We start from the raw sequence: 144,179 nt of genomic DNA on the forward strand, positions 1-144,179 counted from the left end.
TAATAATCGCGCCTTATTCAGGAAGGAATGGATAGATAAAGGTATTTTTACTCCTCAGCAATTGATGAAAAATGGCAATTTCATGTCTTTCTCTGCTCTTCAGTCCCAATATAACATCTCCTCACATCACGCCTCTCAATATATTACACTCAAAGATGCTCTCACCTGTTACTATTCCCCTGCGAATTCTGATTCTACTGCCTCTTCTGACCATTTACCTCCTTCCTCTAACCTTATTGACTTCTCCACTCAATTTAAGGCTGCCAACATTTACAAATTGTTATCCCATCCCCATGCCATTGGAGTTAAATCCCCTTTAGAATTACTATGGGAAAAAGACATAGAGCCAGATGTAGGTAAATCCTTTTTTCCGACTCCTAAATACAGATTCATACAGAATCGGTATTTCAGAATCGGAAAACGGGATGTAGTTAAAAAATCGGTAAAATGTACAGATTCGGTATCGATCAGAATTCAAAATTGGTATTTACTGATTCGGTATTTTCCGATTCAGCAAATACCGATTCGGAAATACCCATTCATTCCTATGGTCCTTCTGGCCCATAGGAATGAATGGGATGTACCGAACCGGTATTTGCTGAATCGGTAAATACCGAATCGGTAAATACCGAATTGGGAATTAAAAAAAAAAAGACATGTGAGCCTGTAACCCAATCAGGAACACCCACCACACCCCACAACAAAGGTACAAAGGAATCAACCAATCAGATTCAAGCACCCCTCCCCAGTACCTGGGAGTGGCCACACCCATGCAGGAGCAGAGCAACTGAACAGTTTGGAGAGCAGGAGGAAAGACAGAGGAGCTGGCTTACCTGAGCATACCTGAGCAGCTGAATGGAGACCCAGGGTGGCCAGAAGGATGCAGCAGAGTGCAGGAGGAAGATCAAATTCAGCCCTGCAGAACTGCAGGTGCTAGTTGAGGAGATGGTTAAACACCACACCCAAATTTTTGGAAAACAGTCTCTGCATGTTGCAGAGTCTGTGAAACATACTACCTGGCTTGACATCCAAGCCAAGGTCAATGCCATTGGGGTCACCCACAGGGACATAGATGACCTCAAAAGAAGATGGTACGATCTGCGTATCATCACTAAGAAAAAAATTGCTGCACATAGAAAAGAAGCTGCAACCAAAGGTGGAGGAATAAACAGAGCACCACGACTGACAGACCTTGAGGAGCTGGTTGAATCCACCCTGGAGCCGGAGAGTATCCATGGCATTGGGGACGCTGAGAGCTCTGCCAGAGCTGCAAGGAGACAAGGTAAGAAACATGGACATTAATCCCATCCCATTTCCCTGTCCCCCTTCCCCACTGTGTGTGCCTGCATCACACTCCAGAACAGGTTTTATTTATATCCAGCAATGCATCATGGGAGACTTTGTCATGGGTACATACATCACCATAGAATTCAGCAAGGCATGCCACACACTACTTCCAGAAGCTGTTGAAGACCATGCAAATGTGTGATAGAAATGTGATTTAATCATGACACACAGGTGAACTGCACCACTGACCCAATGTCCATATCTGTCCACAGGAGAGTCATCGCGTAAGACAGCACAGGGGAGGGAGGAGAGGGCACCGACAACAGAGAGGAGGGAGAAGACAAGAGAAAGAGCAGGTCACAGCGCCTGTTCAGCAAGGGAAAACCACAGCGCAGGCAGCCACTACACCTGAGCAAGCCACCACACCACAGTCCCAGTCACCTCTGTTGTTTGTGACTCAAGACTCAGAACCAGCAGCACTTTCCCCCACACCAGGGAAGGGCAAGAAAGCTTGATGTGCCCCCTCTCCGGATTCTTGAAACATCAGAGGAGGAAGATGAGGAGGGTGACATGCCAACCAATCCACCTGTGTCAGACAACGCTGGGCAGCAGACTACTCCAAGAGCTGTGCGGTCCAGTGTCCGAGGCCGAAGGGCACGGGAGAGTGGTGAAGGCCAGGATGATGAGGGGGTCTTCTGCGTTCTTGAGGTCAACATGGTGAAGGTACAGCGCCTGCAGGCAATGGGAATGTTGGCAGTTCACAGGCAGCTGCGCAGTATGAATTGCAAGATGGCAAACATCGACCAGGGCATAGGCAACATGACAGTGAGCATGCAGGCGATGGCAAAGGGGATGACAGGCATGACCCAGTGCATGAGTGCTCTATGCGAAAAATTAGATAGGGACCGCTCAGAGTGGCGCAGAGATCGTCTGTGTAAATAGCAACAGACAAAAGCATTGAACCGCTTTGCCACTGCAACCTCCCTGCTGCGCCGCCATTCTGTTGCTATGCAGGATGCAATTGTGCACTGTTGCACTGATTTGTCAAGGGGGATGTACGGCATTACAACGCGGGCTTTGACACCCCGTGCCGTTACAACGCTGTTTTTACAACGCAAGTCGTTACAACGACTTGCGCTGTAAGGGCTGGATAGTGGAATAGTTTAATTTTCTATTCCAACTCCAGCCCACGTTACAGTAGGGAAGGTGTTGGAATAGAAAATTAACTATTCCCTATCCAATAGCGCCCTCCAGCGCAAGTCGTCATAACGACTTGCGTTGTAAAGGCAGCATCGTAATAGCAGCGCGGGGTAAAGCCCGCATTGTTAAGGATGTTTCCCGTCAAGGGGGATGGGTAGAGTCACCTCTGCCATGGAGCTGATGCTCACGCAACAGGCAGCCACTGCTGGAGACACAGGTGTGGGGTAAACGGATGAACCCACCAGCATGAGTGGCTCGAGAACTCCTGTCCCTGAAATGCGTAGGAGTAGCAGGCACCAATCTGCTGAGCCAGGCACCACCGAAAGCCTTGAGAACCAGCCTTGTGCATCCCGCACTGTACTGCATGGACGCAAACATTGAAAATGCCCTCAACCCACAGGACTGGTTATGGTGAGGTTAACTGTGACCACCCAGTCATGATAATAGAAATTGTAATACCATGGTGTGGTATTATTTGAATGCCGTAGTGACATTTAAACTACGTACTCCATATACTAAGCCTGTCGTGTTTCATTACTTACTTAGAAATATCGGCGTGTGATCTCTGCCCGTCTCAGTCTCCCATCTGTTGTTTGTGCTGCTCCTGTTGCATAGTGCATAGGGCTCTGCCTGTTCTGTGTCGTCATCAATGTCCTCATGATGTGTAATCTCCACCTCTGTGCCTTCCTTGGTGGCAAGATTGTGCAACATGGCACAGGTCGCTATTATTTTGCAGCACAGGATTGGAGTATACTGACGTGCACCTCCGCTCCTGTGGAGGCAGAGGAACCTGCTCTTGAGGAGTCCAAATGTGCATTCCACAATGTTGCAAGTAGATCTGTGAGCCACATTGTAACGCCTCTCACTCCTGGTAGATGGATTGAGGTAGGGGGTGAGCACAAAGGACCGCAGGGCATATGCGCTATCGCCTAGGTGGAAAAGAGAATGCCATTAGTTACATACTCATGATACATTCATCTGCTATGACTGTCAGGGTGTGTCAAAGTCATTTACCTAGCAGGTATCCATCCTCAAATTCTCCAGCAACTAGGCATGTGTATATCCCACTTTTCTGGAAAATGTACAAGTCATGGGTACTCCCAGGGAATTTAGCCACAATGTCTGTAATGATGTTGCCAGCGTTGCATATCACCTGGACATTGATGGAGTGCGTTGACTTCCTGTTTCTGTATATGTGTTCTGTAGCTGCAGGTGGGCAGAGTGGGATGTGGGTGCCATCTATGCAGCCTATCAAGTGTGGGAAATGTGCCAGTTGATCTTGGTCTTTGCAAGTTCCGCAGGTGTGTCAGGGAAACAAATATAATGATGCATACTCTGCATCATGGCCTCAAGGTACTCCCTGAAGAAACGGGACAGGCAGCTCTGGGACACACCACCTACTGCAGCAATCACACTTTGGTAACTCCCAGAGGCAAGCAGGTGTAGGCTACACAGCACCTGCACATGGGGTGTGACGGCGTGCACCTTTGGTGTTGGGTGCTCCAGGAGTGGGTGCAGGTCCCTGATCAGGTCCAGGATGGTTTGGGGGTGTAGCCTGTACCGTTGCAGTATCTCTGGCTCAGTCGGTTGGAAAAGTGTTATCCTCTGCCTGCACACTTGCTCCTCCCTTATCCATTCCGTCTCTCCTGCTGCCTGTAGCCATAGCCGTCTTGCTATGATGTAGAAAGCCGCCCTTCTGGTTACACTGTTGCATTTTGAGGCCTTATTTTATAGCCTGCACCTGGTTACCACCTGCTTTCAATCCATGGTAAATACCGACTCTTAAATACCGAATTTCATTGAATTCTGTATTTTTTTGGCATTTTTTACCATTTCTTATTTACCGATTCGGTAAATAAGAATTCGGTAACAGAGGATTCGGTATATTCTGATTCGGGAAAATACTGACTCATATTTTCCGAATCAGTACAATTTTGGCTCCTTCATCTCATTTTCTACATACCAGTCGGTAACGGCCGAAATTACCAATTTTCGGCAGTTACCGACCGGTATTGGGCTACCTACATCTGGCCCTAAAACCTTGATCTTCTTGTGCATACTTGGGATCTTCTTTGGTCCAAGATTCATACTGCCTCCCGTTCAGCCAGCACAATGCAAACTTTATATTATTTCTTTAATGGACTTTTTTTCTACCCCCTAGCGATCTCCACCGTTTTCATTTGCAAGATTCCCCAAAATGTTGGTCATGTCCTCATGTTACGGCAGACTTTGTACACTAACTCTAACTAACTAACTTTCATTGCCCTCTGATCAACACATTTTGGACCACTATTTTGAGTAAACTTAATGATATCCTCCTAATAGTTGTTCCATTCCACATTCACTATGTCTTTCTGGGCAGTCTCTCCCCAGTTTATGTTAATAATAAGGAAGCAGGCCATTTTATAAATCTGTTCTTAGCTATTTCCCTTCAGGTTATTACTGTTAATTGGAAGGATACTTCTAAAATCTCTTACCAAGCATGATGGAACTTATTATGTCATCATCATGGAATGGACAGAGCATACGCAACCTCTACCTCCTTGTTGATTAAAAGAGATTTATTATGGTTACCTTTAACTGATTTTTATCTAGAAAGCTGTCATAATCCTTATTGTGATTACTTTTGAATTCTTATCTTAAAAAAAAAAAAACTGTAAATGGTTTGCAATATTTTTCTTACCCTAGTTTTCCTCCTCTTTTGGACCTTTCTTTCTCCTTCCCCCTCCCTTCTCTCCTCCTCTCCTCCTTTTCCCCCCTTTTCTCATCTTTTCTTCTTCTTTCCCTTTTCCTTCACATAAAAATTTTCTAAAATGCTTCTTGCTTAAGTATAGCTTAAGTATAGTTATATATCATAGGATATTATGTCACTCCGCTTTTGTTTCACATTCTATGTTATCAAATTTCCTATTATTGCTAACATTTTGTACTGATGTTTTACATTGTTTTTTATTATCTCAATAAAGCATTTTAAACTTAAAAAAAGATAGAGAGAAAGGAATTGAGCAAGACCAAGGACCCATAGACACATTGTATGAAGAACCTAGTGTGTTAAATACCAATTTTAAATATTATGCCTCATTTTCATGTTGAAAACGTTAATTAGGAAGTATTTATGACACGTGGTAAATACCTCACCTGGGGTCATAATATTTACAGGTGTGTAAAATATCACTCCTTAGTCCTCTCAACCTCTAATGAGAGACTAACCCTTCCATTGCTACAAAATTAAACACTATATAACCCAGTTGTGTGAATCTATATCAGTACCTATATCATTTGAAAAACATTTTTGCACAATGGAATGTTAAAAGAAATTTGTAATGCCCTATACATCAGACACTACACTTTGAAATCACGGCAGGTATGTCAACTTTAATTGAAGGATCATTTATTGGAATTCCGGTGGTGGGAAGGGCATAATCATGATTTTGGAAACTACCTCATTTCTTTCTTCCTGAAGATATGCAGATAAGTGGAAAAGTCAGTTATGGTTCACTCTTGGATCTGATGAATCAAACCTGAGCACGATGCCTCTGGTGTGACCAATCACTCCCTTTTTCATCCATTAGACATCCGTGGAGAGAACTAATACAGCTTCATTATTCTGCATGGACCAGCTACAATGGGGACTTACAGAATGGAGGTGTTGCTCAAATTTCATAAATTCAGTAGCTCATGGGACATATCTGGACATTACAGCTGATAGGGATCCCTGTAAATATGGGTTTCTGATTGATGCTTTGTCCCAACTCATTCTGTGTGATGACACACTTCTTTTTTTTTGCATTTTTGATTGGATCTGGGAATCATAACAATTCATGCCATAATGCATCGATGTATCAAAGAAGAAAGGAAAAAAAGAAAAAAAATCATGAATTATACCAAGATAAAGAGAATCAATGCAACCTCCAGTTGTGCTCTCCGTTTAACTTTAATAATTAATTTGCATATCCCAAAAAAATAATCAAAATCCTTCATTAGTTAAAAATTAAGTTATACCAGTCTTAGCTTGCACCTAATGCAGCAAAAAGAGAAAGGCAGAAAAAGATAAACTATGCAGCATTTCTCCTGAGTGCCTGACTTGTTTGCTCCACCTTTAATCTCCACCCATATTGCCAGCAGCGCCTATGTCAAGGCAATACATTTCCTTTGCTTTCCGGCCTTTGCAGTTATTTAGATTAGTTTCAAATAAGTCTGGGTGGTGAACTCCGCTCCGCTCGCGGAGTTTGCAGAGTTTCGAGCACTCTGCGTTACGGGGAGCTCCCGGAGTTCTGAAAAACTCAGCTCCACATAGTGGAGCGCAGGTGTTTCCCTCGCTCGCCTTCATCAACGTCAGGTTTGCGTGTGCGAGTGAGGAAAATCCACCTCCCGGCGAGATTTTTCCTTGTTTGCGATCATCAACATCAATTTGGTGAGTGCGAGAATGGAAAATCAACCTCCCAGCAAGAATTCTCAACATAGGCGGTCAGATTTCTCATTGCGAGTGGTCTGTATGTTGCAAGGGCTCGCAATGAGAAACCTTCTGTTTGTGTTGAGAAAGCTCCTGCTTGAGTAAAAATGTACTTGAGCAGCAGAACGGAAGCAGGAAGGTGGCGTTTGTAATGATTGCACAGTGCGGACAAGCACCTGGCACTGAAAATCATTGCGACTTTTATTTATCTAAAGAAACACCGCTGCTTGCAGAGCTCCGCGTAGCGCATTTTATTTTTCACCTTGCAGATTTCCGCGTACCAGAACTCTGCGATCTCTGCCCAGGCTTAGTTTCAAGATCATACATCAAAAGAAGCCTCAACAGTCATTGGTGCATGTTTGGATTTCAAGACTCAATCAAGCTGCCACTATACCCATACGAGCCACTGCCATAACTACAAATATAAAATATAACTGACCATTTGTGCACCTAAAGCAGTTATCCATTTCAAGTAACACCAACTGAGGTGAGCTCCAGCTTCTACTTTCAGAGCAGGACTTATGAAAGCACTGATCCCTTAGAAGAAAGCTTTTAGACCTGGGCATTTATAAAGTATATGGACAATTTATGCTTAGCCCTTCGCTGATGGCAAGAGTCAGGTCTCTTTTCAAAACTAAGCAGTATGCAGGGGCGCAGATTACATTTGGTCTTGAAATGTTGACTCCTAAACCCTGCTGTTAACAAGCCAACTGCACCCACATCAAGGGCCAGATGTATGATCCTATTTTGCATGCACAAACAGGTTTGCAACCTGTTTGCGCATGCAAAATCTAATGAGCCAAGTACAATCCCTATTTAGTCAGTGGCAATTTTTTTGTGATTTGCTAAAGAGGAATTGAGAGTCGCTATTAGGAAGGGGCGTTCCAAGGGCGTGCCTTCCTATTTGTGAGTCTGATGCCTATGTAAGAATGTTTCGCAACCGCAATTGCGGTCGCAAAACACTCGCAATCAGGTGGTAAAGAACTCACAAATGGGAAAGGGTCCCTAGGGGACCCTTTCCGCTTTGCGAATGCAGGGTAAAATATTTTTTAGGGGCAGGCAGTGATCCCAGGGACCACTAGCAGCCCTAAACAATGAAACAAAAACGTTTCATTTTTCTCTTATTAAATGCATCCCATTTTCCTTTAAGGAAAACGTGCTGCATTTAAAAAAAACCTCCTTTATTTACAAGCAGTCCAAGACATGGAGGTCTGCTGAGCCCAGCAGGCCACCTTACCTGGGAGGGCCCAGCTATTCCTAATGGGGTTGCAAATTGATGGTGCCTCACTATTATGCATGAGGCGTGCAATTTTAGACCCCTTTAGGAATCGCTAACAGTGTTTCAGACACTGTTGTACATGGCATTTAGCGACTCGCAAATTGCGACTCGCAATTGAGCGCAATTTGCGAGTCGCTAAAGGACATGGTTGTATATCTGGCTCCTAGTGACTTCTGAAGGTTCAAACTTCCGAACCCGAGCCTTGTCTGTCCATTTTTCTGCTTGTGCCTCAAAACCATCAGGCATTTTATCAACCAATAATTTGTAGATTTTACCTATTCACGCTCTCCCGTTCATGGCCCCAATGATTGGGATTTTACAATCAGAGAGTTGATTGGTGCCTATCTTACATATCAAGTCCCTTATCTGTAGATATTTTAAAACATTTCAATGACCAGACAGTGTTTTTGCTTTAATTCATTAAAGAAATGCATCTGGCCCTGATGTAATAGGTCTCAAAATCTAAACACCCCTGCCCGCTCTCAAACTTCGCAGATTTTGTCATAAATTATAGGAAGTAAGATTGGTGATCTCCATAGTGGGGTATATTTATCATATATCATTAGCCCTATTGCTGCCTTCAACAGCCTCCAAGCCTTAAATACCCCCCTCACTGTCTTAAATGTGACCGTCTTGTAGCAGCTATTTTAAATATTCCTTAGGAAACAACCCTTGGCCTCTAATCCCAATGTTAACTCGTATGTCGATGGCGGCCCGGATGGAGTTGAGGCTCATATTGACTTCCTGTAATTAGGATCTCAATGTGCTGCAGCATAGATGACCAATAGTAATATCTAAAGTTAGGCATAGCCTAGCCACCCCTACTCTTGGGTGAACCATGTATGTTGGAGCTCCCCTTGCCCTTTTCTATTGCCACAAAGAGCTAGCCTAAATGGCCTCAAGCTTCGTAAACCATTGTTTCTCGATTTCCTGTGGGATAGCTGCTGGTGAGTGCGAGGTATAGCCCACGCTTAGCCTGCACTTTTAAATTGCTAATTTCTAGGATGCTATTCTGTTTTAAACACTGACTGAATTTTTAACCCGCTGCTCATGCTTTTATGTTTGTAAACTATCAAATTTTAACCTGCTGCTTAAACTAGTAGACTGGCTCTGGGACCGTAGCCTTAGGGGAGGGTCAATTCAACTTCACTTTCCTTACCGAGGGGGAGTGCAGGGGGAGTGTTGACTCCCGTCGCCGCTGCTGCATTCCCGCTCTCCCTCTGTGTATTCTGTCCACCACGGCATTGCCGATTGTGCGGAGAGAACCCCTCTCTTCCCACACCAAGTTCCACTTCTGGCCAGCAATATAACTTGGATGCTGAGCCAGACAAATGCAGCGAGCGCTCCCAAGGCGTGCCAAAGGCAAGCTTGTCTGCGCCCTCCACACCTGACTGGGACCATGGCCCAGAAACCCTGATCCTCCATTTGCAAGTTGGCATAAATATACTAGGGAGCAACTTCTAGCACTTAGGCCCTCAATGCTCCCTCCGTGTGAACCGAGGTTGGATCTTACCAACCTTCTTGGGCACATTGCAGATTGTCAGCAATGTGGATTCAAGACACTCGCCCTTAAGGATAAGCAACTAAGGTCTCATCATTTTCAAGAATCTGTTTTGGCAACTTGGATTGAAAAATGCCTGGTCAATCCCTAGACATGCCATAGACATCAGGAATATGTTAGAAGAGGATTCCCTTGATGTACTAATTATCACTGAAACTTTGCTCAAGGGCAGCTCTGGGCCAGACATCAATCTGGCACTCCCCCCAGGATACCACATTCACAGATTAGATCAAGAATAAAACCTGGGGGTGGAATTGCCATTATTTTTAGAACTGTCTTAAACTGCACCTCCACCCCACTTTCTCTTCCAGACTGTGAAAGTGTGCAGTTCCACATCTACCTCTCGCCCTCCTGAACTTAAATTGGCATCCTTATATATAGACCACCAGGCCCCTGCTCTACATTCCTAGAGGCATTGCCTGATACTTTAGCTAGCCTGTCCCTAGCTAAAAAGTCTGTTACTCTGTTAGGTGATGTTAATCTTCACTGTGAAGTACTGGACGCCCCCTCCACCAAAAGATTACAAGATGATCTGGAAGCCCTTCAATTTACCCAATTGGTCTCTGTACCTATTCATGAAAAAGGACATACTTTCGGCCTTATTTTCTCTAATGACCCCAAAGTCAAGGTATGAGATGTCATCCCAGTCACCTAGTCCGACCACTATATCATTCAGTTTGGGCTATCCAAACCAGCTGGACAGACTAAAGGCAAGGTTGAGTCTATTTTAACCAGTAGTTGGTCACAGATTGACGCAGATCTCTGGTCAAATACCCTGAAGCACAAATTGCCCAATCTGGACGGCAGCTCAAAAGAGGACTTTAAAGATGGGAAAACTGGATTAACCAGTCTCTGGAGATCTGCCCCCACTGAAAAAAATGCCCAAATATAAATACCTGACCAAAAAAACCCCATGTTTCAACGAACATTTGGTTTCTCTGAGGAAGCACAGTAAGAGATTAGAAAGGGACTGGAGGAAGGAGTTCAACCCTAACAAAGAAATTAATTATAGATCCTCGATCAGATGCTATCACAAAGAACTAAAATTGGCACAAGCTAAATTTTACGAGAAGAAAATCAACCAGGCACTCAATTCCCCAAAGGAACTATTCAGAGTAGTCAAAACTTTGACTACTCCCCAAGAAATTAACGGCTCCCCGAAGGCCACGATGGAAAGATGCAACCAAATAGTGTCTTTCTTTCACAAGAAAGTGACAGACATCTATGGTCTCTTTCAGAATGCAACTCAGTCTGCCCAAGAAGAGCCCCTCATCACCTGTGGTCCTGCCTCTGCCCCCAGTCTAACATAAGTCTCTAGGCTGGTGGAGGAAGTTACCCTCAAGCTGCTCAAATCCATCAAATAAGGCTCCCCATTCGACACTGCACCACCACACGCTATTCTCAAGGTGACAAAGGTTATTCTCTCCCCCCTAGTGAAGATCCTTAATAAGTCACTTGAGTAAGGGTCGGTCCCCCGAGCCTGGAAAACCAATTTAAAAAAAATCCCACCTGGACCCTGACATACTGGGAAACCTTCGACCCATATCTCTTCTCCCTCTCCTTGGCAAAATCCTCAAAAAGCATGTCAACCAGATCTTAGTCAACTATCAAGAGGAAAACAAGCTTCTCCACCCCACGCAGATAGGTTTCCGTGCCCTTCATAGCACTGAAGCAGCGCTCCTGGTAGTCACTGAGGAACTTAAAGCCATACTAGAACACAGAGGGTCAGCCGCTATCATATTGCTTAATCTTAGCGTGGCTTCTGATACCGTGAATCATGCCCTACTAAAAAACAGATTGAATGAAATTGGAGTGGCTATGCTCTTTTCTGGTTGACCGGTCAATCCAAAAAATGGACCAGGATTGTCTCTCGGATAGCCTGCCTACAAAATTTGGAGTGCCACAGGGCTCTTCCCTCAGCCCAACCCTATTTAATATATACGCTAGACAGCTTCCCACCATCATACAAGAGTTCGGCATCCTAGGAGTATCGTATGCTGATGACACCCAACTGATCGTCTCTCTGCCCCAAGATCACAACCAAGGTAACTCTCTACTGGGTCCTTGCCTTAATAAACTGGCCCACTGAATGTCAAACAACGTCCTCGAATTGAACGGGGAAAATACCAAACTCAAAATTCTAGGAAACAGGGCCACTCCCAGGCCACTGAAGAACTGGCCACCCTGTATGGCAGATCCCCCGGTCACTAAACCGGTGGTAAAAATCTTAGGCATCTGGCTCAATAGCTCACTCTCAATGAACCAACAGGCTTGTCTGGTATTTTTTTTGGACTTCTGAGAATGCTCAGAAACATTCTCTAACTTATCCCGGAGCAGCTTAGGAAAACCGTCCTGCAGTCTTTGAGAGTCTCCCGTCTGGACTATGGGAACTCTCTATACTTGGGCTCACCTAAGTATGTGATCCAGAGGCTCCAGATGGTGCAGAAAGCAGTGGCTAGGCTCCTGCTCAAACTCCATAGACACACGTCCGCAAGAGAATCCCTGAAACTGCTACACTGGCTACCAATCGCAGCAATGGTAACATTCAAATCACTTTGCAGCGCTCACAAGGCAATAAATAATAAAGGCCCAGAAACACCTCCTCAGTACCATTGGGATTAAAAATTCCAGATGGGGAGGTAGATCCTTCTTGCACCTGATCCCAAAACTGTGGAATGAGTTACCTCTGGACCCAAGAGGGCTGCAAAGTTAACTGGCTTTTAGGTAAAGGTTGAAGACCTGGCTGTTTCTGTTAAACCACTAATGGGTTCTGTCCCACACCACAGCTCTAATCATCAGCGCAGGTAAGCCTCTGGGTAGCCATGTGCTATATAAACCTCTTATCATATCATAGCTCTGAATAGATATAAAACTTTGGAGAGTATTATCATTTCAATTAAATTACATCTTCATTTCCTCTTTGGCCACTTCGCAGCATTAGGCGGTATTTCACATACTCCTCACTTTCTGTTCTATGGCTTTGAAATTTCTCAGCTATCCCCTTCCTGTAATAGCTATTTACTCTGTCCTTGGCCTCTGCAATCTTTTGTTGCATCTCGTGGTCATCCTTCCCTTTCACTATCAGCTTTACATGTTGCACTTCTAGTTCGGAGAGATCTTCAGGAAGCCCCTGAATCTTCCTGACCTTCTGTCTCTGATTACATAGACTATAACTGAAAGTCTCATTACTGATTCCCACTTTTAGAGAGTCCCAATCTATGTAATCTGTGGCAGTACCTCTGTTTATTGTCAAAAAGTATCCTAGCCATGTTCTCAGGTGCTCAATATATTAAGAGTTAAAGAGCAGTTTACTGTCAAATGTACAATTATTTCTGGCTTGGTTATGCCCTCCAACAGAATTTCCAAAATCAATAGATTGTGATAAAAAAATACCCTAGGATGTCTCTCAATTCTTACTTTCCCTAACAGGCCAGCTGAGATGAAAAAGTAGTCCAATCATACACATTTCCTTATGGGGGAAATATATTTATATATATACATATATATATATATAGATATAGATATATCTATCTATCTATCTATCTATCTATCTATCTGCATATATATATATATATATATATCCACAGTCAGGAGATTTCAGCTTATCCTATACATCAACAATTCATGATCTCTCATCAACTGATGAACCACTCTATAAGCTAATGGATTCCTGCCACTATACTGTCCTATAATGTAGCACATTCACTCTGACCTTCATATAGAGATTAAAATCACTGCACCCCTCAAGAGGTGTTGGCCATGAAGATAGTTCAATATCTAGACTGTCAATAACTGTAGCTTCATCCAGGTTAGATATGTATACAGACCATAAATTAAAGTTTATCCCCCAACCTGTCATGCCATATTAAGATGACTTCCTAATTTATCTGTGAAGCTTTGTTTCATCGCACACCTATTGTTTATACCTAGTAGTGCCAGATCCCTGTAGGTTGACACTTGAGATATACAGGCCAGGAGTGTATAGCCCAGGTTTTCCGGAGAGGGTTCTCCTTTCTCATGTAATATGCGTTTCTTGTACACAAATGATATCTGCCCTCATAACTCAGCCCTAACATAACCTGCTTTATTATTCAACCCACAGACAATAATCAAGCAGTTCTGCAAACACCTATTTTGCATCATAGTCTCTAACTGTTTTGATGCCATATTTATCGTCAAAATAATTCTGACCTACCCTCCCACCACTCTGGATTTCTACTACATGGTTACACCAGGTATTTTACCATTGACAAAGGAGACTCCTGATCTATCAACATAAATGTTCCTTTCCTGTAACTAACCTTGGGACATATTATCAAGCAGGGCGTTAAAAATTATCGCTGTTTTAGCAGCAGAAAACTGCCGCTAAAGCGGCGATAATGGGCTTAAGATTATGGCCTTGTGTATTCCAATGGAAACCCATGTTCTGGTGTGAACATGGGCTTCTATTGGAATTCTCCAGGGCATATTGACTGTCAGTGCTTTTCATTTTATTTTTGCCATTCGATATGCTCTAATGGCTTACTTGGCCGTTTACTTCCTGGAAGACATATGCAATGGTGTACCACTAATGGCACACTGTGGAGGCGTTTATTACTACAGTTTTCTTATAGGTGTCCCCAAGATAGTCTAAACCATTTTTAGATTTGGTGTTAAAGTGTGCTCTTTTTTCAGTTTACCACACTTCAATACATGATGCCTTTTGCTGTTGACTGAATATAGTAAGAGTATATTTTTCATTTGCTATTTCAGATTGTCACTTTAAAAGATTTTGCACAGTACACTGCCACGTACAAACACAATTATTAGCAATGTACTAAGCCATTTGACACTGTGACATGTAAACAAACACTTGCATGTAAGTGTTTAATATTAAATATAATAAAGGATCATTAGCGCAATACTTTATAGCTTGGAGGCTTTGTATCTAGAGGAAGCATTAAATTGAATGGACCCTTTTAATTATTCATTGCTTTTAACAATGTATAAATAATATATACAGATCTGTCGTGGTCAAAATCTACATTAACAATAGACAAACTGACTGTATCCAAAGACAGTTTCATTTCTCTTCTATATTGACTATTCTGAATCATATTTAGTTTGCGAAATCAACTTGTGATACCCAGAATTAATTAAATCGAATATGGTTTCGAAACTAATTTAATTATGTTGTACTCAACAAAGTCACCTTTGGAGCAGGAAGTCTTCAAGGATGTTCCAGAATAAATACATAATATTATAGTGAGTATGTCACTATGTAAATAAAACATTTTATAATGCAGTGTTTCCAGTTTAAATAATTTTGCATGTCAATTTATAGGAGCACGGAACATAATCATGGTGACGATTTGTGGCGCAGATTATACATGCATAGAATGCATTTAGAGTTTCTCAAACTATTCTGTTGTTGCAGTGGTCACAGATATCTTTGAACTAGGGAGAAATAAATTGCAGAGGTTATATTAATACATTAATTAAGGATGTGTGAAATTTAGGGACTAATTATGATGGTGGTTGGACGATGTCTGACCGCCATTGTTTCAGGATTAGACTGCCCGACCAGTAGGCAGCGGTCCTGACCTCCAAATAACGATTCTTTTTTTACATTGAGGCTTGTGCTATGGGCTGGAAAAAGGCCGCAGCACAAGCCTCAATATAAAAAGGCATGTTCAGAAATATCTCTGCAGCGTGAGCCAGGCTCCATGTTGGGCAAATGCTTACATTCCATCATAAGAGAGAAAAAAAAAGAAGAATGAAAAAGAAAACTACACTTCATGATACTAGTACTAATAATTCTTAACAAGGACCTACAGCTTGGAAATCCACCAAAACCCAGAGTATGTATTTTTATTATAAAAACCATGATATCAAAAGTGGACAGTACATGGTAGTAAATCAGAAATCTTCGGCAATGCCTCAAATTTCATAGGATACCAGCAGATATAAGAAACATTGCTTTATTAGTCCGATTTTATAAGACTGAGACAACCCACACAATGGGAATTCGTGAAATTATAACTATGATATAAAAAGTGTACAGGTTGTGCCAGTAAACCATGAATTTATGACAATTTTTCAAATTCCATGCGATTGAGATCGCAGTAAATTGTTTTTTGTTGTAATAATCCATGAATTCAAAATGAATGTTTGGATTTTACAGGATTGGCACAAATACAAAATATAAAGACAACACTTTTAAGAATACATTTATCAATGAAATATCACCCAGCTTTCAACCTTTGATCCTACCATCATTGTTCATACATTAGAAGACCTACCCTTTCATGTGCCAAATTCTATTTGTGATCACCCTAATTATTGGAGACCCTTGCCAGCTGTGAAAATGAAAATGAAGCAGGTTCCCGCTGCACCATGATGGGTGCAAGTGGACCAGCCGTCAGGCAGGAGCTCCCTCCATTGCCCCATGGACAGATATTGCTTTGGGTGTCCATGCTGGGCAACGGGCACCCAGGGAATTTCTAAATGTGTTACAGCCTAGGAGGATGGAGTCCCGGGGTTTCATAAAAGCCTGGTGAGGGGACTGCTGCTCCCCCTCCCCTAAAATTTTTTAATGAGGTTCTGGGGGATGTGGCCCCAGGGGCCTGATAATGGGTAGCCCTCTGCCCCAAGCCAGTATGAGGCCCAGGGTAGCCCATATGTTGGGGCCATATTCATTTCTACAGGGAGGGGCATGAGATTGCATGACTTCTCATCAAATCTAAAACATAAAGAAAAAAGAAAAGAACTGCCAACCCTGGCCTGACCGAGAGGGTAAAGATCAAAAAGGACAGCAGTGCAATATATATATATATATATATATATTTTTTTAAAGGGAACTCTGATTTGCAGATCCTCTGTGGGTCCATAGTCTTGTGAAAAACAAAATAATAATGTTTTTTGCCCCAGGGTTCCACCACAAGGCCTGATGGGCAGGTTATCTCTACCCTGAACCCCCCTACATGTTTTATTTTTACTATTTTTCAGGGGAGTGAGTCTCTGAGTCTTAGAATGTCTGTTGCCACATCTTTGTTGAAGTAGTAGCAACCATGAGATCTTATCTTTAGATCTGTCAGACCAACAGATTCTCTGCAGCAGTATATATACAGAAATGTGTAACCTTAATTTCTAAAAAACACAACTGAAAAAGGTTACATCAAATCGCTAAAAGCATGATTTATGTACCAAGATCTAACTTTCTGCTTAATTTGATGTTATAGCATTCAGCTGTTTTTGAAGTGTAACTGTTCAGTTTTCCTATGGAACATTGCATGGGAAAACACGTTCTGGCTTCTCGGCCCTTGCTTGATGAATGACCCCAAAACTTTCATAGAAGGATTTGAGGTCAATGAAGCTTTTGTCTGTTATAAGTTATAAGCTAAGCAAAAATTGATTTTCCTTTAGAAACATGGTCCTTAGGCCCTTGAGGCCATTATGAGCTAAAAATGTATAGAGCCCGAGCTGCTGAACAGAATTCCACCAAATTAAGCATACTTCTAAGGTGGATGGGCAGTAAGGTGACCAACCTTACATAAATTTCACGGACAGTCCATAAATTGGACCTCACGTCTATTGTGAGGATCCTTTTTACGGACGCCTTTTGTCCCTAATTTTAGGCATTTCAGGGGAACAGAGATGTTCCCCTGCAAAAGGCCTCAGCGCTCTGATGGGGCCGCCTAGTACTCCTCTGAGCACAAGAGCAGCCCCACCTACCCATTTTCATTCTGTATGAGGCTGATGATTGCCACATACAGAATAACAATGGGTCAGTCTGGGCTGGCACAGCATGTGGTGGCCTCCTGTGGCCTCGGTCCAGGGCAGGGCATTCTGTCACATGGAGTTGCGAAAATGCCCATGCTGCTGTATGGTGAGAATCCAGTTAACCAAAGGAAGGCAGTGAAAGAAGTTCAAAGGAAACAATTATAGTTATAGTATAGCAGCCATGGTTGCTGCTTTTTTTATTTTATTCAACTAACAACCACAGACAAAGCCAATTGTTTGGGCTTGTTGTAGGTGTAATGCTACTTGTTCCAAGTGTAATGTTACTTGTTGTATTATATATCTGGATGCAATGACAGAAGCAACACAAATACCAGTCTGGCGGCACATTATAATAAGCACAGATTTTTAGCTTATGTGTTTTAAGCCACAAATTTTATTACATTAAACATCTTTTTGGAGAAACCCCCCTCTAGTTTTCACATACCACTTTAAGCTCTGTAAACAACACCATGTCATAGTTGCCCCACGTACAGGCACTGTGCATCATGCATGACTCATGCCTTCCACTTTTTCAGATTGCCTATGTGCAGGGGTATAGTGAACCCTGCCCCACCCCACCCCTTGCTTTAGGGTCTCATAATTAATGTGAAAAGGTGAGTGAATAAGTAAATGAAGGGATGGGTGGATGGATGAATAAAATGATGGATGAATGAGTGAAAGGATGGATGAATGATAGGTTCAATGGATGGATTCATGAGTGGATGTGTAGATGGATGAGTGGGTGGATTGATGGAAGGATGGAGGACTAAGTGAAAGGGGAATTGAAAGAGGAAGGGGATGGGTAAATGTATGACTTAACGGGTGAATGGGTGGAAGGATGAGTGACTGGATAGATGAATGAGTAAGTGAAAGGATGGCTGGATAGGTAAATGGCTGGATGGATGAGTGAATGGATGGATGGGTGGAAGAGTAGGTGGATGAGTGTACGGATGGATAGAGTGAAAGGGTGGATGGATGGTGAATGAGTAAAAGGGTGGATTGAAATGATGGGATGAGTGAAATGATGGATGGAAGGATAGATGATAGATAGGTTTGTAAATGGATGAATATGGACATGGATGGGCACACAGATGGAAGGACAGAATGGATGGTGAAAGACTGAATGATGGATGAAAGTATGATTACACGTTGTAAGCCCCATTAACTTGAGCAACATTTCCTGTACATTGACTTTCACATTTATAGGAGTTATTGTCTCTATATAATATGTGTGTGCTGTAATACACTCCAACACTCTGCCCCACATACTTTGGAGGAGTAGCACTAGAGAAGAAATACACATGAGAGAGGGTCTATGTGAAGATGAGGGGCGACATTGGAGGGCGGTAGCAAGGCCGCACTGGCCGGACCAGGCATCAGGCCTTTTCTCTGTGAGCTGGAAACGTAGCGGCGGATTTCTGACCACAAAAAGACCTGCACATTTGCTTAAAGCTGTGCGCATACTGACAAACCATGAAGTGCACAATTGTCTCAACCTAATATAAACATATTTTCACTTGTACTTTAGTAGTCGTCTATTTACTTACTCATATACTATTGCGCAACCTTCTCTGATGTGTCTGTAAAACGTATCTTTTGTCCTGAATTTTGACCTTCTGCTCTGAACTTTTTTCCTGAATTTTGACCCTTTGTCCTGAATTTTTACACTCACTGTTCTTAATTTGTACCCATGCCAGTTGGTCACCCTAATGGGCAGGGCCAAATGGGTGGAGCTTCCAGCTGATTTTGGACAAATTTCCTTCTTTTAGTAGTTTAAAGGGGGGACCTCCCTGGGTCAATTTTGGCCCCTCGGACCCCATACCTGAAACCCAGCTAATAATTATAAAGGGAGGTTGGCCATGTAAACCCCTCACCTGGGCTTATTTGGGCCCTGGAAAGCCATCACTTCTGGTCCGTTAAACTTATTCGGGGTGCCCCGGCATCTACCCAGTGTGCTATGTTGGAGACCGCAATGCCACTGTGGTACGTGTAGGCTCCCCGCCTCTAGCGGGACCCTATCATTACTTCTGCATATGGGTAGAAGCCAAATATAAGGCTCCCTGCATGCAGGAGCAATTTTGTCATGTTTCCTTGCCTGCAGACAAGCATCAAACAGATGAAAAGTCCACTCCCAGCAAGCGGGAGTAGTTTTCCTTCACCCTCTGACTGGGAGTGGACTTACAGTTTGCTCTCATTTGGTGGAGGCTGTCAAAGTTCCTGCCAAACAAAATCAAACTGCTATCTCCTGAGGGTGGGTACCTTGAAAGATAGGGAGCCAGCACTGAGTGTGGCGGTCCCAAGGCTACTAATGGCTCCTGGAGGGGTGCCGCGTGGCACCCCTCCTTTCAATTGCACAGGGCCATCCCCTGGGAGTTGGAGCTCCCTGGGGTCCAAAACAGCCTTGGGGTCCCTTTCCCTCTATAAGCATGCGCTGGGGAGGTGGTAGTCCCTAGGGTAAAATATGGCCCATAAGAGTTTCCACAATATCCTCCCTCCCCTCATGTCTTGTGCCCCTGGGAAATGATGGTCCCCGGGTCAATTTTTAACATCATAGAGAGGTCTCCAAAGCCCTCCTCCTTTTATATTTACATGCCCTGGGGTGGTGGTGGTGGTCCCTGAGTCTTAGAACGGGAAAGGAGGGGGGGCGCTTGGCCCCACTCCTATAATGTTAAACAATGTTAAATAATTTCAAACAGAAACCCCAGTGAGGTGGTGGTCTCTAGGGCTCAAACTGCCATTCGGGAGGGGTGTCACATGCTCTCCCAACCACTTTTCTTTTGTTTATCCTTACCCCATGGACCTGGCCCGCCAAGGTGCTAATTATTAAGCAAGTTGGGTAGCCTGCCCTTGCTTTTTCTCATAATTTTTGCAGCAAATTTGTGAATGTTTACGATTTAACAGCAATGGGGTCCCCGTTACCAGGGCTAGGTGGTCAGGGTGTTCCTATCTATTCATACAGTTTATTTGAGACTCATCCAAAATGGCTGCCAACACATACTGATTGAAATGTTGGCAGCCAATCATATCTCACTACAAGATCGGCAAGATTTGATGAAGGTCCGTGTCCCTATATATAGAAACTGGGTTCTCAGTGAATATCTCAAAAACTACTCAATGGATTTACACCAAATCGCAAATGCAAGCTTTCTGGACCAAGCGATAACTTTATGCCAAGTTGGGTGTAATTCCATGCAGCAGTTCAGGCTGTAGTCATATTCAAAATCCCTTTGGGAAATTGAATGGGGAAACCGTGTTTTTGGACCCTCCCTTTTCCTCAGCCCCTGTTTGAGGAAAGCCTCCAAAACATTCAAGACAACTACTGAACACATTAGCGTACAAGTTTTGAAAATTTCATGAAAATTCGTGAAAGGGTGGCAAAATTAACGGCAAAACAAAAAAAACTAGTCCTATGGAAACTAGGTTCTAACTATTTTGTAGTACACCAAAGAAGTCTACGGACTTCAGAGACCCTACCTGCACAAGGGGACTCCATTCCCCACTGAGAAACTTGTCAGGAGACGCAGCTGCAGAAGAGTGCTGTCTGAAGGGGGCTGGTCCACTGACATTCTGATAAGACTCCTGCATTTCCGCAGCTTAGGACATTTTAAAGCTCAGCAACTCCAGACTCCAGGAAACCTACCTGCACTAGGGAACTTCATCCGCTCACCGAGAAGCATGCCGGGAGGTGCATTTTCAGAGTGCTGCCTGAAGGGGCTGGGGCCACTGATGTTCTGATAAGCCTCCCTGCCTTCCCATAGTGAGGTGTGCACATGGGCTGTTCTAAGATGAAGCCCGGGCAAAGGGTGGACCCATCATGCCAGTTAACACATGGAAGAGGCTGAGCTGAGTTGAGCCTCTCCTCTGAGAAGTGTACCTTGCGAATATTATGTAGTAGGTTTGATTGAGTATCTCTCTTCTCTACATCGGATACTGTGTTGACCCTTGACAAGTTTCCCTGTGGTCTTTCACTGTGGGTCATTTTCCCCAGTTGTTCCTCTTTTTCTAACTTGTAAAATTGTTGGGACAAGCCCCACAACTTAGGCCCACATAGAGAGTCCCTGGCACCGGATCACATTCTTTACCTGTTCCCATTCACGACACCTTTACTTCTCCATCTTGGAGAGGTGTACCATTTAGCCCACTCCTTCATTGACTGTGGACTGCAGAAGCCTCTTTGCAGCCTTACCCTATTGTGCTATTTGCAAAGGTCTGGGCTTTTGTGACTCAATCCTCCTGTGTGGACAGGTGGCCCATTTCCACTAGAAAAATTGGGCCATCTGAAATTACTAGGCTTATAAACATCATTTACAACTACTGATGGACCTACTAATTGAGTCCAAGTTGTTTCATGCCCTTTGTTGTCCTGTACCATTTGTTACAAGACCCACTCCATATTCCTGGTGCTTTTATTCCATATTTGTGTAAAAACAGACTGCTGCTTATAACCTGCTGCAAAGTTTGATTAGGTGCTTTAAATTTGATTACCTAAGAGCTCACAGTTATTGTTGCAATTTAAATCATTGTTCCGCTATTAACACATCTCGAGGTTATATTGCTGTAATCATATCAAATATCATTACAACCATTAGCTCAGTACTTTCACTGTCTACTAAGTAATTAGGCTAGCTGGTCCATATATTACTTATTCATCTTGAGGAGGCTGGCTTTAGAAACATTGAGGGGCACATGATCAAGCCTCTATCGCTGCGGGGACGTCACTTTCTTTGATGTTCCTGTGGCGATAGAGCAAGCGCCCTATTTTCAAGGCAGCGTTAACCCACTTAATGTGGCTTAAAACCACGTTACGTGGCTTAACGCTACCTTTATAATAGGGCCCCTTTCACACTTAAATTAGCTTGAAAGGGGACATGAAGTGAGTGTTGCGGTAGGCGTACCACTGCAACACCCATCGAATTTGACCCTGCCACCTATCATCAAGGGCGGTGGTGATAGGTGGCAGCTCCGTACTCAAGACCAGATAAATCCTGGTCTTAAGGTGGCGAAACGAAGAGAAATGCCTAATTTCTCCTCGTACTTGCTATTTCCATGTGTGCTGCTTTGTGCACTACACATGGAAATAGAAAAATGCCATGCTTTGTTTATGTACAGCAAGGTGTCCCTTCCTGTACATAAACAAACCTTTTATTTAAAAATGCTGTTTTGTAACGTACATGTGTGCTGCATGAAGCAGCGCACATGTAAATTACTAAACAGCATTTTACGTTTTTATGTGCTGGAAGGAACACCTTACTGTACATAAACAAACCTCCCTGCTTGCAGACACCCTTGCACTCTGGTGCAAGGGTGCCTGCGTTGGCATTAAGCCGTGAGACTTAGCGCCGTTGCAGGGGGTAGCACCAGGCTGCACCACATTCTTAAGAATAGGGTGCATCCTGGCGTTTCCGAAGTGGAGGTGAGAGGTGTTAAGCCAAGGAGGCTAATGTCTCTCACCCCCACTTCCTCGTGAATATGCTCCTGAGTGTTGTTTCATTTCTCTGCTGGTTGTTGTAGCCACACAAGGGGTGTTTTAAAGAGCCCCATATTATTTGCTAATATGGTGAAACGCAAAGCCAATGATAAGTCACCTGACAAAGGGAAAGCTCAAAACTAGCAAGGCATGCAACAGAGAATTGCACTTTGTACAAAATAGATGTACTGCTGGAAGAAGTTGAACGCCTCCTAGCCACTAGGTCTATTATACCTGAGGGGAAACAATCAGGGATGGGCAGACAGGGTAATATCAAACCATTTTTTAAGAAACCAGAAGGTAGTGACATATTGGTCCACAACGCTCTAGACCCCTAACACAAGCACCTCATTCCCTCCTTTGACTGAATATCAACGTCTGATAAACACTCAGCCAGTGGATCCACCTAACCAAGAGCCAGTCATAACAATAGAATGTAGTAATTGGTTCTAAGCAGTAGAGCCTATGGGTGAATTAAGCACGGTTAACACACAGCTACAAGTGTTTCCTAGCAGTGCTGCACCTGAGGCAAGGGACATCACCATCTTGCAACTAACCACACTAAAGGAAGATATAGTTACCATAAGAGATTACATGAGAGGGCTGGCCAAGGCCCTCAGCGATAAATTTGATAATCTGTGGAGCTTTGTTGTAAATCTTAACTTTCACAAGCCCTAAAGTGTAAGGAAGGCTGACCTTGCGAGTCCCAGCCAATCAGGCAAACTAGAAAATACGCCCACAGATGATCCAAAAAACACCCTCAATTTCAGGCCCGGTTAGTAAGCACAACTGGGGACGCCCTTTCCAGACCAAGAGCGGAATTCTAACAGCAGTAAGCGTGATGTATAGGCCTTTGGCAATAGAAGCCATTACTGAGAAATATATTTATAATCAATGTCCCTTCACCTTGGTGCCAGGGAAATACACGATTCATTGAACAATAAAGCTGTTCATTGTCTCCAAAAGGTTAGGGGTTGTAGGTCTCTCATAAGATAGAATATATTAAATGTATCCCGGCTTAGCAGCAGACATCCAAAATTAGAATATGTTTGACTGAAGTTAGCAAACTATGAGCTTTTTGAAGGAATGATAGCCTTAGAGCATAGATTTTGGCCACTTATAAGACTTAAGGTTAATGCCCAACAGCCACAAAATATTTCAGCTGACGCTCACACTTTGAACTTACTGAGCCCTAACCAGCTGTCCTCCCCTTCAGCTGCTCAAGTCGGGTAACCTGTCTGATACACTGACTAACTGAAAAACAGTCTGAAGCGCCCAAACGTTTACAGTAGAAAAATACATCATTAGACAGGATCCTAGTGACAAAGATCCTACGTAAACCTTACATGGGAAAACATATAAAAGCTCCCAAACTAGGAAAGATAACCGCCCAGAAGCAGTTATTCTCATGCACCAGAAAATCATACTACTAGACAGGCCTCCTGTGACAGACATCCTATTTAAATAACCACAAATGCTCCCACATTAGGAACAATAGAGGAAAGAGTAGCGTCATCGATGCTCATGACGTAGGGGGAAACTCTTTTAAGATTGGCTCTGTAAATTCTTGTCTTGGAATGTTACAGGTGTTAGGTCCAAGTTAGGGGACCCTGAATGGGGTACCTTTATTGACAAACACCATATTATACTGTTGCAGGATACATGGGCAGTAGAGCCAGTGTTCATAGCATAGCATATCACATTTGCTACTAATGCAGTTCTATCCCCAGGGAGGAAAACCTCAAGGATAGGATAGGATACAATTTGTAAAGCGCACTTATCTCGAGGATGTCAAGGCGCTGGGCAGACAGAGGAGAAGAGAGAAGATTGGAGAAACCAACAAGGACAAAAATAGCCATGTTTTCAACAGTTTTCAATAAACAGGAAGACATTCTGCATGGGGAACATCCTTTTCAACGCAACTTTTACGACGCATGCCTTTACATCGCAAGTTTTATAACACATGCTGTTACAATGCATTGCGCTGGGGGGCGCTCAAGGATAGGGAATAGATTTAATTTACTATCCGACACATTCCCTACTATCCACGGGGACTGGAGTTGGAATAGTAAATTAAACTATTCACTATCCAGCACCCCTCAACACTATGGGGGTCATTAGGATGGAGGATTTTCCGCATCCTCCGGGCCGGCGGAAGCCACCGCCGGCCCGGAGGATGCGGAAAATCCTCTGCGGACCCACCAGGACCCACCGCCACATTAGGATGGCTGGTGGGTCATGGTTTAGGTCCGCAGCTTTTCCGCCGCGGCTGGCTTACAACCGCGGCGGAAAAGCACTAAAATGGTGAAGGTGTCTCTTAGACACCTTCAGCCAGATTAGGATGTGCATGGAAACATGCTTTTCCGCAGCGGCTTTTCCGCCGTGGAAAAGCATGTGTAACTGCACTGCAGGGGCCCATTGCGGGCCCCCTAGGTGTAGTGGGGGGTGGGGGATGCACATGGGGGGTACCTATGGTACCCCCCTGCATTTGCGTGCACAATGCAGCAGGCACCGCGCGGTGCCTGCCGCTTTGTGCACGCAAATGCTGTGCATGCATTTTTAACATTGCTGCGGGTGCAGCTTGAAGCTCCACCCGCAGCAATGTTAAAAATAGAGGATGTGACCGCCACCCTGGCGGTCACATCCTAATCTGCACAGAGGGAACGCCGCAGCCCATGCGGACGTTCCCTCATGCTCTGGGGTCGCGGACGGACTCAAGTCCGTCCGCGATCCTAATGACCCCCTAAGTGTTGTAACAGCATGCGTTGTAAAACTTGCGATGTAAAGGCATGCGTAGTAAAAGCATTCGTTGTAATGTCATACAACCATTCTGCATTGCACATGGACGAAGGAAGGAAATTCCATAGTTTGCTGTCTGCTACCAAAAAAGAACGGGTCCTGCGCCATCTTGGAGAGACCAGTTTTTTCTGAGTGGAGTACCTCAAGGTCCTCCCAGGGGTGTACTATTGTATCATGGCTTTCAACTGTGATTATCCTTTACTGAGCAAGGCCTTATAAACCATACTTAGGACCTTGAAGGAACTGTGCTTCATAATGGGGAGCAAGTGCAAGGCACAAATCCCCTCCCTGGCTGATTGGTGCTTCTGGATGTTAAGGATCAACCTAGCTGCTGCGTTCTATACAACCTGAAGCTTGTCCAGGGATGCCGCATTCATGTTGAGGTACAGAGCGTTGATGTAGTCTAGCCGGGAGGTGACTAGTGCAATGATGGTGGACCGATGCAATTCAGGTGGAAGATACAGCAGCACCTTTCTAAGGGTTCTTAAGATATAGAAGCAAGTGCTGATAGTTCGGCTTACCTGAGCATCAAAGGTCAGACCATCGTCAAAAGTGACCCCCAGATTTTTTGTGTCCTAACCGGGACAGGTAGGGAACCACAGTCTGCATGCCATCAGGCCTTTGACCAGGTGGAATTCTGTGAGCCAAAAACCAATACCTTGGTCTTGTCAGCATTAATCTTAAGTGAGTTGTCCCTCATCCAACAGATAATGCTGGCCATGCACTGGTTGAATTTCTCTGTGACCAGTTGCAAATCATTAGAGATGGAGACAATGATGTGCTTGTCATCCGCATAGGAAAGCACCTGGAACTCGAATGATCTTACCAACTCTGACTAAAGGGTCACATAAAGGTTAAAGAGGGTAGGGATCAAGGAAGAACCTTGGAGACCCCACACGTAACGCTAAAAGCCCTTGCTCTTAATCCTCGGCAGCTGACAATGTTTGTTCTCTCTCACATAAAAGAGTGGAGAAGCTGCAAAGCTTCACCCGTGTCTCCCACATCCTGCAAACGCTTAACCATGCACACTGGGGAGACAGTGTTGAATGCCGCCAATAGGGCGAGCATAATCAGCACCGCTGATCCACTTGCATGCGAATATGGTCAGTGGTCGCAATAAGGGCAGACTCAATGCTGTGACTATGAGTTGAACCCATTCTAAAAACAGACTAAGATCTCCTGGGATTCAACGTATTTCCTCAATTCAATGTTGATGAACTTTTACAAGATTTTAGCAGAGGAGAAGGGAGATAGGTCGAAGAATTTTCCATTCTGAGGGGTCAGCGTTAGGTTTTTCAAACCGAATGGAAGTATGTTGTTACACACCTTACACAGGAAGTTAGCTACAGGGTCAGGAAAGCGTTTGAGTAAGGCAGGCATACAAGGATCCGACGGAGCACTGGATTTAAGGTCCAGTAGGAGTGCTTTAGTTTGCTGAACTGTAATTTGTAGGAAGGAGATAAGGGCATCCTTCATAGGGTCCTGGGTGAGCTCTTCAACATCAGGTTCATCACCTTCTGTAGGACTAAACTCTTGAAAGATCTTGAGGACCTTGTCCTGAAAGTAGGTAGCTACTCTGTCACGGAAATCTTGGGAGGGGTACAGGAGCTGTGTCCCTGGTGGCTCTAAGATTTCCTTGATGACTTTTTATATCCCACTGGAGGAATTATCTGCTGACAGGATATTTTCAGCTAGGAAATTGGATTTAGCTTGGAAGATGGCATGTTTGTATTTCCACAGTAGAGATTTCTGCTTGTCTTTTTCCCTTGGGCAGGGGTCCACACCCTATTTGCATTCTTGTTTGTGGCACTTCCGCCTGGGGGATAGGAGCTCTTCTGAAAACCACGGGGACAATGGTTTTGCTCGCCTAATGATACAGTTTTTAAAGGGGGCAATAGTGTCATCGTCCTTAGTAATCCAGTCCAGGAAGCCCACGCTGTGGTAGAGTACATGATGTGCCTCCCTTCACAGGTCATAGCCATGGCGGTCTCCCATTTTTTGGCTGTGATCTTGTTCAATCCTCTACAACATCGGTGATGAGCCTTTCTACACCACAATGGGGAAAGTAGTACAGACTTTGAACCCGATCAACCAGTGGTCGACCCAACTGAGGGGCTGAACTATCTCGATAACTAAATTGTCATGGTTGGTGAAAAATGCTGTCCAGGGTTTGACTGGCAGTGTGGGATGGAGCTTGAACCTGTTGCTCAAATTCCTAAGATGTCACGAGCTCTAAGAGGTGCACTGAGTTATTGTCCTGTCTGTTTTCTAAATGAAAATAAAAATCCCCTAGTATGGTGAAGTGAGTGGTGGTAACAAATGGTTCCAATGTTTTACACCAAGTCTCCATATACCGGGCTCATGGGCCTGTTGGGCAGTATACCAGAAGGCCAGAGAAGTTATAATATATCAGATAGCTTGATAGAGGCTATTACCAGTAAAGTGCCAGGGTCACCATCCAACATCCACAGTGCTAAGGGAGCATCTAAGGGAGTCTAGAGCCACCAAGGCCAGTCCTCAACTTCTGTGGACTGGTAGTTCACATTTGTCAAGTCGGGACCCAAGTCAACCCTATCCCACATCTCAGTGACAAAGAGGCAGTCCAGATTGATTGTATGTACAATCAGGGCAATTTCTTTTTATTTTTGGGCATGGTGCGTGCTTTTAATAATGCCCCTGAATAGAACTGCGCTTGAGACCGGCCTTGGTTTTGGTCCCTATATTTTTCTCCACCACTAGTTACAGGGACCACCTAATGCAGCCAGGGATGGAAACCTGGCCATTGGTAGGGCTGAAGTTACAGTGCTGACAGTGTTCAATCTCCCCTGTTATAGGGTCAAGCTTGTCAACGCACAACACATGGTGTAGCTTGGGGGGCAGCTCAAGGAGTTGTGTCCAGGTTCTTACCAGGGCACCCTTGTCCCCTGGGAAAAAACAGGCAGTTTGCCTGTCCCCTGGATCCGTCCAGGTGTGGGCGAGTGCAGAGGAGCTTGCCTTGGGTATGATCGCTTCCGCTGCACTCCTGGGGTTGCATCAGCATTTAATGCCCCAACGCGGGAGTGTGTGCGAGCTGGACCACCAACCCCCAAAAAGGCGGCCAGCCAGGGGAAAGTGGAAAGTTCCGGTGCGAGGGACTCTCTCTGCATAAGTGGGAAAACCTGCAGCGGACCGGAGAGTCTCAGAAGGAAAGAGAGGAAGGAATGAGAGGGAAAGCGAAACACCAAACTCTGAAGACTAGATAGCGCGAACTAATGTAAAACAATATGCCCCCAAAGAATAGATGCACGTGCAGTAAAGCAGGTTAAAACATTAAAACAGACTAATTAGTAAAAGAAGCAGCAGAGGCACGTCTTACTGCACCTCATGTCCACGTCCAGGGTGGCCTCCTGATTTGGCTTAGGAGGAACCAATCCGCCAAACAAAAAGAATCCAGTCAGAGTGCTTAGATCTGCTAGACATAGCCATTCCAACAGGGACTACAAATAGGGCAAGTCTATTTTAAATATATACATCCGCTCTGTCCTGGTATTTGATATTTGATATTTATGTGCATTTGTAAAGCGCTAACGTTCGCTCCCAAGGGAGCATCATGGCGCTGGGCGAGCTGCGAAGAAATAACTGAAAGAGTGGGGTGTGAAGGAAGAGAGAAACTAAATGGCAGCCAGGACAGAGGAGTCTTGTTGTTTATAGACCCATGTCTTGAGAAGTTTTCTGAAGTTGTTCTCATTTTCTATGGATCTGAGGTTGACAGGTAGATTGTTCCAGGCTTTGGCTGCCAGAACATTAAAAGATTTTCCACCCTTGGTCTTGAGTTTGAATCTGGGAATTAGGACCAGATTTGTCCCAGAAGATCTCAGGCAGCGCGGGGGGTTATAGCGCGTAAAACGGTTTACAAAATAGCGGGGCCCTGTATTTTGCATGGTTTTGAAAACTGTAAGGAGCAGTTTAAAAAGGATTCTTTTATGCAGTGGCATCCAGTGAAGCGAGTTAAGGGCTGCAGACGCAGATGACCTTCTGGGGAGTTGTAAAACCAGTCGAGCTGCAGCATGTTGGATGCTCTGCAGCTTTCTGAGAGTAGATTTTTTCACTCCGGCCATAAGGCCATTGCAGTAGTCAAGTCGGGAGAGTATGAGGGCTACCGCGACTGACTTTCTGGCTGCAATTGGGAGGAAATCAAAAAATATCTTCAGAGATTTTATTAGTCCAAAACAACGACCGGCAGTGATCTTTACGTGGTCATCAAAAGAAAGAGAAGAGTCGAATTGCACGCCCAGGTTTCTGGCTGATGGGACTGCACTTGGAGGGGCCTCTGATCCTGGGGGCCACCAATCTTTCGGGCAGAAAGAAAGATTTTTACCTAATGGAATAATTTCCGTCTTTGCACTGTTGCATCTAAGATGGTTAGTATTTAACCACTCAAAAACATCAGAGAGGCAGTTTTTAAACCGGAGATCTATGTCAGTCAGCTGTTTGTCAATGGTGACGACCAATTGAGTGTCGTCGGCGTACGACGTGACAAGGATCCCATGTGATTCTATCACAGCTAAAAGGGGTGCCATATAGATGTTAAAGAATAAAGGGCTTAATATGGACCCCTGGGGCACTCCAGATGTAATGAGTTTTTCGCAGGATAGGTGGGGGCCAAGGGACACAGTCTGAGACCTATTTGATAGAAATTATGAAATCCAGTCCAAGGCTGTGTCTGTCACGCCGATCTCTCGCATTCGGTTGATTAAGATGGCATGCAAGATAGTATCCAACGCTGCTGTGAGATCCAGCAGGATGAGGACAGCTTGCTTGCCCCCATCCTGCAGGAATTTGATGGAGTCAGCGAGTTCGATCAAGGCTGTTTCGGTGGAGTGACCGGAGCGGAAGCCTGATTGCTGAGGGTGCAAGATGTTATGGGCTTCTGCAAAAGTTTTAAGCTCCTCATGCACTAAATGCTCAGTGACTTTGCCAAGAATAGGAAGTATGGAAATGGGGCGCATGTTAGTCAAATCTGTTGGTGATTTGTTCTGTTTTTTCAACAGAGGTTTTACAATGGCCTTCTTCCATTCAGTAGGTACAATTCCGGATTCAAGGGATTCATTAATAATGGCATTAATGTAGGGGTTGACTGTGTCAATCAGGTGATGTAGAATAATGGGGGGACAGGAATCAGTAGGCGCTCCTGATTTACAGGCCAGGATTGCTTTGCTTGTCTGTTGCAGGGAGACCGATTTGAAACTGGAGAGAAGAGGGTCGTTAACTGTTACCTCTAAGGGGGTTGTCGAAGGAGGGGGAAAATCTTTCTGAATATTGACAATTTTGTCAATGAAGTAATCGGCAATTTGATTGCAGAGGCTCTCTGAGGGAGGTATATCGGTGGTGAGGGCTTTCGGGTGAGTGAAGGACTTAACTATGGTAAAAATAGTTTTTTGATTTTGGTGTGCTTCCATTATAAGATTGGTGTAATATTCCTTTTTTGCTGTTTTTATGTCGGAGAGATATACTTTCCTCTGTTGGACATAACATGTTCTGGAGGCCGTGTCATATGTTAGTCTCCAGTGTCTTTCTAGTCTCCGACATAGAAGATGACTATCTGCAAGGGTCTGAGTGTACCAGGGGGCATTTGGTTTTTTCTTCTTATGGCCCTTTCCTTGATGGTTATTGGGTTCAGTATTGGCCGTGGTTACTTGGTTCATCCAGATATGGAAGTTGCAGGAGTCAACTTCAACATCTCCAGTTACAGTGGGGGGTGGGGGCAATGGTTTTGACTCCAGCTTTATTCGTTCGGCCACTTTCTTCCAGTTGACTGTAAAGGTGGCTTGGGTATGCCTAGAGCAGGGTAGGGTAGGAGAAGGTGTCATAATGTCAAAAGGGATGAAGTAATGGTCAGTCCAAATTTGAGGCAGCGGAGAGGAAATGGAGAGGGTAGAGAGATTGGAGCAGATGCCATCAATGGTGTGTCCAGCACTGTGAGTGGCCGTGTTGATACGTTGGGAGAGTCCAAAGATGTTCAAGGACTGTAGGAAAGAGACGGTGTGGGGGTCAACAAGTGATTCCATATGTAGGTTCATATCGCCAAGGAGCGTGAAGTTAGGGTATTGGAGCATGAGCGCTCCGAGGGCCTCATCCAAGGAATTGAGAAATGAAGTAGGGTTACCCGGAGGACGCTAAAGGAGCCCTCCCGAGAGGGAAAACGAGGCGTTGATTTTAATTGAAAAACCCAGGCTTTCTGTGTCTTTAAGGTGGCATAAATCAAAAGTGTGACAGGGGAGAGTTTCCTTGATGATTAGTGCTATCCCGCCCCCTCGACCAGAAGGTCTATCCCTCCTGAAGATGGTGAAACCAGGGGGGAGGGCAATAGCCAGATCAGGGTTGGAGGAGTCATTAAGCCAACTTTCAGTAATGAACAAGGCATCTAGTTCTTGGCTTAATATTAAGTCGTGCACGTCTTGGCAATGGCAGGCTAGGGACCTGGCATTCACCAGACCTCCCTTGAAATGGGTAGGACGGATTTTTGATGGAACATGCGTGTCGGCGACGTCATTTATAAGCAGAGGGGGAGTCCATTCACAACGAGGACATACCAGGGGGCTGGAAAGGGGGTCAATATGGGGGCAATCACAACAGTGGGGAGCGGGAGGGGGGCGTAGGGACAGTAAGTAGTTGGTGTCGTACCTGATGGAGGGTTGCAACCCGACAGCGTGCCCTGCGTCCTGCGCGATCCGGTCGCGGACGGGCGCAGACGGGCTTGGCTTAGGCGCGCTTCCGGCGCGCCCGCTGCGCCAGCCCGCTGCGCCGTCTGGCCGGATTGCACATGTTATAGGCGAAGAAGAAGGCGGGAGGACGGCGCGACTAGAGCGCTGTCCCCGCCTGTCTCAAAGATGGCGCCCACCGCGGCCGAGTCTCGGCAAAAGCGGTTGTGCCGGCAGAGGGATTGAAGGAGGTGTTCAGGTGTCAGTGTGCCTACATAAAATATTCCCCTTAGCTATTCGGGCCCCCCAATACAAAAGCGGAACAGTAAGGCAGGAGGTGCACAATTTTTATATTATTAAAAACGCTCCGAAAGCGGAATGAATAGATCACAAAGGCAGATTAAAAAGCACAAGAGGAAAATACTCGCAGCCCCAGTTCTCTCACTGGGGAGAGCTCCTAAAGGGCGATACAGTCAATAGGATACGGCTTCCCAATTGCTAGGCATGATTGATCCAATACAGCATAATCACCTTTAAATATTTGCAGGATATTATTAGTAGGGCTGGGCGAAGTGCCACTACGCAACACTATGCAGAATTTGGGAGAAAAAAAAAAGTGGAAAACGGGGGCACGTCCTGAGGGTCCGTGTGCCAGGGACAGGGGTCCCTCGTGCCTGGGCAGACTTCTTGATCTCCCCAGGCCGGTTGGAGCCCAGGATCCCGGGAGCCCTGCAGCCCCGGAGCCCTGCAGCCCGGGAGCCCCGGAGCCCTGCAGTCCCCGAGCCCTGCAGTCCCGGAGCCCTGCAGCCCCCAGAGCCCTGCAGCCCTGGAGCCCTGCAGCCCCCGGAGCCCTGCAGTCCCCTAGCCCTGGAGCCCTGCAACCCTGGCGCCCTGCAGTCCCCGAGCCCTGGAGCCCCGGAGCCCTGTAGCCCCCGGAGCCCTGCAGACCCCAGAGCCCTGCAGTCCCCGAGCCCTGGAGCCCCCAGAGCCCTGCAGCCCCGGAGCCCCGGAGCCCTGCAGCCCCGGAGCCCTGCAGTCCCCGAGCCCCAAAGCCCCGGAGCACTGCAGCCCCGGAGGCTCTGGGCAAGCAGATTGGCGTCATTTTGGTCCCGGCCATCTGGTCGCCCCTCTCGCCTCGGCCATCTGGTCGCGCCCAATGCTTTCCTATGGGGCGACCAGATGGCCGGGCTTCCCTGGAAGTCCCGATGAGGTGCCATTCGCCTCCCGGATCCCAGGCAGGGCTCCAGGAGGTCGGACACGTTTGCGTCCTGGGTCCCCTCTGTCACCTTGAGAGCCCAGATTACAAGAAAGGGGGGTACTTCTCCTCCGGATCACTAGGGGCAAGGGTATGCCTGGACACCCTCCCGGGCAGGCGGTTCCCCACCGGGGACCAGATGGGCTGTGTTCCCAGGCAACACCTCCCACGCATCCAGGGCTCCCTCCTCCGGCCCGCGGCATGGCAAAGTACCCGGGACAGGCTCCATGGGTCCCGGGCCCTGCAACCCCGGAGCCCCACAGCCCTGCAGCCCTGGAGCCCTGCAGTCCCCAAGCCCTGGAGCCCCAGAGCCCCAGAGCCCTGCAGTCCATGAGCCCTGCAGCCCTGGAGCCCTGGAGCCCCGGAGCCCTGCAGCCCCCGAGCCCTGGAGCCCTGGAGTCCCGGAGCCCTGCAGCCCCGGACCCCCGGAGCCCTGTAGCCCTGGAGCCCTGGAGCCCCGGAGACCAGGAGCCCCGGAGCACCAGGAGCCCTGGAGCCCTGGAGCCTCAGAGCCCTGCGGCCCGGAGCCCTGGAAGGGCCGGCGGGAGCCCTCCCACGGAGGCTCAGGGCAGGCAGATTGGTGTCATGTCGGTCCCGGCCATCTGGTCACATCTTTCCACTCAGACATCTGGTCGCACCCAATGCTTCCCAATTGGGCGACCAGATGGCCGGGCTTCTCTGGAAGTTCCGATGAGGTGACATTCGCCTCCTGGATCCCAGCCAGGGCTCCAGGAGGTTGGGAACATTGGCGCCCTGGGTCCCTTCCGTCACTCGGCATGCACGGGTTCCCAGAAAGAGGGGTAGCCTTCCTCCGGATTACGAGGGGCAAGGGTATGCCCGGACACCCTTCCGGGGCTGGCGGTTCCCTGCCGGGGACCAGATGGGCGATGACCGGGCAACACCTCCCAGCCGTCCGGGGCTCCCTCCTCCAGCCTGCGGCATGGCAAAGTACCCGGGACAGACTCCATGGGTCCTGGGCTGTCCTCCCCATGCCTTAGGCCCAGTGTGGGGTTTCAGAGCCCCCCTGAGCCCTGCGGCCCCGGAGCCCTGGAGCCCCGGGGCCCTGGAGCCCTGCGGCCCAGGAGCCCTGCAGCCCTGGAGCCCGTGAGCCCTGGAGCCCCGGAGCCCTGCAGCCCCCAAGCCCTGCAGCCCCCAAGCCCTGCAGCCCCGGAGCCCTGCAGCCCAGAAACCTTGCAGCCCAGGAGCCCTGCAGCCCGGGAGTCCTGCAGCCCTGGAGCCCCGGAGCCCTGCAGTCCCTGAGCCCCGGAGCCCTGCAGCCCTGGAGCCCCGGAGCCTCAGGGCCCTGCAGCCCCGCAGCCCCGGAGCCCCGGAGCCCTGCAGCCCCGGAGCCCTTCAGCCCTTCAGCCCTGCAGCCTCGGAGCCCTGCAGTCCCCGAGCCCCGGAGCCCTGCAGCCTCAAACCCTGCAAGGGCAGGCGGGAGCCCTCCTGCGGAGGCTCGGGGCAGGCAGATTGGCATAATTTCGGTCCCGGCCATCTGGTCGCCCCTCTCGCCTCGGCCATCTGGTCGCGCCCAATGCTTTCCTATGGGGCGACCAGATGGCCGGGCTTACCTGGAAGTCTCGATGAGGTGCCATTCGCCTCCAGGATCCCAGGCAGGGCTCCAGGAGGTCGGGCACGTTTGCGCGCCCTGGGTCCCCTCTGTCACCTCGAGTGCACGGTTTACAAGAAAGGGGGGTCATTTTCCTCCGGCTTACTAGTGGCAAGGGTATGCCCGGACACCCTCCTGGGGCTGGTGGTTCCCTGCCGGGGACCAGATGGGCTGTGTTCGCGGGCAACACCTCCCAGGCGTCCGGGGCTCCCTCCTCCGGCCCGCTGCGTGGCAAAGTACCCGGGACGGGCTCCATGGGTCCCGGGCCCTGCAACCCCAGAGCCCTTGTAGACATTCTCAAAACAAGGCTGGTGCAATTAAGAGCTGCGCTTCCAGAGGACACTGTAGAGTGTTTCCAGCATCATAGCTAGAACTTTGCTACTAGGAGCGCTCCACTAACCCGGTATTGCGACCCTGGTTATCCCGCCTGCCGGGCATTTTACGCTGGATTGTTTGGCTGGAAGAAGAAGTCTTCTACAATATCCAATTTCGACGTGAAAAGTCAGCCCCTTTCTCATCCTGTGGACCTGCTCTACCCTGCATGTGAGTGCCTCATGCTGAATCGCCCGAACAGGATTGCCCCTATTTAATAACTTTCTTAACCCCTCTCTATGTGGACCGGGACAGGTACCTTACCATGTATGGCCCGCCATTAACTATCTGGATCCTTTGATTAATCTTAGGACCGCTGCATATTTGGATTACTGCAGGAGCCCTCATTGGTATCTTTTAGCCTCTTTATAGGACGGAAGACTTGTCTTCATGTGTACCTAATTGAATATTGGTGAGCTGTTATACCGCATATCAGGTGGTTGCTCCACCATGTCCAGTTGGCCCCCCATATATCTGCAAATGTATTTTTGCCCTGAAGAAGGAACGTGTCATGTGATCTTGTGTTCCGGAACGCGCGTAGGCGTTTGTTTTGTTTAGTTTCATGGGTATTGTCAATTTATTGTATCTTTGTATTCTGTGTTGTTTTTTTCTATTTTGAGTCATTGCTATATATATATTGTTGTTTTTGTATATGCATTGGTCCTCATTTTATCCTATTGCTTTAATATGGGCCTCTGCCTATGTATTGACAGCACTGAACCGAGACATGAAATAATTTTTAAATGTATGCATTTGTGATTTGAGTGTTGTTTTGATACTAATAAAATATGAATAAATAAATGTCATAATGGTCTAAAATCTGCAGGCCAACTATAAACATCTTGTGGAAGAATCACCCATAAGATTATAGTCATAGGCGGAAGATTTGGTTATTTAGCGCGTGCTTCTCCCCTGCTCTCTTCCTCCCTATTGAGATTTCAGAGACCTTCTTCTGTTTATTAGCTCAGCTCAGCAGCTAGCAATATTTGTCCAGAAATATACTGCCCCCCCCCAGATTAGCTCTATTACTGTTGCATGATATAGTAAAATAAATAGTGCAGCATGAATTTAAAGCACCAACGTTTTTAATGGGTGTCAGGTAGAAGAAAGTGCAACTCCATGAAATCATTTTTTATACATTTCTATTTTTGTTCCCTTTTTAGAACAAAAATATTTGTTATTATACAAGTGCTTGTGAAGGATTACTTAATGCAAAGTACTGCAAACAGTAATTATGTGAATAATGTGCAAGTCACAGCAACACAGAATCACAAAAGAATCTAGTTGCCATGGATAATCAGCACCCCAGTGTGCCTAATTGCTTAGGCAAATGTTGTTATACCTATTAGCCTTAGGGTGGCCTTCCCTCAAATGTTTAGCCTCAACTCCTCCATTTTGCTGAACTTTTTTTTTGTTGGCATAGGGCATGTAAGTCATCACTGCTAATCAGTGTTAACATGTTTGTGTTCACTACACTAAAACATTGGTTAAAGTGGCATCTAGCCAATCGACATATTAGATTTGCGTATACATTTCTTGTAGAGTGGTATACTATATACCCTGAGCCTGTAACTTAAATGATAACAGTAGGCCTGCAACACTTATTGTGCCATCCACTTAAGGAGCACTTTAAAACATGTCCCACACCTGCCAATTGCAGCCTGAATGCAGTTTTAAACTTGGTCGACTTGGTATTCAATCCCCATTTGCCAAGTCATAAATGTCCCTCTTATTACATATAGGTCACCCCTAAAGTAGTCCCTGCATACCTCATTGGGCAGGATGCTGTGTAACTAAGAGGTTGGAGATGTACTTTTAAGTTTTACATATTCTTGTAGTGAATAACCCGCAAATTCATTTTTCAATAATATGAGGCCTACTTGTCCCATAGGATAGCATTGGGTATTCTTTACTGCATTTAATAAGCTGTACTTTCCAATTGGGAACTGGTAGCTATGTCATGTTAGGTGTCTTTGGAATTGTAATGAAAACCCCTATTTAATAAGAAAAGTTGTGTTTCAGATTACAATTAAAAAACAAAACAAAATCGGTCCTAGGATGCTTGTTCCCAGTCCAGGGAGGCCCTGGCTTGGCAGTTCAGGCTGGACTGTTACCATGGGGAACAGGGTCAAGACTGATTTGCATATGGCTGGGTCTAAACTGGAATGTGCAGCAAAAAAAAAACTATGGATTTAGGCCCAGATCTTTGTTCTGGGGTGAATGTATAACATTGTTCGGCATTCTGTCTTTCAATTGTTCTTTTTGCATTTCTCACCCCAAGTGGGACTGGTAAGCCCAGATATGGGTCTCAAGCTCTCCATGCCACTGGAGTCAAGCTAGCCAGGCTGATGAAAGTCCAAAAACGGTCCTAGGATGCTTTTTTCTAGTCCAGGGAGGACCTGACTTGGCAGTTGGGGCTGGACTGTTCCCATGGGGAGCAGGGTCGAAACTTGATTTGCATATGTCTGGTTCTAACCTGGAACTGCATGTGGAGCAAAAAAAAATATTATTTTAGGTTCAGATCTCTGTACTGGGGTGAATGTATTGTCATGGCCTCTAGTTTAGTCATACATTGTCCCATCCACATGACAATACCTTTTCTGAAACGGATGACCTTTTACCTAGTAGCTTGCTCCTGTCTCTACGAAACCTGCTCTTAGTATTCTATCCTAATTCCTGCACACAACGAACATAAACATGTCCTTAGGCACAGCATAATTACTCTGTAAATGGTCACCACTTTATTCATCCTTGGCCAACAGCCTGCTGTACATGATCGCATTTGTTTGGAAAAACACTTATTTTCCCCTTGCAAATTAGAGGAGAATTCCTTCCAAGCTGACATGGGGTCTTGCATGCTGAATCTTCAACACACAGCGGTCTGACATCCCTTGCAGAGTGTCATTCTCGAAGCAGAGACGGGGTCCTTGATTCTCAACCATCAGGTGAGAAAGCTGGTTCTTCCCTAGGGGTTTCTGGGCTACACACACACACACACACACACGCACCCACACACACACACACACACACATATATATATTTATACATATATATATCCCAACAACTCCTCCAGAAGAAAGAGCGGAGGCCACAAGGTTGATGATTTGGTACATGATTGTCAATATGGGTTACTTATTGGTTGCATGATTATCTGTATGGGTGCATCAGTATTTGTATGTGTGGTTGGGTGAGCGGTATGTGACTTTTTGCCTAGATGTGTGAGTGGATCATTTACTAGTTGTATGGGTTCACTAGTGCATGTGGAAATAGCTGTATAGGTGAGTGAGTGAGTGCATCAGTGTGTTAATGAGTGAATGTATGTGTAACTGATATATGTGTGAGTAACTACATATGAGAAAGGCAATTATATGTGAGTGTTGGAGTATATACATGACTATATGTGAGAGTGAATAATTGTGAGAGTGGCAGTATAAATGAGTGTGTGCTTGTGTCAGTGATTGTATAAGAGAGTAAGTATATGTTAGTATCTGTATGAATAGGCCAGATAGTGAATATATAACTGTATAGGTGAGTACCTGGCAGTGTTATTGATTTTTTACATGTCTAGCTAGGTGTGTCAATAACTGTATGGGTGAATGAGTGAGTATAAGTAGCTGTATGGGTGAATGAATGAATGTGTGTGAATAGCTAGGAGTTAGTCAGTGGGTATATAGTAACTGTTATTTATTTGTCTATGGTTTTGAAAATGGTAGACTGTATGGTAGAGTGGGTGTATCAAAAGTTATATTAGGGTGTGAGGAGGTGCATCAGATTATCATGTGGATGATGTCATCAGTGATGTCATCAGTGATATCATCAATGCTGGCACTGACCATGTCATGAGTGATGTAATATGTGACATCATCAGCAGTGCATTGCGGGGGCGTGAGTTATAGTTAGTTATAGTTTGCTATAAGGTCCCTGAAACCTATGGTTTTTTCTGTGAATTTCTAAGGTTTTTTAAATGCTAATTTCTAACTATAATGTGCCTGAAACCTATAGATGTTTCAGTGAATGTCAAAGGTTTTTTAAATGCTAGTTTCTAATTATATTGTTCATTAAACCTATATTTTTTTTCAGTGATTTTAAATTATCAATCCAGTCTCAACCTGGTAAAAACAGCCGATATCGCCAGTTTTCCAGCATAGCTTCCGCAAAAAAAATCGCCACAAATGAGAGCAACAGCTAACGCTAATAATATGCTGAGTAGGCGTTCCTGTGCAAAATAACTAAGGGTGGGCGTAGTTCGCAAAGTAGCGCTATGCGAAGCTACGCAAAGTGCACTTTGCACCACACGAACTTCACGTAGCACTACGCGAGCTGCGTAGTAGCATGTTCGTACTGTGCAAGATGCGTTTTCAATGATTGCACAGTGCGGACAAGCATCCGGCACTGTGCAATCATTGAAAACGGCATCTTGCACAGTGCGACCTGTAGTTTTCTGCTGCTCGAGTAGATTTTTACTCGAGCGGCGGCTTTCTCAACGTGAACTGGTAGTTTCTCATCACGAGCGGTCGCGAGCATGCGCAACCGTTCACAATGAGAAACCTGCCCTCCTCGCGTTGAGAATCTTACCGGGATGTCATTTTGCTTGCTCACGGTCGCGAACATGACGTTGAGGACCGCGAACAAGCAAAAAATTACCGCTGCACTACACTACTCTGCACTACCCGTGTTCGCACTGTGCTATGTGCAGCTCGCGTAGTGCGAAGTTGCGCTAACTTCGCAAACTACTTGAGCGTATCGTAGTGCTTCGCCCCGGGTTAAAAATAACAAAAAAACACCACTTCCCGATATTTTTAACGAGCAGCCAAATTTGCGGTGCGATCCAAAAACAGGGGATAGGCTGCGTTAGCAGTAGGAATGTAACATTTGCCTTTTAATAGTGTAAAGTAGGACGACTACCTGCAGTGTGAAAAGGAGCCCAGCCCAGAATGACATCTGAAGACCAACACATGTTATTGAGCTACTGATCATGCACCTCCGACCCCTAAGAAGGCAACAAAACTTACTGCAATCACCTTCAGGACCTCCCCCCCGTACCACCCCCTAATACCATTGAGGCAGCACAAAACAGGACAGCAGACTTTCCAAAAACAACATGGCCTCTCAGCTACACAATAGCTGAATGTTGGGAGATGTAGCAACCAAACATGTGTGAAGGACGCAAGTCACCCACCAATAATTATGCACACATTACCAAGGGTAGCGGTGATGTGCTGGACAGACATCACTATGCAGAGCACAAATCTCTCCATGTGTACATATACTGCTTCTGCTTGTAGTGTTGTGGACAGTGGACGCAACCATGTTACCTCAGGCAGTGGGAAAGATCTTGGTCATGTACCTGTGCCGCAATCCCCTGTAAGCGGAAGCGCAGTGGGCTGGTCCAATGTGCGCCACTCTAGCGTAGGATTATGAATAAATAGGCCAGGGCTCTGGGCATGGCTCACTTGTGTGAAGGCCAATGGATCTGCCAGAGCAGCGGCCCTCACCCTGCCACATGGCTGCTGCCATGACAGCCCGCCTCCTCAACACAGGCCACCTGCGAACACAGCGGCACAGCCCCGCAGACTTATGTCTGTACAGACTATTGCCTTCGATCTACACTGCAGATAGCAGGGCTCACAATTCAGATGCAGTGGTGATTGCAGATGAAGCAGTCCAGTAGGCAACACACATTGCTCCCAGTGCGGGCCACTCGGACCATGCATCATTGCAGGCTGCGAACACGCTGAGTGCCAGGGGTACCACTAACTCAGTGCACCATAAGTCAATGCCACATGGCCTTATTAAAGCAGATTTAATTAAACCAATGACATGGCTACCAATGCCACCCACCTGGACCACAAATCATTGCAGGGCGCCCACACGCTGAGTGCTTCAGGTGCCACTAACTCAGTGCACCACAAGTCTTCGACACGTACTCTTATTAAGGAAGAATTCAGCAGGCAAAAGACATAGCTACCAGTGCGTCGCACCTGGACCATGCATCAGCGCAGGGTGCGCACACGCTGAGAGCTTCAGGTGCCACTAACTCAGTGCACTACAAGTCTTCGCCACGTAGCCCTATTAAGGCAGAATTCATTAGACAAAAGATAGTGTTACCAGTGTGGCCCGCCCAGACCACGCATCATTGCAGGCTCTGCACATGGTGGTTGCTTCAGGTGCCACTAACTGTGTAGCTCAACTCAACATCAACGTGGTTATGGACCCTTGCTCATCGCTGCCTCCGGCCTACACTGTGGTCAGCAGGGCTCACAATTCAAATTCAGTCTTTATTCATTAATTGCAGAGTCTAGTAGGCAACTAAGTATAAGGTCCCTCAAACCTATATAATATCCTTTTAGTATCCTTGCTTCAAAAACTTATTTTATATCAGTTATAGCTTTACTACAATGACCATATTCATCTTGCAAGTTCAAAGGAACATTGAATGACAGTCTACACTGCGGACAGCAGAGCTTACAATTTAAACTATAACGTCCCTGAAACCTACATATTTCGACAATGTATTCCATACATCTTTCATGTTTTCTTCCATATACCTACACTGCGGTCACCAAGCTCACAATTTGACTTCTGTCTTGTTTTATTAATTGCAGAGAGAAATGTGCTCTATGTCCTCAGATTTTGTTAAGAGGAAGTGACAAAAAGCATTCCTTGATGTCTGTGCTGACTACTACCTTCGATTTACACTGCAGATAGCAGGGCTCACAATTCACATCGAGTTGCGATTGCAAATGACGCAGTCCAGTAGGCAAAAGACATTGCTCCCAGTGCCGCTCGCCCGCCCCACGCATCATCACTGGCTGCACACACGCTGAATGCTTCTGATGTCCATATCTCAGTGCAGCACAACTCATTGACCCTTTATGATACAAGTTTTGTGTATAATTTCACATCTGTTGCCCCTACCTCAATGTACCACAAGTCATGGACCCTTTACAATAGAATCTTTTGTGTATTATTTCACATATGCTGCCCCTACCATACTGCAGCACAAATCATTGACCCTTTATGATCGAATCTCTGTGTCTGATCCAATGATTACTGTTGTACTTGTTACCAGCACCGACCATTCCCCGAGGGCTGGCTTACACTCACCCCATACGCATCCAGCACAGACGTCAGTTGACATGTGACCCTGGTAATTAAAAGGAGTCGAGTGCACTTGCCCATACCCAGTTCCACTATGTGTGTCAGTGTGTTCATTATGTATGCATGTTGGCCATGTTGTGGGACTTAGCTCACAGAGTGACACATTGGAGCTTTGCGACTCGGGTGACGGGCAGCACTACAACACAGACACCACCATCAATTAATTCCTCATACAGCTCACAAAGGAGCCACGCCCATAGCTCTGGAGTCATTCTTCATAGCCATACGCCTGGCCAGCCCACTGCTCTTACGCTTACAGGGAAGGACAACAACGCTACATGGCCCAGGTTTTTATTGCAGTGATCTGCAGGTTACAGGCCTAGTTGTCAGTAGTCCACAGCCACTTCCTCACGGCTGGTATACACCGACACCACACCCATCCAGCACAAATGCCACAGGACACGTGACCCTATTAATAAAAATGACCGGGCGCACGTGCGCTACACCATTTTAGAGTTGCTCACACTGGATGCACTGCGGCCGGCACAGGCACACCAGCACGGGATGGTAACTTTCGGTCCAATGAGGTACAGGTACCATAACTGCTGAGCGGGTGTGCAGCCTGCGGTGATGCCCCGTCCTGGCGTTCTGGACAGCTCAGGTTTTGTGTGTCCTGCTGGACCGCAGTGTAAGCCTGATCCATCAGACAGCGCAGGCCTACCGCCACGTGGCGTCGTCTCACAAGGTACTGAGTTAGTAGCACTGAAGGGCTTAGCGAGTGTACAACCTGTGATGAAAAACCGGGTGCCCTGATATGTCCTCTGCCATGATAAAATCAAGACTCAGCACCAAATGTGAGACCTGGTGGCCTGCGAAGCGGGGTTGCATGATATGGAGGGTACCCTGTCTGTGGGCCCCGGTCTTGGGGCTTGCGGCGGCACGTGGTAGGCCCTCTTTTCTACACCCAGGTTACGAAAGGTGAGCAGAGAGGCTTGTTTGTGCAGCCGCTGTCAGTCATCTCCGGGTCGTGGCTGTGCATGGGGTGCAGCAGATTGGGTGCGCAGCGGTGGGCAGTTACCTCAGGGCAGTGGGAGTGGATGGGGTGCAGCAGCCTGGGTGCGCAGCAGCAGGCAGACACCTCTGGGTAGAGGAAGTGGATGGGGTGCAGCAGCGGGACAGCGATTTAGGCATGCACAGTTGTATGTACTCTGCCCTTACTGATTCCATACTACGTTGCAGATGAGTAAGCTTGAGGACTCCAGCAGGTTCTGGCATGTGGTTGGAGACACACCGGTGGCGGAAAGGTGAGCTGTGAGGGTTTTGTACACAGTGTGGGCACTCACTGTCCCTCTACATCTCTTCCTTTCTCTCTCTCAGACTCTTTATCTCTCTCTCATTCTCTCTCTCTTCCTCTATTTCTCTATGCCTCTTTCTCCTACTGTTACTCTGTTTCACTCTCTCTTCCTCTCTCTCACTGTTTCTCCTTCTCTCTCACTCTTTGTCTCTTTCTCTCTCTCTTCCTCTCACTCTTTCTTTATTTCTTTCTTTCTCACTCTCTTCCTCTCTCTCACCCTGTCTCTCTTTTTTTCTCTCTCAGGGGAGGGGAGTCAGGAAATGAGTGTGGTTCACCCTGCTCTCTTCTTAAAAATGATTGAATAAAGTGTTTATATTACAATATTATCATCAGGCTGCAGATAGCAGGACCTGATTAATGTGCAGTGCTGGAGTTAGGTTTTTGACCTATGGTGGGGCCCAGAGGTGAAGAACTGAAACACTGACGGATTTAACTCTTAAACAAAAGTCCTTATCAGCTCATTATTGGAAGGTGAGAATAAAATGAGGTTTTTGAATTCTTTTAAAAGTGGGAAAACTAAACTATAGAGGTAAAGTAATAATTATCTAAACTCATTTAAGTTTGCTCGCATTTTAAAGTTTTACATTTACAAACAGCAAGCCTCTTTCTCCCAATGTTATGCAATGAAAAAATGGCCAGGAGGAACCAATATGTGAAATTATTTGATCAAAGGGAACAACAAATTACCCTATCAAAAGTACATAGTTCTATTTCATTATTATAATTAGCTCATTTAAACATTACACACACACCATGGAAATAGTCTTTGAAAATCTTTTCAACCAAATGAATTGCTATATACCCGGTACACAATGAAAAACCATTGCAAATGTGCAAGACGCAGCTCAGTTATTGATTCTGAGTATCTCAGGTTCTTGGTGAACCTACAAGTCCTATATATAGCCACAAATAGAAGGGACCACAATACATAACAGCATATTGCTTTAAAAAATCTGCCATACTTAGAAGAAGTTACAGGTGAAAACTTTTGCAGAAATGACTCTTTTTTTCAAAGCAATTTTAATAATTGTTTATTTTCATTTTTAGTTACTATAGAAAAATCTTGAAGGCTCTACACAAATGACCCCTTGCTGAATTCAAAATGTTGTCTACTTTTCTGAAATGTATAGGTTTCCGGGATCCATTATTGCTTTCACACCCATTTCTACCACTAACTGGAAGGTGGTTGATAGCACAAAAATTTAAAAATAGGCTATGTTCCAGTAAAATGCCAAAATGGTGTAGAATAAATATTATGGTGGTCTGACAAAAGTCTGCCTGTTCCTGAAATCTGGAAAATATGGTGATCTCAGCACCACAACCACTTTGTTGATACCTTTTGCAGGGGAAAAAAACATAGATGCTTTCTTTTGCAGCACTTTTTTCCCATTTTGCCGAAAAAAACAAAGAATTAGGGTCTAGATGTACGACGGAATTTTGTATGCGCAAATGGGTTTGTTGATACCTTTTGCAGGGGAAAAAAACACAGATGCTTTCTTTTGCAGCACTTTTTTCCCATTTTTCCGAAAAAACCAAAGAATTAGGGGCCAGATGTACGACAGGATTTTGTATGCGCAAATGGGTTTGTGACCCGTTTGCACATGCAAAAAATCCTTTTGGCCATGTACTAACACTATTATGCGAGTCACAAATAAATTGCAACATGCAAAATAGTGTTTAGCGACTCGCTATTAGGAAGGGACGTTACCTTCCTAATAGCAGCTCCACAAGCCACGCATGAATGTTTTGCGACCAACCTGGGCAGTGGAATCAGAAAATTCAAAACACTTCAAAGAGAAACCTGTAGAAACATATTCCAACTTCAAAGGGGGTACTTAGTATAAAAATAAGACCCTCAGACCCACTCCTCAGTGCACCCCTGGACCTGAGGAAGTACTCCCAGTGGACTGCCTGCTACTGCAACATACATTGCACTCTGCAAGACTGTTTTGCACTACCTGGAAGGACTGCTTTGTTTCCTGGAGTCTGCCTTTTACCCTCAGGGGCAGCAAAGATGCCTGAACCCTGCATCTTCACCTAAAGCCACAACTACCAGAGTGAGTCCAAGGGATAGTTGTGGCCCTCCTGTTAAGGGCCACAGAGACATAAAAGGGCCCCACCACCTTGACACCGCACATGGACCAATCTGAGTGAGTCCTGAACCTCCAAGTGATGTCCCATCTTTCATTAACCCTTGATTGTGGTGCTAAAAATGGGCAGGTAGCTAAAATCCCAAACTATGGACTTAAAAAAGTTTTGACTAAATGCTGCTCTGAGAACTGAGAGAAGACCGGGACCAATCGGCTCATCGATCAGTCTATGGTGTTTTGCAACTCAGCCTGATTACGCTGCTGCTCCCTCTATGTTCTTCTCCGTAGCAGCAAATCGTATTCAGCAATTGTTCATCAAATGGGTATTAAAGCTCCTGGAGCTTTCTTCGGCTACAACCTTCTGTCTCGTCCCACTGGAAATTATTGACTTCCAAAAAAGATACTAAGGTTCTGATTCAGATCTCGTTCAGAAAGTAAACTGAACCTCTCGTGTCCGGAATGCTTTTCGTACGACTCATGTCAGGGGACTCTGACTGAACAGGTACGATGCATTTGAATGCATCCGGATGCAATTTGATCAGACTCCCATTGTCTTCAATGGGAGACTGTGTACCGAACGCATCTCATTGTCAAAACTGGTGGTTGGGGATCATGGAGCACCCTGTGGTGGCCACCCGTTGGTGCCTGCCACTCTGTGCATGGTCTGACAGGGGTAACACATGGGTAACCCCACAAGCACGATTTAAAAGGCCCGGGTGAAAGGGGCCGTCCTACATGCCCCCAAAGTCTGATTCCAGCAACCTTTTTGATCTGGGCAAAATGAATCGTGAAGGCTGTCCTAAGCATTCACGTACTAGTTCGCTTTGAACCCCACTACATAGAGCTGTACGATTCGGCTCCGGAGGGCTCTATCTCTCCGTCTGCCTTCCAGAACCGATTTTATCACCTCTAAGGTTTTCCAGGCATCGTACTTGTTCGTTCAGAATTGGGAACACATCGGTTGGAAACAAGGGCTCCAGATTAGTGTCGGTAAAACCAAACCTGATTCGGAAACTTTCTGACCGAGATCGGAACCAGGCCCTAAATATAAATGTAGACATCGTCACCAATGCTTTTCCCAAGCTTCCCTGATGACAACATTCCCTACTCGGACATTTTCTGCAGCTTTGCTCCTCTGAACTTTAGATTCTGAGAAAATGTTCTTCAAAATTTCTTCTAAGTCTGAAGGTAAGCACTTGCCATGCCCAATTCACTTCTTGTTCCTGACCCATGCTCCATCGCGGTCTGCTGTATTTTTGGACTTTAACTCAGTCTCACATGACTAGATGTCTGCAGTAGTTTGTTTTGATCGTTTAGACACTAGTTTTAAAAATAAAATTGAAAAATTCATAACTCCCATCGTATTGATTGGATTTCTGTCATTTTGGTGTCAAATAATTTAATAAAATGTACTCATTTTATCTAATAGGTGTGGGAATTTTTTGTGGTTGTGTTTTCACTTCATTGCTGTTTGTGTGCTGCATAAATATTTTACACATTGCCTCTAAGTTAAGCCTGAGTGTTCTTTGTGCCAAGCTACTCAGGGTTAAGCACAGGTTAATTTAGTGATTTGTGTGGTTCACCCTGCCAGGAATTGGGCTGTTGCTTGACCAGGGCCAAAAACCCAGTCAACCAACAATCCAAGTTCCCTCACAGCCTTATTTTTAAGTGGGAGAAATTTAAAGTGCATTTTTTGAATGTTGTTGCAGAGCATTTTCTGCATTTTAAATTTGTTTGGTTTGAAAAAATGGTTGCATGTTTGTGTTATACATGTAACGGTGCAACGTAATGGTGTCATATATGGCAAAAGGTATGTATTGTGCCACAAGTACATATAACACAGGCTTTCATTTACCCATAATCCCATATTCCTTTTATATGCATGCATGTTCTTACATGCTCAAAGACCAAACTGTCACTGACACACACGGCAGCCCTGCCATAGTGCCCCTAGTCAAAGTATTTTGCTTAAATCATAGTTTCTAGCTAATTGGATAAAAGTCTTAAAGTCAATAAAGCTGTGCGAGGGGGTGTCTCATAACACTGCGCAAATGGTTTGGCCTTCAGTAACTCCTGATGATTTTCACTGATCTTAAGTAGCTCTCACTACAGAAAAGGTTGGAGACCTCTGATGTAGAGAAAATAGACACAAAGAGCAAATAGAGAGCATATGCATTAGTCATCAAAAGAGAAAAAACAACAAAGGACATCATTTGTTACTCTCAAAATCTATTGAAATATTCGCCTCTTGCAGCAAATACATTTTCATACATTTTAACCCTTATTATTTCTGCCAAACACTGACTTAAGGAAGACACATCGGTGATTTTCCATTTTTGTAGTATCAAAGATCTTGGGATGACCATGTCTATAAACGTAAACTGTTGCTGCTCAGTGGATGTATCTCTATGCTGAGCGGTTATACCAACCCAGAGCTCCATAAACATTAGGCAATAAGTTCAGCTTTAATTTTTGTCTAATAAATGAAAATACCTCTTTACAGAAATTGTGATGTGTGGGGTATGAAAAGCAAATGTGAGGCCAGACTCCATTTTCATCTCCACACCTAAAACATACTGATGAAACTACAGGGTGCAATCTGTGGTTAGACTGTGGTGTATAATAACGGATGTATGTCGTTACAACGCATACTTTTACAACTCATGCCATTACAATGAAACTTTTACAACGCAACATCCATTACAACGCATTCCATTACAACGCATGCCATTACAACGCATTTCACAAAACTACCTTTACAACCCATTCCATTACAACACATACTACTTTTACAACGCATACCATTACAACGCATACCATTACATCGCATGTATGGTAAGTATTGGATAGTGTAGGGGTAACATTTATTATTCTAACTCCAGGGGGGTGCAACAGTAGGGTAAGTGTTGGATAGCGTAGGGGTAAAAATTACTAATCTAACTCCAGGGGGTGCAACAGTAGGGTAAGTGTTGGATAGTGTAGGGGATAAAAATTACTATTCTAACTCCAGGGGGTGCAACAGTAGGGTAAGTGTTGGATAGTGTAGAGGATAAAAATTACTATTCTAACTCCAGGGGTGCAACAGTAGGGTAAGTGTTGGACAGTGTAGGGGTGAAAATTTCTATTCTATCTCCAGGGGGTGTAACAGTAGGGTAAGTATTGGATAGTGTAAGGGTACTATGCGTTGTAATGGTATGCGTTGTAATGGTATGTGTTGTAATGACTGTGTTGTAATGGAATGCGTTGTAGTGGTATGCGTTGTAGTGTCATGCGTTGTAATGGTTGCGTTGTAATGGCATGCGTTGTACTGGATTTTGCGTTGTAAAATCTTTGTTGTAATGGTAGTGCGTTGTAAAAGTTGCGTTGTAAAGGTTGTTTCCCATAATAAAGCATCCACCTGCTAAAAAGAGACAGGCATTTGTAGTTTTATTTGTTTTGCATCTCATTTGGATATAGACCCTCCACTGGATCGGATTGATTATACAACTATTAAGGCTTATAATTTTACTTAGAAAAGTACTACTTCCTCATACAATTTCTGGTGTGAGTGGTGATAGCAATTACCTATGCAAGTAATATGCAATGTAAAATAGGCTTTGCTAATATTCTTAATTGATTCCATACCTTATTCATTATAGCCACTGCAACAAATTCAAATTTCAATAAAGCTAAAATGTGAATTGGAACTTATATTGGGATACAGACCGATACGTTGGTTCCCATTGAATAAAAGAATTGGGTTGGAAAACATCAATATGCGTTTAACAACACTGGCCCATTCACTTACAGCACGTGCATTTAATCGAAATTCAGGGGCTGTGCAATCGGTTAGATGTAGAGTGAAATTAAAAGTTGCTATTTAATGTAAAATTCCTGCCATATCATAATAAATCTATTGACTACCATATCCTATTTGGCATCTTGTCTCTGGTCCTTTTCGGGAATCTTTAAGTTCGGATCCTGCCTCTCTGGTTATTTGGTTCAAGTAAAAGGTATTATGATAATTACTGATAGTAGTGGCTTGAATTATCATATACAGAAGACGTCGTTAATAGTACATTTTGCTTCCAGGAAGCACCACCCCCGTTCCCCTCCACTTCGCTCACTATCCAATTGAAACATCACCAGCTTGTCCGTGGTATCTCTCCTTGCCACATTAGATGTCCAGAAATTTCATCTAGTTCATCAAAAAAGAATGCTAAGTTTAATCATAACATTAGAAAAAGTAAAAATTAAACACAGAGAAAATAAGCATTTTAGTTAGTGCAACCTGACCAGAAATGGTTAGCAGTAGCGACTGCATTGGTCGAATAACCTGCGAGCCATAGCTTGGGTTGGGGCATAATTTAGGTGAAAAAGACCATCATATATCAATTCCAACTGGACAACGTCAAAGGCTATCTCAGCATTGAGCATCATACTGATATTATTTTAATTAAGCTAGAATAGTCTTAGTTGTTTCATTAGTTCTGCATTACTCTGTAACACGGAAATAAGGATAATGATGCAATCACACCTGCGCATGTAAATAGGAGTCATTTGAGGGAAAACAAGCCTACCACAAGAGCATAGTTTGCAACCGCGAGCAGCAGCTCATGCTTGGTATTTGTGTTCTGCTGCATTTAGCACTGTTTCTTAATGCAATGTGCATCCTGGCATGCATTTTATGCTAAGAAAATAGTGATAGATGCTGGGAGTAAGTTAAGGGAAAATTCTACTCCAATAGCCTTAGCACGCCCATTTTGGATGCAAATGGGGCATTTTGGAAAAAGAAAATGGCTCTAAATGTTTGGGGTATGTTGGGTGAAAAACCTATTACAAGAGTGCATTTAGCGAGCTTGAGTGGCTGCTCATACTTGCCTTTCATGTTATGTTTCATTATCGCTATTTCTTAGTACAAAATGCATTCTCACTCCCATTTTAGACATGAGAAAGCATGTTTCCCTTAAAATTTCGATCTAAATGCAGAATTACTCTTCTCGCATAATTATGCGTAATCTCGTGAAACTTTTAGGTAATTCTGCATTCTTATGCTTTGCTGAATCACGCAAATCATCCCTACACTAAACACGCTACTCTCTCAAACTACATCAATGCCAGTACCAACAGAAGCAAAGCAATCTATTCCACGATGAGGGTATTCAACTCACCAGTGGCGGCCTCCAGCTAAATCAACCTCCTGAAAGGACCCAGGCAACAATCTCTCGCAATTGTTCAGCAATAAAATACCCACCATTTATTGCAACTTAAACACACAGCTGGACCCAAGAGACTTATGCAAAATGCCTTTCGATCTTATCCAAAGAACCAATGCTAACCACGTGGCCCATCATCACTATAAAAGAAGCCCCTACCACCATGAAGTCCATTCACTCAGGAGCTCCAATCCGAACCCTGCCCCACCATGCCTACTCCAGAGAACGGCAAACCATAAGCACACACACTCTGAATGCCTCCACCTCTTCTGCAACCTTTCCAGACACTTGGCATAATACAGCAGTCCTCCCATTGATAAAGGAACACTCTTCAGCCTCTTAAACACTTGCCGACCACAGGCCAATCTCTCTGTTATCATTATGAGCCACGGTCTTAGAGGAAACCATCCACAGATGCCTCACCAAATACCTCAGCAATCAACTCATCAGCACGACACAGTCTGGCTTCAGACCTAACTACAGCACAGTAACTGCCCTCATGGCTGCCATATATAACATCAGCATGACTCCTGGGCAAAGGAGACTCAGTGGCCCTCGTCCTCCTGACCCTCTCAGCAGAGTCTGACACTGCCTCCAACCCTATCCTCATCCAACAACTACACAACATCAGAATCCATGGAGACGCACTCTGATAGACCTGTTCCTTCCTGACTGGATGGACGCAGTCAGTCAGCCTGGCACCATACACCTTGGACACCAGCGACCCATCATTGAGACCAATGTTTTTCCATTCCTACATGATCCTTCTATCTGACATCATCTGTTCCCTCAACATCAACATCCTCTCCTACGAAGGCGACATGAAGCCCATTCTCTCCCTCATGGAAAATATGACCAGTACTTGGATCAAGTTAATTGACTGCATGAATGGCATCGCCCACTGGATGAAAACCAACTGTCTAAACTAACACACCAACAATGCTGAAATTGTAAAGTTTGGGAAGAGCACTTAACTGGGGTTCTTCACATGGTGTCGAAGAGAGCTTGGACCAACACCTACCCCTTCTCTTGCCAAGAACCTCAGGATTATCATCAACAGTAAATTCGATATATTATATGTTAGGTGGTGAGTATTGGTGAATGGCGCTCAAGGACGTCCGCATGTATTTTTCTATGGTCAGATGAAATCAGGGTGAGGTATAATGGGGCAGGGAAAGACAATGCAATTCCCTAAAATGTGGTCAAATGACCACAAACAAGTTACACCTATAAACCCATACACACGCGTGTGCATGGGTCTATAGGTGTAGTAAATTTGATATGACCACCCAAGACAATGCTGTCACCACCTCATGTTTCCATACAACGAATATGGTGAGGAAGATTTTTAAATGACTTCCAGTCTGCATTGTCATGCATGCTCTGGTCACAAGCAAGCTAGGCAATGGGAGCACCCTCTATGCAGGGGTCAACAAAAAACTCATCAGAAGACTGAGGACCATTCAAAACTCTGCAGCCAGATTCCTTCTCAACCTCCCCTGCTGTACTCACATCACACTACACCTGAGGGAGCTTGACTGGCTCCCCATACACAATCAATCAATCAATCAAGTAATTTGAGCTTATAAAGCGCCTGGTTGCAGAACCCATGCATCCCCGCACTGCGAGATCTGGCTATCTGGCCTTAGCCAAGGCCATACGACTAAGGAAAGCCAGATCAGGCAATCGTTCATTTATGCATTTGGTGACAGCCCAGCAGAATTCTTTCCCGCTGGATCTCAGCCTCACTGACAACTATCTGAGATTTAGAAAAAAATTTAAAACCTGGATATTTTTGCGTTAGCGACCCTGTTATCTGTGAGATTGCCTTTAGTGGGCTTTCTTTTAAATGAACGATAGGCAGCTTTACAGAGCCGTGATATACCCTTGGGGATAAATAATACGCTCTATAAATACCCTGAATAAATAAATAAGCAAGGCACTACATAACACTGGGCCAGTATACCTCAATAATTGCATCTGCTTTCACCAACCTTCCAGAACCCTCCACTTGTCCAGATTTCTACTTGCATACAGCCCTTGCATAAGAAAAAACAGGTCCGGTTGTTGAGCCTTCTCCTACATTGCCCCTCCAGCATGAAACAGCCTGCCACTACCCATAAGAGCCTCTTCCTCACTTCTTGAATTCTGCAAGAAGCTAACGACCTGACTTTTCCAGTCACACTAGGCCGTGGGTTTAGCTAGGCTTACACCTGCTGAGCGATAGGATACCCTCCCGGGTGATAGTGTGCTCTACACATCTGCATAACATTACATAATTGTTGGTTCAGACTTGGAGCATATACTTGGCTCTTGCAAGCACCCACTTCAGAACACTTTCTGGGCCTGTGGAGGATCAGAAGAGGACTGAATCTGCTTTCTGCGATCGGATTAGAGCCCATTAGGATTGGACCGGCTCCTTCTCATACCGAGGAAAAAGAAGTGAACTACAAGGGTCAGTTAAAAGGTCTTCTGTGTGGCTACAGTTAGAGAGTAAGCTGCAAGTGGCCTTTTTCTGGAAGAACAAAGCTGACCAGTGGCCACTGGAGCTCGATTGGACCCTGCTGTTGGCTTCTTCCTGACACCCTGTGAGGCTCAAAGTGCATTCCCTGAGATCCTGGGGTCTTTAGAATTGTACTCCTTGGTTCATTGGGACTTTAAAGACTAAGAGCCCGATTCCAATGTCATTCGGAAGGCATCCGAAGCGGATTTTGCATTATCGTATCCTATTTGTATCCCTTGTTTACGACCGAATCATACAAAGGTCCGAATGACCAAGTACGATGCTAAGATCGCATATGCACCCAGTGAATCATTTCTGAATGAGATCATGCCCGGGCGACTCATTTGCAGACGAAGTGTGCCACACAATGGAGCTGGATTCCGAAATTCCGACCCAGCGAGTACGATGCAGCGAGACCAAATGGCTTTTGGAAGCATTCTTTGGGGGTTGTAGCAGGTACCCCTTCACCTGGGGCCCTTCAAATCTCTCACGGGGGTGCCCATGAGTCCCCCTGATCAAAGCAAGCACAGTGTGGCGGTCACCATGGGGGGGTCCACCACAGGGTGTATGCTTTTCCCCACCCACCCCTTTTTTGCTATTGGAGCTTGTGTACACATCTGTACGCAGGCTCCAATAGACTGCAATGGAAGTCCGAGCGAATAGAGTCCATTTGCTTATGGACGCATCGTACTCACTCGCTCGCTCGGACTCCCGGAACATGTTTTGTCTGGAAATCCTTATGTATCTGAGACGTATGGAGGGCTTTCCGGACGAGATCAGAATCGGGCCAAAAGAGCCTGATTTTGACTTTGGCGGATGGAGTATGTGCAGGCGCCATAACGGAGTACTTTACATCCTCCATGTGAGGTTACTCTTACAGCCAAATTAAGAAATGACTGCTAGCACAGAAGACATCTCTTTCGTTTCCAGGAATCGTCATCATGGCATTTTCTGTAAAAACATTAAAAGTTTGATAGATGGCTCCGACAACATGATGGAGTCGTACATCAAACTTTCAATTTTGTTTTCAAAAACAAAATCCCAAAATAAAAATTTGTATTGAAAGTATATTTTTTTTAAACAGTGACCTCTCAAGCTTTCCCCCAAGGCGTGGGAATCACTTTGCAATCGTCACTGCCCCTTAGTGCCAGGCTTTACCAGGTAGTGATGGACAGTGAAAAGTTGTCATTTGTTCACCCACTCTATAAGGTTGGGTAGACAAAAAGCAAAATATCAGACAGCCATTACTCTGTCAGGCCATCAGAGGTGTACCTCTATAGGGTATATGGAGTAGTCTCCACAGTCACCATACTCAAGATCCATTTGACTCTAAATGAGGCAGGGGGACTTTCAGTTGAACTGATCGGTACTCCGTCACCTCTGCAATGGAGTACCCTCTCTGCCTAACTCCTAATCAGGCCCTTAGTCAGAAGGTAAATTATTTGATCGGAACTAACATGGTTGGTGTTTTGACTAGTGCTCCACTGTGGTCAGCCTTGAATTGACTATCATGGTTGCTTTGTTCTTTTTGATTCAATTTTCCCTCTAAATCTTTAAAAGCGTGTGATTCCAGTCCCCCTTACTGGATTTTTGTCATAATGGTGTAATTTGTTTTAAAGTTTGCACTATTTCCAATTAGCTTTTCGATTTTTAGGATTATGCTTTTTAACTTTATTACTGTTTTGGTACTGTGTAAATACTTTACATATTGCCCTAAGTTCAACCTATCTCTGTGCAGTAGCTACCAGAAATCCTCCTTCTGGTTGCATCAATATAAATCTGTTTTAAAAGAATTGTTATAAATAGAAAAGCGCTGTGCATACCGTTGAGGTATGCACAAACTTTATCTATAATTGCGATGCTGCTCTCTTTGGAGAGGAAGAAATTCAAAGTAAGCATTGTTCCTTTTTAAAATTCCATGGGGAACAAGGCACATTTACTGATCCATACAGAATACCCAGACTGCCCCTCCAGAATTAGGCACTTGAAATATGAAACACGCTGGATTTATGTAATTCCACGAAGATTGGAGCAGAGAGACTAAGACATCTGAGATATCGGACTGTTTTATTTTGTCCTATGGGAATTGTTCATCTGTATTTACTTTTTCATTGGTCTCAGTGGTCGCTCCCTAGACTCATACATATTTATAAAATAAGCCACTTTCTTCTTTTAAACAAATAACAAAACAACAATATTCGTGAAACCACAGAAAGTACTATTTAAAGTATGACTGGAAGAAGTTGAAAGTATGATTGGGATGTTCATTGTGTTTGACAATTGAATCCTGCACAACCTTTTCAAGGAATGTGTCAGAACGAAACATTTTTTTGAAGATAACTTCCGCCGCTGTCATAACAATGTTAACCCCTTAATATAAAGAGAGGAACTGAAATTTGAATTTATCAGAAAAGAGACATAATTCATCTATTGTGTCCCTGAAAAACCTTCGACTGAGCTCGATGTTCGTTTCATTAGCACAGCATTTCCTTAAAGAACAGGTTTCTGCTTGAATAATGCTGCTGTAGCATGACGTAATTGATAAAGTCCCAGTGAAGGGAGATTCCACCGAAGGTCTGTTTTTCAAGTTTCCACTAAACTAGTGGTGCAAGCATATTTGTGTTAACCGGCATTGATCTTGTGCATGTTTTCCCTCTTGAAATCAATTTCCAGACCCATATCAGGTTTTTTGCATTGGGCAGGTATGTTCTTGCAGTCTCATATTTTTGCTCTCTGCTCAGTGTCTGAAGGCTGCAATTTGTGGGTTATTGTAGTGGATCTCTCCACAGGGAGGTAGTGATTATACCAACCTTCTAACAACTTGTGGGGCATATTTACAGCAGAATGGAGAAGTGTGGCGTTAAGCAATCATTGCTACTGCCAGGCTTCTCCAGTCTAAAAATGAAGGGACCTGTTGTATTCATAAAAATGCAGTGCACCCCTGTGATTACCCTAGCGCTGGCTCTGAGTTTAGCTGCCTAGTGCCAAAGCAGGTACCCTTGCACCATAGTGCAACGGTGTCTGCATTTGGGGTAGGATTGTTGTAGTCACTGACTCCTGGTAGCTGTGATGTAGTTCAAGTAGATTTGTTGAGTTACCTACAAGTAGATGAGTTGTAGAGTTACAGCCCCACCAGGAGCAGTCTGCCTGCTGCTCAGCCCATACTCCAAATGACACACTCAAGCATCCAGGCATCCGAGCATTCCAATAAAAACTTTCACACCAACAATCCATGCATCTCATTCACACTGGCTGAGCAGCTAGGGAGTAAGTAACCAGATAAATACAACACAGGTTACCACATACCTTCCCTTCTACTACAAAACAAAAATAACAACCACCTAGAAGAGGAAGGTTCAAACATAAAGAACCCAAATAAAATCAGGCGTGAGTGAAAAAGAAAACACAATGGAGGTGTACAAGAGTAAGTACAACAGAAAGAGAAAATGAATTAACAGGTTAAGACCAAAGTACAAGAAAAAACAACAGGTTAAGTCCAAAGTACAAGAGAAAGGAAAGAAAATTCTGAGAAAATATGCATGAGATGTACAATAGGTACATGCATTAAAAATAAACAATGTAGAAGAGATGCATAGATAAGTATACATAAAATATACATTACCCACCCATCATCCTCCAATAATTTTAAAGAAAACATTGGAAATGGGTGATGGACGCCCAAACTGACTTTCCCCAACATACAGGTGAATGAATGTTCCAGAAACATGGAACGTCTACACCAAACATGATAAAAAAAATGGTTATGGAAAAAGAAATGTTAACTGCTAACCATACAGCTAATCAAGCCTAGGGGCAGATAACTAACGAGTGTGCACAAAGTACGCATATACAATGATACACATGGACTATCACCCACTGTAAAAACATGGGACTTGTACCCATTAGAATGAGGTAGATGGGACTTGTACCTACTACAGACACATGGGACTTGTACCCATTAGAACAAGGTAGATGGGAATAACACCCACTACAAAAATATGCTACTCTGGTAAGGCTGCTAAATATTCCTGCTACCAACTGCCCGATAGAAATTGATTTTTAAAGACGATTTAGGTACTTTTTAAACCCCACTCACCCTTCACCTCACGTCCTGCACTGCCTTGCTTTCCTCGCTCCGTTCCACCGCAGCTGTGTGCCGTTTGAGTGGAGGGCGTACCAGGAAGCAGGCAGGCCAATCACCAGGCACTTCCAATCTGCGGCTACTTCAGTCCAATGTGCCAGGGACCACGAAAGCAGGAGACACAAAATTTCCATCCACTTCAAATCATGTTTAGAAATGCAATAACGGCTGCAGAGAGCTCGGTTGAATAACTGATTGCAGACCTATAAAATCCAGAACCTCAATGAAAGAAAACTCATTATAAAATGTACCTTCACTGGAAAAGATGACAGTACTGTTTAAAACTGTCTTGACAAATGATGTTAACTCAGGGCTTGTAATGTGACTCCTTCAGCAGATGTTTAACTGCCATAACTCCGTGGGGGGTTGGGGCCACACAAAAAAAACAATTACAATTAAGAGACGAAAACTATCTCACCACCAAAGTATCGCTCCATCCGCTGGGAACTGACGTGCAATTCCAATGTGTGAAAAAAACATTGCCTATTGCTGTAGTTTGCAGTAAAACAAGTGTCAAATTAATAATGAAAAATTGGCACAGTTAAGAGTTCGCAATGAAAATAAACACTTTCAGACTTTTCTACAGGCTTGTTAGGTACAACATGACCCAGTTTGGGCTTGAGAGTTTACACCAAAATGGTGTGGTTTGCCATGATGACAAAATGCCCAAGAGCCCAGCATTAAAACAGGAACAATCATCATGTCTAAAGAGTTGTGACAATTTTTATTTTAGACTGCTCTGTGTAGGCGAATGCTCCGTTAGATCAATAGAGTAGGATAGCTTATGAAGACTGTCCAGGCCAGGACTGTTTGCGATGACCCCTATCTGCTGCTGGCGCTGAGACCACCCTGCAAAAATATTGTGCATAAACCAGAAGTTGTGAAAAGTGCTGTAACATGCAAGTAAAGCATTGTGGTGTCTTGTACCATGGCACAAAGGAAAGACAGTGTGCAAAGATGTCCGTTCTATAGCACACACATAGAGGATAATGAAACAAGTTGAATCCATCAAACAATAATACTTGTCCATTAAAAATCCTTTGTTCCTTTTAAGCAGCAACTGGCAAATAGTTAACTCTGTGAAGAAAAATGTTTTAAAGGGACACTGTCCTGTGTGAGGAACACTGGTGTAGTGCGGAGGATCACACAAGTATTCATGGTGAGAATCACACAGGTTGTGATAGAAGAAATAATACCCAGTCCTTGTTGCCAATGAAGTACGCACACGCGGGGGCTGTCTGTTGTAAGAGACACTGGTGGGGTTGGCACTACTTGTACTTCAGACTGGAGGTTTCTTCTTATTTTCTGTAGCTTTTCTTGGAAGATGTCTTGTAAGACCTTTTTAAAACATGCGTAGTTTTGTTTCAAGAATCGTCTGTAGTGATGAAGTCCACAGCCACGATGTAGTTTTAAGTAGATTTATTAAGTTCAGTTACAGGTAGTTGAGTTGTAGAGATGCAGCCACACCCGGAGCAATCTGCCTGCTGCTCAGCCCATACTACAACTGACACACTCAAGCATCCAGGTACCCAAAACCCATTCAAGGCTCTCACACCAACATTCCATGCATCACATTCACACTGGCTTAGCAGCTAGAGAGAAAGTAACCAGATAAATACAATACAGGTTACAACAATTGTGTATGTCCGGAAAGGTCACCCATCCTGCACATAAACAATCTTGAAATGCTGTTTTCTGAATTCTATGTGTGATGCTTAATGCAGCACACATAAAAGTTGCAGAACAGCATTTTTTTAAAATAGTTGTTTATGTGCAGGAAGGGTACCATCCTGAAAATAACCAATCGTAGGCAATTTGCTGTTTCTATGTGTGCTGCACAAGGCAGCACACATGGAAACAGCAAAAACGAGGATAGATGAGCATTTCTCCTCATTTCATCTCTTTAAGACCAGGGGTTATATTTACAAGAACTGCCGCTAACTAGCATTAGTGTTAGTTAGGGCAATTTTCATAACGCTGCCTATTGCTGACAACTATCGCCTCGGTATCGACGTATTAACAATACCTAGCTAAATGGCAATCGTATCAGCTACAACAATTGGGTCATTTCTTTTGCCCCAAATCAGTGGCACAGAAATGGAAAGAGTATAGTTGGTGAGTGGAGGGGGAAGCTGTTGATTAAGATGAGAGTGGAGGTGAAGAGGAGTAGTTTGAAAGAAATGGGTAACTCCTGGAAATAAAAAACAGACTATTAGTTTTGAAATATTAATGAATGTATATCCATATTTTTAAGTGAAAAGAGTAAATGTACACATACTAGTATTTTACAAAATGTGTCTTATTGTTATTTACAGTTACCCCAGACGAAGAACCCTTTGGGGTTTGAAATGCATTGGGTTTTAATAAACTGCTTTGGGAGAACTTTGCTTCAGTGCGTGCTTGGGGAGAAAGGTTCGAAAGGCCGACCATAGCATGAGAAACTTTGAAAAATGCATCATGTTGCAGGAGGATGTAAAACGAATGGATTAAGAAGTCTTTGACGATCGAGAAACAAAATGAGGATAAAAAACATATGAGTTTAAAGAAACATATGCAAATTTACTTTCTGAACAAAAGCTGTCACCACTGAGTTGGGGCAAAAGAAATGCCCCAATTGTTGATTGAGTTTGGTTCAATACGTGCAGTTTGGGCTTGGCACGTCAACAGTGAGCACGCTACCATGAAGAGACTGTTCGAATAATTTGGATGAAAAGTTTGATGAAAGGAGTGCAACCCGTTTATAAATAAACTACGTCAAAAAGCAAGCCGCTTTCAGGGGTTAGCACCCACCGAGATAAAAACTGTGTTGAGAAGATGTGTTCCATATCCCCCTGCAAAGTTTAACATCTTGGTTCTTTAAAGACGTTTATTGTTGAATGATGTTGGATGGAGACTGAGAAACGAAATGAAAAGCAAGACACAGAAACTGATACGAGTGATACAATGTACAATCCTTTATTTAAATAACGCCAGACATGTTTGGTTGAGTAACATTAACTTTCGTTTCTGATTCATTATGTTGCACCATGGGAATTGTAATGTCCCTGGTGCGAGCGGGTGGCCCAGGTGAAACAGCTAAAGTGAGAAGAGTGGGCGGGAAAACAAAAGAGGGCGTAAGATGCGGTTTCAAAACGGAGGTTTGGCCAGAGAGGGAATCTCTGCTGCGCAAAAGAGGAGGTAAACAGACAAAGCTTTGAGCAGGTACGTAAGGGTAAAGAACGAGAAGAAATGTACGGTAGATTGATTTTATAACCGGAAGGCATATAAATGTTAGTTGTTATAAAAGGAGGTTTCCAGCTGGTTTGAGGGAGAAAAGCGAATGATTGATTCACTGTGGAAGTGTCTCGTAGCAGAGTCTAAAGTCTATATTCGTACTTATGTTGAGTTATTAGAACGAGGAAAGCACAGAAATGGAAAGAGTATAGTTGGTGAGTGGAGGGGGAAGCTGTTGATTAAGATGAGAGTGGAGGTGAAGAGGAGTAGTTTGAAAGAAATGGGCACTCCTGGAAATAAAAAACAGACTATTAGTTTTGAAATTTTAATGAATGTATATCCATATTTTTAAGTGAAAAGAGGAAATGTACACATACTAGTTTTTTACAAAATGTGTCTTATTGTTATTTACAGTTACCCCAGACGAAGGACCCGTTGGGGTTTGAAATGCATTTGGTTTTAATAAACTGCTTTGGAAGAACTTTGCTTCAGTGCGTGCTTGGGGAGAAAGGTTCGAAAGGCCGACCATAGCATGAGAAACTTTGAAAAATGCATCACGTTGCAGGAGGATGTAAAACGAATGGATTAAGAAGTCTTTGACGATCGAGTAACGAAAATGAGGATGAAAAACATATGAGTTTAAAGAAAGAGATGTAAATGCACTTTCTGAACAAAAGCTGTCGCCACTGATTTGGGGCAAAAGAAATGCCCCGAATGTTGATTGAGTTTGGTTCAATACGTGGAGTTTGGGCTTGGCACGTCAACAGTGAGCACGCTACCATGAAGAGACGTTTCGAATAATTTGGATGAAAAGTTTGATGAAAGGAGTGCAACCCGTTTATAAATAAACAATCGTATCAGCTACCCACGGCAAAAAACTGCCTCTATCACTAGCGTCAAGTCGATAAAATGTTTGCCGTTAATGAGAGAAAAGTAACAAAAGGTCAATTAGAGGCAAAAAACCTCATGTTTGTCTGCCCAATGTCACTTTTCTGCCTCTAGAGGCAAAAATAGCCTATAAGTCCACCACCAATTTAAAAAACATAAAAAAATAGAATGAAGAATGAAGCAACCAGGGCCAAGTTAAGTACAGGTAAAAAATCCCCCCCAACCCCACCAACAGCCAGGATGAGCAGCCAGAGTCCCAAGGGGAACAAGAAATGCAGATATAGTTCTCCTTTTATGTAAAGAGGTGCATCCCTGGGGGAAACCAGTGATGCATCATATTCCATAGTGATTTCCTTGTGACACAATGGCAGCTGAAGCCTGAACGCATAGACAGTCCCCGGGGCTAGGGGCCAAGGGGCTGGGCTGGGCCTTTGTCTGAGACCTGGAGTGGGAGGCAGAGGTGCTTTGGAGTTGCTGCAGCCTGAGGGTGGAGGCTGGCTGCGTCGGGACCAAACCCCTGGGCTGTAGCGCTAGACATTGAGGCACTGGCGATCACCCTTACCTGGTGGTGAAGTCTGTCAGGTCCCATGGAGATATGTTTGTGACCTTTGTGAAAAGACTACCTGGTGTCCCATGGAGATGTGAATGGTAGAGGTGCTCCTGTGTACCAAAATAGGGATGTCAGCATTGCATAACATGAACCACTATTACACCAGGGTGCATGCAGGAGATTACCAATGGTGGGCCCCGCCTCTCTGCTCCACTGGCTTTAGGTTGTGATGCTGCCCGGACACTGTGGAGTGGGAGTTCCCTGAGCTGGGCCAGACTTGTGTGGCAGGGACTCTGCAATTTCATGCCTAAGGGGGCCGGGTTCCATCACCAGCATTGGGAGGTTTCCCAGCGGACTTGTGGGTGAGTTCTGTACCCAGGCTTGTGAAATCCCACCTTGCAGAGGTTCTTGCTGTCCGAGTCACAGATTCAGAGAAAGTGCAACAAATTGTGTACCAGTGTCAATATCCAGGTGAGGAGAAGGTGGGATGGGGAGTGGAGGAGGCCTGGGGGTCGTGTCGGGCCAAGGCCTTGCACCTGTGGGTGGCGCACACTGTGTCCTGAGCAATCCCTGCACTGTGGAGGACGCACATTGCTGTGGACACCCCACAAGACTGGTGAAGGACTTCACTAACTGGCTCAAGTTTCTGCGATCAGCAATTGTGGCAGCGGTGCCACAGGGCTTGTTTGGGCTCAGGCCCTTGACTATTCAGCTTGATCCGCAGTTACTCGCTTGGGAACTGGGGAACATGGAATCTGGTTGCCAGTGTTAGATCAGAAGAGGCAACCAGGTGGTGCTGCCTTTCCTTGACCCCTGACAGTGATCTTTTGGGTGCATGGGGGACTATCCCTTAGTGGACTTGCTCTTCACACAGTGCTGCTCAGACTGGTAGCTGCTGCTGCTGTCACCTTCTGCTGCTGCTGGTTCGTCTGACCCAGAGGTCAGGTGTTCGAGGCCCTACTCCCCTCGCAGGCTCCTGCCTGCGCCTCATTGTTGGTGGTCCAGTGGTAGAGTGTCACTGCTCTGCTGCTTGACTGCCCCCTGTCCCTCTTTTCTGCTGTTCCTGTCCCTCTTTCGGCTCTTCTCCATTGCTTTCTACCTTTGGCTTTGTTCTCCTTTATTATTTGCATTGTTTGGCTTTGTCTTTCATGTGCTTTTGTGCAGTTCCTTTTCCCCTGTCTTCTCCCTTGTTGACAATGCGATTACCCTGCAGCCCAGCCCCTTCCAGTGTCCTTTTCCACGTTTACCACTTCCAAGAGGTCCAGCTCCCCGACTGGGTGAGAGCTTTCTGCTTAATTCAGAGACTCTGTCCCTCACCACCCCTTTTTGTAAATATTTTTGTCCACCCTAAGCGTGGAAGGGTATTCTCAGATGTGAGACCCTTGCTCATTGCACCATCAGGATTCAAGCAAACCGGGCCGAAGACGGCTGTAATGCCAGAAACCGGTCCCCGGGAGCTTGTTTCCTTCCCAGTGTAAGAATTGGCTTTTGTAGTTTGGTTTGCCCTGTTCCCATCATGCACTGGGACAGGAACAGACTAATTTGCATACAGCCAGGTTCTGAAACTGGGATGGTGCAGTGAGCTAAAAAACGGTGTTGGATCTAGCCCTGATCTCTTGACTGGGTGAGAGCTTTCTGCTTAATTCAGAGACTCTGTCCCTCACCACCCCTTGTTGTAAATATTTTTGTCCACCCTAAGCGTGGAAGGGTATTCTCAGATGTGAGACCCTTGCTCATTGCACCATCAGGATTCAAGCAAACCGGGCCGAAGACGGCTGTAATGCCAGAAACCGGTCCCCGGGAGCTTGTTTCCTTCCCAGTGTAAGAATTGGCTTTTGTAGTTTGGTTTGCCCTGTTCCCATCATGCACTGGGACAGGAACAGACTAATTTGCATACAGCCAGGTTCTGAAACTGGGATGGTGCAGTGAGCTAAAAAACGGTGTTGGATCTAGCCCTGATCTCTTGACTGGGTGAGAGCTTTCTGCTTAATTCAGAGACTCTGTCCCTCACCACCCCTTGTTGTAAATATTTTTGTCCAACCTAAGCGTGGAAGGGTATTCTCAGATGTGAGACCCTTGCTCATTGCACCATCAGGATTCAAGCAAACCGGGCCGAAGACGGCTGTAATGCCAGAAACCGGTCCCCGGGAGCTTGTTTCCTTCCCAGTGTAAGAATTGGCTTTTGTAGTTTGGTTTGCCCTGTTCCCATCATGCACTGGGACAGGAACAGATTAATTTGCATATAGCCAGGTTCTGAAACTGGGATGGTGCAGTGAGCTAAAAAACGGTGTTGGATCTAGCCCTGATCTCTTGACTGGGTGAGAGCTTTCTGCTTAATTCAGAGACTCTGTCCCTCACCACCCCTTGTTGTAAATATTTTTGTCCACCCTAAGCGTGGAAGGGTATTCTCAGATGTGAGACCCTTGCTCATTGCACCATCAGGATTCAAGCAAACCGGGCCGAAGACGGCTGTAATGCCAGAAACCGGTCCCCGGGAGCTTGTTTCCTTCCCAGTGTAAGAATTGGCTTTTGTAGTTTGGTTTGCCCTGTTCCCATCATGCACTGGGACAGGAACAGACTAATTTGCATACAGCCAGGTTCTGAAACTGGGATGGTGCAGTGAGCTAAAAAACGGTGTTGGATCTAGCCCTGATCTCTTGACTGGGTGAGAGCTTTCTGCTTAATTCAGAGACTCTGTCCCTCACCACCCCTTGTTGTAAATATTTTTGTCCACCCTAAGCGTGGAAGGGTATTCTCAGATGTGAGACCCTTGCTCATTGCACCATCAGGATTCAAGCAAACCGGGCCGAAGACGGCTGTAATGCCAGAAACCGGTCCCCGGGAGCTTGTTTCCTTCCCAGTGTAAGAACTGGCTTTTGTAGTTTGGTTTGCCCTGTTCCCATCATGCACTGGGACAGGAACAGACTAATTTGCATACAGCCAGGTTCTGAAACTGGGATGGTGCAGTGAGCTAAAAAACGGTGTTGGATCTAGCCCTGATCTCTTGACTGGGTGAGAGCTTTCTGCTTAATTCAGAGACTCTGTCCCTCACCACCCCTTGTTGTAAATATTTTTGTCCACCCTAAGCGTGGAAGGGTATTCTCAGATGTGAGACCCTTGCTCATTGCACCATCAGGATTCAAGCAAACCGGGCCGAAGACGGCTGTAATGCCAGAAACCGGTCCCCGGGAGCTTGTTTCCTTCCCAGTGTAAGAATTGGCTTTTGTAGTTTGGTTTGCCCTGTTCCCATCATGCACTGGGAGAGGAACAGACTAATTTGCATACAGCCAGGTTCTGAAACTGGGATGGTGCAGTGAGCTAAAAAACGATGTTGGATCTAGCCCTGATCTCTTGACCTGTGGGACACCCCCGCGCCGCACGGCCACCAGCTGCTGCGTGTGCCCCTTGCCTGCCCTCTGCCTCGCTGCCTGCCTCGTTTGCCGGTTGCCGGCTGCCTCCGCTGCTGTTGTTTTTGCCTTGTTTTTTCTGTAATTTGTGCCTGTTTTTTATTTTATTTCATTGTGCCTGTGTTTTGGTTTTCCTTCCTTGTTGTCCGCCTACCTCGCCGCCCTCCGCTCTCCCTTCCCGCCACCGCCGCTTTTCCCCGCCCCTTTTTCTATTCTGTACCCTCCCCGCTCCCGCCTCCCAGCTGCTCCGCCCACCCGCGCACTTGGCCTTAAATGGCGACCGTGCGACGCAGGTGAGTGTGACCCACCTGTGGGACACCCCCGCGCCGCACGGCCACCAGCTGCTGCGTGTGCCCCTTGCCTGCCCTCTGCCTCGCTGCCTGCCTCGTTTGCCGGTTGCCGGCTGCCTCCACTGCTGTTGTTTTTGCCTAGTTTTTTCTGTAATTTGTGCCTGTTTTTTATTTTATTTCATTGTGCCTGTGTTTTGGTTTTCCTTCCTTGTTGTCCGCCTACCTCGCCGCCCTCCGCTCTCCCTTCCCGCCACCGCCGCTTTTCCCCGCCCCTTTTTCTATTCTGTACCCTCCCTGCTCCCGCCTCCCAGCTGCTCCGCCCACCAGCGCACTTGGCCTTAAATGGCGACCGTGCGACACAGGTGAGTGTGACCCACCTGTGGGACACCCCGCGCCGCACGGCCACCAGCTGCTGCGTGTGCCCCTTGCCTGCCCTCTGCCTCGCTGCCTGCCTCGTTTGCCGGTTGCCGGCTGCCTCCGCTGCTGTTGTTTTTGCCTAGTTTTTTCTGTAATTTGTGCCTGTTTTTTATTTTATTTCATTGTGCCTGTGTTTTGGTTTTCCTTCCTTGTTGTCCGCCTACCTCGCCGCCCTCCGCTCTCCCTTTCCGCCACCGCCGCTTTTCCCCGCCCCTTTTTCTATTCTGTACCCTCCCCGCTCCCGCCTCCCAGCTGCTCCGCCCACCCGCGCACTTGGCCTTGAATGGCGACCGTGCGAACGCGCAGTGGTCACGCGCAGCGGGTGCGCCGTTTGTGCGCCGAAGGCGCGCCAAAGGTAAGCCCGTCTACACCCGTCCGCGCCTGGACCGCGCCCAGTGCCAGGACCCCTGGCCCACGAGGACCCCGACCGACCCGCCTGACGTACTCAGCCGCCACCCTCACCGCTCTCAACACCGGCCGACTCCCAGAATGCCATCAAGCCACTCCACGACGTACCCACGGACCTTTCAGCTGCCACGCCTGCAAGTTCACCTGCATCCGGACCAGCCTCGCACCAGCACCCGCCAAGTCGAACACCAGCAGCACCCACCTCAAGTGCATCCTGCTCAACACCCGCTCCGTCCACAGACACGACATCGAACTCTGGAACCTTCTAGACGCCACAGCCCCTGACGTTGCCTTCCTCACGGAGACCTGGATGAACGCCTCTTCAGCTCCCGACATCGCCATCGCTATCCCAGAGGGCTACAAGATCGTCCGGAGGGACCGAAACGCCAACCAGATGGGAGGAGGCATCGCCATCATCCACAGGAACACCATCCGTCTCATGACCAGCACCGACAACACCCTGACCAGCGCCGAACACCTGCATTTCCAGATCCACACCAACCCGAACACCACCCTCAGAGGCACCCTGATCTACCGACCCCCCGGACCACGCACACAATTCAGCGAGGACATCGCCGACTTCGTCAGCCCGCATGCCCTCCCCTCCGCTGACTACATCCTCCTGGGAGACCTCAACTTCCATCTGGAGAACAACAACGACCGCAACACCAGCACCCTGCTCGACAACCTCGCCAACCTGGGACTCAAGCAACTGGTGTCCACCCCCACCCACCTCGCCGGACACACACTCGACGCAGTCTTCTCTTCCAGCACAGACATCGACTTCAGCCACGCCACAGAGCTTCAATGGACGGACCACAGCTGCGTCCACTTCACCTTCAAGAGAACGACGACCCACCAACACCAGCAACAGGCCGCCCGCAGAAGCTGGAACAAGATCACAGCAGACCAGCTCGCCACCTCCCTGAGCCAGCACCCTCCTGCCAGCTCAGCGAACCCCAGCCAGGCCGCCCACAACCTCACGAAGTGGACCAGCAACTGCGCGGACGAACTCGCCCCACTGAGGACCCCGCCTAGCAGACCCGGCAGCAAGAAGGCCCCATGGTTCACCGACGAACTCAAGAACTCCAAGAAGAACTGCCGAGCCCTCGAGAAAGTCTGGAGAAGGGAACCGACACCGGACAACAGGACCTCCTTCAAACTTGCCACCCGGAAACACCACCAGCTGATCCGCGCCGCCAAGAAAACAGCATTCAAGGACCGGTTGGACAACAACGCACACAACTGCAAGGAATTCTTCAACATCGTGAAAGAGCTTTCCAACCCCAGCGCAGGAAACAACGACATCACCCCATCGCAAGACCTCTGCAACTCCCTCGCTTCATACTTCCACAACAAGATCGCGGACATACACAACAGCTTCAACAACCAACCAACGCACACCATGACCGAACAACCACCCCCCACCACCACCCTCCACGCCTGGACCCCGATCAGCACCGAAGACACCATCCGCACGATGAACTCCTTCCACTCCGGATCACCGACCGAACCCTGCCCTCACCACGTCTTCAACAAGGCCGACGCTGTCATCGCACCCCACCTGCGAGACATCATCAACACATCCTTCGACACCACCATCTTCCCTGAGAGCTGGAAACACGCCGAACTCAGCGCTCTACTCAAGAAACCAACAGCGGACCCCACCGACCTCAAGAATTACCGCCCCATCTCGCTCCTCCCGTTTCCAGCCAAAGTCATCGAGAAGACCGTCAACAAGCAGATGGCCGCCTTCCTCGAGACGAACGGATCCCTCGACCCCTCACAGTCCGGCTTCCGAGCCAATCACAGCACCGAGACCGCCCTCATCGCCGCCACCGATGACATCCGAGCCCTGATGGACAATGGAGAAACAGCGGCCCTCATCCTCCTAGACCTCTCCGCGGCATTCGACACGGTCTGCCACCGCACCCTAGTACGGCGCCTCAGCAACATCGGAATCCAGGACAAGGCGCTGGAATGGATCATCTCCTTCCTCGACGGAAGAACACAGAGAGTCCGCCTACCACCGTACAAGTCAGAGGCCTCCGAAGTCATCTGCGGCGTCCCCCAAGGATCATCTCTGAGCCCCACCCTCTTCAACGTCTACATGAGCCCCCTCGCGGCCATCGTACGCAAACACAACCTCAGCATAATCTCCTACGCCGACGACACCCAGCTGATCCTCTCCCTGACCAACGACCCCGCCGCCGCCAGAGCCAACCTGCACGAAGGGATGAAAGAGGTAGCCGAGTGGATGACGACCAGCCGCCTGAAACTGAACTCGGACAAGACGGAGGTCCTCATCCTGGGCTCCTCACCCTCCGCCTGGGACGACTCCTGGTGGCCTCCCGCCCTGGGCACCGCACCCAAACCGACAGACCATGCACGCAACCTGGGCTTCATCCTGGACTCCTCCCTCTCCATGACCAGGCAAGTCAACAACGTCTCCTCGGCGTGCTTCAACATCCTACGCATGCTACGGAAGATCTTCTGGTGGATCCCCACCGAGACCAGGAAGACCGTCACCCAGGCCCTCGTCACCAGCCGACTGGACTACGGCAACGCCCTCTACGCCGGTACCACCGCCAAGCTCCAGAAGAGACTCCAGCGGATCCAGAACGCCTCAGCCAGACTCATCCTCGACATCCCACGAACCAGCCACATCTCCGGACATCTGAGAGACCTTCACTGGCTCCCCGTCAACAAAAGAATCACCTTCCGCCTCCTCACCCACGCACACAAAGCCCTACACGACCAAGGCCCGAGCTACCTCAACAGCCGAGTCAACTTCTACGCTCCCAAACGCCACCTCCGATCAGCCAACCACGCCCTCGCCGCCGTCCCCCGCATCCGAAGAGCGACTACAGGTGGAAGGTCCTTCTCCTACCTGGCCGCCAAGACCTGGAACTCCCTCCCTCCCGACCTGCGCCTGACCCAAGACCACCTCTCCTTCAGGAAGAAGCTGAAGACCTGGCTGTTCGAGCAGTAGCGGCACCCCCCCCCCCCCAGCGCCTTGAGACCCTACGGGTATGTAGCGCGCTTTATAAGTGTCACTGATTGATTGATTGATTGATTGATTGATTGACTGGGTGAGAGCTTTCTGCTTAATTCAGAGACTCTGTCCCTCACCACCCCTTGTTGTAAATATTTTTGTCCACCCTAAGCGTGGAAGGGTATTCTCAGATGTGAGACCCTTGCTCATTGCACCATCAGGATTCAAGCAAACCGGGCCGAAGACGGCTGTAATGCCAGAAACCGGTCCCCGGGAGCTTGTTTCCTTCCCAGTGTAAGAATTGGCTTTTGTAGTTTGGTTTGCCCTGTTCCCATCATGCACTGGGACAGGAACAGATTAGTTTGCATACAGCCAGGTTCTGAAACTGGGATGGTGCAGTGAGCTAAAAAACGGTGTTGGATCTAGCCCTGATCTCTTGACTGGGTGAGAGCTTTCTGCTTAATTCAGAGACTCTGTCCCTCACCACCCCTTGTTGTAAATATTTTTGTCCACCCTAAGCGTGGAAGGGTATTCTCAGATGTGAGACCCTTGCTCATTGCACCATCAGGATTCAAGCAAACCGGGCCGAAGACGGCTGTAATGCCAGAAACCGGTCCCCGGGAGCTTGTTTCCTTCCCAGTGTAAGAATTGGCTTTTGTAGTTTGGTTTGCCCTGTTCCCATCATGCACTGGGACAGGAACAGACTAATTTGCATACAGCCAGGTTCTGAAACTGGGATGGTGCAGTGAGCTAAAAAACGGTGTTGGATCTAGCCCTGATCTCTTGACTGGGTGAGAGCTTTCTGCTTAATTCAGAGACTCTGTCCCTCACCACCCCTTGTTGTAAATACAGCTCCACGCAGCGCTACTTAATGGCGGCCGCTGTGCGGCCATGCGCAGTGGTTGTGCCACTGGTCCTCTGAATGGGCGCCAATGACAAGCCCATCTGTGCCATCTGCGAATGGACAGCATCCAGTGCTGAGGACCATGGTTCCCGGACACTCCTCACTATGATGCCAGCACCCTCCTCACCCTCGGACAGCACACCACCTTCCATCTAGCATCATCGAAGAATACACTTGCACCCTTCGCCTGCCAAAACTGAAAACACACCTTCTGCCACATCAACACACCAGTGCCTCTCACCGTCCAGCTGAACAAAAGCGCATTTGACCGGCTCAACTGCATCCTCCTCAATGTCTGTTCCCTCTACAAACAAGCCACAGAAATTTGGGACCTACTCGACATCAATTCTTCAGACAAACCTCTGCTCCAGACCGGACATCGCCATTGCCGTCCCAGATGGCTTCAACATCACCAGCAAGGACCACCCTGACTGCTCAGGAGGAGGCATTGCCATCGTGTACAAAAGCACATTCCAATGGACTACACACTCCAATGATCCAATGATGACCATGGAACACCTCCTCTTCCAGATCCGGACCAAGCCCAACACCACCCTCAGCAGGCACCCTCGTCTACAGGCCTCCCGGCCCATGACCCCCATTCACTGATGCTATTGTAGACCTCATCACACCCCAGGCTCTCCCATCCACCGAATACATCCTACTCCGAGATCTCAACTTCCGCCTGAACAATCCTAGTGACCAGAACACCACAACCCTCCTGGAGAACCTCACAAACATCTGCCTCAAGGAGCTAGTCACCGCACCAACCCACAAAGCCAGACACATGCTTGACCTCGTCTTCTCCGCCAGCAGGAACATTCAACTACAGCTACACCACCAAACTCTCCAGGACCGTCCATCTTTGTATACATCACTCCTTTAACACGCCAACTGTACACCACCCCCATTATTGCCCCCTCCCTGTCAGTGCTGCATCAGTGCCACAGTAGAACATCTTGTCAACTTCCTCAGCACTACCACTACTCCAACACTTACAAACGCTAACACAGCAGCGTGCGACTTCCCCTGATGGATTGCCAACTGAGCAAACACCCTGGCACCCCTCAGAGAAAACCCTGGCAAACAACACGCCAAGAAGGCCAACTGGTTCACTTCCACTCTCAACTAGTCTAGCCCTACCTGCAGACATCTCGAGAAGTGATGGCGCTACAAAATCAATCACCTCCGCAACACAGTCACTCTTGCACCAGGGTTCTAGGGGGCTTGAGTTGGTGCATGGCAGCCATTGTGCATCAACATAGAGGAAAAATGGAATCGGGCTTATTCATGAGCCCCTTCCATCAGTTTAAAGCCTCTGGTGCGCCATTTTCTTGACGTACTTGCAGCATTAATTTTGCACCACGTTGCGTCGTATTTACGAAGTGATGCATCTAGGCATACACCTTACCTTGTTTGCACCAATTTTAAGACTAGCTATTTTTTGGCCTTAAAACTGTCTCTAACTGGACTTAGCAGCCGCTTCGGGGGGTTATTGACGTACAGGAATTTCAGTAAATATCGCAATGTTTAGTTAGCTGCAGTTTATTCACAGGAACGTCTACATTTTTGGTTAAGTCCTGCTAACAGAAGTGACAATCTTGAAAATTCACCTATACGCTGGAAAAGTATAGCTAACTGCAGTTAGCAGCGACTTGTAAATAAGGTGAAAAAAAGCTGCAATAATGTCAATAAACTGATGGTACGGTGGTGTTTAGTTCTTGTAAATATGTCCCCAGGTTTTCCCTGGTCTTAAATTTGGCGCTGCCACCTATTTACGCTGCCCTTTTAAATAGGGGGTGACGTCAAAATCAATGGGTGTTGCAACAGTCATTGCCCTCCCCTTTCACACCAAGTACAGCATAAAAAGGTGTTTTATTTACAAGGCAGTGTTAAGCCACGTTAAGTGGCTTAACACTGCCTTGTAAATAAGACAAGGCCCCTATCACCATCACAATGTCACTGAAAGTGACATTGTGGTGGTGATAGGGGCTTGTAAATATTCCCTTGTGTCTGTGAGTTTGTGGGTAATCTCGGACAGTGGTAGAAATAGAAAATACACTCCAGACTTGCGTTTTCTTACATCCAATTGTAGCAAACACCCAAGAAAGTGAACATTTGTAGGTACTTACAAAACTCTTGCAGGCATGTTCTTATCCTGAAATGCTTTAAAATATTATGGACCTCATTTATGAGGCCCCTTGCGACACTGGAACTTCACTTTTTGTGAACGACTCGTGGCACAAAAGCCTGCGTGATATTTATCAGGCAGCACTAAGCCACTTTTTTGGGCGTACTGCTGCCTGATAAATATCAGTCCTTTTAACACAGTGTTCTGCATTAAAGGGGCGTGCAATGGGTGTTGCTGGGGGCATTCCCAGCAACATCCATGGCCTTTTGACACTGCCCCAGATTTACGAGAAATCGTAAATCTAAGGCAGTACCAAAAGCTTATGCCTCCCCAGGGGAGGCATAAGGGAGGCGCAACGGGTAAAATATCTTTATTTCTCCTTGTTTTTCCTTTTTCTATATGTGCTGCATTCTACAGCACACATAGAAAGAGGAAAAGCCTCTTGTGATTATATCTGTACAGAGAGGTTTCCTTTCCTGTACAAAAATATTCATCCCAGCAAGGCCGGCACCCTTGCACCATTGTGCAAAGGTGACTGCGCTGGCGCAGGCAGCCCATTGTGCGCCGGCGCAGGGGAAAAGGGCAGGAATGCACCGTATCTTATAGATAAAGCGCATTCCTGCCGTTTTCTTTTGCCGTAAGAGAGCAATGCAGTAAGGCCTGCTGAGCTTTCCAACGACAAAACCTCATAAATGAGGCCTTTTATGTTAAAGGGTCGAAGCATATGTGATGTGCTTACTTTGAGCTAGTGCTTGAACGTAGGTCCCCAATACTGGTGGACTGGCATTCATTTTTCCTTATCAAGTTTTGACTTAGAGCAAGAGGTAGAACGATGTAGATGGAGGAAAGAAGTAGTAAGGAAAGATAGAAAATTCATGACAAAGGGAGAACCTGAAACACTGAGATAAAGGCTCTTGGAGAGTTTGGTGGTGGATTAAAGAGGCAAAAGTTGGAATCAAGAATACACATCCATTCAGCAAGTAGACATTCAACATAGCCGACCTCAGGCTCCTGAGTGAAACTTTGTACTCCTGCACTTATCCTTTAATAAATAAAGCAGTTTGTGTGTGTTTTCACACGCTGCAGCTTCTGCTTCTTGGCACAGGTTTAGGACTATGGGATTACTACAGAGAGTAAGAAATATAGTTGTCATTATTGTTTAGATTATTTGGAGAACAGAATACTACTAGATTAGACTACTAGGTTAGGTATGTTCAAATGAGGATCAGTCAGGAGGAAATTACATTTAACAAAATGACTGTGGTCTGTCTCTTTTCCAGAAAGAAGGAAAAATCTCGAAGGAAAATGGCTGGAATTGTATTGTATTGTATTGTGTATTGTATTGTGGAATTGTATATACCATCTTCCACAACAGATTATAAAATGAAACAAATGTGTATTTTTAGAACAGAATTTTGCACCAGTCAATAGATTTGACATGAACATTTTTTGCAAGATTTTTAAAGAATTCAACACAGACATCTTCAAATCAACAATTGGACAGTAGTTTATTTTCCCAGTACTTGGGAACAGGTCTGAGGCCTGGCTGTTGAGTATCATAGTAAAATATTTAGGAGTTCTTAAGACAGCTTGGCAAAGGAACTTTAAAATGCACATGGCTGGCTGGATCGCTTAAGATGGCAGGCCAAAGAGTCATGTGCGTTTTTAATCGCACAGCTCCTTGCTGCTGCCACTCAGCAGCGCTGGCCCTGCCCTGTCCTGACACTTAGGACCCCATTAAGATGGTGGGCTTACTTCATTCCACCCTAGCGGTGCTGGGACCAGCCACCAGTGGTGCGGCGATCCCGCACTGCCAATTAGGATGCGACTGCCACACTGGCGGGTGGTGCTGTAAGCAGGGGTAGCTTGGCAACAAAAGCAGTCAGGCTTAATTTAGAGGTAATGTATAAAGTGATTATGCAACACACAAACAGTAGTAAAGTGAAAACACAGACATATCCCACATGAATTTTGAAAAATTAAGTAAATTATAATGAATTATTTGACACAAAAACAAGAAAAATCAAATCAGAAGAACTAGAGTAATGACTGTTTGAATATTTAAGGTAAAAATAGCACCAAAAAGTACAAAGTGTCATTGAAGACCAGGTAAAATTCACAAGTTCAGGCCGACAACAATGGATTGCGGGCCTGATCCTGGTACCAGCTCAGCCCCATGGAAAGAAAAAACCTTCACAGTTCAATGAAAAAAAATCCATTTGCATTGGAAGGGGCTGCAAGGAGCAGGGAGGGTGTTTCAGATAGTTGTCAATGTAACACAATTCCAGGTGTAGCGAACTGTATAGGCTGGAGCATTGCATTGGCAGTCACCAGGAGCAGTCGGCGTTGTAGCGCAAAGAGTTGATCAGCTGGAACTTCACGATGACTTATGGCACAGTATTGGCAACAAAGAGTCTATTCTCAAAGCCCTCAAAAACTTCAGGAGAGCTAAACTGATGCTACACCAAGGGTCCAGGTCTTTGGGCCACCACTTGAGGGTCACAGATTCACTGCCGCTGAGTCTAGGTGCAGGGTCAAGATTGGCGGAGCTTGATATTTCCCTGTGGCTCTGAACAGGAGGCCAGCAGACAAGCCATTGGAGTCACTCTGATAGTCTTGGTTTCAGGTGAAGAAGCAAGACTCAAGCAGCATGGTAGGCCTCTGATGGTTTGAGGCCAGCTCCAGCTGCAAAGCAGTCCTGCCAGGTACAGCTACGCACTCTTGGTCCAAGCAGGCTGCAGTGACAATGTGGAATTGATTAGCCCTTTATGTGAAGGCAGAGCACACCCTATTCAGTTGCAAGTGGGGTTGTGCTGAGCTCCGCCCTCCATCTTGTCAACAGATGACCCATTCAGGCACACATAATCCCTCTTTAGTGCAACTGTCTGGGAGGAATTCACAAAGTCTAATTGTCAGTTACACCCAGTTATGTGACCCAGGAGAGGCTGCAGGCACCAAATGGATAAGGGCAGGAAAATGGCAACTTTCTAAAAGTGTCAATTTAAAATTGTAGTGTAAAATCAGACTTTACCACCAAAGAGAATTTGTTCTTAGCATTTCATAGATGCTAAACCTGAAATGCTTATCTGTCTTCAGTCAAAGCTCAGCACTTATTTAAATGTGATAAGGCAACCCAATGTTATCCTATGGGACAGGTAGATCTCACTGTAGTGAAAAATGAATTTAGGAGATTTTCAGCACCAGGACATTTAAAACTTGAAAAGTACATGTCCAGCCTTTTAGTAACAATGCACCCTGTCCTATGGGCTACCTAAGGTCTACTTTAGTGGTGTTGTATATGCAATAAAAGGGGAGTCTAACACTTGTCAATGAGGTTATATTGGCAAGTCAAAAAGGTAGTTTAAGACTGCATTCAGGCTGCCATGGCACTCCTGTAATGTGTTTTGAAATGCTACTTGAGTGGGTGGTACAATAACTGTGGCTTAACAACTAGGGCAGCCATCCAGGAAGCTGGGTAACCAAGTTCGAGTCTGATGGGAGGCTCAAACATACTGCAAATCACATAATCTCCCCGTGCTTAAAATTAATGTGTCGGTCTGTAATGCCACTGGTGCTCATGAAAAGTGCTCTGATACCTTCGGGGTGAGATTGCATTGTATAAAACTGCAACAAAAAAAACCTGATGCAGACCCACAAGAAGCATTTAATATACACGCCCTGGGTATACAATATACTATTCTACAATGGACTTATTAGTAAAATTAATATGCCTACCAGGAGTAAGCCAATTAGACCATGTTTAGGAGAGTGAGCAAAAGAACATCAGCACTGGTCAGCAGTGGTATAGTGCACAGAGCCCTAAGGCCAACCAACACGAATTTCAGAAGAAAAATGGAAATAATAAGACAAAAGGTGAGGGGGAAGACCACCATAAGGCTGATTGGTCTAACACTTATTCCCCTCTCCGGTATTACAATTAAGGACACCTTCACTTGATTACTAGACATACATGATGTTCAAAGAGGCAGATGTATGATGATGCAAGTAAAGGGAAGACTATAAGTCATATTTTCTACATGTCACAGTGTGCAGTTTGTGTGTTTTTTCTTGTCCCACAGAAGGCAATGTCTACGTGCGTCAGCTTGCATGTTGCAGATTTGAATGTGTGCTAGGAAGGTGTCCCCATGCAAATGTTAACACATGCTTGACCCATTTTTTTTATTTAGCAGATGCTGTGTTATGAAGTGTCACAAAGTCTATCGCAATGATGACAGTGTGTGCAAATGCTACGCATGGTGCTCGCAGGCATAACTATGCAAGTAATGGTTACAATATAAAAGGAACAAAGCCATAGGAATTTAAGGCAAGGCTTTTTAGCCATGGAGGTTATTTTTCCAACTCAACATTAATCGAAGAAGATAGGAGACAATATTTCCCTAATCAATCAATCAAATAGTACTTGTAAAGTGAGGCTGATCACCCCGGGTGGTATCCAGGCGCTGTGCTGCGGGTGTTATTCAAAAAGCCAGGTCTTGCGCCCTTTTCTGAAGTGGCAATAAACAACAAAATGCCAGTACTAATAAACAATTTACCTCTCAACAACGGCTCATTGCAATCAAAGTTTATTCATCAACATACTCACTTCTATGAATTAATGAATTTAATTAAAAAGCATTAAGAACATTCTTTTCACCACACTCACACTGATTTTTCTTTTTGACATACCTCCACCCACCGTCAGTCAACTTTCATACACATTCTATCTAACCATTACTAACATACTTTCACAGTCATCCACTATTTCCACTCAACATCCATTCCAGCAGCCTTCCACCCAAACCACTTTCCACAATTAGAAAACAATGCCCAATTCAAAAAAGAAATTACACTATAGGCCAAAGAAGAATAAATTCAAAAACATTTCCACATTTTTCAAATTTAAAAATATTATGTACGTGCAATTGGCCACACACAGGTCAACGCGTTTCGAACCCCCCAGAATCCGGGGCTCTCCTCAGGACCGACAAGCTCAATCAAGTCACTAGATCAGCCGATCTAAGTTTCTGATGAAAGCCTACTCTTTATTAATAGTGGACAGCAAACGAACACCACACAAAGTTGAATCCCCACCGCATTGTGATAGGGTTTTTTTTTCTTTTAGGTGTCCTGCCTTTTATTGCTTGGACTGCCCATCGACGAAAGGTTAGAACTTATCAGTACATTATGGCTCGTGTCCTGTTTCCTTCGACTCGAGTCAATCCACAGCGTTTCTCTTCGCGGGTCACCGGGAAATTTGGGGCTCAGCCTTACTGATTGGAGTCCAAACCCTTCTTTGTTGTGTGGCTTTTCTGAAGTGGGTCAGTAAGGGTGTGGTGCAGGGGTGGAGGGGGAGGGTGTTCCATACATTGGTGGCAAGGTGGGAGAAGGAGCGTGCTCCAGATCAGCAGCAGCGGATGTGTGGTATCCTTGCAAGGGCGAGGTCTGTGGAGTGGAGGTTTCTGCTTGGTTGCTGGAAGGTCAGGGGGTGATTCATGTTAGTTGTTCCTTGGTTGTGGAGTTATTTGTAGGTGTGGGCTAGCAGTTTGAAGTGGCATCTCTTCTGAACAAGGAGCCAATAGAGGTTCTTCAGATGCTGGGTTATGTGGGTCCTCTTTGGGAGGTTGAACATTTGTCTGGCTGCTGAGTTTTGAATTGTTTAGAGTCTTTGCATGATTTTGGTGGTGGTGCCATAGTCAAGTTGGCTGATGATGAGGTCCTGTGTCACTGTTTCCTTGTGCTGATGGGGAGTCACCTGAAGACTTTGAGGAGCATGCTAATTGTGTGGAAGTAGGCCGAGAATGCGGCATTGACCTGGCACTTCAAGAAGAGTTTGCTGTCCAGTATGATTCCAAGGTTGTGGGCATGGTCTTTTGGCATGGGGTTTGGTCAGAGCTTTCTCAGCCACCAGGACTTGTTCCAGAGGGTGGTGTGTCTGCCGAAGATCAGGACTTCCATGTATTTTTTTGTTGAGTTTCAGTCAGTTGTCTTTCATCCCTGTTGTAATGTTCTTCTTCTTACAGTTGTGGAAATTGATCTTTGACGAAGTGGGGTCTGAAGAGAATGAGCGGGATGTCGTTTGGGTAGGAGATGAAGCTGGTGCCATGTGAAATTGTGATGGCTGCGATTGGTGTCATGTAAATGTTGAAGAGGGTTGGACTGAGGAATGATCTCTGGGGTATGCCGCAGATGGTGTGCATGAGTTGTGAGGTGAAGCGAGGGAGGCAGACTCTCTGGGTGTGTCTGGTAGGGAAAAAGGATGCCATCAATCTGAGTGTGTCATCTGTGATTTCGATCTGGCATATTTGGTTGATGATTGTGTGATGGAAGATGTTGTTGAAGGCTGTGAAGTGGATGATAGTGGATGATTCTCCTCGGTTGAGTGAGACACAGATGTCATCTGTTGTGTCAATCTGGGTTAGTTCAGTGCCATGGTTGAATCTGAAGAATGATTGAGAAGGGTCGAGCAGGTTTTTTTTCAGATGCTCAGTGAGTTGGACGGTTAAATGCTTTTACAGGACTTTGGCGGGGAATGAGAGAAGTGAGATGGGACACTAGTTCTGGATATTGCTGGGGTCTGCTGTGACTGGTGTGTCTGCCGAAGATCAGGACTTCCATGTATTTTTTTGTTGAGTTTCAGTCAGTTGTCTTTCATCCCTGTTGTAATGTTCTTCTTCTTACAGTTGTGGAAATTGATCTTTGACGAAGTGGGGTCTGAAGAGAATGAGCTGGATGTCGTTTGGGTAGGAGATGAAGCTGGTGCCATGTGAAATTGTGATGGCTGTGATTGGTGTCATGTAGATGTTGAAGAGGGTTGGACTGAGGAATGATCTCTGGGGTATGCCGCAGATGGTGTGCATGAGTTGTGAGGTGAAGCGAGGGAGGCAGACTCTCTGGGTGTGTCTGGTAGGGAAAAAGGATGCCATCAATCTGAGTGTGTCATCTGTGATTTCGATCTGGCATATTTGGTTGATGATTGTGTGATGGAAGATGTTGTTGAAGGCTGTGAAGAGGTTTAAGTGGATGATAGTGGATGATTCTCCTCGGTTGAGTGAGGCACAGATGTCATCTGTTGTGGCAATCGGGGTTAGTTCAGTGCCATGGTTGAATCTGAAGAATGATTGAGAAGGGTCGAGCAGGTTTTTTTTCAGATGCTCAGTGAGTTGGACGGTTAAATGCTTTTACAGGACTTTGGCGGGGAATGAGAGAACTGAGATGGGACACTAGTTCTGGATATTGCTGGGGTCTGCTGAAGGTTTCTTGAGGAGGGGGTCTGACCTCGGCATGTTTCCATGGATCGGGAAAGGTAGTAGTGGAAATGGAGGTATTGAGGATGGTGGCTGATCTTGTCTTTTCCGAGGTTGATGACATAATGGGGGGCCAGGGTCGGTGGGTGATCCAGAGTAGATGCAGTTCATCGGCGTGGTTGTGATTGACATGCTGAGTTGTCACCATGTGGTGAGTGAATGGTTAGTGTTGTGGTTAATGACTTGTTGGAGGGCTGGTAAATGAAGTTTCTGTAAATGGTTGCTATCTTGTGAAAGTGGTCAGAAAGGGCATCAAACAATTCCTGTGAGGGGAGACTGAGTTTTCTGTGGCTAAAGGGCAGGTGAACTCTCTGATGATGGTGAAGAGTTCCTTGGATTGGTTGGCACTGGTCTTGATCTGGTGGGTTAGGGCTTCCTTGTTTGTGGCTTTGACTGACTGTGGTAGTCATTGAGGGCTGATTTGTAGGTGGTTGGGTATAAGTGATTTCTGCTGCTGGGCCATCATCTCTCTGGGTGTTTGCATCTGTGCTTCAAATCATTGAGTTCTGACGTGTAGCAGATGGTTTGTTTGGTGTCCCTTTGCAGTCTGGCTGGTTTGGTGAAACTGAATTGGTTGGCAGCACTGGTGATCCAGGTGCTAAAGTTATCTACTGTCTGGTCCAGGTTGACCGTGAAGTAAGGCTGCGTGGTGCTGAGGCTGTTGGTCCATTGTTGCTCTGTTACCTAGGACCAGTTGTGGTAGGGGGCTCTGTGTTGTTTGGGTGCTGTGCCAGGTGGTCCGGTGCAGGTGAAGTGTATGATCTACAAGTCCAACCAGGTGAGTTCGAAGGTGTAGCTGTATTCGATTCTGCTACTGGATGTGACAGTAGGTTTGAGCGTGTGTCCTGCTGTGTGGGTGGTATCGATGACCACTTGCTTGAGGCCAATGTTGTCCAGTCTTTCCAGGACGTCGGTGGAGTTGGTGTCAGTGGAGTCATCCAGGTGGGAGTTGAGATCTCCAAGGAAGATGAGGTACTTGGTTTTGATGGCAACTGGGCTGTTAAATTCAGCAATGGCGTTGCTGTGACCAGCAGTACATGGTCCTGGTGATCTGAATGTGACTATGCCTTTAATGGTTGATTGTGTGTTGGCGTGGAGCTGGAAGTTCATGTTATCCAGGATTTGGGTGGTCTCATCATCGGCGATGGTGCATGTGATTGACTCCTTGTGTACAATGATGATGTCTCCTTCCATTTCTGTTGGTGCAGTCACAATGTTTTATCGTGTAGCCACTGGGAGTAACTATGACATTTTCTGGGGCTAAGGAGGGGGCGAGCCAGGTCTCAGTGATGAAGGTCATATCGGGGTGAGGGTTGAGCAGGCGTCGAAGATTTTGGTGGCGTGTTTGCAGACAGACCTGGCATTGATCAAAAGTGAGATGAGTTGCCCCCGTTGGGTGTCGGTGTCCTGGGCTGACTTGACATTGGTTGGTGTTGTAAGTGCAGAGGTAGACATAAACTTGCATTGGATGCAGGTGAATGGTTCTGCTGTGGAGTGTGGTGATGCGAGGCAGCCATTGTTTTTGCATCCGGGGTTCAGGTATGGAGTTCTGCAGCTGGGTACCTGTGCATAAGGCCTGGGTTCCTGGCGCTGGGCGCTGTCAAAGGCGTGCCAGTGTTGTCTATAAGTAGCCCAGTATTAAAGCACAGTAAAATAAAGTACCACAAGTGCTACCAAACTTACTCTTAGGCACTAAAGAGATGCTGAAATACTAGAGATTTAGTAGAGTACAGCAAAATACAAAACAACAGTGGCAGTGCGTGTGAGGCTCAAATAGTGGTTGGAGTGGGGCTAGAAGACCTGGCCTGGTAACTCCTCACTACAGGGATGCAGCGAGGGGGGCGGCATTCAGGACCTGGGAAGGTTGAGTCACTGTTCAATGAAGCCATGCAGCAGCTTACATAAGTATGAAAATGTTGGACGTTAGCAAGGTGGGCCTAGTACCTCGGCGCACTAGTTGATTATACAAACATTAGAATGAAGAATATTTTTATAACTAAAGTCAGAGCTTACTCTTCGTGGTCCACCGCCCCAAGGCCACAAAAAACTGAAACATTAAATGCAAGCAGGAGGAGTGCCAAATAGTATCAATATGTGCAATAATCCACAATTTGGAAGTCTTCCAATGACCAGTCCTTAGGCAATAGGTTCAGTTCAAGAAAATTCTTCCTTCTTTATCTTATCTTTATTTTAATAATCGCAGTTCAAATTCGAAATATCAAATCAGCCAAAATCTTCTTCTCTATCATATCAATTCAATCACAAATCATTTCAACATGTTAGGTCAGCCGACGCGTTTTGTCCTTAAGGAACATCATCAGGGCTGAAATAAAATAATAGAAGATATATATCAACACAAAGCTCACATTATTGGGTTTTACAAAGTAACAAACAAAAATTCTCATTAAAAATCCATGAGGGTAATCATAACTAATTTCACAAAACACTATACTGCCTATATCTATCCATACTGCTAATACATGATGGAGGAAAACCTGATTTAATCTCATGGTACATTTGCCCCATTCTTAAACAGTTTTCATCAAAACTATGTATAACCTCTTCCATGCTCATGACAAGGTCAGCTCGTCATGAGACACAGTGGAGCTGTGCTTATGACGAGTTGACCTTGTCATGAACAATGATACATCTCACTTTCCAGCACACAGCGGGAAAACCCCTTAGCAGCCAAGGTGATAAGGAACATATTTCACAATGTATCATTCCACTGATCCTCATGCTCCAATTGATGCATACCGCATAATATTTGAATAATCTTCATGGTGCCCATCTCAAATCTATGTTAATGTCACAAAAAAGAACAATAATCAAAAAAGTCCTCACCTTGAATATTACACTGCTCAATCTGTATCTTTATCTGTACGAATCCTTATGGAATTTATCTCAATGCTAGAAAGTATCTACAAGTGGAAGAAAGGGCATTACCACAGCTTAACACAATGAGTCATGGTGTGATTAATCGTTTGCCATAATCAGTCTTTAAACTATTGGATTCACCTTCAGCAATTCATTATACTAAATTATATCTGGTACTATTTATATGCTCACAAGATTGCCTGCATGAGGTGATATATTTTATCGTAATTTCCACAGAATATTGAACTAAGCTATATCTATTATTTTTATTTATTTATTTTTTAAATTTATAAAGTGCGACAGCTACCTGTAAGGGTTTCCCGGCGCTAAAAGACAAGTACAGCAAAAAACAGTCCAGGAGGTTATTGGTCAAAAAGCCAGGCTTTAACGGCTCTGCGGAAGCGGATGTGGCAGTTCCCAGTCCGCATGTCCAAGGGGAGTGAATTCCAATGTCTGGGTCCCAAAGTTGAAAAGGAGCATCCGCCCATTCTCGAAAGTCTAAACTTCGGTATGCAAAAGAGGTGTTGAGACGAGGAACGGAGTAGGCGGGCAGGGGTATAAGGAATGGTTCAGTCCTGCAGATACAAGGGGGCAACTCCAGTTTTAATCTTGTGCATAAAGCACAATGCCTTGAATTTTACGCGACTATCAAAACGGAGCCAATGAAGCTCCCTCAGGCGTTCAGTGATGTGATCACATTTCTGACAACCAGATAGAAGCCGGGCGGCAGCATTTTGGACCAATTGGAGACAGCGTATGACCGCCTTGGTAGACCCCAGGTAGAGCACGTTGCCATAGTCCAACCTAGAAGTCACCAAGGCACTCACCACGGATCTCTGGGTATTGGAAGGTAATGTCCAAAAGATTTTCCTCAGCCACCGTAGGATGATAAAACAGGTGGCTGCAACTTTGTTGGCCTGATCTTTCATGGATAAGCCTCTGTCGATAATCACCCCAAGATTACGCACTCGTTGAACCGGAGTAGGTAATAAGCCCATGGCAGATGGCCAGTGCCTCGGGCTCCAGAGGTCGGGTTTATTTCCAAGAACCAGAACCTCTGTCTTTCCGCTATTTAATTTAAGAAAATTACGATTCATCCAACAAGAAATTTTACTGAGACCCGATTGAAGTAGAGAGGTAGAGGTAGGGTCATCTTGGGATAAAGAAAAAACAATTTGGGAATTATCCGCATACGTGAATAAATTCAAACCAAAGTTTTGTGCAATGTGGGTCAAAGGAGTAACGTAAAGATTGAAAAGAAGAGGGCTGAGGATAGAACCCTGGGGCACACCGTGAGGGAACAAATAAGTATTAGAAGTAGAGGTATCAGGAAAGATTTGGAAAGTACGGTCCGTGAGGAAGGATATTAGCCAGTCCAAAGCTTTGCCTCCAATACCAAATGAAGCTAGGTTGTTAAGAAGGATACTGTGCAAGACAGTATCAAATGTTGCACTGAGATCAAGTAGTATCAGTGCAGCCGTTTCACCTCGATCCAGTAGCAGGCGGAGATTTTCTGTGACTCCTAAGAGGGTGGTTTCTGTAGAAAAGCCCGGCTGGAAACCGGACTGAGAAGAATGTAAAAGATTGTTTGTTGCCACGAATTTTGACAAATGTAAGTGAATATGCCTCTCAAGGATTTTGGAAAATGCGGGTAGTAATGAGATGGGACGGAAATTGGAGACATCATTTGGGCCCACAGTAATTTTTTTTAATAGCGGGGTGACCATTGCGTGTTTCCAACAACCAGGGACAATGGCCGAAGTGAGTGAGTGGTTAAAGAGAGTGCAGATATTTGAAAGTTGAGGGAAATCTAGAACGCGTAATATCGAAATGGGTAAAGGATCAGCTGGAGAGCCCGACCTGATCTTGCTTAAGATCTCCAGGAGAATTGAAGGGCAAAGATCAGGCAAGGACAAGAGAGAAGCCAGAGGCAGACATGCTGCCAAAGGTGGCGATAAAAGATCAGCACACTTCCCCGTAATAAAAGGAGGGCTCATTATAACATTGCTGTCATCTTGGGCAGAGATATCCTGGTAGATGTTCTCAATTTTAGAGGTAAAGTATTGGGCAAGTTCATTACATTTCCTGCTAGATAGAGGAGGAAGTGCTGCAGTAGTCTTTGAGCCAGCAAGGTCTCTAACCACACTAAACAATACTTTGGATTTGTTAATTGCTTCGGTAATTGTTTTGTTTACATAGAGAGCCCTGGTATGTGCACACTGCTTATGATAGAGTTTCAGTTCAGTTTTGTAGATGAGACCAGCTGAGATAGAATAATCCCTTCTCCAAACCCGCTCCAGATTTTTACATTGGGATTTGTGAATACGAAGTGTCCCATTAAACCAGGGGGCGGTGGATTTGTGAGTGGTACCCTTCTTTTGGACCGAAGGAAGACAGATTTTAATAGCTTCAGAAAGCCAGGAATTCACAGCTCTGCCCACAGTTTCCATATCGCCCATACCAAGTAGGTGCGAAGGCTCAAGATCAGCCAATGTGTGTTAAAAACAGCAGTATCGAGTTTTTCCAAACTCTCTTCCTAATAATCGCCAGAGGTTTGCGAGTTAGTGGTGCTTCATTAATCACCACAGTGAACTTGATAAGAAAGTGGTCAGACCAAAGAACCGGTGATGCCGGCAGGCAATCTAGATGAGTAATATTGGAAAGGATAGGGTCCAAGAAATGGCCACCTTTGTGGGTGGTGCCTTTATTGTGTAAAATGAAATTCATGGAAACAAGGTCAGCAATAAGATTGCCGGCTATGCTATCCGTGGGATTCTCTAAATGAACATTTAGATCACCAACAATTAGAAAGTTGCTGGACAGTGTAAGGACACATGCAATATATTCTGAAAATTGAAACTGCCAGGAACTCGCAGATCCCGGAGGCCGGTATACGAACAGTCCCATAAGGGTGGTCTTAAAATTTAGGGCAAGCTTAAAGTGCACTGCCTCGCAGCTGCCTAAATAAACCGGATCAGATTGCCATTGAAACTTTTTCTTAGAAAATGACTGCCACACCGCCCCACTTTCTTGGTACAATCACTCCTAACTATAGCATACTCAGCAGGCAGGGCTTCGGCGATGTCTGGGCCAGAGCTGTCATGGAGCCATGTCTTAGTAATAAAAAGAGCGTTTGGGGCTTCATCAGTTATGAGATCAAAGATCTCACGCTTATGCTTGGGCAAGGACCGACAATTCAAGCTAAGAAACATGTAGCTTGAGAGAGTAGGAGTAGTAGTCCGAAATGCTAGGCTTCTACAAAGCTGAGGGACATCGAGGCAGAAAGAACAATGAGGGCAGCTTTGAGGAAACTGGCCAAGCATATCGAACGAGGCAGCTGAATGAGTCCTCGTAGGTTTCAAGGCTAGTAATTGGGTGGCATCATAGGTGATTAGAGATCGCGCAATTTGACCAGGGGGTATGGCCCCGGGGCCCGTAAGGGCGTGGGCGGCCACAGACCGGCACGCCTTTGGTGCACCTTCGGTGCGCCATCGACGCGCCCGCTGCGCCCGTCCGCTGCGCGGACAGGAAATGACACACATTTATACAGGAAGAGGGCGGGAGGGTCAAAAAGACTAGACCGTAATCCCTACACCTCCTTGGAAGATGGCGGCTCACCCCCGACTCAGCCTGCAGCAGCGCCTAATCGGCTGCCCGGTATGGTGTCAATGCAAGGGATCCCCGTGAGCGAAATGAGCAGGTAAAACAAAAAGTTACAATAAAATAGTGCAATACAGTTTTAAAAACATATAGTAAAGATGCGCTGCTTAGCTTTCCCGGCTTTCCGCCTCAGGAAAGTAAATGGCAAAAAATGCCAGTCAATGCGCGTCGCAAATCACGCGAATTAAATAGCTGAGAGGGCGGGAGGGTCGAAAAGACTAGACCGCAATCCCTACACCCTGGAAGATGGCGGCTCACCCCCGACTCAGCCCGCAGCAGCGCCTAATCGGCTGCCCGGTATGGTGTCAATGCAAGGGATCGCTGTGAGCAAAATGAGCAGGTAAAACAACAAGTTACAATAAAATAGTGCAATACAGTTTTAAAAACATATAGTAAAGATGCGCTGCTTAGCTTTACCAGCTTTCCGCCTCAAGAAAGTAAATTGCCAAAATGCCAATCTAATGCTATTAACGTGTAAATACTCACCTCACAAAACTTCCTTAGTGAAGTGTAATTGATATATTCTTAGTTTCACTTTTTCCACTCCTTATATTCTGCAAGATTCTTGCTACAAGAGAGAAGCAACATTTGTTTTATCATTGAGGCCCTGTGTGAATTATTAGCACGTGCTGCCATTATTACATTTAAGAATTCTATACTCACCCTTGCAATGCCTCACTCTACTTCAGCTTCTACCAATACTCAGTATCTTTTTCTCCTATGTTTCCAAATTTCAATGACTGAAAAAAATATAATAAGACAAAACTTCCTATTACTCCCTCATCATCTAACCAGGATTCCCTACTATATTCGCCTTGCCGTCTTATCACTCACCGGTTTTCTGTCTGAGAAGTTACATTCTCCATTCGGCACGGCCCAATAAATCCTGCCGATAACTGGCTTCAAAACCATCCCTTCCTTAATACGTGGTCATTGACCAATCCTAATTCTTGGCCAATTCCTCATTTGGCCAATAGGAGGCAACTGTTTCAAGACCTGGTTTCTAGCGTGCTGTTACCTCTCTGGTCCGCCATTCTTTTGGACCAATCATTGTCATGTATTCCTAACCTGTCACCATTGTTCTTTAAAATTTTTGACCAATACAGTACCTTGCTTTTTCTGCGTGTGTAATACTAATAATCTCCGTGGCCTACGTAGGCTCAGGTCAATGCTATGATTACGTATGGTAATCCCCATTACTCTTAGTCCTACTCGTCCTCGACCCAGTCATCACACATGAGGTATTCCACACGACAGGAAACAAAACAGGAAACGCTTTTAGACTCCACCCACCCTCCTGTCAGGTGCTATAACACACCTCACCACCAGAAGCAAATCCTGATGTACCAAGCACCAAAGGCCTGGCAAGGGAGGGCGGGCGGGTTGTATGACTGGGTCGAGGACGAGTAGGACTAAGAGTAATGGGGATTACCATACGTAATCATAGCATTACCTCTACGTCCCTCGTCCTCGAACCAGTCATCACACATGAGGCATACCAAAGCAACGCCCAAACAGGCCTTTGGCAACCCAGACACCACAAAACACCGACCAGACATCAAGGAGTGCAGCAAGACAAAATTGCAAGAAACAACAGAATCACAGTGGAGGGGAAAAACCCCCATAGCCAGCAACACCTCACGACCAAAAACTGGTCCTGGTCAAACAAGGCACAACTCCACCCCCAGAGCCGCACGAACGCGGACCCGGAGAGAGAGCCAGAAGAGCGAAACACCCCATAACGAGCCACAGAAAGCACAAGGCACGTACGAGGCCAAAAGAAAGAACAGAAAGCCACCAGGCAAGACAGAAAGTCAAGGGCCACATACTCCAAAGGGACAAAGGGGGAAGACTGCAAAAAAGCCCCAACACCAAGGAGAGACCCCAAGGGGGCAGGGAACAGAAGGAGAAGGTCGAAACACTGAAAAAGGCGAGAAACCCAACAAGCCATCAGAACGAAGAAAGGAATCCGGGACCCGGAAGGCACAGACAGCAGCCTAAAGGCCCAGCAAGGAAACCAGAGGAGGAACACCTCACAAAAACGAAGACCATCACTCCGAAAAGGAAGAGAAGCAGACAACCCACAAGAAGTCTGCAGTATCAAAACAAGAGGTAGGGCAGACCACGGGCCTTTGTAACCCGGGATTGAACCAGGGACCTCCAGATCCTCAGGCTAACGCTCACCCAACTGAGCAAATCCGGCCAGCTCCAAGAGACACCCGTACAACCCCCAAACCGCCAAGGAGAGGGGAACCAGAAAGAGAGACAGAGAACTCAGAGGAGAGGGGCGACGGGGCAGAAACCCAGGAGGTCCCACCGCCAGGCCCAGCAGCAGACGAAACCAGAACCTCCACAGCCAGAGAGGTAGCACAGCCACCACCTGAGCCCCCGTCCGTCGATCCAGCAGCAGAAACGCAGGAACCAAAGGAAATGGAGGAAAGGCATCGAGAAGCCAGGGAGGCCGAAGGAGATACATGGAATCCACCCCCCCCTGCGACCCCCTCCGGAGACCAGGAGCAGAACAGGGGCACCAGGGCTATGGACCCCGAGGTAAACAAGTCCAGAGCCGGAGACACCAAACTCAGGCAAAGCAACCGAAAGGACCAGGGAGCCATACACAGGGACAGGGACAGAGACCCAGGCGAATCAGATACGCCACAGCCAACGTGAAGGCCGATCCCACCAGGACAAGGCAATTCTCCAGGCGAAGATGGAAACAGCGAAGCGTCCTCAGCACTGCAGACAACACTCCCCAGTTGGACGACCAGCGAGACTCCAACGGGAGCCAGCGCACCAGCAGCACCCAACAGGCCAGAGTCACACCCCAGCCCGAGGCGAAGGCAACCGAGGTCCCAACCAGATGAGGAGGAAGATGAAGCAACATCTCCACGGAAAGGAGGGAGGGGTCAACCACCACTGGAAAGCAGACACCACATCCAGAGACACAGGAACAGGAACCGCAAAACACAGGACAGAAACAGAGACCCACCGCAGCATAGGCCACAGCAGAGGCCGCAGATGCACCCTGGCCCAGGGCACAGAGAAACACAGAAGCAGCCATGCGGCCCTGAACCTCCAGCCACTGAAGGATGGGAGCCGAGGCAAGCGACAACCACCACAGCAACGACTGCTGGCGATGAATCCGGGCGTCCGTCAGGAACACCCACCCCGACACAGAACCGAACACGGCTCCGAAGAAGGACCTCCGGGTCACAGGCTCCAGGCGACACCAGGGCAAGGTGAACAAAAACTCGTGGACCCAGAGCGTAGACACGGGCCAGGGAAGGTGACGAGACACGACCTCCAGGGACGGAGCCCGAACCATCCGGATGTCCAAATATGGGTACACCGACACCCCCAGGAGATGCAGATGGGCCTCCAAGGGAGCCACCCCCTCGGCGAACACCCGGGGGGGGGGGCCGAAGATCCAAAAAGGGGGGACTCAGAACTCCCAGAGCTGACCCCACTGGAGGGCCTCCATCCCGAACGGTATTCACCGCACGAACAAGAACAGGCTCCGAAGGCAGAAGAGCACTCGGAAACCCTCCGGGAATCATGGCACCACGAAGAAGAAGGAGGGAAAAGGCCAACCCCTGCTCCGCCAGGGGAAACGGGACAACCGCCCGTCCGCTGACCAAAGAAAGTCCAACAAGGTCAGAAGGCGGTAAGCATCCCGAGGAGAAAGGGCCACCACCACCCCGGAGGGGGAGGGGGGACAAGAAACCGATCCGGCAGCCCCACGACAAGACATCCAGCACCCATCCATCTGAGGTCGACAGGCGTCAAGCAGGAAGGAACCTGCGAAGTCCCAAGGGCGGCCCAGACAGGAACGCTGAGGACCAGACCCGGCACCCCACCGGGACCTCCTCCCAAATGCCCGGAGGAAAATTGCCCAGAGCCACGAAGAATCCGAAAGGTAGAACTGCAGAAACCTGGAAGGCCGGTGGAAAGGCCAGGCACCCAAAACCGAGGGAGTCCCCCCCCCCCCGGTCGGAAGGCCATGAAAGATAAAGAATGCATGTGCTCCCGGAAGACCCTGGGTAGCACCACTACCAGCGAGTCACCAAACAGACAGGCCCCAGTGAAAGGAAGCCGCAAGCCACGGACCCCTGGACCACGTCCGACATCCAAACCCGCAGAAACAGGATACAGCGCAGCAAAAGAGGAACCACAGGACACAGCAGCAGGAGCCCACACAGAAGCACAGGCGACGTCCGGTATACATTCACCTCCAGGCGGGTCATTGGCCCCAGCAACACCGGACAACCGGCAACCTCCAGTGAAGACGAAAAGAGGGACTCCAAAACGGGCATCAAAGACTGGACAACGCCAGAACGAACAGCCCGATGAGAAGCGGCAGAAGACATCTCCAGGGTAGCATCCATCCACATGCCCACACCGTCCATCAGAACGAGTCCAGCAGCCATGGAAGGGCGACCCACAAGACTGGTTCCACAGAGTCCACAGGAACGAAGACAGGCCAAGAGACAGCCACATCCCACAACGCAGAAAGCAAGGATACCAACCAGGGCATGGAGAAAGAACCGGCACCATCCATACACGCAACAGAACCACGGAGATAAATGAGGTACTGGCAGAGAACAGGTCCGAAGAAACTAGAAAGCCCAACAGCAAGCAACATACGAACCAGAAGAAGGCGCCCAAACCCGCCATCAGCACACCTCCAGGCATTACAGGAGAGGGGAGGAGACCCCCCCCCCCCCGGAAAAAAGGGGAGAAGCAGGCCCAGGAGGGGAACATCACCCCACACGATGGAGGCAGCACACGACCATAGCCATGTACAAAAGGCATCCAGGTGACGAAGAACAGAAGGCCAATGAAACCCAACGGTACACACGACACAGAACCCAGAAGGATGAAAGTACGAGAGCACCCACCGGGAACTGAACCAGTGACAGCGAGGCCGAGCCCAGGCCCCTGTAGAAGACTCAAAAGTCCAATGAGCCATCGGACCCAGCCTCAAAACCGGACTCCAGACATCCGTGCAAATACCCCAGCAATACAGTAGAGGGTAGGAGAGGAAACGAAGCACAGGGCAAATAACACCATCAAGAAGAAAGTGATGAATAACATCGCAGACCACGTACCATAAGCAGACTTCCACCATACGCCACGCCTGGACGTATTCAGAAGGTCAGCGTCCCGTCCACAGCGCTCAGGCAACATAGAACACACCAATGCCGAAGAAGCGTAGCATGAAAGGCAGGCAGCAGCTCCAGGGGAGGCTCAAACTCCCACCCACGACATGGCCCGGTGCAAGGACGTCGAAGAAGCACCGCTCACCAGCCGACAGAGCCGCCGGAGAGAAAACACCAGCAAGGGTCCATGTAGGAGCGGAACACCACATCCACACCCCGGCAGAGCGAAGGAAACCCCCTGAAGAGGCTTCGGGCGCAATTCCCAGAAGCTCCAGGAGTAACATGTCACAGGCACAGGCCAGGCTCCCTCAGAATGCCCACCAGCCCAGACATGCAACTGTCCACAACCAGGCCGATCCAGCAGTATCAGGCACAACTCCGCTCCAAGAACCGGGGCGCCCGGAGTCCACCCGGGTGCCCGCCCACACCAGCACCCGGCACCGAACACGGCCGAAGGGAGGGGCAGGGGCAAAGCGCATGCGCGCAAACCCGGAAGACGCCGCTGAGACAGCCGGCCGATCCAGCTCAGCAGGGAAATCCTAAAGGCAGCCTCGAACTCCTGAAAGCCCAAGGAAGCGAGAATACTCAGCCGCGAGGCACCATCCACTGCAGGTGCCACCGCGTCCCGGAGGCACACGCAGGAGCCGTCACCAGGGCCCCCACAAGGCAAAGAGGCACAGGAGACATCGGGGAAATCAAAGGGGAGGAGCATGCCCCAGAACGGCCCAGCTCTCACAACCCCAAACCCCAAGCACGTCCACGTCGATCCAGCAGGAAAGCAGCAAGCAGCAGGAGGAAGGTCCACAAGGCGTCCAACAGCGCGACCAGAGACCCGGGCAGGCAATGAAAACAGGAAGACCCACAAAGCCCAGCAGTACGGGTCACCTGCGCCCAGGGAGGAGAAAGGGAAGCCCAGCAGCCCCACTCCAAGCAATCCCACGACGGTCCATGGGAGCCCCCCGAAGCCCAGCAGCAGAGGCTCCATAGGACAAACGTAGCAGGTAAGTGCCCGGCACTCACCCCAGCGTCTCCCATCAAGTAAACCACCGACAGGAAACAAAACAGGATTTGCTTCTGGTGGTGAGGTGTGTTATAGCACCTGACAGGAGGGTGGGTGGAGTCTAAAAGCGTTTCCTGTTTTGTTTCCTGTCGTGTGGAATACCTCATGTGTGATGACTGGGTCGAGGACGAGGGACGTAGAGGTAATCGGATCTCCCATAGCCCTTTCTTCTGAACCAATACAACTTGAATACTACCGCAATTAGAATTGAACACCAACGGAACTCACTCATTGCTAATCGTCGCTCCCAATCTCTGTGTTTTATTATGCAAAGACAAATACGCTGTCTAATTTCACTGTTAAATTTCAAATGCGTGCTGTATTCCATATAATGCATTCAAAAAGGGGCTCGAATGTGACTTCCACAACCCTTTCTTATAGACGACTTATAACTTGACTACTATAACAATTAAAGTGATATCCCCACATAATTCTCTAACTACTAATCATCGCACCCAGTCTCCGTGTTATAATAGGTGAATAAAAATACGCTATCTGATTTCACTATTAAATATATGACGCGTAGTGTGTTGTTAACTCTAATATATTCACAAAGAGCGCTCTGGTATGGCTCCCACAGTGCCTTTCTTATAAACGAGTTTAACTTTAAAACATTCGGCAATTGGGTGGCATACCCCAAGGACTCTCTAATAGCACCGCACCAAGTCACTGCGATATGTTATGTGAAGACAAATCCACTGTCCGATTTCACTATTAAGTTTCCGACGCGTACAATTCAAAATAAGGGGAGCTCGAGAATCCTCTCTGGTCCCCTGCTTCCTCGATCTACTCAGTTACCGACTCGAAGTGCGTTATAAATGTAATACGTTCCTCTATAGTCCCCTGCTTCCATGTGGCATATGTTAGATAACATGTTGCCACATCAAATTAAATGATCTATTGGTAAGGGAAAAAGAACTCTCTAGATTAATGACTAAACCAATACTAGAGAGTCCTGGGGTTATGCCACCCAATTGGCGATAGTTTTAAAGTTAAACTCGTTTATAAGAAATGCACTGTGGGAGCTACACCAGAGTGCCCTTTGTGAATGTATTAGAGTCAACACCACACTACGCGTCGGATATTCAATAGTGAAATCAGATAGCGTATTTTTTATTCGCATAATATAACACTTTAATTGGGATAGTAGTCAAATTATAAGTCGTCTATAAGGAAGGGTTGTGGAAGTCACACTCGAGCCCCTTTTTTATTGCATTATATGGTATACAGGACGCATTGGAAATTTAACAGTGAAATTAGACGGCGTATTTGTCTTCGTAAAATAAAACACGGAGATTGGAAGTGACGATTAGCAATGAGTGAGTTCTGTGGATATGCAATTCTAATTGCAGTAGTATTCAAGTTATATTGGTTCAGAAGAAAGGGCTATGGGAGTTACAAATGGCATGAACCTATGTAGATATTTACAACAAGGGGTGGTGAGGGACAGAGTCTCTGAATTAAGCAGAAAGCTCTCACCCAGTCAAGAGATCAGGGCTAGATCCAACACCGTTTTTTAGCTCACTGCACCATCCCAGTTTCAGAACCTGGCTGTATGCAAATTAGTCTGTTCCTGTCCCAGTGCATGATGGGAACAGGGCAAACCAAACTACAAAAGCCAATTCTTACACTGGGAAGGAAACAAGCTCCCGGGGACCGGTTTCTGGCATTACAGCTGTCTTTGGCCCGGTTTGCTTGAATCCTGATGGTGCAATGAGCAAGGGTCTCACATCTGAGAATACCCTTCCACGCTTAGGGTGGACAAAAATATTTACAACAAGGGGTGGTGAGGGACAGAGTCTCTGAATTAAGCAGAAAGCTCTCACCCAGTCAAGAGATCAGGGCTAGATCCAACACCGTTTTTTAGCTCACTGCACCATCCCAGTTTCAGAACCTGGCTGTATGCAAATGAGTCTGTTCCTGTCCCAGTGCATGATGGGAACAGGGCAAACCAAACTACAAAAGCCAATTCTTACACTGGGAAGGAAACAAGCTCCCGGGGACCGGTTTCTGGCATTACAGCCGTCTTCGGCCCGGTTTGCTTGAATCCTGATGGTGCAATGAGCAAGGGTCTCACATCTGAGAATACCCTTCCACGCTTAGGGTGGACAAAAATATTTACAACAAGGGATGGTGAGGGACAGAGTCTCTGAATTAAGCAGAAAGCTCTCACCCAGTCAAGAGATCAGGGCTAGATCCAACACCGTTTTTTAGCTCACTGCACCATCCCAGTTTCAGAACCTGGCTGTATGCAAATTAGTCTGTTCATGTCCCAGTGCATGATGGGAACAGGGCAAACCAAACTACAAAAGCCAATTCTTACACTGGGAAGGAAACAAGCTCCCGGGGACCGGTTTCTGGCATTACAGCCGTCTTCGGCCCGGTTTGCTTGAATCCTGATGGTGCAATGAGCAAGGGTCTCACATCTGAGAATACCCTTCCACGCTTAGGGTGGACAAACATATTTACAACAAGGGGTGGTGAGGGACAGAGTCTCTGAATTAAGCAGAAAGCTCTCACCCAGTCAAGAGATCAGGGCTAGATCCAACACCGTTTTTTAGCTCACTGCACCATCCCAGTTTCAGAACCTGGCTGTATGCAAATTAGTCTGTTCCTGTCCCAGTGCATGATGGGAACAGGGCAAACCAAACTACAAAAGCCAATTCTTACACTGGGAAGGAAACAAGCTCCCGGGGACCGGTTTCTGGCATTACAGCCGTCTTCGGCCCGGTTTGCTTGAATCCTGATGGTGCAATGAGCAAGGGTCTCACATCTGAGAATACCCTTCCACGCTTAGGGTGGACAAAAATATTTACAACAAGGGGTGGTGAGGGACAGAGTCTCTGAATTAAGCAGAAAGCTCTCACCCAGTCAAGAGATCAGAGCTAGATCCAACACCGTTTTTTAGCTCACTGCACCATCCCAGTTTCAGAACCTGGCTGTATGCAAATTAGTCTGTTCCTGTCCCAGTGCATGATGGGAACAGGGCAAACCAAACTACAAAAGCCAATTCTTACACTGGGAAGGAAACAAGCTCCCGGGGACCGGTTTCTGGCATTACAGCCGTCTTCGGCCCGGTTTGCTTGAATCCTGATGGTGCAATGAGCAAGGGTCTCACATCTGAGAATACCCTTCCACGCTTAGGGTGGACAAAAATATTTACAACAAGGGGTGGTGAGGGACAGAGTCTCTGAATTAAGCAGAAAGCTCTCACCCAGTCAAGAGATCAGGGCTAGATCCAACACCGTTTTTTAGCTCACTGCACCATCCCAGTTTCAGAATCTGGCTGTATGCAAATTAGTCTGTTCCTGTCCCAGTGCATGATGGGAACAGGGCAAACCAAACTACGAAAGCCAATTCTTACACTGGGAAGGAAACAAGCTCCCGGGGACCGGTTTCTGGCATTACAGCCGTCTTCGGCCCGGTTTGCTTGAATCCTGATGGTGCAATGAGCAAGGGTCTCACATCTGAGAATACCCTTCCACGCTTAGGGTGGACAAAAATATTTACAACAAGGGGTGGTGGGGGACAGAGTCTCTGAATTAAGCAGAAAGCTCTCACCCAGTCAAGAGATCAGGGCTAGATCCAACACCGTTTTTTAGCTCACTGCACCATCCCAGTTTCAGAACCTGGCTGTATGCAAATTAGTCTGTTCCTGTCCCAGTGCATGATGGGAACAGGGCAAACCAAACTACAAAAAAGGACAGACTGATTTGCATATAGCCAGGTTCTGAGCTGGGATGGGGCAGTGAGATAAATAACAGTGATGGATCAAGCCCTGATCTTTGGACTGGGTAAGAGTGGTCTGTTTAACTCAGACACTCTGTTCATCACCACCCCCTTTTTGTAAATCGTTTTTGGCCACTATAGGTGTGGCAGGGTATGCTCAGACATGAGTCCCTTTCTCACTGCTCCATCAGGATTCAAGCAAGCCGGGCCGAAGAAGGCTGAAATGCCAGAAACCGGTCCCTGGTAGCTTGTCTCCTTTCTGGTGAAGAATTGGCTTGGTAGTTTAGTCTGCCCTGTTCCCATGATGCACTGGGCCAGGGACAGACTGATTTGCATATAGCCAGGTTCTGAGCTGGGATGGGGCAGTGAGATAAATAACGGTGATGGATCAAGCCCTGATCTTTGGACTGGGTAAGAGTGGTCTGTTTAACTCAGACACTCTGTTCATCACCACCCCCTTTTTGTAAATCGTTTTTGGCCACTATAGGTGTGGCAGGGTATGCTCAGACATGAGTCCCTTTCTCACTGCTCCATCAGGATTCAAGCAAGCCGGGCCGAAGAAGGCTGAAATGCCAGAAACCGGTCCCTGGTAGCTTGTCTCCTTTCTGGTGAAGAATTGGCTTGGTAGTTTAGTCTGCCCTGTTCCCATGATGCACTGGGCCAGGGACAGACTGATTTGCATATAGCCAGGTTCTGAGCTGGGATGGGGCAGTGAGATAAATAACGGGGATAGATCAAGCCCTGATCTTTGGACTGGGTAAGAGTGGTCTGTTTAACTCAGACACTCTGTTCATCACCACCCCCTTTTTGTAAATCGTTTTTGACCACTATAGGTGAGGCAGGGTATGCTCAGACATGAGTCCCTTTCTCACTGCTCCATCAGGATTCAAGCAAGCCGGGCCGAAGAAGGCTGAAATGCCAGAAACCGGTCCCTGGTAGCTTGTCTCCTTTCTGGTGAAGAATTGGCTTGGTAGTTTAGTCTGCCCTGTTCCCATGATGCACTGGGCCAGGGACAGACTGATTTGCATATAGCCAGGTTCTGAGCTGGGATGGGGCAGTGAGATAAATAACGGTGATGGATCAAGCCCTGATCTTTGGACTGGGTAAGAGTGGTCTGTTTAACTCAGACACTCTGTTCATCACCACCCCCTTTTTGTAAATCGTTTTTGGCCACTATAGGTGTGGCAGGGTATGCTCAGACATGAGTCCCTTTCTCACTGCTCCATCAGGATTCAAGCAAGCCGGGCCGAAGAAGGCTGAAATGCCAGAAACCGGTCCCTGGTAGCTTGTCTCCTTTCTGGTGATTAATTGGCTTGGTAGTTTAGTCTGACCTGTTCCCATGATGCACTGGGCCAGGGACAGACTGATTTGCATATAGCCAGGTTCTGAGCTGGGATGGGGCAGTGAGATAAATAACGGTGATGGATCAAGCCCTGATCTTTGGACTGGGTAAGAGTGGTCTGTTTAACTCAGACACTCTGTTCATCACCACCCCCTTTATGTAAATCGTTTTTGGCCACTATAGGTGTGGCAGGGTATGCTCAGACATGAGTCCCTTTCTCACTGCTCCAGCAGGATTCAAGCAAGCCGGGCCGAAGAAGGCTGAAATGCCAGAAACCGGTCCCTGGTAGCTTGTCTCCTTTCTGGTGAAGAATTGGCTTGGTAGTTTAGTCTGCCCTGTTCCCATGATGCACTGGACCAGGGACAGACTGATTTGCATATAGCCAGGTTCTGAGCTGGGATGGGGCAGTGAGATAAATAATGGTGATGGATCAAGCCCTGATCTTTGGACTGGGTAAGAGTGGTCTGTTTAACTCAGACACTCTGTTCATCACCACCCCCTTTTTGTAAATCGTTTTTGGCCACTATAGGTGTGGCAGGGTATGCTCAGACATGAGTCCCTTTCTCACTGCTCCATCAGGATTCAAGCAAGCCGGGCCGAAGAAGGCTGAAATGCCAGAAACCGGTCCCTGATAGCTTGTCTCCTTTCTGGTGAAGAATTGGCTTGGTAGTTTAGTCTGCCCTGTTCCCATGATGCACTGGGCCAGGGACAGACTGATTTGCATATAGCCAGGTTCTGAGCTGGGATGGGGCAGTGAGATAAATAACGGTGATGGATCAAGCCCTGATCTTTGGACTGGGTAAGAGTGGTCTGTTTAACTCAGACACTCTGTTCATCACCACCCCCTTTTTGTAAATCGTTTTTGGCCACTATAGGTGTGGCAGGGTATGCTCAGACATGAGTCCCTTTCTCACTGCTCCAGCAGGATTCAAGCAAGCCGGGCCGAAGAAGGCTGAAATGCCAGAAACCGGTCCCTGGTAGCTTGTCTCCTTTCTGGTGAAGAATTGGCTTGGTAGTTTAGTCTGCCCTGTTCCCATGATGCACTGGGCCAGGGACAGACTGATTTGCATATAGCCAGGTTCTGAGCTGGGATGGGGCAGTGAGATAAATAACGGTGATGGATCAAGCCCTGATCTTTGGACTGGGTAAGAGTGGTCTGTTTAACTCAGACACTCTGTTCATCACCACCCCCTTTTTGTAAATCGTTTTTGGCCACTATAGGTGTGGCAGGGTATGCTCAGACATGAGTCCCTTTCTCACTGCTCCATCAGGATTCAAGCAAGCCGGGCCGAAGAAGGCTGAAATGCCAGAAACCGGTCCCTGGTAGCTTGTCTCCTTTCTGGTGAAGAATTGGCTTGGTAGTTTAGTCTGCCCTGTTCCCATGATGCACTGGGCCAGGGACAGACTGATTTGCATATAGCCAGGTTCTGAGCTGGGATGGGGCAGTGAGATAAATAACGGTGATGGATCAAGCCCTGATCTTTGGACTGGGTAAGAGTGGTCTGTTTAACTCAGACACTCTGTTCATCACCACCCCCTTTTTGTAAATCGTTTTTGGCCACTATAGGTGTGGCAGGGTATGCTCAGACATGAGTCCCTTTCTCACTGCTCCATCAGGATTCAAGCAAGCCGGGCCGAAGAAGGCTGAAATGCCAGAAACCGGTCCCTGGTAGCTTGTCTCCTTTCTGGTGAAGAATTGGCTTGGTAGTTTAGTCTGCCCTGTTCCCATGATGCACTGGGCCAGGGACAGACTGATTTGCATATAGCCAGGTTCTGAGCTGGGATGGGGCAGTGAGATAAATAACGGTGATGGATCAAGCCCTGATCTTTGGACTGGGTAAGAGTGGTCTGTTTAACTCAGACACTCTGTTCATCACCACCCCCTTTTTGTAAATCGTTTTTGGCCACTATAGGTGTGGCAGGGTATGCTCAGACATGAGTCCCTTTCTCACTGCTCCATCAGGATTCAAGCAAGCCGGGCCGAAGAAGGCTGAAATGCCAGAAACCGGTCCCTGGTAGCTTGTCTCCTTTCTGGTGAAGAATTGGCTTGGTAGTTTAGTCTGCCCTGTTCCCATGATGCACTGGGCCAGGGACAGACTGATTTGCATATAGCCAGGTTCTGAGCTGGGATGGGGCAGTGAGATAAATAACGGTGATGGATCAAGCCCTGATCTTTGGACTGGGTAAGAGTGGTCTGTTTAACTCAGACACTCTGTTCATCACCACCCCCTTTTTGTAAATCGTTTTTGGCCACTATAGGTGTGGCAGGGTATGCTCAGACATGAGTCCCTTTCTCACTGCTCCATCAGGATTCAAGCAAGCCGGGCCGAAGAAGGCTGAAATGCCAGAAACCGGTCCCTGGTAGCTTGTCTCCTTTCTGGTGAAGAATTGGCTTGGTAGTTTAGTCTGCCCTGTTCCCATGATGCACTGGGCCAGGGACAGACTGATTTGCATATAGCCAGGTTCTGAGCTGGGATGGGGCAGTGAGATAAATAACGGTGATGGATCAAGCCCTGATCTTTGGACTGGGTAAGAGTGGTCTGTTTAACTCAGACACTCTGTTCATCACCACCCCCTTTTTGTAAATCATGAACCTATGTAGGCCACCGACATTATTAGTATTACACACGCAGAAAAAGCAAGATGCTGTATTGGTCAAGAAGTAAAAAGAACAATATTGATAGGTTAGGAATACATGACAATGATTGGTCCCAAATAATGGCGGACCACAGAGGGAACTGCACGCTAGAAACCAGATCTTGAAACAGTTGCCTCCCATTGGCCAAATGAGGAATGGGCCAAGATTTAGGATTGGTCAATGACCAAGTTTTAAGGAAGGGATGGTGGTGAAGCTAGTTATCTGCAGGATTTCTCGGGCCGTGCCGAACGGAGAATGTAATTTCTCAGACAGAATACCGGTGAGTGATAAGACGCCGAGGCGTACATAGTAGGGAAAACTGGTTAGATGGTGAAGGAGTAATGGGAAGTTATGTCTTATTATTTTTTTTCATTTATTGAAATTTGAAAATATAGGAGAAAAAGATACCGAGTATTGGTAGAAGCTGAAATAGAGTGAGGTATTGCGAGGGTGAGTTTAGAATTCTTAAATGTAATAATAGCGGCACATGCTAATACTTCACACAGTTCCTCAATAATAAAACAAATGTTGGTTCTCTCTTGTAGCAAGAATCTCTCAGAATATAAGGAGTGGAAAAAGTGAAACTAAGAATATAATAATTACACTTTGCTAAGGGAGTTTAGTGACGGGAGTGTTTACACATTACTAGCATTAGCTATAGCTCAGTTCAATGTTCTGTGGAAATTAAGATAAAAATAAGTACACCTCGTGCAGGAAATCTTGCGAGGGGAATGATCCCATGTAAATAGTACCAGATATAATTTAGTATAATGAACTGCTGAAGGTGGATCCAATAGTTTAAATACTGATTATGCCAAACATAATTAATCACTCCATGACTCATAGTGTTAAGCAGTAGCAATGCCCTTTCATTCACTTGTAGATACTTTCTAGAATTGAGGTAAATTCAATAAGGATTCGTACAGATAAAGATACAGATTGAGCAGTGTAGTATTCAAGGTGAGGACTTTTTTGATTATTGTTCTTTTTTGGTGACAAATAAGATAGATTTGAGATGGGCACCATGAAGATTATTAAAATATTATGCGGTGGGCGTCAATTGGAGCATGGGGATCAGTGGAATGATACATTGTGAAATATTTTCCTTATACATTGTTTAGATGAAAACTGATTAAGAATGGGGCAAATGTACCATGAGATTAAATCAGGTTTTCCTCCATCACGTATTATCAGTAGGGATAGAATGGCTATAGGCAGGAGTCATTCTTTTTTTAAATTAGTTATGATTACACTCATGGGTTTTTAATGAGAATTTTTGTTTGTAGCTTTGTAAAACCTAATAATGTGAGCTTTGTGTTGATATGTATTCTATTATTTTATTTCAGCCCTGATGATGTCTCTTGAGGACGAAACGCGTCAGCTGATCTAACATGTTGAAATGTTTTGTGATTGAATTGATATGATACAGAAGAAGATTTTGGCTGATTTGATATTTCGAATTTGAACTGTGATTATTAAAATAAAGAAGAAAGAATTTTCTTGAACTGAGCCTACTGCCTAAGGACTGGTCATTGGAAGACTTCCAAATTACGAATTATTGCACATATTGATGCTTTTTCTGCTCCTCCTGCTTGTATGTATTGCTTCCATAAGTAGCCCTGCGATGTGGGCAGGGCTCTCTGGGAGGCGGGAGTGTCAGGGCTGAATTGGCAGTAAAAAAGATACAGCACAAACGAAAAAATTGCCCTCATTGATTTGAAGAATTGGGAAGTTATCTTGTTAGATAGTTTGAACAAGATCACCATCTTACAGTTATTGGAGAAGATGTATTACATTCTGGAACCTAGAATATCTTGTTCACATGCCATTCCAGCAGGTGTAAGATTCTTGGTTGTATTGAAAATGTTGGCTTCAGGATCATTTCAATCAATCTCTGCTTGCTTGGCAGCTATTTCACAGCCTGCATTTTCATCTTTTCTGTAAAGGGAACTAGTTTTCATATTGATGATCATTCCTCAGTAGCTTCATTTTCTGACTGGCATGCATGAACAAATTATCATGAAGCAAGGGCTCTATGAAATAGCTGACTTCCCAAACGTTATTAGATCCATTGACTGTACAGATGTGACATTGGTACCACCTGCAGATAATGATACAGCACACATTTCCGCAACAGAAAACACACATTATCTATTATTTTGCAAGCAATAGTTCACTACAAATGTCAAGTTATAAATGAGGTTGCCAAATTTCCGGTAGTGTGCATGACTCCTATATCTTCCGGGATTGCCTGCTTAATCAGCATTTGTTTGAAGGCCGACATAAAAGGTCACTGCTGCTTGGCAAGTACAATATTTCTAAATTCATTTCTGATATGATATCCATATGTCTTACTGTATGACTACACAATTGTCATATTTGCATCAAATCTTAATTTACTATGCAGTCTAAGGGTGAATATTGTACAATTGCGAGTGCCTCATTAATATGCATGAGGCATGCAATTTGCGACCCCATTGGGAATTGCAATCAGTGTCGCAGACGCTGTAGTACATACTAATTTGCGACTCTCAAATTGCGAATCGCTATTGCGACGCAACTTGTGTGTTGCAAATTCCTTGGTCGTACATCTGACCCTTGGGTACTTTCCTTCCCTGGTCCATTAGAAGTAGTCATATCCTTTTTTGATTTGTGTTTGTTGTGTAGATAGTCGAACCACACATATCGTAATGTAATATTTGCCCATAACCCTGAAAGTGATTGCTATTCTTTCCATTCTTCCATATCAATATTTTCTTATTACAAACATTTTTATCCCATATCATTTATTATAGTTAAAAAGTTAATAATAATTGTCCATATTTTCGATCATATGTCAATATATAGGTTCTGTGATTGCAGGAAATTTATCATTGTATATTACATTTTAACATTCTATCTTACTAATGTCACAAACCTATCTTAGTGAGTAAAATATGAAATCAGTCTTGTGTAAAAGCCCACATCATACTAATGGGGCAGATCTTTTTGTGTTTTTCTTGTGTAATGCAAGTCATTGCAAGGCACCACAAGTCCTCAGTTGGGATGTGCTAAGTCATGCAAAGCTACTTTGCATGGCTATGCATGGTGCAATAAATACAAAGTAAGACATCCCAGAGCATAGAACTGCCTTATATAGCTTAGCGTCAGGTAGGCAGTACATGTGTGGAGCACAGGCTTTTCCATACATCCACCCATGTTTTTTTTTACACAATCCCGGAGTTACAAAGGCTTGTAACACATGGTGTGGGCCACTTACCCGACAGAGGCATAACAATGAGAAATATTATTTTTTCTCCTTGTTACTTAATCTTTCCATGCCTGCTACAGGGAACTACCACTTGATGGCCTTATTTGACAATGAAGGGAAGTATTTCACAAGCATACTGCTGGACTCCTTAAGTTCATAGGCTGAGTCAAATTCAATCATGCTACCAGACTGGATTTACAAACAACACCCAGACTACTGTAAACCTCATCACACTCTCTCTCTTGACTGACCAGACAGAATCCAACACTAGTCCCGTACACATGGGGTTTATAAATTACAAATCTGCCTTTGACAGAGTCGATAGAAGGAAACTGTGGCAGAAGTTCTCTCTGCTGAATATCCATAACCGCCTACTCAAGGCCTTGCAGCTTTTACATCGTGACATGTGGGTCAGGATTAGGATCGGGGACCATTCCCAACTGTCATGAACCACAGCAACAACAAAAGGGCTCAAGCAAGACTGTGTCCTTGTTCCCATGCTTTCTAATCTATTTTTGTCTGACCTCTCCACAGTTCTCGACTCAGTCAATGTGCATCCACTCAAACTGGGAAGCCTTCATTTATCCAACCTACTCTATGCCAACGATCTGGCCCTTCTTAGACATACAAAGATTAGGCTACAACGTCTCCTGGATGCAACCTCCATATACTCGAACAGGAACAGTTTCCAGATAAAGAAAAAGAAAAGCAAAGTCCTTGTGGTCAGCACAACTGGTACCAAAAACTCGGTGTGGTTTCTACACCAGGAAAGACAAGAAGCAACCAGATATCACAAGTACCTAGGCATGCTTTTTAACAACAAGGGCAAGTATGTGAGCCAGCTGGCAGAACTTAAAAAGAAAGGTATAGCGCTGTCTTTTGCCCTTAAATACATCTACAAATGACTGACCCTACATTTGCTTCAATCCTCAAGGTGGCCCAGGCAAAGGTTATCCCAACCCTAACATATGAATGTATGACGCTACAACACATACTTTCACAATGCATACCTTCACAATGCATTTTTTAAAGCGCAACATCCATTACAACGCATTCCATTACAATGCATGCCATTACAACAATTTTTTTAAAACTACCTTTACAACGCTTTCCATTACAATGCATACTACCTTTACAACACTACCATTACAATGCATACCATTACATTGCATGTATGGTAAGTATTGGATAGTGTAGAGGTAAAAATTACTATTCTAACTCCAGAGGGTGCAACAGTAGGGTTAATGTTGGATAGTGTAGGGGTAAAATGTACTATTCTAACTCCAGGGGATGCAACAGTAGGGTAAGTGTTGGATAGTGTAGGGGTAAAAATTACTATTCTAACTCCAGGGGGTGCAACATTAGGGTAAGTGTTGGATAGTGTAGGGGCAAAAATTACTATTCTAACTCCAGGGGGTGCAACAGTAGGGTAAGTGCTGGATAGCGTAGGGGTACTATGCGTTGTGATGGTATGCGTTGTAATGGTATGCGTTATAATGACTGCGTTGTAATGACATGCGTGAAAGTGGTATGCGTTGTAGTGTCATGCGTTGTAATGGTTGCGTTGTAATGGCATGCTTTGTAATCAATGTTGCATTGTAAAAGTTTTGTTGTAATGGTAGTGCATTGGAAAAGTTGCGTTGTAAAGGTTGTTTCCCTAACATATGGGTGCGAGGTTCTGAAAGGGTGGGACAGCGGGCAACTAGATAAAGCAGTAGTAAAAATCTGCAGAACGATCTTCCAGCTTCCCTCTTACACGTCACCAGGACAAATCAGACTGCAATTCGGCATCTGCAGACAAGCTCTGGCTCGTATGGTGGCCTTCCTAATAAGCTGCCATAAGCTTAGGGCATCTACGGAAGGCAATCTGGCTCTCAATATATGGATTCACTTGAACACAAGCAGCAGGTCAGCAGGTAACCATTACCTGTTTTGAGCCCTCAATTCTCCTGACTTGCGCCACCTTTGGGATTTACGTGTTAGCCAACATGAATGATAGAGGTTAGCAAAAATCAGTGCAAATCGACTTCCCTCATTAGAAGTAAGGACCAGCCTCTCCGTACGGAACCATGGTTGGATAACTCTACATGCCTATCCACACTGAAACCCCAGAGCTACCTAATGATCACTTTTAACGAACGTACTAAGCTTCAGTATTTTAGGGCTGAGAATGGTGATGATTCCCTTATCCTGTCACTTCCCAAAAATGGAAAAGAGACTGTGCCCAGGAAATGTGTCGGCTCTGCAGCCAACACAACAAGGACATATTACACATAATGTGCTTGTGTTCTAATCTCTTAGAAAACAGAAGGGCCCTGTTATAAAAGGGTAGTATTGTGAAAGACATAGTATCTTGCAGAGGAGCTGTCCTGGCTAGCTTTGACCCCTTGAAAACTACCCTTAACTATGCCTTGGTCCGATGTATAGATTGCTTCACTAAGAAGCAAGAGGAGGCGAGATGTGTGCACGATGGACCGGCAGGCAACCTGTCTCCTCGTCTCACTGAGACTATCACCTCTGGTTACTGACCAACAGACATGCCTCAGTCCCACTAATAATGCATGGCATAAGCAGAGCCTATTTTTCAATACTGTATTCTTATACAATCTCGCACCCCTCACTAGGAAGATGTCAAGCTGTCCTCCTTAATCAAATATAATCCACAGTGTGTCATGGACAGTGCATCAAGTATTAGAGGCTTCTACGTCATAATGACTCTTTTTTAATTCCCAACTGTTTAAACTAGACCCCATTGTCCTTTTAGTTTAGGCTTTTACGACGCTTTTAAACTTTATTATCAAAGCTTAGCAGCTAGCAATGAATCTATGTTTTTGTATATTGTGGCAAGGGTGTTTAACAAATCAATCAATAAAGCATTTTTTTCTAATTGTATATCTTCTACATTCTGTGGCACATATCCATACAGGAATATGCCTTCTAAGGTTTGTGTCTGTGCAGGAAGATTTACCTTCCTGCACAAACACAAACATGCCCATAACTCTGATACTCTTGCACTATGTTTCAAGGGTTTCTGAGTTGGCATTAGGCAGCTCACATTGTGCCAGCAAAATGAGACAGCTGAAATGCATCATATTCTATTTGACATGAGGCATTTCTGCTGCCTCCATATTCCAGCAACTTTGTTTGCTGCCCTGCATTGTGTGAAACATTAGAAATCTTCCACTTCATGTCTTTTTGTGTGTGCTTGTATATTGTTTATCATCAATTACAAATTTTTGATACAAACATGAGATTTTGTAGCATGGTAATGAAAGACTCTGGGCCAGATGTAGGTAACTTCAATTTACCGATTCTTAAATACCGATTTTTACCGAATCGGTATTCCAGAATCGATAAATAAGATGTAGGGGAAAAATCGGTATTATTTACCAAATCAGTAAAAATCGGTATCGGACACTCGGAATTTACCGAATCTGTATTCACCAAATCGGTATTTTCCGAATTGGTATTTCTCATTCATTGCTATGGGCCAAAAGGTCGATAGGAATGAATGGGAAATACCGATTCGGAAAATACCGATTCGGTAAATACCGAATCGGTAAATACCGAATCGGAAAGCAAGCAAAAGTGAAACCTAATAAAACAGCCAATCAGGTGCTACCACCCTCCCCCTCCCTACCAGGAAGTGGCTACCCAGGCAGCTGCAACTAATTAGAAGGTTCTGGAGAGGCAGTCAGAGCAGAGCAGAGACACAGAGCAGCAGGGAGAGTTTTGGTGAAACTACATCTAAATCAAAATGGCAAGCCGCAGTGAAAGTCAGAAGGCTGAAAGAAAGAGAAAAATAAAGTTCAGCAGCATGGAGCTGCAGGTACTGGTGGAGGAGGTTGTGAGAGTGCACAACATACTTTTTGGCAGGCCCTCCCTCACTGTTCCTGAGTCAGCCAAACAAAAAATCTGGCTGGCAATTGCAGAAAAAGTCAATGCAGTGGGAGTAACACCCAGGAATATTGAGGATCTAAAAAAAGATTTTATGACATCAGGAGCCTCACCAAGAAGAAGATGTCTGAAATACACAAGCAGGCTGGTGTCACCAGTGGAGGCAGGAACCCAGCGCCCCCCCTGACTGACCTGGAGGAGTTGGTGGCCTCTACCATTGAGGCAGGGAGCGTCTCAGGACTTGTAGATGTTGACAGCTCAGCCAGAGCAACAAAAAAAGGTAAGACACATGTGCAGCATGACACCCTATAACAACCTGCTTCCCTTTACCCTTTGTGGACAAGTGACTAGTGGCTGTGACACAGTAGCACACAGTTGATATACGCTTATTTATACCTGGGTGCAAAATCAGCCAGTCGACCCACAGCAACAGAAGGGACTGCACCAGCGAGGGTGGAGAGTGATGAAGCAGGGCCAAGCCAAGTACAAGCCTCGCAGGAGGAGGGTGACACGACTGGCATCTCCCAAGAAGATAAGACAGTACAGACCCGAGAGTTGCTGCACTCCCCACAGCTGTCACAATCTCCTCCCCTGGTTTTCTCACCAGAAACCTCCCCATCTCTGTTCCTGTCCACTCCTGCAACCCCACTACCAGTAATTAAGGCAGCAGAGGGTGAGGGTGAGGCTCAAATCAATGTACATGTGAGTTCTGCAGCATTGCAGTCAACAAATGAGCCTGTCACAGCGCGCAGAACACAACGCACTCTCAGCAGTGCAGGTGGATGTGAAGATGGCACTGTGTTCCATGGTGCACATACAACGGATGCAGGGCAGATCCATCCAAGCTTGCCATCGCCAATTCCGAGTCCTGAATGAGAAAATAGGAGACATGGGGAAGGGCATGAGTGACATTGTTGAGTCAAATAGGGAGGTTGCAAAAACAAATGCAGATATAGCAGCTGTGATGGATCAGATGACCAACTCGATTACACAGCTCTGCTCCAAACTAGACAGTCTGTCCCACACAAGGTGCAGGGAGGCCCGTGTCCACAATACGGCCATCAACCGTCTGGCCACTGCCACATCCCTGCTTTGCCGTAGGGGCATAAATATGCAGGAGGCCTTGACCCAGAACACGGCTGAGGTCACCGGGGGCATGGCCAGAATCACAAGTGCACTAGAGGCTATGCTTATTTCACACACTGCACAGAATCCAGCCCTGGACGTGGCAGAGGCTGAAGACAGTAGCAGCCGCAGCAGCATGGCAAGCGCTGTTCTGGAGCCACGGAGGAGTAGCAGGTGCCCAGCTGAGGCTACAGGGCATGCCGAACAGAGCGAGAAACATCCTAGTGGCTCAGGGAAGCGCGGGCGCAAGTGACTTTACCGTGTATGGGTGAAGTAACCCGGGACATACAGTCCCCACGTTTATAATGTTTGTTTTGTTGCACTTCCGTGCTTGTACGTTGTGGCAACATTAAATTACGTTGTCACCATACACAACCTGTCTGTGTCTCATTACTTACTCAGAAATAGTTGCGTGCAATCTCATCACGTCTGTATCTGCCATCACTTGGTGTTGCCACTCCAGCAGGTTGTGTTTCAGGCACAGCAATGCCGTTGTCATGATCCTCATAGTCTGACAACTCCACCTCAGTACCCTTCTTCACAGCAAGGTTGTGCATAGCACAGGCAGCAATGATCTTACAGCAGGTGATGGGGGTATACTGCCTTGCACCTCCACTCTTGTGCAAGCACCTGAACCTGCTTTTCCAGATACCAAACGTACGCTCCACTACATTTCTTGTGCTCTTGTGGGCCCGGTTATATCTCCTTTGGCTGGGTTTTGAGGGTTTGAGGTAGGGGGTAGTATGAAGGAGCGGAGGGCATATGCACTGTCTCCTAAAAGGAAATGGGAATACATTACTTGCATGCATACATGTACTTCTAAATGCAATAGGCGTTATGGGGGTCGCACACTGTGTCTTACCTAGGAGGTATCCTTCACCAAATTCCCCTGCAGTCAGCCGTGCATAGATGCCGTTGTTTTGAAATATGTAGGAGTCGTGGGTACTCCCAGGGAATTTTGCCACAAGGTCAGTGATGGCGCACTTTGCATTGCAAATCACCTGCACATTGATGGTGTGCGTTGACTTCCTATTCCTGTATATATATTCGGTGGCAGCAGGGGGACAAATGGAAATGTGCGTGCCATCAATGCAGCCAAGGATATTGGGGAATCGTCCCATCTGGTAAAAGTCTGATTTTGTTTGGACCAGTTCAGCATGGGTTGCAGGAAAAGATATGTAATGGTCCATCCTCTGTAACATGGCGTCAAGGAATTTGTGTAAAAACCCTGACAGGCTGCTCTGGGTCACCCCACCTACGCAGCAACCACACTCTGGTAGCTACCAGACGCAAGCAGGTGTAGGCTGCACAGCACCTGCATGTGTGGTGGGATAGCGTGTGCCCTTGGGGTAGTGTGCTCCAACAGTGGGTGGAGGTCCCTGATGAGGTCCAAGATGGTGTCTGAGTCCAACCTGTACCTTTGGAGAATCTCTGCCTCTGTGAGCATGAACAGGGTGATCCTCTCTCTGTAGACCTGCTCCTCTCTCTGCCATTCCCTCTCTCCTTCCTCCTGTAGCCGTAGCCATCTTGCAATGACATAAAATGCTGCCATTGTGCAAGAAGAATTGCATTTTGGGTCCTTTTTTATGGGTTCCAATCAATGGTAAATACCGACTCTTAAATACCGAATTTGATGCAAATTCGGTATTTCATTGCTTACCAACATCTCATTATTCAATTTTACCACTTCTTATTTACCGATTCGGTAACTTTACCGATTCAGTATATTTTCCGATTTGGTATTTTACCGATTCGGTAACTTTACCGATTTGATAAATTTACTGATTCGGACGATTTTCGGACTCTTACATCCCAAATGCTCAATACCGGTCGGTAAAGGCCGAAAATACCGATTTTCGTCCGTTACCGACCGATATTGGGCTACCTACATCTGGCCCTATGTTTGGACAATCAGGGCAATATATATGCATGTTACATTGTGCTATGAAATCGTGCCTACATTGTTTTGTTGGCTGTCTTTATTATCGAACATGGAGTAAGGCCCTCACTTAGGTAATATATGTTCCGAAAAAACAGGCACAATTGAACAAACTACAATAACATGATAGATAAAAAATGGTCTAAATAAAGTTATGAGTACTATTGTGTCCCTGTGTACCACACATGCACAACATAAAAGTTAGATTACATTTTTGCATAGGATGCTATGAAAAAGTATATCTGACGATTACGATTTGATGATCATAACAAATTTAAGTGCATTGATAAACTTGAAAAAAGAGTATAATTCATACAAAGTATGTTTTGCAAATATTGATTGTTGCTCAGACGCTTCACATGTAGTTGCCAATTTACATTGGAATTACAAATACTGAACAAACATTCTTGGAAGCATATGTAACATGTGTATTGAGTTAAGAAATTAATCTTTTGGCTAAGCTCACCTATGTCAACATTGTCAAAGCTAGCTTTATCTATCTGTCTTATATAAATAAAAATGTAAATGTTTGTTTGTTCAAAATCGCAAATCTCCTAAAGTTCTTCACCGATTGCTTTGAAATTTTGACACAACGTTGGATTCAGTGTGTTTTTATATACACAACGTTGGATTCCAATACGTGTTTTTAATTGAAAGTCCAAACAGACAATTAAAAATGTGAATGTTCGTTTGTTCAAAATCTTAAATCTCCGAAAGTTCTTCACCGATTGATTTGAAAATTTGACACACCGTTGGATTCGATTAGGCGCATGTTTATATATACACAATGTGGGATTAGAATAGGCGCGTGTCCGATACGCGCCTATTCTAATTTTTTTTTAATCGATAGGCCGAACAGACCCTATCGATTATGTTGCTGCTCAAAAACTACAAGGGACGCATAGAGACAATAGTCTACATATATTAGGATGGACAGTTGGTGTCAAGTTGGCAGACCGTGAAGTGGGTGGAGGAAGGGGGAAGGAGTTGATTCATTTTGCAACATTAAGAAAAGGCGCATAGAGACAATAGTCTACATATATTAGGATGGATAGTTGGTGTCAGAATGGCAGACCGGGAAGTGGGTGGATGGAGGGGGAAGGAGTTGGTTCACTTTGCAACATTAGCGGGTGTTTATATATACACAATGTTGGATTCGAATACACGCGTGTCCAATACGTGTGTGTTTTTAATCAAAAGGCCGAACAGGCCCTATCGATTTCGCTGTTGCGCAACAACTAAAAGGGACGCATAGAGACAATAGACACAAAAACATATTGTATACCCACAAGCATTGTGAAATTAAACATATTATGAATGTGCGCTTACTCTTTTCTTTCTCTTCCATTTAACCAGACTGAGCCACAGCAATGCGTGGCCGGGTACAGCTAGTTACTCATAAATATATCCATCCACCAATATGAGAATGCTGTTGGACTGGATAGCAAGACACTGTGCAAATGTGTGGCTTTTTAGGTGTGAAACAGTGGAGGTGAGTCATGTTTGCACGTGTACATGGACATTTACAGCAACACACATAAAAGTCAGTCACAGAGTGTTAGACCTGTCAGCTGTAGGGTGGCCTTTCCCCAAATGTTTTGCTTTTCCCCTCCTGTTTTTTGCTGAATATGTATTTGATAGCCGTAGGTCTCTGCATACTTTACCACTGCTAATCAGTGCTAAAGTGCTTTGCTCACTCCTTTAAATATGGTGAAATTGGCTTACAACCAATTAGCACATTTAATTTACTGCCAAGTCCCTAGTAATGTGGTACTGCATGTGCCCAGAGCATGACATTTAATGCTTCTAGTGGGTCTGTTACAAATCAATAAGGGGTTATGCCCAAAATACCATCCTGTACCTTACTAAAAAACATCAACGATATAGATCAAGAAAAAGGGGGTACAGAGGGATCAATTCAACATTTGTTCTCAATCAAGGTACAGCTAATTACCCTGATGTTTCCAATTATTATTTGCATATACTATATATCCAAACGTCAAACTCATATTCGTGTCAAAATGACGGGACAGGGCATAAATAAATACACAGTTGTATATATACACTTCAAATGTAAAGAACATAACAATCACTATAAATCACATTTCAATCACATTCATATATAATACAATACATATACTAGTGGGTCTGTAGCACTGATCATGCCACCCACTTAAGTAGCTCATAAACAGGTCTCAGGTCTACCATTGCATCCTGGGTGTGCAGTTTTATAACTACCATTTTGGAGTAAACTTTTTCTTAAAACAACATAAGTCATCCCTAAGGATAGGCCCTCAAACAGCCAACAGGACAGAGTGCCGTGTATTTAAAAAGTTGAAACATGTAGTTATAAGTTTTACATATTCTGGTAGTGAAACTCTCTAAAATTAGTTTTTCACTACTGCAAAGCCTGCCTCTCCCATAGGATAACATTGGATTAACCTACTACCCTTAAAACGAAATAACGGTTAATTGAGAGCAGGTAGTAATTTTGAATATACCACTTTTAGAAGGTTTGCATTTCCTTGTCCCAACCATTTGATGCCTGCAACCTGTATCTTGGATCACATGACTAAGGGGGTCATTATGATTGCGGTTTTTCCGCATCCTCGGGGCCGGCGGAAGCCACCGCCGGCCCAGAGGATGCGGAAAAACCGCAGCAGACTGACCAAAGACCCACCGCCACATTAGGATGGCTGGTGGGTCCTGGTTTCCGTCCGCAGCTTTTTCGCCGCTGTCAGCTTACAACCGCGGCGGAAAAGCTCTAATATGGTGACGGTGTCTTCCAGACACCGTCCACCATATTAGGATGGCCTGTAAATTATGCTTTTCCGCGGCGGGTTTTCCGCCGTGGAAAAGCATACGGAACTTCACTGCGGGGGCCCGTTGCGGGCCCCCTAGGTGAAGGGGGGTGGGGGGTGCACATGGGGGGTACCTATGGTACCCCCCTGCATTTGCATGCAGAAAGCGGCAGGCACCGCGTGGTGCCTGCCTCTTACTGCATGCAAATGCAATGCGTGCATTTTTAACATTGCCGCGGGTGGAGCTTGAAGCCACACCCGCCGCAATGTTAAAAATAGTGGATGTGACCGCCAGGGTGGCGGTCACATCCTAATTGCACAGGAGGGATCTCTGCATGCCATGCGGAGGTTCCCTCCTGCTCTGGGGTCGCGGACGGACGCAAGTCCGTCCGCGATCCTAATGAGGCCCTAAGTGTAGTTTGCTGTTGGTCTTTGTGTATTACTGGGAGACAGGATGAACTATCTTTGACTTGATTGGTGGGAGCAGCTGTCACCTACCACACTTGCACATCACTTGTCTACCTCACACTTCAACACTGCCACACTTTTCTTGTGTGACCCCAGACATGCTGGGGCCAGGTCAGGGAGACAGGAAATACTTGGCTTCTCTTTAGAGGGAAGAATCTAGAAGCTTCTCCCAATTCAAATTGGACAACAGGTATAAATAGTGGACTTTTAGTCCCAACTATTCAGTTCACTTCTGGACCTGTGGACACTTCCAGGAAGAAGGATAGCCCAGCTGTGGAGTTTACTCTGCTAACCTGCTTCCTGACCAACAACTGTTTTGCTCCCCAAGGCCAGCTGTTTCTGTATCATGACTATTCGGCTGCTGTGAAGTGCCCTGCTAAATCAGCCTGACTTGCAATCTTTTCGTAAACGCTGACATTTGACATACATTTGCTTGCATGTCTGTGCAGGAAAATATTCTCTGAGATGGCTCTGCTTACATTTACACTTCTTCGTTGGCAAATTATCAAGTACCTTGAACAGTCTGTACAAGGGCTAAGTTCAATACGCAAAATGCTGTTCTTTGGTATTGTCTGCTCAGCGACTGAGTTATTCAAAATAATCAACAATAGCAGCCTGACTGGGGCTCCGGCATGATTGCATGAGTGCAGTTCATTATATAAATAACATCACTCCTTTGTTAAGACAGAGGAACATTTTGCTGACATTGCTGAGTTTGCCCCATGCCAGAATTCCAGCCCAGCTGATTACTATTTTCCTCTTGCGAGGGATGATGCCCTGCTCTCCAACTTGACGGGTTCCCTGATAATACTTACCCACAGGTAATGTGGAGCTAGAACACCCTATGGGGATTGTGGCAGATTCACCCTCCCTAGACACACTAGGATTAGTAGCGCCGGGCAATAGTACATAATATAACAGTACCTATAAGGAAGCCTATATTTTATGTACCCGTACAATGACTGAATTGTTTATCTTCTTCACTATTCTCGTAATAGTTATACACTGTTTTGTTTACTTCTATTGATCATTGAAGTGCATATATTTTATGTAAGAATCAATCATAATGCTTCAATAAATATTGAAATGCCATTTTGTGTATTTCTTGTTTATCTCTTTGGGTATGCATGAGTTACCAAACGAAAGGGTTCTAGATCTGTTTCCATGGGGAAACACCCATTCAAATGATGGGAATTGAACGCAGTGCCATTGCACGCAACTTTTACATCGCAGGATCCTTTGCATCACATGCATTTACAAAGCATGCTATAGCTGTGCGATATCATTTCCATCGCATGCAATTACAACGCATCCTCGCGCATGATTAAAACGCATGCTCACGCATGCTATTGACTTTACAGTACACATATTGTTAGCATGTTTATTAATGTTTAATATTGTAATATTGACACATTTATATTACATGAATAATGATGTCTTTACAGTTTAGAAAAATATTAATTTTTAATTAGAAAAATAATATATTAATATTGACAGCTGCGTGCTTGTAATTAGAAAAATAATATATTAATTTTGACAGCTGAGTGCTTTGCCCCATAGCTGCGTGCTTTGGGTCATTCATAAGGTCATAGAACCAATTTTTTTATTGTTAAATGATTGACAGGAAGGGCAAGAATAATGTTTTATTACTAAAAATAATATATTAATATTGACAGCTGCGTGCTTTGCATCATTCATTAGGTCGTCGGTTAAGGTAACACATTTTTGGATTTCCTAGATGATTGATAGGAAGGGCAAGTATAATATTTTTATTGCTAAAAATATTATATTAATATTGACAGAGGCGTGCTCTGCGTCATTCATTAGGTCATCGGTTAAGGGAACACATTTTTGGATTTATTAAGTGCTTGATAGGAAGTGCAGGAATAATATTTTTATTGCTAAAACTAATATATTAATATTGACTGCTGCGTGCTTTGCATCATTTATTAGGTCGTCGCGAGTCACGGAAGATGGCATGGACAGCTCCGTTAAGGTAACACATTTTTAGATTTCTAAAATGAACACATTTTGGGATTTGTTAAATGATTCATAAAAATACAAGGGGATATGTAATGTAAATGATAAAAGGGGAATGTTTTGCAATATTCCTTTATTTTTTGCGGAAGATGGCATGGACAGCTCCGTTAAGGTAACACATTTTTGGATTTCTTAAATGAACACATTTTTGGATTTCTTAAATGATTTATAGGAATTGTGGGAGGACTGTTTTGGGTTTAAAAATAAAATTGAGACCTTATTATTGATAGTTGGTTACGTTTCATTCAGGAACTATGCAAAATATAATGTAACAAATAAAAATACAAGGGAATATGTATGTTTGCAAAACTTATTTTAAGATCGGATTTTATCATAAGCATTGTCCTTTTTTCATGTTCACACTAGGCTATTACGTCGGCTCGCATAAGTTCCTGCCGTTGTTCCGGGACTTGTAGTGAGACAGAGAGCAGATGGAAGGCAGAGCTCCGTCAACGTAAGTGACTTCAACTTTCCTATCTACTTTTTAGGTCGAAGCCTCCAATGCAGGGCATGGCCCTGCTGGAGGCAAAGACCTATTGTGAACAGGAGAATTTCAGTACTGCGTGAAACCACACCCCCATTTTCCATTGGCAGGCCTCGCAAAACGGAGGCCTGCCATTGGAAAAAGCTCCTGTTTAGCAGATTTGTCTGCTCTGGATCCCGCCTCTCGAGGACTCCATGACCTGCCTTACGGTAGAACGACAATATTTTCAGAAATATTGCCTTTGCATCCATGAGGCAGGGCAGGGAGTCCTGGAGGGGCGGGATTCAGTATTATGTTTCCGCCCATTTTTTTTTTTTTGGTTTCGTTTGTGCCGTCATAACTGTGCGTCCTTGGGCGGTGGAGGAGGTAGGGGAGAGGCAGCGCTGGTTTTAAGTGTCACACAGGGACCATAAACAGTGTTCTAAGACACGGTAATGACTCTGCACTGCCTCGCCCCTTCTCTGTTTATCGAAGGGCAGTGACGTCACACCCTGCGCATTGAAGTTAAGCTCGCACTGCGCTAGAAAGTTGGGTACTGCACACAGGTCTATTTAGCAGTGTTGCGTCTCTTAAACTCACAACCTGGTGAGGAGCTTTGCTTCAGCGCACAGAGTCGGAGTAGCGCGGGGCTGCAGGCACGGCAGTGCCGTCACTCACCCGCCTTGGTCGCAGTAGCGGCTGCAGCCCCCTGGTGCCGGACAGTTTGTTGAGCGAGGCAGACTGATGCTCAACGGGTTAACTCGTGAGGCCCCAGGCACTATACTGGTCAGGAGAACAGTTGAGAAGAGGCCCTGTGCTGTCCAAATATAGAGCGCGCCTCGTGTGTGGCTCGGCCCACTGTCTATGAACGCAGGCTGGTGTTATATACTTGTAATCATCCTGTTTCCTCTCCTGTTCTCTCGTGCTTGCAAGCACGAGCGATTCCCACTGTTGTTCTCGAATCCTGACCTTCAGTCGTGAGGATTCCTCGAACGTCACTTTGGAGGTTGGCTTCCTCACGACTGGACGGCTCTGGTTGTGGGTGCTTTACATGGAAATTGTAACTTGAAATAAACCTAAGATTGGACCTACGCAAGTCTCTGCATCCATACTTAACATATTTTGGCGACGATCGGGATTTTGCTGCACCCACCGCCAGTCAAGTTTTCAAGGCTCACCGGAACACGACCACTGTTCGTCTCCTGCCTCTTCAGCCTCCAGTCCGACTTCTTTTACACCAGGTCGTATATTTTTGGACACTTTCCCCGTCCATCACCTGGCTCCCGGTGCGGATTTCTCTTCTTTCTGGCCTTTTTCCCGGCGCTGCTAGTTTCTGCCAGTTGCTGCCTCGCGCTCAATCACGCGTGCAACGTTCCAACTTCCTGCTTGCGCTGCTTCACGCGCGCTACGCTGCAATTTTCAATCAAGCCCACCGCCTTTAGAAAATCACGTCGTACTGTAACCTTGACGACGACGCCGGCGGCCATTTTCAGCGACCTGCTAAGCCTTCGTTCAGCACTACTATTCAGCGTTAAGCACGCTTCGCTGGCTTCTATTTCATTTTCAACCACAGCGACTTCCTCGCTTTGCTGATTTCTTTCAAGTGACTACAGCGATAGGCACGCTTTATTGCCTACCATGTTCATTTGACGTCTCATTTTCACATTGCAAGTCTTTAAGTGTCTACAGCGACAGGCACGCTTTATTGCCTACCATGTTCATTTGACGTCTCATTTTCACATTGCAAGTCTTTAAGTGACTGTTATATACTTGTAATCATCCTGTTTCCTCTCCTGTTCTCTCGTGCTTGCAAGCACGAGCGATTCCCACTGTTGTTCTCGAATCCTGACCTTCAGTCGTGAGGATTCCTCGAACGTCACTTTGGACGTTGGCTTCCTCACGACTGGACGGCTCTGGTTGTGGGTGCTTTACATGGAAAGTGTAACTTGAAATAAACCTAAGATTGGACCTACGCAAGTCTCTGCATCCATACTTAACATATTTTGGCGACGATCGGGATTTTGCTGCACCCACCGCCAGTCAAGTTTTCAAGGCTCACCGGAACACGACCACTGTTCGTCTCCTGCCTCTTCAGCCTCCAGTCCGACTTCTTTTACACCAGGTCATATATTTTTGGACACTTTCCCCGTCCATCACCTGGCTCCCGGTGCGGATTTCTCTTCTTTCTGGCCTTTTTCCCGGCGCTGCTTGTTTCTGCCAGTTGCTGCCTCGCGCTCAATCACGCGCGCAACGTTCCAACTTCCTGCTCGCGCTGCTTCACGCGCGCTACGCTGCAATTTTCAATCAAGCCCACCACCTTTAGAAAATCACGTTGTACTGTAACCTTGACGACGACGCCGGCGGCCATTTTCAGCGACCTGCTAAGCCTTCGTTCAGCACTACTATTCAGCGTTAAGCACGCTTCGCTGGCTTCTATTTCATTTTCAACCACAGCGACTTCCTCGCTTTGCTGATTTCTTTCAAGTGACTACAGCGATAGGCACGCTTTATTGCCTACCATGTTCATTTGACGTCTCATTTTCACATTGCAAGTCTTTAAGTGTCTACAGCGACAGGCACGCTTTATTGCCTACCATGTTCATTTGACGTCTCATTTTCACATTGCAAGTCTTTAAGTGACTACAGCGATAGGCACGCTTTACTGCCTACCATGTATATTTAACTTTGTATCTTCATTTTTCAATTCATCTTCAGCGATAGACACGCTTCATCGTCTATCACAAACTCCGTCACAACAGCGCTCAAAGTTATTTAACCACATTTTACTGGGTTTTAAAACATTTTCAACCATAAAATTTCATCCTTTCATTTTATTTCACCATGGCTTCTTCTCAAAAGTTCCAAACACCAGCTCCTTTTCTGCAAACTCCTGGAAAACCTACTCTTGCTTGGCGCAACTGGCTCAAAGGTTTTGAGAACTATTTAGTAGCCATCGATGCTACCAAATATGATCCTCCTCGCAAGGTTGCCATTCTTTATGGTTGTTTGGGAGTTGCTGCTCAACAAGTTTTTGAAAACTTACCTCATATTCCTTCTCCCTCTGGTGATTCCGGTGACAATTGGAATGTTTACCAAGAAGCCATTGCTCGACTCAATAAACAATATGACGATGAGCCCAGTATCGTGTTAGAACGTCATCATTTTTTCAAACATAAACAAAGTATTGATGAGAGCGTAGAAGACTATATTGCTCAACTCAGAATCCTGGCTTCTACCTGTGACTTCGGTGCTAGTACAGATACCTCTATCAGAGATCAATTTATTTTTGCTTGTTTTTCTAAAAAAATCCAGGAACGTTTATTAAGTTGCAAAAATCCTTCTTTAACTGAAACAATTGATATTGCCGAGGGGATTGAACGTGCAACTTATTCCTCTAAAATTCTACAAGAAAGTGTATCTCAACCTTCCGTTCATTTGGTCGACCAAGCTTCTGGTTTCACTTCTATTGACCTTGTTAACAATTCTTCAAGACAACAAAATAGAAAACCCCTCAATTGCTACAGATGTGGATCAAGAAACCATCTTGGCAATTCTCCCACTTGTCCTGCTTCTGGAAAAAAAAATTCCTCCTGCAAGAAAATTGGACATTTTCCTTCTGTTTGCAGGGGTCGCAAAAGATTCACTAGAGTCAATAATATTGAGGTTCAAGAAAATGTAGAGTCTTGCTCCACCAGACTCAATGATGTTATGCTGTCCATTGAATGTGATTCTCTTGAATTTGCTAAGATTAAGAGTCCCTTGTGTGAATTGTTGATTGGTACAATTACAATCCAGGTCAAAGCTGATTCTGGTTCTCCCATCAGCATTTTATCCGACCTCACGTTTTATGCTAATTGGAGTCAAGTTGTCCTTTCCAAATCAGACGTCAATCCCAAGGCCTTTGGCGAAAAGGACATCGATATGTTGGGTTTCTTTTATTCTAACATTGCTTGTCTAGTCAGATACACCTTCACCAAAGTTTATGTTGCCCTCAAGGGCAGGGATATTGTAGGTTGGTTTGACTTAGCCAGAATGGGTATGATTCTCAAACCTGGCTCTGATCAACCCATTGCCTTAGGCGACATCCCTCATGACTATTACACTAGTCATGATTCTGGGAACTTCAATATTTCAGATCTTTCCTTTCCCATAGTCAAAATGGACAGTTTACTGAGTTCTTTTCCAAACTTATTTAAAGATAGGGTTGGTACAGTTCTTGGTTTTAAGCATGAAATTAGACTTAAACCCAATGCTCAGCCGGTTGTTCACAAAGTTCGTCCTCTTCCTTTGAGCGCTAGAGATGAACTTAAAAGTGTCCTGAAAAATCTCTGTGATGAAGGAATCATTGCTCCATGTGACTCGTCTGAATGGGTTTCCCCCATTGTTTTAGTTCGCAAGAAAACTGGAGAGGTGAGATTGTGCGCTGATTTACGCTCACTGAATAACAATATCATCGTGGATTGCCACCCCCTTCCCAAAATTCATGACCTATTGGCTAATTTGGGTGGGGCTAAATTTTTCTCCCTCCTCGACCTTAGGTCTGCTTATCACCAAATTCCCTTGTCCCTCAGATCTCAAGAGTTAACAACGTTTATTACTCCCTTTGGTGCCTTCAAGTACCTCAGGCTTCCCTTTGGCTTGGCCTCGGCAGCCAGCATTTTCCAAAAACTTATGGACAACCTATTTCAAGACATCCCTGGCGTGCAAGCGTATCAAGATGACATCTGGTCTACGCCAACGACTCTTCTCAGCATAATCACACTCCTAATACCGTCTTACAAGTTTTGGAGAAAGCTGGCATGACTGTTAGACACGACAAGTGCAAGTTTGGTGTTCAAGAGTTAGATTACTTGGGCCACTCCCTTTCTCCCAATGGCATTAAACCCAAGTTCTCTTTAATTAAAGCCATTAGAGATGCCAAACCCCCCAAGGATCGTGATGCACTTCGCTACTTTCTGGGCTTATCCGAATACTACGCCAGGTTTGTTCATGGTTACGCACAGATTGTTGAACCTTTGAGAACACTCTTAAGGAAGGGAGTGAAATTCGTTTGGTCTCAAGACTTGCAAAAAGTTTTTGACCAAGTCAAGAAGATCATTGAAGATTCATCTGCTTTAAATCCTTTTTGTGACGGCTCTAAGTGTTTTATCACTGTCGATGCCAGTCTTACCGGTTTGGGTGCCGTTTTAGGACAATGGGTCGAGGGCAAAGAACATACGGTTGCCTTTGCATCCAGAACACTTCTTTCTGCTGAAACTAGGTACAGCACGATCGAAAGAGAAGCCCTGGCTTGCGTTTGGGCTATTCAAAAGTTAAAATCTTACATTTGGGGTCGGCAGTTTGAGATTTACACAGACCACAAGCCCCTTATGCACATGCTTTCCAACAGTACTTCCAATAGGGCCTCTGCCAGACTTGTTCGTCTCCTTTCCAAACTCCATGAATTTCATTTTGTCATCAAACACATTCCTGGGGGTAAGAATTTCAGGGCCGATTGCCTCTCAAGAATGTCTTTAACTGATGATTCCATTGTTGATGATGATATTGAGTGTGGTGTTGCCACCATTGATGCAATTGCTGAATGTCAACCCATTTCTGAAGCACAATGGAATATAGCTTATAAAAATGATGTTGTTCTATCCAAAGTTAAGGAGTTCATTATCAACAAATGGCCTGAACGTAGAACCTTATCCTCTGAGTTAAAAGGTTTTGCAAATGTTTCTGAAGAACTTTCTTTAGTTAATGATATGGTCATGCGCAACAATTTATTTGTTCCTCCTCAGTCTGTTCGTGATCATATCATTCGCTCCGCCCATCAGGGTCACCTTGGTATTGTTAAAACTTGTCAACGCATCAAACAATTCTACTGGTGGCCTTCCATGGACTCTCACATTAGAAAGATGATCGATAATTGCACTCAATGCATCCTCTCTGATAAACATTGGAAAACTCTTTCCACACCTTTATGTCCTGTTCCTCTAACGGCTGGTCCATGGGACAAAGTAGCTTTGGACTTTTCTGGTCCATATGATGTTTTACCTTCTGAGCACAAGTTTCTTATCCTTCTTGTTGATTACCACACTAAATGGCTCTATTATTAAGTTGCAAAAATCCTTCTTTAACTGAAACAATTGATATTGCCAAGGGGATTGAACGTGCAACTTATTCCTCTAAAATTCTACAAGAAAGTATATCTCAACCTTCCGTTCATTTGGTCGACCAAGCTTCTGATTTCACTTCTATTGACCTTGTTAAAAATTCTTAAGACAACAAAATAGAAAACCCCTCAATTGCTACAGATGTGGATCAAGAAACCATCTTGGCAATTCTCCCACTTGTCCTGCTTCTGGAAAAAAATGTTCCTCCTGCAAGAAAATTGGACATTTTCCTTCTATTTGCAGGGGTCGCAAAAGATTCACTAGAGTCAATAATATTGAGTTTCAAGAAAATGTAGAGTCTTGCTCCACCAGACTCAATGATGTTATGTTGTCCATTGAATGTGATTCTCTTGAATTTGCTAAGATTAAGAGTCCCTTGTGTGAATTGTTGATTGGTACAATTACAATCCAGGTCAAAGCTGATTCTGGTTCTCCCATCACCATTTTATCCGACCTCACGTTTTATGCTAATTGGAGTCAAGTTGTCCTTTCCAAATCAGACGTCAATCCCAAGGCCTTGGGCGAAAAGGACATCGATATGTTGGGTTTCTTTTATTCTAACATTGCTTGTCTAGGCAAATACACCTTCACCAAAGTTTATGTTGCCCTCAAGGGCAGGGCTATTGTAGGTTGGTTTGACTTAGCCAGAATGGGTTTGATTCTCAAACCTGGCTCTGATCAACCCATTGCCTTAGGCAACATCCCTCATGACTATTACACTAGTCATGATTCTGGGAACTTCAATATTTCAGATCTTTCCTTTCCCATAGTCAAAATGGACAGTTTACTGAGTTCTTTTCCAAACCTATTTAAAGATAGGGTTGGTACAGTTCTTGGTTTTAAGCATGAAATTAGACTTAAACCCAATGCTCAGGCGGTTGTTCACAAAGTTCGTCCTCTTCCTTTGAGCGCTAGAGATGAACTTAAAAGTGTCCTGAAAAATCTCTGTGATGAAGGAATCATTGCTCCCTGTGACTCGTCTGAATGGGTTTCCCCCATTGTTTTAGTTCGCAAGAAAACTGGAGAGGTGAGATTGTGCGCTGATTTACGCTCACTGAATAACAATATCATCGTGGATTGCCACCCCCTTCCAAAAATTCATGACCTATTGGCTAATTTGGGTGGGGCTAAATTTTTCTCCCTCCTCGACCTTAGGTCTGCTTATCACCAAATTCCCTTGTCCCTCAGATCTCAAGAGTTAACAATGTTTATTACTCCCTTTGGTGCCTTCAAGTACCTCCGGCTTCCCTTTGGCTTGGCCTCGGCAGCCAGCATTTTCCAAAAACTTATGGACAACCTATTTCAAGACATCCCTGGCGTGCAAGCGTATCAAGATGACATCTTGGTCTACGCCAACGACTCTTCTCAGCATAATCACACTCTTAACACCGTCTTACAAGTTTTGGAGAAAGCTGGCATGACTGTTAGACACGACAAGTGCAAGTTTGGTGTTCAAGAGTTAGATTACTTGGGCCACTCCCTTTTTCCCAATGGCATTAAACCCAAGTTCTCTTTAATTAAAGCCATTAGAGATGCCAAACCCCCCAAGGATCGTGATGCACTTCGCTCCTTTCTGGGCTTATCCGAATACTACGCCAGGTTTGTTCATGGTTACGCACAGATTGTTGAACCTTTGAGAACACTCTTAAGGAAGGGAGTGAAATTCGTTTGGTCTCAAGACTTGCAAAAAGTTTTTGACCAAGTCAAGAAGATCATTGAAGATTCACCTGCTTTAAATCCTTTTTGTGACGGCTCTAAGTGTTTTATCACTGTCGATGCCAGTCTTACCGGTTTGGGTGCCGTTTTAGGACAATGGGTCGAGGGCAAAGAACATACGGTTGCCCTTGCATCCAGAACACTTCTTTCTGCTGAAACTAGGTACAGCACGATCGAAAGAGAAGTCCTGGCTTGCGTTTGGGCTATTCAAAAGTTCAAATCTTACATTTGGGGTCGGCAGTTTGAGATTTACACAGACCACAAGCTCCTTATGCACATGCTTTCCGACAGTACTTCCAATAGGGCCTCTGCCAGACTTGTTCGTCTCCTTTCCAAACTCCATGAATTTCATTTTGTCATCAAACACATTCCTGGGGGTAAGAATTTTAGGGCCGATTGCCTCTCAAGAATGTCTTTAACTGATGATTCCATTGTTGATGATGATATTGAGTGTGTTGTTGCCACCATTGATGCAATTGCTGAATGTCAACCCATTTCTGAAGCACAATGGAATATAGCTTATAAAAATGATGTTGTTCTATTCAAAGTTAAGGAGTTCATTATCAACAAATGGCCTGAATGTAGAACTTTATCCTCTGAGTTAAAAGGTTTTGCAAATGTTTCTGAAGACTTTTCTTTAGTAAATGATATGGTCATGCGCAACGATTTATTTGTTCCTCCTCAGTCTGTTCGTGATCATATCATTCGCTCCGCCCATCAGGGTCACCTTGGTATTGTTAAAACTTGTCAACGCATCAAACAATTCTACTGGTGGCCTTCCATGGACTCTCACATTAGAAAGATGATCGATAATTGCACTCAATGCATCCTCTCTGATAAACATTGGAAAACTCTTTCCACACCTTTATGTCCCGTTCTTCTATCGGCTGGTCCATGGGACAAAGTAGCTTTGGACTTTTCTGGTCCATATGATGTTTTACCTTCTGAGCACAAGTTTCTTATCCTTCTTGTTGATTACCACTCTAAATGGCTCTATTATTCCTTTTGCAATTCTGCTTCTACTGACAATGCTATTAAATTTTTACAGTCTGTTTTTGATGTTGAGGGCTTTCCCAAGACCATCGTTACCGACAATGGAACCCATTTTGTCTCACAAAAAATGTGCTCTTTTCTCAAGTGTCACGATATTTCTCACTACAAAGTTGCCTTGTACTCACCCTCCTCAAATGGTCTAGTAGAAAGGTGTAATCGCATTATTAAGGAGGGTGTTCAAACTGCTATTTCTTCTAGGCTAGATCCCTTGCCTTTCGTTCATGACAAAGTGTGGGCCTACAATACCTCCCCACATTCTACTACTGGGGTCTCACCTTTTAGCTTACTTCGTAAAAGAAGAGTTCATTCTGTTCTCAATCCTAGTTGGTTGTATAAGGATTGTGATTTGTCTGATTTTTCTTTTTCCGTTCAAGATCATGTAAGTGCTAAACAATTGTCAATGAAATCACGTTTTGATGAAGGTAAACATTCTGTTGATCAGCCTTTGCAAAAAGGAGATATGGTTCTTGTCAAGAATCCCAAAAGAGTTTCTAAAGGGAGGTCTAAATTTTCTTCTCCAAATTTGGTCACACAAGTTAGTAAAGCCTCAGCTCTTCTTGATGACAGAGGGTGGTGGAACAAGCGGGCTCTTGTTAAGATTTCTCCACTCCAAGCCCACGTCATCAAGGAACACGCCACTTCAGATTCTGAGCACTGTGATTGGTTTGATTTGTTTTATGTTCAACCACCCTCTTCCAATCCAGTTGCTGAATCCTCTTCCAATCCAGTTGCTGAAACCTCCACGTCTTTTCAGGCAACTGCTCCCGCTCATTCCCTCTTTCCTTCAGATTCTCTCCCTTCCACTTCTGCCTTGCCACAGTCCTCTGTCCCAGCAGAATTACCCTTACCACACGATTCGATTTCCCAAGAGACTTCTGAAGTGGCAACAAAAAGGGCTTTTCGTTTGAAGCAGTTATCCTGCAGATTGAGAGACTATGTTTAAGAATAATTTTGCATAATTTTGCAATTGCTCTTGTTTGCTCTTGTATGTTTTCTTTGTTACCCTTCTTAGAGGGGAAGATGTTATATACTTGTAATCATCCTGTTTCCTCTCCTGTTCTCTCGTGCTTGCAAGCACGAGCGATTGGACGGCTCTGGTTGTGGGTGCTTTACATGGAAATTGTAACTTGAAATAAACCTAAGATTGGACCTACGCAAGTCTCTGCATCCATACTTAACAGCTGGGCAGCGCCTGGCACAGGGGCCCTCCAGGCTGCGTGCATCGGGATGTGTCTCGCCTTCAGCTAGGAAGGTTCGCCCTTGCTCTGCTCTACAAAGGCTCTCTAGACGCAATGTATGAGACGTTCCGTCACTAACTAGAAGTAGATACAATAATAAACCAGGACTTCTTCCTTACACTTGGTGTGTGTGAAAGTATAACTTTAAATGCACACTTTCGGAATTCATGTATTTTTAATGTATTCCTTAGACTAATATCTAAAATGCGATCTGTTTTAAGGCTTCATTACAGTTAGAATGCTGGAAATCAAATCGTTTTAATTTCTTCACTGGACTAAGAATATTTGAGGTCAAGTATTGTTTTTATTCATCACCTCTGTTAATATGTGTGAATTTATACAGTTTTAACTATAAAATGCATCTGATATGCATTGAGTTATATTTTTTTTCATTTTTTACTAGTTAGGAATGTTAAGAGGTTTGAGGTGCGTGATTCCGCATTGGCAGCTTTAGAAAATTGAATCATTCAAATGTATGTATAGCGTGTAAAGCCAATTGTGGCATCGAGAGTTGCTGTCAGTTCTGCTTTTGGGAAAGGGGCTGGGGGAGGCTGTTTTTTGTGCCTGCCAAGCAACGATTATGGGTTATCTGCGGCAAGTGTTGACAGCCCTTTAAATACTATACACAGTTTAGCTCGATGTCTTTTCTGTAACACATGTGTCGCAGATCACAACAAGAGTCAGCAACTGAGCCAGGCATTGATAAGAGACAGCCCGCTCCGAAGGACGTCTCCAAACTCTGCACAGTAGGATATTTTGTAAATTAATGATACCTCTACAAAATACTGGTAAAACTCTGTGTGGTTATGGATTGATGGACAGGCAGCCAGAAAGAAGAAAAACTTGTTTTTACTTCCCGTTGTAGTCCGTTGGTTGTGTAGTCGTCACCAGAGTCCTTTAGGTATATGAGTGCACTTCACTCACAGTTGCCACTTTACTGCTTCGTAGCTGTAAAACATGGATTGAACTGAGCATTGCCTCTATAAATCTATTCCCTGCGGTAAGAGTGATGGACAGTAATCAGTCAAAATATCATACAAAATGACGTGATAAGTTAATTTGATTGAAAAATTAAAAGGAGGTCCTCTAAGAGATCGTAGTAACGGCGATAGAGCTTTAGTATTCCGAAGCTATTCTCATAAACCCGTGGCTGTGCCTAATTTGTAAATGAAAAGGCACTGGTGCCCGAATCTATGTTCAGAAGCACAGGGCAGTGCTTACTTTGTACAAGAAAGAGTGCCGGTGCCCGATGCTATTCTCAGAAGTCTTGAGCTCTTGAGCAGTGCTTAATTTGTACAAGAAAGAGTGCCGGTGCCCGATGCTATTCTCAGAAGTCTTGAGCTCTTGAGCAGTGCTTAATTTGTACAAGAAAGAGTGCCGATGCCCAAAGGTATTCTGAGAAGCCCGGTTACAATCCTTAATTTGTACAAGAACGAGAGCCAGTGCTGAAGCTATACTCAGAAACACCCGGCCAGTGCAATTAAATATTAGGGCACTGAATACGAAGGCCAAGTAGTCTTCATTTCACCTCAGAGCTCTTTAATCCTGTACCAGACACACTCTGCTCCTTTATCGCTCTTTCCAGTCACCGCTTTCCCCCTTTGTAACGGTTTTGCCTTCTTTCTTTTCTTGCGTCTGTATAATCTGTGTGTTCCCCCCCCCTCCTCTTGCGCTCGATAAAAATATGATGTGGAAAAATAAGTCCCAGTTCCCAACAATGAGCGCCGGTGGCCCCTCCCCCATACCCCCACTCCCCCCCAAGCAGGCACCGGCTCAAATTAAGCCCTGGAATGACTCAAAGATATACCGGTGGAGGCGATAATGTGTACACTCAAAAAAATTATCTCACCACGTTTACCCTTTTAGGGGATTGCATAATCTATTAGGAACAGGAGTAAGGTTCGGTAATGTGGCCAGGGGCCATATATAGAGCAGCCCTGGTCCTGACGGTAAACTAAGCGTACACCAGACACTCTTGGGTCTGGGCGTGGCCGTGAGTAGGCCTGTTTATTTATGCCTGGTTATATTAAGTCTGCACACAGTCTTCGATTTAGATTTTAAGTATGGTATTTTAAAACCTGCCTTTTAAATGCAAGTTTATATTAATGTAATGTTGTTTAAATGGATTTTTTAGATTTCCTTTGGAAGTTTTTCACATTTTCAACCACAATTTCAGGGTTTAGTACCCAATGTAATGCTGCACAGTTTACCATCCTTTGTAGGATGGACAGCTGGCTTGTTTCATGGAGGAAAGGGTACTCTATTCTCCGGCGACCCAACCTGCTTAGATGGCCAATCCATGTGTCTTCGAAATTATTTAAAATTGGTGCCAAATTTTCTTTGTTTGCCATAAAGTAGTCTGACTCTGTAATAGATGTGTAGTACTCATCTACACTGTCAGGAGGAACAAAGCAAAGGGCAGTTAGTTTTTTAAGCTCAAACTGTAGTTTGCTGTCAGACGCATTATCCTCAATTAGTGATGTTTTTTTTAATTTTACTCAAAAATGCCTGAGAAAAGTGGAAAAAACATCCTTGAATTTAGGTATCCATCTACAATTTGGTTATAGTATTCATCATTGGTAATTCAAAGTCCGTGATTACTTTTCTCAGACTTTTATTTGGAATTTTTTATTTTAGGATTGACAAAAATTCCGTATGCGTTGAGGATTGTCTGTCTGTTAGTAAACTGTACACTAAAGGAACTACTGATTTGTTAAAGTAGCTGTGAATAGTGTATATTTGGGTGAAAGGGGTGGGTGTACGTTTAAACATACCATCCATCATCAAAACTGTTCTCCAACCTATTTAGATTCTGGGGGTGCTAAACATTAAAATCCGCTTTAGAGGGTTTTCATTGTCATGCAATGTGAAAGGTTCAGTAAGAGAGAGTTGATGAGGAATCGTTATATCTGAAAAGGTTTGTGGTGTAACTCATTTAGGGTTATTTACCTGTTTCTTAAGTTGGATAATTCTACGCAAGTTTGGAATAGTCAGCATACTACTGGCAACATGTTCTGGAATGTGTTGGGATACCTCCCTTAAAATAGCACCGCAAGGGTCATTGAAGTTGCCTGCAATCACTTTCATTTAATTTATAGATTCTCTCACTTCAATAGCCATTGCAGAGGCAGAGTGGTTATGGTCTGTGCTTCTTAAAACAGAGTCACCCAGAGTAACCGCTATGCCTCTGCAATGGCTGGAGTAGTATTGCACACACCTCTAATGACCCTGTGGCTCCTAATGTCTCTCCTTACAATATACATACCCACTATTTTTTAGTAGGCGGTTTCCTCTGCTGGAGGTGATGTATTTGGCCATCTTTGGAACAGACATTAGCTCTTAAAAAAGAGAAACAACCGCAATACACAAACATGTACATAGATTGCTGTTGTAAGTTGTAAAAGTTATTGGGGGTTATAGGTACATTACTGCAACAAAATGAAACAATGATGATTTTGATAGCACCAATAACCATACACAATTTGGGGTACATTAAAAATGGCGCAAATATTTCTTGCAATTCCACCTATAAACTTTGGATACGTCTGTTTTAATTTATTAGCTGTGCCAAAAATAGAATATGTTCACTCGTAAACAATCTTTTTAATCTGTTTTATCTTTGGTACCAATGTGCTCTGGCACTTAGTGATGGCACCAAAAAAATGTGCTTGCCTTCAAACTCCGTTCACTTTGAGACTCTGTAACAACAAAATAAAAAAAAATTGTTTGCAGTGGGATTATTAGTTTGGTGTTGAAACTACAGGTGTACTACACGAGAGAACACTGAAATTAAATGCCATGGTTCTATGCAACACATTTGTTTTAGAGATAATTGGCTGGCGTAATAGCCCTTATCAAATGCCATTCATGTACCTGTATAGTTGTTGTAAAATTGGGATTAGTTTGTGGTTAGAGTTTCGACATTTGGATATTCCGATGAAGCTTGTCGATGGTGATGGCCTATTTTGGGAGACACAATTGCTATTATTCAGTAGTCGGGTCTATCCCTGAAAAATTCAGTTACACCAGTTTTGGACTAAATTTACTGTACTAAAAGCATACCCCTAAAACTATTTTTGACAGAGAGTTTAGCATGCACTTTGGTCACGAATGTCGGCCTGTATCCTCAACAACTCTTGTGTTAATTCACAATAAAAATTGCCTTTGGTTTACAGTAAATGCTATAGGTTCTGGAACAGTTATTTTACATGTTGGGATTTAGCATCATGATTACACGTAAGCTGCACTTTCATTCACAGAATGCAGTGGCCCATGCTTCAACAGGGCGCTGCGCTACTTTTAAGCTGCATTATTAGGTTTTCCGAGAACTGTACAGACGCGCTATACTCAGTAAATGTAGGGTAGACACAAATGGAGCAGTTGTTTTGGTCTGATACATGTTATGGATTGTTCTAATGCGGACATTTCGTGTGTTACACCACATTATAAAACGTTAAAGCTAGTGTGTTTCTTTAAGTGTATGGATTGTATGTACTTGGGTCGGACGTTGCCCCTTTTCTAGCCTCCCAGGGAAACACCCAATGCGCGGTCCGGCCAGTCCGGCCTTGCTACCACCCTCCAATGGTACCCCTCATCTTCACATAGACCCTCCCCATATGTATTTAATTTATTTTATAGTATTCAACCATTTACAAACCTATCCACCATGTATTCTTACATCCATCATTTCACTCATCCATCCATCCCTCCATCCACCCTTTCGTCCCATCCAGCCATCCTTTCACTTACTCATCCATCTACCCAGTCACTTATCCTTCCACCCATTCACACTTTGTCATTCATCCTCCCTTTTTCTCCACATCCCCTTTCACTTATCCATCCATCCGTCCACCCACACACCTACCTACTCATCCATTCATTAATCCATCCATTGACACTATTAATCATCCATCCTAGCACTCATCCATCCATCCATTCTCTCTTCCACTCACCCTTTCACTTATCAGTTTATCCATCCATCCTTTCACACACCCATCCACCCTTTTACCCATCCATTTACCATTCCACCCATACATCCATCTATTTACCTTTCCTCTCTCCATACTTCCACTCATTCACTCATCCATCCATCCTTTCATTAACTATCCATTCACCCTTTCATTCATACATTCATCCTTTCACTAATCCATCCACCCATTCACACATCCCTTCAATTATTTACTCAACCACCTTTTCACATTAGGTCAGGATTAGGATCAGGATTAGGATTAGGGTCAGGATTTACTGGCCACCCCCTTGGCAGCGAGAACAAAAAATGTATTAGGAAATAATCAGACCAATAAACAAGGTCAATATCGTGGATCTTAATCATTCCAATATGAGAGAATAACAGATCTAAAGTATGCCCTTCCCTATAAGTTGGGCCCTTCACCCATTGTTTTAGTTGTAGATATGCATCTAATTCTCCAGCATTCTGCAGAAGGAGTGCTCAATGTCCTTAAAATGAAGATAAAAATTGGCAATAAAAAAAGATCATACTTTAAAACCAGAGGGGACAGCTGAGCAAATAGGCTTGTTGCCAGCTGCGAATTAAAGCCAGAAGCCTGTAAAGAATGGCTCCACCCCATATAACTGATGTATTTCATAAAAGCTGGAATAAAATATTCTCACTGTTCCCCATAGGAATAACATATTTACATCTTCTAAACAGTCCAATAAATTAATTCACATCTTCTACTTACTATTAATTCACTACCTCACTATTAAACATTCACTTCCCTCCACCTCAAATTCCATCATATGGGTTCAAAACTCCAAAAATCACATGTATATGTTACACTTTCTTTTCACCACTGCACTAAGGTATCAAAAGCACTTTGACAGCCACATTAATCCCATATTGCACTTCACATACATCATAATACTATCACATTCATTGTGGGAGATATACACAAATTCCATACCCCTACTCATAATTCCAAATATTACACATCTCACACTTTCCAATTATTACCACGCAGGGATGCTCTCGCTAACAGGTGCCACATTTTTCCTGCTCCCTAGTTGCATCTTGTTACAATAATGTGCATAAGTTTCAATTAAGATTGAACCCCAATGTAATTGTCCTTAACTTATTGACCAAAACGTTTCCTTCATCCGTACTCACATCTCAATATTACCGCCTCTTCTCCCCAAATGTACCTGTTCTATTCCAGAGTGGTCCCATCTATCTCTCTCAGAGAGTGAGCTTCCATAAAATGCACAACCATTGCTACTGTAGATCTCCATTATTACTTGCCCTAATATGTTCTCTCCATCTCTCCTTCTTTTTTTCTGGTTGTAGGCCCTATACATTGTTTCTGGCAGATGCAAACAACCATGTACACACAGTTCTGAGTGTTACAGTTAAGGAAATATGCAATCTAAAAACTCTTCATGCCTTTATAATCGCCAAACTTTGTGCATCCATCTTGTTGATGTCTGCACATACACAAGCACCACATTTGAAGCTCCCACATGATGTTTTCCGTAGCCAGGAGCTCCGGTTCTTACTCTTCTCCATATAAGTTATTGTGTCACAAAGACTCAAATATTGACCTCAAAGCTGGTGATTTCCTGAAAGTTATTCTCAGTTTGTCTAATAAATTCGCTTTTAGATCTCAGTTCAATTTTCAAAACCCCAATGTTTCCTGAAGCACCTGAAAATTTCTCTAGTCCCATTACTATATTGAGTAATAAACCTCACTCCTTCCTCCCGTTCTTGTTTTTTTCACAGCCCTTGGTTTCAGTGATTCTTCTCTCCTAATCTCCTCTGCCCTGCTTCTCACCTGTTCAATGATTCTTGTGTCGTAATGGGCAGACAGATATTTAAAGGAAGGCTCGGAAGGAGAACGATCTGACAGGTGATATTGAGATGGGAAAGTAAGAGGAACAGTAGGATCTGCTGGGTATTTATGACCTCGGGTGAGAGATACTGATAGATTTACATGTTGGGACTTTAATTGTAAGTAGGATATTTTTGTGACGATAGATAATGACTGTATCATGTTGTTTGAAGGACTGAAGAGAGAGACATATATTGGAAGCAATGGGAGTTTGAGGTGACTATTTTATGAAACTGTGCCAAAGGTTATAAAGAGAGATGTGTAGACAACAGATGTGTATCGATTGTAGTGTTAATCAGTTTCATTTGATGTTGAATTATACAGATGGAGCCAGTTAAATTTAATTTAATTTTATGTTACGGATATGGTTTGCAATTTGGTCAAAAAGAGTGTATGATTTGCAAATTGGTTTAAGGATATGGAGGGTTAGTTATACAGAGGTATACTTTAAGGGATATAGTTTGAGAAATGTGGACTTGGAAATGTCAATAATGCAATAGTGTAGAGGATTAAAGAGGGTGAGATTCATGTATTAGATAAGCAGCATTTGATCCCGCAAGTGCATTCGGAATGAAGTTTAATTTTCTTTTCTTTTTTTAGATTGATAGGATGCAAGAGGAACAGTAGGATCTGGTGAGTATTTATGACCGATTCCTGCATCATTGGGTTTGAAGTACTGATGAATGAGATATATGTTGGGAGCATAGGAGTTTTAAATGAGTATTTTATTAAACTATGCTGGAAGTTGCATTGAGTGAGGTGGGGACAATGGCTATGTATAGAGTGTAGTGTTTCGGATTTTTTGTTTGGTATTGACACATATAGGTAAAGCAGAATAAGGCAGAACTGAAAACTTGGACAGATATTCGAAAATTCAAACGGGGAAATGGTCGTATTAGGGCTGAAACGGAGATATACACAGTGAGATGTAAGTTCATTAAGTCAATTTGATTGAGGATAATGAAGCAGTGAAGGGAGATGTGCATTGTGTAGTCTACGTGTGGGGTTTCATTTCTTCAGAATCTACAAAGACCTGGTAAACCAAATCATAAGAGGTATACGAAATCCAGAAGTGAAACTTACACTGACTTTGTGAATGTAAATGATCAGTACTCTATCAGGTATAGATGGATACAAACCATATGTTGACACCATCTCACATGCAAAGCTACTAACAATGTTAAAACGAAATGGCATCTGTGGGGCTGCACTTGACTGGATCAGGTCTTTTTTGACAGATCGGACATTTCAAATAACATCCTCCCTGGCCTGCTCTGATACGTTCAGCGCCCCCTATGGAGTACCCCAGGGCTCAATTTTGAGCCTTCTACTTTTTAACTTATACCTCCGTCCGCTGGCAGACATGGCGGACAAATCAGGACTCACCCTTATGACCTATGCGGATGATTCGCAGATTATTTTTTCACTATCCGAATCCAGCCCCTCTGCTTTTTCCTCCCTTAGACAAGGTCTCCACGATATATTCAGCTGAAGTTGAATGGAGAAAAAACTGAGGTCCTCCTCCTGGGAAAGAACCAACACGTATGGAACTCCACACATTGGCCTACAAGCTTAGGACAACTTCCCCAACCTACCACTCATGTACGTAACTTGGGGGTAGTTGTCGACAATACCCTCTCCATGAGACAACAGGCCAACAAGGTTGCTGGCCTTTTTTTCACCATCATAAAGTGGCTAAAAAAAATCCTGTGGATGTTGCCTTCCGCCACCCAAAAGACCGTAGTCAACGCCCTTATAACTTCTCGGCTTGACTACGGCAACATCCTGTACCTCGGTTCAAATCAGGCAGTAATCAGGCGACTGCAATTGGTTCAAAATTCAGCCGCCAGACTACTATGCAATATCCCTAAATACTCCAGCGTATCCAAACACCTGAGGGACCTGCATTGGCTCAGGGTTGAGAACCAGATCAGGTTCAAGGCTCTGAGCTATATGTTTAGGATTAAAGCTGGTACAGCGCCAAAATATCTTCAAGCATTGGCCTGGCCTTACTTTCCTAATCGAAATTTACGCTCACAATCTACAGCTACTTTTTGTGTGCCCAGGTTTAAATTAGCTAGAATGGGTGGGAGGTCCTTTTCACACCTGGGACCCACCCTCTGGAATTCACTCCCTCCCCACATCCGCAAGGAGGAAAATTACGTCATTTTCAGGAGAAGCATAAAGACCTGGTTGTTTGAGAAATAAATCCTGTTTGTTTCATTTCTTTGCACCTATCCTGTCTTATGTCTCGGCGCCGGGAAACCCTTTTTGGGTAGCTGTGCGCCTTATAAATGTATAAAATAAAATAAATGTATAAATGTGCTAATAGCTGCTATGGTTACCTGTTGAATTAGGGTGAGGAGCTCATTGCAAGTGCCACACTTACTGATGAGGGACAAAGTGCTTTTAGATGTGAAAGGTTTATCCCTTTATTTGGGAAGCGAGAGCGGGAAGAAAGAGAAAGTGCAAATAATGGAACCACTTCCCTAACATTTAATGATACAGAAAGGTTGTGAAGAAGTATGATGCATATAACATACTATGGTGAATGTATTATTATGTGTTTAAGTTATTATTTTCCAGAGAATGTTGTCAAATTTTGTAACGTTGAGATACAGTTTATATCTTTAGAGATGCTTATTTTGTTTTGTGTTGTGTTACAACCCTGAGGAAGTGGCAGAAGCAGTGAAACACGTGAAAGTTTTGAACTTTTATAAATGAAGAATCTAATTTTCGCTGAAGCCAAAAATGAATAATTGATATATCATTGGAGTAAGCCATTGTGAAATGTTCATGAATTATTAATATGGACACAAAACTCAGAGCTTTCACATATTTGAGAATGGTGGCAAACATATAACCTTATTTATCACTTAATAATTTATTTTCTTCTGGTCTTTGATTTGTTAATCAATTTCATTTGTACCTTTGTTTTATGTTTAGAAATGTATGTTTATTTCTCTTCTGTAGACAGTTTCACTAAAAGGACATCTATTTATTTTACGATTGAGACACCCACTGTTCTGTCATGGCTAGAGGTCAATCTTTATACATGGGTATTGTGTCTATCCGAAAACATCTCAAAATGCATCCCACTTCTAAGTAGATCTCTTGTGAAGCTACTCACAACCACTTGTTTAATTCCTTTTTGTACAATTTCTCAAGTTTATCCAATTTCTGGTATAATGTGTTTAAATCAGCTCCTCACCACCTTTCTGTTTCAACTATCATTGTCATCATTTGAGATATCTTCAGTGATGTCATCAATTATGACATTTAACATGTCAAGTGTGATGCAATATGTAAGGTCATGAGCAGTGCATGGTAGGGTTCAAGATATAGTTAGCTGATTGATCTCTAACTGGTAATTTCAGCTTTTTTGACTTTAAAACTTTCATTTTTAACTCATTTCCACATCTAACTTCACTACTACTTTAACTTTGGTTTTCTCAGTGAAATTTTCAGTTTTTTTAATGTAAGCTAATACCGTATAATCATACATATCTTTGACATCACTATAAGCTTTGCTTCAGTGAAATGCATTTTCTTTAAATGCAATGAAGATAATAATAACATAATTAACTGTAAAGTCTATTTAAGCATTATCTTTGGATTTAATTTGTTTTCAATATTTTCAGCCAACACCCCCACTACATAAGGACTTCAGCCCTGCTCTGGGGGTGTTGCCCATTCTTACCACCACTGGTGGCCAACTCACTGCAGACTGCCATCTGTGGTCAGCTCATTGACCCAGCCCGGCCATTTCACGGGTAATCTCTGTTCTCCAGCTGTTTCTCACTGCCCCCTGTTCTCCTAGATTAACATTCTGCCTCCATGCTCCTCTGGCCTACCCCTCTGTTCTCTGTCTGCATGCCATGCCTCCTCCTGCCTGCCCCCTTCCTTGTCCACTGTGCTACATGTGTCACTTCCACCTTCCCTCCATTGCTGTTCTTTCCCCTACCTAATCCCCATTAACCCTGTTTTCCATGTGAGTGCCTCTTTTCTCTCCCTCCCTGGTACGTTGTTTTGTTACCACCCTCTGTTGCTGCCCATGCCACTACTCCCCTCCCCACCACCCCATTCACTGTGTGCGTGTGCCGGCCCCCTTCCTCCCTGATCCGTTGAGCTTCCACTACCCCAGTGTTGCTATCTCCTCTTTTGCTGCCTCTACCCCACCCACTTTCCCTATCACTCTATTTGTGTGTTCACTGGCACCTTCTATCCCTCATCCAATGTCCTAACACTAACCTGCACCTCTATCCCTACCCTTTTCCCTGCACCTCAGTTAGCTGTGGTAGTGCACCTGCCACCTCCCTCTCTGGTCCATTGTGCTTCATTTCTCCTGTGCCACCGCTGCCCTCTGTTGAGCACCACCCTGTGGCCACCTCCCCTCTTGTTCTTCATGTGCATTTCCCTACCCACTCCATCCCTAGTCTGTGGTGCTGCATCTGCCCCATGCTGCCACTGACCTCATTTTCTGCCATAGCATCCCTCCCCTCCCCTGGTCCTTGGTGCTGCCTCTGTGCTGCCACTGCCATCTGTTGCTCCTATTTCATACCCCCATGTTTTCGATACTTGCCCTGGCTCCCCCCCTAGTCTGTTGTGCTGCCACTACCCGTGTACTGCCTTTGGCACCATTTAATGAATTGTCACGAAGCCTTCCAAAAACGTCATCCACTTCAGGGCCAGTTGCAGCTGGGCAGTTGCAGGGAGGCCTCAGGAGCGTGTTATGTCCATGTAGTTCACACGGAGGTCAGCCAACTGATCATGGGAGGTTCTCAGATTAGCTTGGGATTAACGTAATCAGGTCCAGTCTTCCTTCTCAGATAACAGGGTAGTCCTCTAGCAGCAGGACAGTCCTTCTCTTGCAACTTCCACAGGTTCAGGAGCATTCTCTTGAGTGGCACTGGAGGTTCAATATTTATACCTGGTGCCAGCCTTAGAGTTGGGAGATTCCCTGTCCTACCCCAACATCTGTTTCTAGAAAATTCTTCCCCTTAATACACCCAGTCATGTGAAACATCCTCTACATAAGGAAGTTCTATAAACAGAATAACTACATGAATAAAGAATACAATAAAAGAAATACCATGAAAAGTGAGATACACATCATGGGAAACAAAACCTTTTACCAGAAAAAGGAACTGCATGATATACACCAGGAAAAGGAACTGCACGAACCCGCTCAGAGAACTACCTGCTGGGAGAATAACCTATACCTGAAAGATAACCTTCTCATCTATTCACCTTTGCGGAATCCAGCAGTGCCATCATGAGAAGTAATTTAACTTGTATTAGAACTTTGACTGGAACCATTCCCTTCTCCCTGATCAAAACGTGAGGGGAAACTGCTACCCCAAGTCACATTGGAGGTACTAGGACCAGGAAAATAAATTTCCTTTTGCTCCACCACTTTCTTTGTCTGGAAACCACTCATATTCTCCTCATGTTTGCCCTTTACTACCCTTGCAACATTCCACCAACTCCTACCATTCACTCTGACAGCAATTCCACAAACATTATCAACGACAACAGGCCCACATATTTTCTCTCCTCCTTTTTTAATATGGACTCCTTTTCTGATATGTACACCATCCCATACTTGTATTTTAATCCCTCTAACCCTAGTAGGATGTCATAGTTCTCCTCCTGCCTAGGTTTGGCCAACACTGAATTCCTTTTGACTATCACATCATGATCATTAAAGGACACATCACCTTTTCTCCATTTGCCCAACCAATGTGGTCATATCTTTGTTAAAGGCTTACTTTCTCAAAATGTCAAAAGGAGACACCAATATCAAACTTTGAGGACTAGTCCTATAAAACTAAATCATAGCACTGAGTGCATTCACCACTACACACTTGTTTGCGACTGCCCACTGGAAACACTGCACCATAACCTGGTTCATCTTTTCCACCTGCCCATTGCTTTGGGGAAGTCTTCAAATGTTTAAAATCCCCTGTACTCAAAAGAGTTGTCACTTTTTCGTTGAAAAATTGAACACCATTATCTGACAGCAAGAACTTGAAAAAAACCTTCCCACATGAAAATAGTCTTCAAGAAGTGAATAATCATTTTCTCTTTAGTGTCAGATACACATTGTACTTCTAGCCATTTAGAATACAAATCAACTAACACCAATGAATAACGACCCTGGCTCAGAAGAACATAGAAAGGACCAACCAGATCAATTCCAACTTGATCAGCCTAGATCTCAAGCCAGAAGGAGGTACCCATTTGTCTAACTTGAGTAATATCCCATCCTCAACAGACAACTTATACTCGATAGTCTACTTACAAACCTCATACATTCTTACATCCATTCTCCACTCTGTCTCAGATATAGCTCTCATTTCCTCCAAGTCGACAGCTGCAATGAAACAACTCTCTTCACTACCCTTCAGCGTCCACATCCTCCTCATTAAGTGATGAACTTCTAGATGGGAAATCTGCACTTGCATTTTTCATGCCATGAATGGGTTCATTGTCAAATAAAATTGTAAAAGCTTAGTTGACTACCTAGATATGTTAGGCATTTGGTCTTTAGTCTTATCACTACTCAAAATTGTGACCAACGATTTATGGTCAGTCTTAACCAGCAACTTGGTTCCCCATACATGAGGTTTACACTTTTGGATCACCCACCAGCAAGCCTGCAGTTCTTTTCTATAATGGAGTAATCATCTCTGGCTTGCTAAATGTTCTGCATGCATAACCAATAGTGTTATCAAAGCCTGTTGCACTTTGCATTAGAACAACTCGCAAACTATGATTGCTGGTATCCACAGTGATACAACAAGAAACAATAGGATTGAAAGGTTTCAAAGGTTTGGAACTCACCAGTTGGCATTTGATCCAGTCAGATACCTTTAGAGATTTGAGGGCTGTTTTTCGTTCCCTGCCCTTTGGTCTCCTGGTGCTGGGGGGGGGGGGGTGACTTCAATGCTGTACTTGATAGGGGATTAGACAGATATCCGACATGTATGCTCACATCATCGCAGAAGTGGCTTCCTGACTTCCTTGACACATTGGGGCTGGTTGATGGTAGGTACGTAATCCGACGCAGAGACATGTTACTCATGTGTCCGCCGCACATAATAGTATGTCCAGGTTAGACTACATATTGATACCGGCGGCTATGGCCGCCATGGTCAGAGAGGCACGATACCTTGGCAGGGGCCTATCATATCATTCCCCAATCTGGTTACAGATCAGCCAGCGGTTGGCAGGGTAGCTCTGATTAGTGTGTGGCATCTGAAGGATCCTTCTACTAAAAAGAAAATACTCCGGGTTTCGGAATGTTATTTCCAGGAGAATGTAGATACTGTTGAATTTGCATAGTAGTAGTAGAAAAGCTTTGTTCGATTTTTGTAGAATTAAAAAAGTCATAAAAGCAACATCATCAGAAAATTGATACATAATGTACACAGATATAACATTACATTTAAAGAAAAAATGGCTGTGGATACAATGGTTTTATGAACACATTAAACTTTTCCTTTTTCTAAAAACACTCTTTAAAAAACCGACCATGGTGGCCACACACAGTTCGTCATGTAACAACTGGAGATACAGTAAAGCTGGGCGGCACTGGTGCCAAGTTCCATAATTTTTCAAAAATGGTTTAATTCATTGGGCTCTCTCTTTATGGTAAAATCCACAGAAACAAATCACGTGGAGGGTTGATTGTTCGGCCCTCCCATCGCATGGGCATTTAATGAGCATTTTAGACCAGTCGTTAATTTGTGGAAATGAAACTAGGCGAAAAAAGATATCAAATCTAAACCTAGTAAGTACAAGCATTGGAAATGCAATAGGTCTCGCACCATTAGAGTTAGTGCTTTTAGAATTGTTTATGGGTTTTTTTTGTAAATGTTTAGCATTTTTGTTTCCTGTAGCCAATGCTAAAGTATTACAAATAAAAAAAGCCATAAACATTTCTAAAAGCTCTAACTGAAATGGTCTGAGAACTATTGCACTGTGTGAGGGTGAGGGTGAGTGTGAGTGAGGGTGAGTGAGGGTGAGTGTGAGTGAGGGTGAGTGAGGGTGAGGGGTTGAGGGTGAGGGTGAGTGAGGGTGAGTGAGGGTGAGGGGTTGAGGGTGAGGTGTTGAGGGTGAGTGAGGGTGAGGGTGAGTGAGGGTGAGTGAGGTGTTGAGGGTGAGTGAGGGTGAGGGTGAGTGAGGGGTTTTGGGTGAGTGAGGGTGAGGGGGAGTAGTTGAGGCTGAGTGAGAGTGAGGGTGAGTGAGGGGTTGAGGGTGAGGGGTTGAGGGTGAGTGAGTGAGGGTGAGGGGTTGAGGGTGAGTGAGGGTGAGGGTGAGTGAGGGTGAGGGGTTGAGGGTGAGTGAGGATGAGTGAGAGTGAGGGTGAGTGAGGGGTTGAGGGTGAGGCGTTGAGGGTGAGTGAGGGGTTGAGGGTGAGTGAGGGTGAGTGAGGGTGAGGGTGAGGGGTTGACGGGAGGGGTCGAGGGGGAGGGGTTGAGGGTGAGTGAGGGTGAGTGAGTGAGAGTGAGGGGTTGAGGGTGAGTGAGTGAGGGTGAGGGGTTGAGGGTGGGTGAGTGAGGAAGAGGGTTTGAGGGTGAGGGGTTGAGGGTGAGTGAGTGAGGGTGAGGGGGTGGCGATTCTAAGGTGGCCCCTTACTGCAAAACTGGTTGCGGAAATCCTGGTGCATGAGCTGGACTGCTGCTGGGGCGCATTGGTGCTGTTACAAGGGTGTAAGTGCAGCAAAATCACCCGATTGAGCGCTGGGCGCTGCGCATCTAAAATGACGGCAGCGCACTGAGGGGGAGACTTCCACCGGCTGCGGCAACGGGAGATGTGCACTCTGTTTGTGAGCGGCTGGGAGGCGATTCGGCGTGCAGACTCACAGCGGAAAACTGCGGAGGCGGCAGTCCTGGGGGAGAAGTCTAGAGGGCGAGATCGCCTTAACCTTCCTGTGGTGCACTACGCTCCCAAGATGGCAGTTATGGGATGCGGGCGGAGGCCTGATGCCGGCGAAGGTGAGAGGCAGACCGAGGTAGTGAGGCGAGGAGGTGCTGAATGCTGGAGTGGCCGCTGGGACACGCACCTTGCGCCCTGACCTACAGCATTGAGAGGTGAGGTGGCAGCGCTGTACCGATCCTGCTACGCAGCAACAATGGTGTGGAGGCACCGAGGACGGAGGCTGACTGGTGGCTGTGAGCACTGTGTGAGGGTGAATGTGAGTGAGGGTGAGTGAGGGTGAGGGTGAGGGGTTGAGGGTGAGTGAGGGTGAGTGAGGGTGAGTGAGGGTGAGTGAGGGTGAGGGGTTGAGGGTGAGGTGTTGAGGGTGAGTGAGGGTGAGGGTGAGTGAGGGTGAGTGAGGTGTTGAGGGTGAGTGAGGGTGAGGGTGAGTGAGGGGTTTTGGGTGAGTGAGGGTGAGGGGGAGTAGTTGAGGCTGAGTGAGAGTGAGGGTGAGTGAGGGGTTGAGGGTGAGGGGTTGAGGGTGAGTGAGTGAGGGTGAGGGGTTGAGGGTGAGTGAGGGTGAGGGCGAGTGAGGGTGAGGGGTTGAGGGTGAGTGAGGATGAGTGAGAGTGAGGGTGAGTGAGGGGTTGAGGGTGAGGCGTTGAGGGTGAGTGAGGGGTTGAGGGTGAGTGAGGGTGAGTGAGGGTGAGGGTGAGGGGTTGAGGGGGAGGGGTCAAGGGGGAGGGGTTGAGGGTGAGTGAGGGTGAGTGAGTGAGAGTGAGGGGTTGAGGGTGAGTGAGTGAGGGTGAGGGGTTGAGGGTGGGTGAGTGAGGGTGAGGGTTTGAGGGTGAGGGGTTGAGGGTGAGTGAGTGAGGGTGAGGGGTTGAGGGTGAGGGGTTGGCGATTCTAAGGTGGCCCCTTACTGCAAAACTGGTTGCGGAAATCCTGGTGCATGAGCTGGACTGCTGCTGGGGCGCATTGGTGCTGTTACAAGGGTGTAAGTGCAGCAAAATCACCCGATTGAGCGCTGGGCGCTGCGCATCTAAAATGACGGCAGCGCACTGAGGGGGAGACTTCCACCGGCTGCGGCAACGGGAGATGTGCACTCTGTTTGTGAGCGGCTGGGAGGCGATTCGGCGTGCAGACTCACAGCGGAAAACTGCGGAGGCGGCAGTCCTGGGG

The sequence above is a fragment of the Lissotriton vulgaris genome, chromosome 3_1, assembly GCF_964263255.1.
Source record: "Lissotriton vulgaris chromosome 3_1, aLisVul1.2, whole genome shotgun sequence".
NCBI classification, from domain to species: Eukaryota; Metazoa; Chordata; class Amphibia; order Caudata; family Salamandridae; genus Lissotriton; species Lissotriton vulgaris.